Source organism: Trachypithecus francoisi, unplaced genomic scaffold (assembly GCF_009764315.1).
Source record: "Trachypithecus francoisi isolate TF-2019V2 unplaced genomic scaffold, Tfra_2.0 Contig01603, whole genome shotgun sequence".
In the NCBI taxonomy this organism is placed as follows: Eukaryota; Metazoa; Chordata; class Mammalia; order Primates; family Cercopithecidae; genus Trachypithecus; species Trachypithecus francoisi.
In genome coordinates, this window is record NW_022681445.1 from 2537674 (window position 1) to 2659569 (window position 121896).

The 121896-nt window shown below is 41.4% G+C and overlaps 1 protein-coding gene and 2 long non-coding RNA genes across 4 annotated transcripts; 2 read left to right on the plus strand and 1 right to left on the minus strand.

Annotated features, from left to right (window-relative positions):
* The first annotated feature begins 44758 nt into the window (after positions 1-44758).
* Positions 44759-121147, plus strand: PDK3 (pyruvate dehydrogenase kinase 3). Of its 2 annotated transcripts, none has more exons than XM_033195593.1 (12): positions 44759-45094; positions 73934-74075; positions 79037-79108; positions 83517-83701; positions 85391-85480; positions 99727-99804; positions 104735-104811; positions 106113-106214; positions 106614-106724; positions 110160-110273; positions 113093-113232; positions 119451-121147. In XM_033195593.1, the coding sequence occupies exons 1-12, from the start codon at positions 44989-44991 to the stop codon at positions 119479-119481; spliced, it is 1248 nt and encodes a 415-aa protein (XP_033051484.1). In that variant the 5' UTR covers positions 44759-44988; the 3' UTR covers positions 119482-121147. The 2 variants fall into 2 exon arrangements, with proteins under 2 accessions (XP_033051484.1, XP_033051493.1); XM_033195602.1 differs by lacking the exon at positions 119451-121147 and adding an exon at positions 116875-116899.
* Positions 52834-68308, minus strand: LOC117074304. The gene is made up of 3 exons (XR_004433543.1): positions 68297-68308; positions 65190-65193; positions 52834-52945 (listed from the first exon to the last, which is right to left on the minus strand). It is a non-coding gene; the product is annotated as an uncharacterized LOC117074304 (long non-coding RNA).
* Positions 57631-68559, plus strand: LOC117074308. Its single transcript, XR_004433545.1, has 3 exons — positions 57631-58545; positions 59667-59671; positions 67802-68559. It is a non-coding gene; the product is annotated as an uncharacterized LOC117074308 (long non-coding RNA).
* Positions 121148-121896: the final 749 nt, after the last annotated feature.

Consider the following 121896-nt stretch of genomic DNA (forward strand, 5'->3'; position numbering starts at 1 on the left):
GAATATACTAAAAATTGAATTTAAATGGGTGAACTGTATGGTATATCTCAATAAAACTGGTTTTTATGAAGTTCAGCAACTTAGCCAAGGGCAAATGATTATTAGTAAATAGCTGGGGTAGGACTTGAACCAGGTCCCATCTGCACACTTTCTGTCTGTTGGACTTTCTATCTCAAATATGCCTAATATGTTTCTTTATTTCAAAAAACAGTGTACATAGAAAAATGCATAGTAATATGTAATACACATATAGCAATATTCTATCTTTTTTTCTTTTTAACCAACAGAGTCTTGCTCTGTCACCCAGACTGGAGTGCAATGGTATGATCATAGCTCAATGCAGCCTTGAACTCATGGGCTCAAGCAATCCTCCTGCCTCAGCCTTCAGAGTAGTTGGGGCTACAGGTGCGGACCACCATGCCCGACTAATTTTACATTTTTTTGTAAAGATGGGTCTCATTATGTTGCCCACTCCTGGGGCTTCAAGCAGTCCTCCCATCTTGGCCTTCCAAAGTACTGGGATTACAGCTGTGAGCCACCATGCCTAGTCTGGTTTTTAACTTTAAAATAGATTGTGAGCCATTTTCCATGTCATGACATAATCTTTTAAATGTAATTTTTTTAACTTTAATTTTAGGTTCAGGGAAATGTGTGCAGGTTGTTATATAGGTAAATTGTGTGTCCTGGGGCCTTGGTGTACAGATTACTCATCACCCAGGTAATAAGCATAGTACCTGATAGGTAGTTTTTTATCCTTGCCCTCCTCTCACTCTCCACCCTCAAGTAGGCCTCAGTGTCTTTTGTTCCCTTCTTTGTGTCTATACGGACTCAATGTTTAACTCCCACTTATGTGAGAACATGGGGTTTTTGGTTTTCTGTTCTTGTGTTAGTTTGCTTAGGATGGTGGCCTCCAGTTTCATCCATGTTGCTGCAAAGGACATGATCTTGTTCTTTTTTATGGCTACGTCATATTCCATAGTGTATATGTACCACATTTTCTTTATCCAGTCTACCATTGGCATTTAGGTTGATTCCATGTCTTTGCTGTTGTGAACAGTGCTGCAATGAACACACATGTGCATGTGTCTTTATGGTAGAATTCTTTATATTCCTTTGGGTATGTATCGAGTATTGAGATTGCTGGGTCAAATGGTAATTCTACATTAAGTTCTTTGAGAAATTACCAAACTGCTTTCCACCCTGGCTGAACTAATTTACATTCCCATCAGGAGTGTATAAACATTCCCTTTTCTCTGCAACCTTGCCAACATCTGTTATTTTTTGATTTTTTAATAATAGCCATTCTGACTGGTATGAGATGGTATCTCATCGTGGTTTTGATTTGCATTTCTCTAATGATTACTGATGTTGAGCATTTTTCCTATGCTTATTGGCTGCATGCATGTCTTCTTTTGAAAAGTGTCTGTTCATGTCCCTTGCCTACTTTTTTTTTTTTTTTTTTTTGAGACGGAGTCTCGCTCTGTCGCCCAGGCTGGAGTGCAGTGGCCGGATCTCAGCTCACTGCAAGCTCTGCCTCCCGGGTTTATGCCATTCTCCTGCCTCAGCCTCCCGAGTAGCTGGGACTACAGGCGCCCGCCACCTCGCCCGGCTAGTTTTTTGTATTTTTTTAGTAGAGACGAGGTTTCACCGTGTTAGCCAGGATGGTCTCGATCTCCTGACCTCGTGATCCACCCGTCTCGGCCTCCCAAAGTGCTGGGATTACAGGCTTGAGCCACCGCGCCTGGCCATCCTTGCCTACTTTTTAATGAGGTTGTCCGCTTTTATCTTATAAATTTGTTTAAGTTCCTTGTAGATGCTGGATATTAGACCTTTGTCAGATGCGTAGTTTACAATATTTTCTCCCATTCTGTAGGTTGTCTGTTTACTCTGTTGATAGTTTCTTTTGCTGTGCAGAAGTTCTTTAGTTTAATTAGGTCCCATTTGTCAATTTTTGGTTTTGGTGCAATTGCTTTTGGCATCTTTGTCATGAAACTTTTGCCAGGGCCTGTGTCCAGAATGGTATTTCTTAGGTTTTCTCTAAGTGTTTCTATAGTTTTAGGTTTTACATTTAAGTGTTTAATCCATCTTGAGTTGATTTTTGTATATGTTGAAAGGTAAGTGTATCAGTCCATTTTCAAACTGCTGATAAAGACATACTCGAAACTGGGCAATTTACAAAAGAAAGAGGTTTAATTGGACTTACAAGGAGGAGCAAGTCACGTCTTACATGGATGGCAGCAGGCGAAAAGATAGAGCTTGTGCAGGGAGACTCCTGTTTTTCAAAATCATCAGATCTTGTGAGACTTATTCACTATCACGAGAACAGCATGGGAAAGACCTGCCCCCATGATTCAATTACCTCCCACTGGGTCCCTCCTACAACACGTGGGAATTCAAGATGAGATTTGGGTGGGGCCACAGCCAAACCGTATCAGTAGGACCCAGTTTCAATCTTCTGCATATGGCTAGCCAGTTATTCTAGCACAATTTATTGAATAGGGAATTCTTTCCCCATTGCTTGTTTTTGTTGATTTTGTGGAAGATCAGATGTTTGTAGCTGCACAGCATTATTTCTGCACTCTCTATTTTGTTCCATTGGTCTATGTGTCTGAAAAGTACCATGCTTTGGTTACTGCAGCCTTGCAGTATAGCTTTAAGTCAGGTAATGGGATGCCTATAGTTTTGTTCTTTTTGCTTAGGATTGCCTTGACTATTAGGGCTCTTTTTTGGTTTTATATGAATTTAAAAACTTTTTTTTTTTAGTTCTGTGAAGAATATCATTGGTAGTTTGACAGTAATAGCATTGAATCTGTAAATTACTTTGGCTGGTATGGTCGTTTTAACAATATTGATTATTTTTATCCATGAGCATGGAATGTTTTCTTATTTGAGTCATCTCTGATCTTATTCAGCAGTGTTTTGTAGTTCTCCTTGTAGAGATCTTTCACCTCCCTGGTTAGCTGTACTCCTAGGTATTTTATTCTTTTTGTGGCTATTGTGAATGAGATTGCATTCTTGATTTGGCTCTCAGCTTGGATGTTGCTGGTACATAGAAATGTTACTGATTTTTGTACATTGATTTTGTATCCTGAAACTTTGCTGAAGTTGTTCATCAGATAAAGGAGCTTGTGGGGAGAAACTATGGGTTTTCTAGGTATAGAATCATGTCATCTGCAAACAGGGATAATTTGACTTCCTCTCTTCCTATTTAGATGCCTTTTATTTCTTTCTCTTGCCTGATTGCTCTGGCCAGGACTTCTAATACTATGTTGAATAAGAATGGTGAGAGAGAGCATCCTTGTCTTAGGCCAGTTTTCAAGGGGAATGGTTCCAGCTTTTGCCCATTTACTATGATGTTGACTGGGGGTTTGTCATAGGTGGCTCTATTTTGAGGTATGTTTATAGAGAATTTTTAACATGAAGGGGTGTTGAATTTTATCTAAAGCCTTTTCTGCATCTATGAGATGATCAGGTAGCTTTTGTTTTTGGTGCTGTTTACATGGTGAATCACATTTATACAGTGTAGAATTCTAATAGCTACACAGTATTCCATTGTATGGCAGAACCTTAATTTATTTAGCCAAGTACTTTTTATTTGGATGGTTTCTAACATAGGGCTATCAATCTCACTCCTATAAACAAGCTTGTGGGTAAATTTTTGACATCATCTATGACCTTTTTTCAATGGTCAATGTAGGGTTTCTCTTCCTTTTTAACTTTTTACTGACGCACAACATGTATAGACAAAAGTGTGCATATCATAAGTATACAAGTAGACACATTTTCACAAACTGAACCCACCTGTATAACCAGCACCCAGCTGAAGAAACAACATGACCAGAACTTCAGAAGAAGCCCCCTTTGCACACCCTGTCCACTGGGTCTTTTTTCTTTTTCAACTGAATATCATTGTATCAATTGCTATCAATAGAATATCATTTCAACTGGTTATCAATTTAATACATCAAATTGGCAAATCCAATATACCACTTTGGAGTAGGGCCAGTAAGGACGTCACAGAGTGCCACTGCATGTGCACTGGTGTCTATCTGTTCTCTGTGCCTTGACCCTCCTACTTTCAGCTCTCTGGCATCTGGTATCCTTAATCCTCACTTGAGCGTCAACTCTACCTTTTGCATAGCTTCAATAGCTGAGTGGGCAGCAGGCAGGTTGGGAAAGAGGCATGCTGGGAAGTTTCTTATCATTAATATAACTTCCCTGGTCAGTCTGACTGGCTTGACCAGGCATGTGTTACCTTTCCCCAGCCCCACACACCTACCTGCCTAAGCAGCTGTGAGCAAGGGCCAGGTATTCTAAACTAATAGATCTCAAACTTGGCTATGTGTTGGAATTGCTGGGGACCTTGAAATGTAATGATGCCTGGGGCCCACCCCCAGAGATTCTGATTTAATTGGCCTGGAGTATGGCTTGGGCATGGAGATTTAAAACAAACAAACACCCAATTGATTCCAATCTGCAGCCAAGGCTGAGAACCACTGCTGTCAACTCTTTGGCATCTGCGGGTGTGCTGCTCTGTGTCAACATTAGCTGAGGATTAACTGCCACGTCTCATTGACTCCATAATATGTTTGTAACTTGCACCAACCTTTTTTGTTTTTGTTTTGCTTTCTTTAAAGGGTTTGTGCAACACTGTTTTGACAACATCCCACTCTCTTCATAGATTGAACTGACAGTCTCTAAGATGGTTGTAGATATACTGGGTCATTTAACCAGAACAGGAATTAAGATGTTTTAAAACAATAGTGAGTTACAAAAGTCACTCCTTAAGCATATTTGATGAGCTTTCTACCTCTCCTGCAGATGATGTGCTTTGATGAAATAGTGTGCTTGCTGAAAGAAATGATGGTTTCAGATGTCTAAATTACACAAGAGAGGTTTACAAGGCCATCACGCCTGACCCATCTGAATTGTTTCCTGCAGAGGACACAAGGCTTTGGAAGGACACTTCATGGGCAGGGAGGACCTTCCTAAACAGGGACCCAGACAGCACACTTGAAAGGTGATTAAAGAAGGTTTCTTTTGTAAGTTACCTTCAAGAAGGAAAAGGAAACGCCTGGCTTATGAGCCCAAATAAATGGGCTAACCAGAAATCAGACACTTGAAGCACAAAAGGAAAAGAAAGGAGATTAAGCAAGGCAAGAAGAAATGAGTCTGGGGTAAACTGGCACTTCTGGGGTGTACAAGGAATGTGGCTGACACCCAGTAGAGGAAATGATCAGCTAGCTCACCTGGTAAGGCTGTTGGTGAGTTTCAGTGTGCTGAGGCACAGGAAACACGGATAAATGTCATCTGTGTTAGACAGACAGGGTAATAAACAACGAAGGCAAAGGCACAGATATGGAAACACCTTCTGAGTCTCGCGAAGTTGTCAAACTATTCCCAATTTCACTCTCCTAAGTGTTCACATGAGAATGCTGATGTGTGAGCTGGAGTTCCCAGGAACGTCATCTTTTCCTGAGGCATGCTCAGTGGATCCTGGTCAGGAGGTCTGCTCCACAGAGCTTGGAGAAGATGATACGCTTTCCCACGGGATTGCAAAGCAGTGGTGGCTTCTGTCTCATATTTATACAACCAACAAGAATAACCTATTTTAGAGAAAACAGGCAAGAAGTGAGCTGAGGGTAGTAATTTTGTAGCCTGCTCTGTAATTTAGTCTGGTACTCTTTGCCGAAAGAAAAAATAGTTCCTGTGTTAACAGACAGTGGAGGATGAGAGAAGGAAGGATGGAATAATTTGGGCCCTGGTCCTAGAATTCCAATGTGGTGGGAACGGAAGGAAAATGTCGACTTCCCCCCTCCCATTTTAATATCATAGAAAACCAATGGTTATTCATGGAGATGACAGGCACACAGATTAAGATATAGATTAGATTGATGGATAGAGAGAGAGAGTGAAGTGGAGAGGAGAGAGAGATAGAGAAAGAGAGAGAGAGAGAGAGATTGTGGCAGGGTGAGCAGCACAATAATAGGATGAGAGGAAACAAGACTATCCATCAAGAGCATAGACTCTGAAGCCAGATGGCTGCCTAGGATTGAGTTGCAGCCCCCACTGACTAATAGGTGACCTTGGGCGGATTATGCAACCTCTCTATGTCCCAGTGTTCCCATCTATAAAATGGGTTAGTAAGAGTATGTACTTTGTGGGGCCTGGCAAAGAGTAAGCTGAAAAAAGTTAGCTTTTATTTTATTCTTATTAGTATAACTTCCCAGGATATACGAGAAAACAGATGAGAATTCTCTATCCCAGCCTGAGAGAATCACCCCTCAGGCCAGGGGAGATGGTGGCCTGAATGAGTCTTACCTGATGAACGGAATTAGCAAGTGAGGAGGGAGATGACATTTACATTCTAGGCAGGGGAGAGGGGTTTGTGGGTGAGAAACAGAGTGCTTGTAAAGAAGTAAAGAAGGCTTTCAAGTTATTTGGGGGAGAGAAAGAGAGAGAGAGAGAGATAATGTTTTGAATCCCAATTATTTCCATGTTTCAAAAATAAACACAGGCCGGGCGCGGTGGCTCAAGCCTGTAATCCCAGCACTTTGGGAGGCCGAGACGGGCGGATCACGAGGTCAGGAGATCGAGACCATCCTGGCTAACACGGTGAAACCCCATCTCTACTAAAAAAATCTACAAAAAACTAGCCGGGCGAGGTGGCGGGCGCCTGTAGTCCCAGCTACTCGGGAGGCTGAGGCAGGAGAATGGCGTAAACCCGGGAGGCGGAGCTTGCAGTGAGCTGAGATCCGGCCACTGTACTCCAGCCTGGGCAACAGAGCGAGACTCCGTCTCAAAAAAAAAAAAAAAAAAAAAAAAAAAAAAAAAAAACATATGGAAGTCACGAAGTTTTTTTTCAGTCCGCAGAAAATGAAATACAAGGAGATTCAAGAACATCTTGTCTCCCCAGGGATCTATAGACCACAGTTTGGAAATCACTGTTAGTGTGTGCTGTATCTTAGACCCAGGCCCTGCATCCCTTTAACAGCACCATTTAGAAGGAGAGTCACTGAAGGTTTTCAAACAGAGGAACCATGATGGAAATGACTCTTCCAGCTCTATTTCGATCTCTTTCCAGTGTGTCTTTATGTATAGTAGAGAAATAGAAAAACTACATTTCCCAGACTCCCTTGCAGCTGTGTAATTTAAGTTCCACCAATCAGATGTGGTCATATTAGACAAATGTTAGAACTCATTTAAGTGGGGGAAAGAGGCATGGTAGGTGGTTTCTGTTTTGCAGATATGGGTTGCAACAGGTCCGGGGTGATTCTGAAACCAAGGATTCCAGCAGTGGTTTCCTGATCCCCAGATTACACCTGAGGGCAGCCATCCTGGAGACAGCTGCTGAGAGGGCAGCTTCCTGATTTGCCCACACAACTCCTTCACAAGAGTGGTGGCTTGCCGGCAGCAAACCCAGTTATCACATGTCTGGTGTCTGCAGTATTCTGGACCCAGATCCTGTTAACAGCGCTATCCAGTTCAGGGGCCAGCCTCACTGTCCGCCTCCTTTTCCCCTGCCTGCCGCCCTCCATTAGAGTCCTGTAATCCCAGCTACTTGGAAGGCTGAGGCACTAAAACCTGGGAGTCGGAGGTTTCAGTGAGCTGAGACCGTGCCACTACACTCCAGCCTGGGTGACAGAGACAGACTCCATCTCAGAAAAAAAAAAAAAGTGAACTGTAGTCCTGGACTTGAGGTGGGTGGCCTATGACAGGCCAGGGGTAGAAGGAGTTTCCTCTAGTCCTAGACAGAGTCCCCATGTGCAATGTGTGGGCTGTGTCCTGTACACAGGCACCTGGCAGACGGAATGAGTGGGAGCTGAAATCCAGCCCACATTCCCCTTATGAAGCTGTGGGCCCCAGTGTGGGGCTGCATGCTCCTGGAGGAGGGGTTGCCTTTAAAAATCCACATTAAGGAGTCGTAGGTGCAGCCCTAGTTCCAGGTGATCAGACAGAGGGGAGAGGCCCCAGCGCTGCCCGTGTCAATGCCTTCTGACACCCAGAAGGGTGTGCCCTTCCCCACCCTCAAGCCACCGAAGGATGCAGATGTGTGCAGAGCTGTTGGCCCAGCCCTCTCACCACTCTGCAGTTTGATCTTTTATTACAAAACCGCACAGAAGGGGCAAGGTGGCATTGGATTTGTTATTGCTTCCTCTGCCAAGTGTGTTAATGCCATAAACTGCATGTTATAACTCTACAATCATTCTTTGGACTTGGCAAATTGCTTAGGAAAAAATAGTTCATTTCAAGAGAGGATGTGGGGAGAGGAGGAGGAAAAGAGGAGGAGACAAAGTCCTTTTGGAACACAAACCACCAGTTTCCCTTCAAGAGTGACTAACTGCATTTGATCTTTGTTCCTTGCCCAGGGAACATGTTCAACAAGTATAAAACTGGATCAAGTTGTTTATAGAAATGCTTTGAAGGCTCCAGGCCCTTCTGCTGTAATAGCAGCCTAGGCCATGTTTCCTACTGTCCTAAACCACATCTACTAAGAACAGATAACAGGTCAAACCTGAAGAAGCTGCTTGGGCACCGAGGCCTTTGTTCTGCTGTTAACCAGGCACAACCTCCAGGAAGGGGGGCACAGAGAAGAAGCCTGTGTTGGCAACAGCCTGGGCACAGACCTCTGCATTTTGGGGCAAGAAAAACAACCATGCACACAAGAGAATCTGGTAGGTAGAAAGTTAGCTTTAAGGAATTTTGACCATAAATGTAAATCACCAAAACCACTTAAAGGAAAGTGTCAAAGCAAAGTAAAACACCATGCTGGAGTTTGTTTCTTCCGTCTGTAGCAGATGCTTTGGTACCCCACACATAATCCTCAGTATCTACCATTTTTATGCATATGGGCCCAACTTCTTTTTTCTTTTTCTTTTTCTTTTTTTTGAGATGGAGTCTCACTCTGTCATCCAGTCTGGAGTACAGTGGTGCAATCTCAGCTCACCACAACCTCCGCCTCCCGGGTTCAAGCGATTCTGTTTCCTCAGCCTCCCAAGTAGCTGGGATTACAGGCACCTGCCATCATGCCCAGCTAATTTTTGTATTTTCAGTAGAGCTGGGGTTTCACCATGTTAGCCAGATTGGTCTCGAACTCCTGACCTCCGGTGATCCACCCGCCTTGGCCTCCCAGAGTGCTTGGATTACAGGCGTGAGCCACCATGCCCAGCCGTGGGTCCAACTTCTAACAGTCAGCAACAACTACTCTTTGCCCTGAGACTGTCTCTGAACACGAGAGCAACTCTCAAACAGTACTCTTGCTTTTCAGGTGGGGTTCTACCTTGTCACCCAGAGTATCAGCAGGATTAAGTTCCAGTTGCCCACAATGGTAATTCACTTGATGACACACCATTAATGGCTTCTTCCTTTCCTTCTTTGTTTCACTTCCCTACTGCCCTACTGGTAGTTCCTGAAATCTCCTTCCAAGTAAACTATGGATGCTCCTTGACTTATGGAGGGGTTACATCCTGATAAACCTATTGCAAGTTGAAAATACTGTAAGTCAAAAGCACATTTAATACACCTAACCTCCCAAACATCATAGCTTTGCATAGTATACCTTAAACATGCTCAGAACACTTACATTAGCCCACAGTTGGGCAGAATCATCATGAAGCCTATTTTATAATAGTGTTGAATAATTCATGTAATTTATTGAATACTGTACCAAAAGTGAAAAAGAGAATGGTTTTGCAGCATCGTAAAGCTGAGAAATCCAAAGTTGAACCATCTTAAGTCAAGGACTTACGTAGGTGATTTTGCACTGGAATCCTTATGTCAGCACCTATCTTTGGGAGAACGTGATAGAGTTTGGATGTGTGTCCCCGCCCAAATCTCGTGTTGAAATGTAATCCCCAATGTTGGAGGTGGGGCCTGGTGGGAGGTGTTTGGGTCATGGTTGTAGATCCCTCATGGCTTGGTGCTGTCTTCACCAGAGTAAATGAGTTCTCACCAGATCTGGTCATTTAAAAGTGGGTGACACTTCCCTCCACCTTCCCCCCCACCTTGCCCCCTTTTTCACCATGTGACATGCCTGCTACCCCTTTGCCTTCTGCCATGATTGTGAACTTCCTGAGGCTGCGCCAGAAGCCAAGCATACACCAGCACCATGCTTCCTATATGGCCTGCAGAACTGTGAGCCAATTAAACCTCTTTTCTTTATAGCAGGTATTTCTTTATAGCAATGCAAGAACAGCTTAACACAGAACTCAAACTAAAACATCCTCCACCCTTCATCCATTTTATTAAAATTTACCTTTTCCTTTATATGACAGGTATCATTTTCCTCTAAATTGTTCACTCTAAAAGTCGACACAAAGTTGGCGTAGCTCCTCCATCCAAACAATGAGTTTGATATAAGGCATATCTAAGTTTTAAAAAATCCTAGTGATTCTAAGGAACTTTTCCAATTCTTTGGTAGATTGGAATTTATTGTATTAGATATTTGACCTGTTATCTGAATGATACCTGGGTCTCAGCATTGTATTATCTGAAACGTTATATGAGTAGGGCCGTATTTTAAATATTTTAGGGGAATTTAGAACTCAAACTATTTCTCTTGTGACCCCTTTTATAAAGCAAGCCCACATTTATGAATTCTTCTTTTTTCCTTCAAATGAACTATATCCACCTTGATATTTCATTGTTAAGTCTTAAATTTGAGTTGAGCACTGTGGCTTGTGTCTGTAACCCCAGCTTTTCAGGAGGCTGGGGCCGGAGGATCACTTGAGGCCAGAAGCTCAAGACCAGCCTGAGGAACATAGTGAGACCACATCTCTAAAAATAGAGTAATAATAATAAAATCTAAGTGTAATTTTGTATCTGTGAACCAACCTCTTCATAGCCCTACTCCCCTCTCTTCCCAGCCTTTAATAACCATAGTTCTGCTTTCTATTTCTATGAGCTCAACTTAAACATTTTAAAATTGTTTTTCATGTTAGAGATGAGGTCTCACTATGTTGCCTGGGAGGGAGTGCAGTGTCTATTCACAAGTGTGATCATAGTGCACTGTGGCCTTAAACTCCTGGGCTCAGATGGTCTTCCTGCCTCAGTCTCCTGAGTAGCTGGGATTACAGGCAGGTACCACCACAGTAGGCTCAACTTTTTAAGCTTCAATATATGAGTGAGAACATGCGGTATTTGTCTTTCTGTTTCTGACATTTTGTTTAACCTAATTTCTTCCAGGCTCATCCATTGCTGCAGTGACAGGATTTCATTCTTTTTTATGGCTGAGTAATATACTGTTATGCATATATGCCACATTTTCTTTATGCATTCATTCACTGCTGAGCATTTAGGTTGTTTCCACATCTTGACTATTGTGAATAGTGCTGCAGTGAACCCGGGAGTGCAGATAGTTCTTTGATATACTGATTTCAGTTCCTTTGAATACTCTTAAAATGCTATTTCTCATTTGCCATTTAGCCTATTGCCAAGGACCTAATACAAAACCATCTGAAACACAGTATCGATGGCATACAGCCTACAGGAAATCATTTTTGTTCCCAAACATCAGGACTACCACAATATTTCTTTTTCTGTCATTAATTTGTTGAGGAATGCTGGATAGATCACTCTGACTCTGCAGTCTTCAGTTTTTCCAGGGTATTGAACAATAAATTAATATTTGAAGTTGTATAAAGCAAAGAAGGAATAGGACTATATCCATTTCTTAGAAGCAAAATGTTGGGGCTTATTTCAGTATAAAAGCAATGCATACATAGAGAAAAGTAGAAGAATTAAGAAAAGCAAAAGAAAGAGCAGAAAAGCACCTATATTTCTACTGCATAAAAACTTAGCATTACATTTTAGTTAATTTTCTTCCAATCTTCATGATGTGTACAGGTTTTGCATTTTCATTATCATCATGACATAAAAACGTTCTATGTTATTATCTCTTGTTGGATGTCATCATCTTAATAGAAGTATGAAATGCCAATAAATAGATGTGCCATAGTTTACATATTGAGTTTCCTATGTTCAGACACTTTCCCCTATTGGTTGCTATTATAAGTCATACCCAACAGAATTTAGTTTGCGTTATAGAATGTTTCCCCATTGTTATTTCCCAACAATTGTTAATCCTCATTCATGATGGGTAGATCCCACACTCTATAGATAATGGGTTTCTATTACTGTCTTCCACACATATGGGAGTATTGTGTGCTTGCTCTGTGCCAGACACCTTGCGAGGGTCAAAGATGAATAAGACTCAGCACTTATCTGTAAGGAGCTTGCAATCTGGAAAGTTGTTTGTGGATTACACAGATCTGTAATCCACAAACAACAGCAACCCAGTAAGAGAGCTCTGCACAGGGTATTATGAAAGCACAGAGGAGCAAGTCTCTGACTCTAGCTAAGGAAGGGTCTTAGAAGCATAGGAGTAAGAATTTTCCAGACAGATGGCACAGATAAAATAAATAAGAAAATAAATCAGGATAATGTGACAGCAATGGGAAGAAGGTGACCACAGTAGACAGGGTGACTAGGGAAGGCCTCTCTGGAGAGGTGACATTTGAACTAAGACCTGAATGACAAGAAGTTTCCAGCCATTTAAGGACCTAGTGCAAGAATGTTTATGGCAGAGGAACAGCAAGCACCAAGGAGACTTGAGTAATCTTGGCTCGTTCAAGAAAGACCATGGTGAGAATGACATGAGTGAAAGCGCCAGTAGTAGAGCTGACCTCAGGGAATGGGAGAAGAAGGTAAAGTGGGTGGAAGGAAAGGATTGCAGGGCAGGTTTGAGAGCTCAGCTGACGTTAAAGCACATCAATCAGGAGTGGCACCAGTTTATAATATATAAGCTTCCCTGACTTTTTCAACTGCTTTTAGTCATAGGAATAGAGAAGCCAAATAGTTGGATTGATATATGGCTGGATATATCAAGTGTACCAAAGCAGAACAAGTGTAACAAAAAGACAATGGGGCAAATAAGTGGAATATATTGGGGTGGAGAGTGTAGTGTTGTACTCTAAGTTCTAGGCTGAATAAGAAAAGAGTAGAAGATATTGCAGCACTATACACAATAGCAAAGACTTGGACCAAACCCAAATGCCCATCAATGATAGACTGGACAAAGAAAATGTGGCACATATATACCATGGAATACTATGCAGTCATAAAAAAGAATGGGTTCATGTTCTTTGCAGGGACATGGATGAAGCTGGAAGCCATCATTCTCAGCAAACTAACACAGGAGCAGAAAACCAAACACTGCATGTTCTCACTCATAAGTGGGAGTTAAACAATGAGAACACGTTGTTGTGGGATTGTTAAGGAATCAGAAAGACTGATGGGGTTCAGGAGGATATTTATTATTTAGGTGCACTGGTCCAGTCAGATTAACATCCAAAGGACTGAGCCCTGAACAAAGAGTTAAGTTACCTTTTAAGCATTTTGTGGGGCAGGGGGAGATCTGTGCAGGGGGAAGCATATTACGGAAGTGAGAAACAAAGAGAGTTATTCAATTAATTGAGACATGCATTACATCATTTCTTACTTTTCAAGGAAAAACATGTTTTGCGACTTGAGTTTATCTGTCTGGTGACCTTGCAGCTGCACAGCTAGAGAAACAGGATCTTCACAATGCCTGGGAAAGGAGGAGAGATAAGGCTCACTAGGCACAGAAAAACAGGTAGTTACTTTTTAAAGGATTCCAGCTCTTTCTCTTTCTCAGGGAGAATTGGGTTTTCTTACATACAACTGAGTTTCTGCTTACACATTCTTTAATTTATTTTAATTCCTGTTCCAACATGGACACAGGGAGGGGAACTTCACACACCGGGGCCTGTCAGGGGGTTGGGGGCAAAGGGAGGGAGAGCATTAGGAGAAAGACCTAATGCATGTGGGGCTTAAAACCTAGATGACGGGTTGATGGGTGCAGCAAACCACCATGGCACATGTATACCTATGTAACAAACCTGCACGTTCTGCACATGTATCCCAGAACTTATAGTAAAAGAAGAAAGAAAGAAAAAAAAAGAGTAGAAGGTGAGAAGATTGGGAAGAGGTGGATGTGACAAACAGGCAGAAAACTGAGGACTGTGGGATTGGAGGCCTTAGAGCAGATGTCATAGAAACAAGGTAGAGGGAAAGCTATAAGGACGAAGGGTCGGACCCTGAAAGTAGAATACTGGGGTTTAAAAAAGCAGAGTGCCAACAGCTATGGGTGATGTCAAGGTCCATGGCTAAGGTGAAATCGAGGTGATGGTTAAAGAGGAAATCAGAGGCCGGGCACGGTGGCTCACGCCTGTAATCCCAACACTTTGGGAGGCCGAGGAGGGTGGATCACCTGAGGTCAGGAGTTTAGGACCAGCCTGGCCAACATGGTGAAACCCTGTCTCTACTAAAAATACAAAAATTAGCCGGGCATGGTGGGCGCCTATAATCCCAGGTACTCGGGAGGCTGAGGCAGTAGAATTGCTTGAACCTGGGAGACGGAGGTTCAGTGAGCTGATATAGCACCACTGCACTCCAGCCTGGGCGATAGAGTGAGATTCTGTCTAAAAAAAAAAAAAAAAGAGGAAATCAGGGATATCAGGGATGGGTAGTGGAAGATAGGGTGTTACGACTTCATCAAATAAAATTTGTGCTTCAAAGGACAACATCAACAAAGCAGAAAGACAACTCACAGAATGAGAGAAAATATTTCAAGTTATTTACCTGATAAGGGATGTGTATCCAGATATATAAACAACTCTTACAACTCAATAATAAAAAGATAAACAACCCAATTAAAAATGGGCAAGGAATCTGCATTGACATTTCTTAACAGGAGATGAACAGAGGGCCAATACACACATGAAAAGATGCTCAGCATGCTAGCCATCAAGGAAACGCAAATAAAAGCCACAGTGAGATACCACTTCACACCCACTAGAATGGTTATAATCAAAAGACAGGTAAACAATTGTTGGTGAGAATGTGGGGGAATTGGAACCCTCCTTCCCTGGTGAGGGGAATGTAAAACGGCACAGCTGCTTTGGAAAATAGTTTGGCAGTTCCTCAAGATGTTAAACAGAGGTACTATATGACCCAGGAATTCACTGCTAGCAATATACTCAAGAAAAATGAAAGCATATGTTAACACAAAAAGTTGGACACAGATGTTCATAGAAACATTGCTTAATAGTCAGAAGAAACAACCCAAATGTCCATCAACTGATGAATGAATAAACAAAATACGGTATATCCATACACTGCTAGAACATGAATGTCTCTTGAAAACATCATGCTAAGTGAATTGAGAGTCACGAAAGACGACATATTATATATGATTCTATTTCTATGAAATGTCCAGAATATGCAAATCTATAGAGTCAGAAGTTAGATTAGTGGTTGTTGAAAGTAGATGAGGGATTGGGGGAAATGGGGAGTGGCCAGCATTTTCTTAATGAAATAGAATACAATAGAATAGAATGGAGTAGAAAAAAAAAATCTTGACATCTCAACTTAGGTGCCATTTCCTCAGGAAGTCTTCCCTGACTAGGTCAAATTCCCCTGTTGGCACCTCTCCTTTGTAGCACTAAGCATGGTTGAAATTTTGAATTTATTTGCATGATGGTTGAATGAATGTTAGGATCCCAGGATGTGAATATAAATCCATTGCACCTCCAGCACCTAGCATAGTGCTGGACACATAGCAAGTGATTTGTAAATATCTGTTGAAGGAAGCTGGTAAGTCAGGGGCCAAAGTTCTAGATGACAAGAACAAAGTAACCTAGAGGGAAAGGAATAAAATGCAAGCATGTAGGTGAGGTCTCTAAAAATAAAGGTCTCTAAGACAGTATTTTTCAGACCGGGGGCCACAAAACATTAGTGAGTTGTGAAAGTGATTACTAAATAATGTGTGTTCTGCTGCTTCTTTTATTTTTATTTTTATTTTTTTGACAGAGTCTTACTCTGTTGCCCAGGCTGAAGTGCAATGGGAATCTCTGCCTCCTGGGTTCAAACCATTCTCCTGCCTCAGCCTCCTGAGTAGCTGGGATTACAGGCGCGTGGCCTGGCTAATTTTTATATTTTTGGTAGAGATGGGGTTTCACTATGTTGGCCAGGCTAGTCTCGAACTCCTGACCTCAAGTGATCCGCCCAGCCCAGCCTCCCAAAATGCTGGGATTACAGGCATGAGCCACGGCGCCTCCCCCAACCCCCCACAAAAAAAAGCAAGGGTCTCTCTGTTGCCCAGGCTGGAGTGCAGTAGTGTGATCATAGCTCACTGCAGCCTTGAACTCCTCCTGGGCTCAAGGAATCCTCCTACCTCATCCTTATCCTACCTCATCCTCCTGAGTAGCCAAGACCATAGGCATGTGCCAACACACCTGGCTAATTTTTTTTTTTTTTGTAGAGACGGAGTCTCCCTATGTTGCCCAGCCTGGTTCTGAACTCTTGGCCTCAAGCGGTCCTCCCACCTCTGCTTCCCAAAGCCCTGGGATTCCAGGCGTGAGCCGCCATGCCCAGCATTGGCTTGCATTTTTAAAATAAATAGAATGGAATCGAGTAGAAAATATCAGTGTATTGCACATAGCAAGAGAAAAATTTTCATGATTTTTGTTTACATTATATACATATATGTATATGTGTATTATGTCTTGATTTTACTGTGGGTTTCAATAAAAAAAGTTGAGGCATTCCTGTACCATATCGAACATTTATGACTGTACTGTAATTCTTTTCTGAAGCATTGATCATTCTGTCGGATTAAGAATGACAGACTGTGAATATAAGACTTTTGATAGTTTGTACTAGCATAGCATTTCTTTTTCTTTTTTTCTTTTCTTTTTTTTTTTGGAAAAAAAAAAGGGCTGTCACCCGGGCTGGAGTGCAGTGGTGTGATCTTGGCTCGCTGCAACCTCCACCTCCCAGGTGCAAGCGATTCTCCTGACTCAGCCTCCAGAGTAGCTGGGATTACAGGCATGTGCCACCACGCCCAACTAATTTTTGTATTTTTAGTTGAGACAGTGTTTCGCCATGTTGTCCAGGCTGGTCTCGAACATTTGAGCTCAGGTGATCTGCCCACCTCGGCCTCCCAAAATGCTAGGATTACAGGCGTGAGCCACTACACCTGGCCAGCATAGCATTTCTAAGAAGTCATTTAAGTACAAATGAAACATTAATTTAACTTCTTGGGCGTAAATTAAACATTAATTGAACTTCTTAAGTACAAATAAAGGTTAATTTCATTTCTTAAGAACAAATTAAAAAATGCTTGCAGTCTCTATTAAAATACTTTTCAGCTTTTAAAATGTATCAACAATTATGATTACTTCTAATCATTTATGATTAAGAAACCCGGGAAGCCAATGTTTGTGTGGCAAAATACATGCCTTTAATTTATTTTACTGTGAGTTACTTCAAAACAGTTTAATTCTGAGATTTCTTCCAGTGTGTGCAGCACAGCATATGTTTTTAACAATTCTTTTATTTGGCAAGTATGTGTGGTGGGAAACACAGGGGATCTGGAGCCAGTAAGGTCTACAAGGAATCCTGACTCTATAGCCTAGCAGCTGTCTGACATTTGGTAAATTTGTATATTGGGGTCTTGGCTTACTTGTCTAGAAAGCAGAGAAAATAATATCAGGTGGAACCTTATGAAATTGCCATGTGTAGAGTCAAAAGTGGTCAAGTATCAGCAATTTCATATGGTTGAACCTAATAATTACTTTACAGGATGGTTGTGAGGATCAAACAAGATAATATTTGTTTAACATCTGGCATAATGCTTATTAAATGTTAGTGTCCCCTTTGATAAAGGTGAAAAATATTCGTGTCAATGTTTAATTTTCTCTTTTAAACTGGCAGCATATACATTGGTCCATTGCACATTACTTCCTTTATATCTTGCCTTGTTCCAGAAAGGATCTAAGGGGACTCTTTTGTGCACAATTGGTGCTAAATAAATATCTGAATACTGGTGAGTTAATGCTTCTATTTAGTTTTGGCTCCTTGTCTATTTATGAGCCATAATTTGCTAATCTTACTAGAATGTGATCAAACACTGGAGAGTCCAATTTGGACTCATCTTTTCCAAAAGAGTTTGTAACAATGTCTTCTTTTATGCTTCTAAAACAAATTATTCTTTCCTACAAGCCAGCCTATGCAGTGGTACCTGGTAAATACTTAACACTAGGCTGTCTGGAAGGGGGCTGAGTAGGGGGTGGAGTTGATTTGTACCATTTGCCAGTTTCTGTGGTATGAATACCTCTCATTACTGCTGATTTCAGATTACCAACTTGTCTTTGCCAAATGCAAAGTCGGGAAGGTATGTGTGCAATCAGCTCTTTTGGGCCAGTACCAGCCAGCTCCAGGACACCTCTGGCCCCAAGATACATGAAACCCCCATCTGAGAACAGTGCTCTATAGAATGGAACTGAGAGCGTAGGTAAGGTAGTTGATTTGTATTTATGTTGCTAATCAAGAATTTTTAAGAACAATTATGGAACAGTTTTGAAAAACACAGCTAAACAATACCTGGAAAATTGAACAAAAACAATAATTACAATGTTTATCGCTATCTTAGTTCTGTACGACATCTTCTTCTCATTAAATTGCTTTTCTTGATGAGACAACCTGCAGGGCTTTGCTCTTCTTTTTTTTTCCTTTGGTGGCCTATTATGTTAATAACTTAAATACTAAGTAAGTATTTCCAAGAAAAAAAGTACTATGTAATTTTAGTTATTGACCCCATGTGCTTACTGACTCAGATATTGAGAAACTTCTTTTGGTGGGTCTGTAGAATCAAAGATGGATTTTTTTTTTTAATCCAAAGGAATATGAATCACAAATAGGAGAATTTCTGAGGATATGGATCGTTTTATCACTTATGTGTTTTGAGATTTTAAAAAATGATTCAAGGCCGGGTGCGGTGGTTCACGCCTATAATCCCAGCACTTTGGGAGGCTGAGGTGGGAGGATCTCTTGAGCCCAGGAGTTTGAGACCAGCCTGGGCAACATGGTGAAAGCCCGTCTCTACAAAACATACAAAAAATTAACCGGGCGTGGCATTCCTGCAGTCCCAGCTACCTGGGAGGCTGATGTGGGAGGATCACCTGAACCCTGGAGGTTGAGGCTGCAGTGAGCCGTGATCTCACCACTGTACGCCAGCCTGGGTGACACAGTGAGATCCTGTCTCAAAAAAAAAAAAAAAAAAAAAAAAAAATCTGCAAATGCTTTTTTTTTTTTTTTTTTTAAACTCTAAATCAGAGATTCTAAATGGGATGCAGTATTGTCTGGGGTGGAGGACATTTTAGAAATTGATGGTGGCATTTTTTTTTTTTTTTGGTTGTCACAATGATTGGGGGAGCCTATTGACCTTTAAAGGGTGGGGGAGAGTGATTCTAGAATTGGAAATAGTCCCATGTTCCAAATGACCTTCACATTTCCTGCTGAACCTTCATGTAGGTGAAAATAAGCACCTAATTTTCCAACAACTCGAGTACTATACCAACTGAAGGATGCTTGCATTTAGTTTTGACTTGAACTTTCCACTGTTCCATGGTTTCACCATGTTGGGAAGTCACAGCAACATGGGCAGAAGCGCTTTTGTGATTTGAGTTGCCACTAAAGCACACTTGTGTCAGTCCGCGTCACGAGCTGTCACTCACAGATTAGTATGAGCATCTGACTACTTTTTAATGTCTTCTAGTGTTGCCATGTCTGAGGGTTTACATTTTAAGGTGCATGTTATTTTATTATACATTACTTTGCTTTTACTTTTCCTTTCTACTAGTACGTTATGTTGGTCTTTTATAACTATGTGTAAGAGTACGTGGTATCACCTATGAATTTCATCTCAGGTCAGTACAGGGGGGTTTTAAAATGGATCATTAGGGCCGGGCACGGCGGTTCACGCCTGTAATCACAACACCTTTGGGAGGCCCAGGCAGGTGGATCATCTGAGGTCAGGAGTTTGAGACCAGCCTGGCCAAGGTGACGAAACCCTGTCTCTACTAAAAGTACAAAAAAATTAGCCGGGCATGGTGGTGTGTGCCTGTAATCCCAGCTACTCAGGAGGCTGAGGCAGGAGAATTGCTTGAACTCGGGAGGTGGAAGTTGCAGTGAGCCCAGATCACGCCACTACACTGCAACCTGGGCGACAGAGAAGGACTCTGTCTCAAAAAAAAAAAAAAAAAAAAGAATCATTAGGTGTGAGACCACTGTTTCAAATAACTAATCCTTAGTATAGTATGACATTACCTTTTCTGTTGCCAAGGCACCCAACATCTCTGCCTACCATCTGACATCAGAGCGGTGTATCATATTCCCTTGGCTTCAAGACTGTAAAAAGACTGTTCAACTCTGCCCTAGTCCCTACCATTTGTGGTCTAAAGTAACAATTTTATCTATTTTCATGGTCATGATGTGTACAGCTTCATCATTTGTTGTTCCGAACATTTGGTGCCCTCTTGGAAAAGCACATAATCAAAAAGTTCAGTGCATTGAATCTTCAAGGCAGTTTTTAAATTAAGTGAACCTAAATTTCCTTGAGTTTAGAATTTTTCCCTGAGGAATTTGGAAGTAAGCATTAACAAACACATCGATTTAGTCTTATGCCATACACATTGGCAATAAACACCCTGGTAAGAAAATAAGCAGTTAGTGTTATGTGCACAATAGCAAAAAATAAATACATACTTTGAGCTGGATTAAAATATGAACCTAGAGATCATGTTGTCAACGCAGTGAAAGAGAAAAAAATGCATTGCCAGTGAATAAACCTGTAATAAATATGCAGGGCTGACCTTTGGCTGGATTGCAAAGGAGCTGGTATTTGTTTTCAGCACTTCCATCTTCCTTCTTGGGTGCCCTGTTCTACCCCCAGGACTCCCCATAATCACAAGCCTAGGGCCTTCACTCAACACAGAATTAGCAAACATTTTAAAGCTACTTCTGTATGCCAGGCATCATGATAGGCACTATCAAATTCTTTTCTGATCTAAACGCATCTTCCTGTCAGAAGGAAAGGGGTCTGATAAACTTTTTTCTCCCTTTGTAACTCTCGAATCTTTTGAAAGTAATTTAGTTGGCGCAATTACTTTGTAATTGCAAAAGTAATTGCGCCAACTAAATTACTTTCAAATACTTTTGCACCAACCTAATATATGGGGTATTTTAAAGACCAGGATAGCGGTTATCTTAGACAAGAGGGAGTTACTGGAAAGGGGCACAAGGGCTTCTGGGGTGCTGGTAATATGTTTCTTTTTTTTCTGTGGCATAAAAACACGTGATATAAAATTTACCATCCTAACCATTTTTAAGTGGACAATTCAGTAGTGTTAAGCATATTCACAATGTTGTGAAGCAGATCTCCAGAATTTTTATCTTCAAAAATTGAAACTTTATACCCATTAGACAACAACTCCCCTTTGCCCCCTCCTCCATCTCCTGGCAATCACCCTTCTAATTTCTGTCTCTGTGAATTTGACTACTCTAGGTACCTCACATAAGTGGAATCACATACTATTCATCCGTTTGTGTCTGGCCTCTTTCACTTAGCCTAAACAAGGTTCCTCTATGTAGTAACATGTGACAAGATTTCCTTTCTAATGTTGTCCTTCCTTCCTTCCTTCCTTTTCCTTCCTTCCTTCCTTCCTTCTTGAGATGGAGTCTCGCTCTGTTGCCCAGGCTGGAGTGCAGTGGCGCGATCTTGGCTTACTGCAACTTCCGCCTTCCGAGGTTCAAGCGATTCTCCTGCCTCAGCCTTCTGAGTAGCTGAGATTACGGGTGTGCACCACCACGCTAGGCTAATTTTTGTATTTTTAGTAGAGACGGGATTTCGCCACGTTTCCCAGGCTGATCTTGAACTCCTGACCTCAAATGATCTGCCCACCTCGGTCTCCCAAAGTGCTGGGATTACAGGCGTGAGCTACCACACCTGGCCTCTAATGTTGTATTTCTCGATCTGGGTGCTGGCTACCCAGGATTTCTACTTTGGGAAAATTCATCCAGCTGTGCATATTGTATTTGGACACATTTCTGTATGCATGTTATACTTTTAAAAGCATTTACTTAAAGTAGATGGAGATAAATTTTTCAAATCACTTCTAGTAAGGTATTTGATATAGTTTGGATGTTGTCCCCTCCAAATCTCATGTTAAAATATAATCCCTAGTGTTGGAGGTGGGACCTGGTGGGAGGTGATTGGATCATGGGGTCAGTTTCCTCATGGCTTGGTGCGGTAATCACATTAGTAAGTTCTTGAGAGATCTGGTCATTTAAAAGTGTATGACACCTCCTCCAACTCTCCCTCTTGCTCTGGCTCTCACCATGGGACTTGTCTGCTCCCCTTTGCCTTCCTCCATGAGTAAAAGCTCCCTGAGGTCTCCCCAGAAGCCAAGCAGATGCTGGCACCATGCTTGTACAGCCTGCAGAACCGTAAGCCCTCTTTTCTTTATAAAATACCCAGTCTCAGGTATTTCTTTATAGCAACACCAGAATGGCCTAACACAGTATTAGTAACTTACCGTGTTAATGTTTTCCAGTGGCATTTTGGAAGTACCAGTTAGAGAAGGCAGTGCTTAACATGCAGCATTTGCTGAGGAAATAACTTCAAAAGACTCGGTCTCAGACAGGCCCTCCTCAAATCTCACCCGAGCTGTGGTTCTGAGCCCCTCTATACAGAAGTCGTGCTGCTCATCACAATCCCAAATCACACACACACACAATACCCTTAAATAAAAGCAGAAGGTGAAGAAAAAACTGTCCTTAAAGAGGAGAACGAAATTGAGAAGAGAGCCTACTAAAATAAAATTTTAGGAGAAAGAACTGTATTAGTATGTTTTCACACTGCTAATAAAGACATGCCAGAGACTGGGAAATTTATAAAGAAAGAGATGTTTAATGGACTCACAGTTCCGCATGGCTGGGGAGGCCTCACAATCATGGCAAAAAATGAAAGGCATGTCTCATATAGTGGCAGGCAAGAGAGATAACTTGTGCAGTGAAATTCCCCCTTATAAAACCATCAAACTCCCCCTTATAAAACCATCACAACACGTGGGAATTGTGGGAGCTACAATTCAAGATGAGATTTGGGTGGGGACACAGTCAAACTATATCAAGAACAAAACAAAGTTAAAAGAAGGGAATCATGTGGGGTTGCCAGATCTAGCAAAAAACAAAAAGCAAAACCATCAATCAATCCAGGATACCTAGTGAAATTTGAATTTTACACAATCAGCAAATACTTTTTTAGTATAAGTATGTTCCATATAGTACATGAGGCATACTTGTACTAAAAAATTTTGTTGTCTGAAATTCAAATTTCACTGGATGTCTGCATTTCATCTGTTAATCCTAGATACAAGGGAAGGAAGAGGAGGATGAAATCATAGGCAATATCAAAAGTGTCTTTTCAATACAGAGAACCACTCCAAAGCAAGATTCTTTGAAAAGTACATAGTCTTGAATAACAGTCCCTGCCTTAAAGGAGGGAAAGAGCTTCCCATGAGGAATCAGTTGTATTTTGCAATTGACAAAAAAGTTAGGAGACTTTTCCTTGAATGTCTTGGTAGGGGCCCAGAGTTTAAACCAAATCCTGTCAGATTAACTGTTCCCTAGACAGCTGGGTGGCAGAAGCTGCCTAGGATAATGCTGTGTGTAGTGTAGGAAGGAAGGACAAAGGACTTCTGAAAGGCCTTGGAATGACTTACCTTGTCAGTTTTCATCTCAAGAAATCCTTGATGTGTATAAATAGGGGTGCCATGAAAAGAACCACATCAGTACTGGTGGGGAAAACAAATTACTAAACACTCCACCCTTCCCATTCATCAAAGCAAAAGTGTCCAAGATTCACTCAAGGTGAATGAGGGCAATTGCCCTGGCAGAATCAGGCTTGCCACATAATTTCTGATTCCCTTTTGATGCCCTGCAGTTAATTCTGAGTCAGTAGAAGGCATACTTAGACCAGATCAATGAAAAGTCTGATGCTCGTTGCTTAAAACAATTTAATTGCAAGTATATAATGAGGAATAAATAATAAGATGATTTCAAATTGATGTTTTGCAAGGCCTATTTTAATGGTTTATTTTAAAATCCGAAGCATAGTTGCATATAGTTAAAGGCAAATGTCCTTTGAACAGTTTGCTCCTAGAAACAGGTAAACTAGATATCCTATGATCTTTTTACACCTTTAATTGCTTAGCAAGCTTTTCTTTCAAAGAGGGTTTCAGGTAAACTTTGGCTTAGCTCAGGTTGAACTATCACGAAATCTTAAAACAGTGAAGACTAAATTTATTATATAGAAGCTGTATCTGTAACTGTTGTCAGCCAGATATGTAGACTCGTGGTTGATATTTTTTTATGGCCTTATGAAACTGTCAACAACCCTGACCTGTATGTCCCTGGGCCATTCACTCAACTGTCTAGGCTGCTACTTTCTCATCTACAAAACAAAAAGGTAGACCAGCTGATCACTGAGTTCCCTCCACGCTCTGAAACGTCATGACTAGATTACACTATAGGAATGTCCATCTCTTAGGGTCAGAGGACTCAGAGCAATCTACCCAAAGCTTTTCTTAGAAGTGATGTTTTTCTTTTAATAAATAAAAGTACGAAGAATGTAGAAAAATGGGCCGGGCACGGTGGCTCACGCCTGTAATCCCAGCACTTTGGGAGGCTGAGGTGGCGGATCATCTGAGGTCAGGAGTTCAAGACCAGCCTGGCCAACATGGTGAAACCCTGTCTCTATTAAAAATACAAAAATTAGCCAGGCCTGGTAGTACACACCTGTAGTCCCAGATACTTGGGAGGCTAAGGAAGGAGAATCACTTGAACCCAGGAGGCGGAGGTTGCAGCGAGCTGAGATTGTACCACTGCACTCCAACCTGGGCTACAGGGTGAGACTCCGTCTCCAAAAAAAAAGAAAAAGAAAAATATTTTCAATTCCTTCTTGCCCCCTTGGAAGTCTTTTATGGGTCAAATAATCAGGACTTAGGAAAAAATAAAATGCTCACAAAGCAATAATCCCTAGACGGGAGCAATGGTTAAATAATTGAGAGTGGTCACTGCAGGGAAAGTACACACCATGAGAGAAAAACACGTTTGTCTTTGCTTCCACAAATATCTAGATTATGCCTGTTAGGAACAAGATTCGTTCCTAGTTAGTACATTCAGTGCTGCCAGAAGTAGCATTTTCTGTTTGATTTCTGTAACTATCAGAAAAACACGAGATCACAGCTGTAACGCAAGATGAGGGCATTCCTAAGGCTTGGTGTTTCTACCGACCCCAACTCTGAGGTGGATGCACAGTGATCCATAGGTAGCATTTTGAGGATCAGGGTACCACAGTCTTAAGAGTATTCATGCCAACTAAATCAGGTATTTAAAATGCAAATTATTTGTGTCATGAAACCCTTTTTGCCAAAGAAGTTGTTGTACGTGTTCTGAACATTGTCCTATAAATTATAAATGCATCTAAAAATGTTCAACCACAGCTTCTTGCTAAAATTCTTCCACCTGAGACAACTTGTGACCATCCTCTCAGTCGGTTTCTTGAGAAAGTGACAGTTTGGATAGCAGACTTGGAGTTGGGAGAGTAGACCAGGAGGTCACTTCAGTTACTTGGCTGAACCTCACTCCCTTCCTGTGGCTCTGCCTTCCTCATCAATGGGACAGAAATCTAGAAGAATATTCCAAGCATATTGAGGACTATGTATATGTGAACACTATGGAGTATATGTACACACTTGAGGGAAGACTAATGAAAATAAATTTACAAGAGAAGCTAGGAGCGAGTTATAATAGTGGTCAGTACTGTTATGTATATGAGTGTGTCTGGTGTGTGATATTTTGTAGGCAAGTTCAGAACTTGTTCCCACAAACTTTGCAAAATATCCTCTGGGGCATGGGAGGCTGGAGCCCAGGAGGCTGAATAATGTCTCCTTCTCCTCTGTCTTTGTCTGTTTTCTGCTGCTATGGCAAAATATCTGAGACTGGGTAATTTACAAAGGACAGAAATTGATTTCTCACAGTTCTGGAGCTAAGAAGTTGAAGATCAAGGTGCCAGAATCTGGTGTCTTGTGAGGACCTTCTTGCTGTGTTCATACATAGTGAAAGGTACAAGACCCCCCCGCCAAAAAAAAAAAAAAAAAAAAAGGACTAAGGCTATGTCCTCACATGGTAGAAGAGCAGAAGAGAGCAAAACCACTCTGGAAAGCCCTTTATATAATGACATTAATCCATTCATGAGGACGGAGCCCTTATAATCTAAATACCTCCCAAAAGGCCACACCTCCCAATGCTGTAGCATTGTGGATTAAGTTTCCAACATATGAGTTTCGGAGGACACATTCAGACCATAGCACCCTACCCCTCAAAGATGTCTACCTCCTATCCCTGGAAGCTGTGAATGTGTTACCTTAACATGACAAAAGGGACATTGCAAATATGATTAAATTAAAGATCTTGAGATACAGAGATTACCCTGGATTATCTGGATGGGTCCAATGTAATCACAAAGGTTCTTATAAGAGTGAGATAAGGAGAGTCAGAGAAGGAGATGAGACAATGGAAGCAGAGGTTTGAGTGATACAGGGCCAGGAGCCAAGGAACACAGGCAACCTCAAAAAGCCAGAAAGGCAAATAAGTCAGTTCTCACCTAGAGCTTCCAGAAGGAATTCAACCTTGCCTACTCCTTGATTTTAGGACTTCTGACCTTTAGAACTGTAAGAATAAATTTGTGTTGCTTTAAGCCACTAAGTTTGTGGTATTTGACACAGCAGCAATTGAAAACTAATATAGGAGGACTCCACAGGATGTTTTCAATTCAAGAAGCCTAGCTTGGTGACAGCATTGGGCGTAATGACTGGGGGTATTGTTCAGAGAGCCAGCGATCAGCTGGACACTATGCTAGGAACTGAGACCTCAGTGGTGGACAAACTGGCATGGGCCCTGCCAATATGGAACTTACAGCTGTAAGAGGAGCACTGGCAGCAAACCAAAACTTGCTATTAATCAACTTCAAGTGTGCAGTGTGTTATGGAGGAGTACCGCCTGCCTGGTGTCATGGGAGTGATTAAAAGGAGACTGAGTCCATTGGGAGGGTCAGGAAAGGTTTTCCTGAGGACATGGTGTTTAAGGCAGACTCTAAGGATGAGTGTGGGTTAGCTATTTCAGGTCAATGGGAGTGGAAAGAGCATTTTAGACAGAAGAAAGAGCATAGCCAAAAGCTGTAGGCAGGCAAAACACTGAATTTTAAGGAATTAAAATAGATCCAGTATTGCCAAAGCAGACAAAATAAGAACTAGAGTCATACAAGAGGAGATGGAGAGATGCTAGGGTCTGTACCAGGGCCTTATAGGCCATTGAAGGAGAGTGGCATGACTATATGTACATTTTTAAAGATCACATAGGCTGCAGCAGATGAAAGAATAGGGTGGGAGGCAAGAGAAAATGTAGGGAGGCCAGTTATAAGAACATTGCCATAGCCTGATGAAAAGTAACGGTAGCCCTGGCCAGGATAGTGGTAGTTGGGATGGAAGAAAGCAGAGGATTCAGGAGATACAGAGGACACAGAATTCCAAGACTTGTTGCCTGAGGGGATGTAAGAGGTGATAGAGAGGGAGGTGTTAAGAGTGATTCCCGGGTTCTCATCTTAAGCAACCTGTTCAATGAAGCCACCATTTTCTAAGGAAGGGAGCAATGCTGGAAGATAAGGATTTTGACAAGAACAGAAGAGTACAATTTTGGACATGTATAGCTTGAGGAGATCACTAAGACACTCAAGAGGAAATGCTAGTAGGCATTTGGATATGTAGGGGCAGGAGATTTAAATTTGGGAGTCAGGATTGACATGGTAAGTGAAGCCACAGGGATGATGGAAATTGCCTAGAAGAGAGGGGCAAGTAAGAAAAGGGTGAAGACAGAGCTCTAAGAAACTCTAAGATGAAACAGAGAAGCAGAAGTCACAAAGAGAGACCCAGCAGTGTCCAGAGAGCAGGAGGAAAACAGGAGAGCACGGAGTCACTGAATTCAAAGAAAGAGAGTTTTCCAATAAGGAGGAAGTGACCACAAGATCAAGAAAAACAGGACTAAAAAGTACCCTTGGTCATGAAGATCGTTAGTGACCTTATCATGAATTTGGTATGGTGGGGGAGTAGGGAGCAGAACCAGGAATTGTCACCTCCTTGGAGTGTTTCTGGCAGGAAAAGCTGCATGGTGGTGAGAAATCCAATGCTGTTAGGGGTGGGGCCGAAATATGATTGCACTTCGAGTCACAGCTAGAAAAGTTCCCCTTCCCCCACCAATAGCACTCACATATACTTTGCCCTCCCAGAAAGACAAATGTAGGTGGTGGAAAGGACTCCGGGCCCCCTGGGTTTAAACCACATGCATTAGTCTGTTCAGGCTGCCACTCACCTACTGGGTAACTTATAAACAACAGAAGTTCATGTCTTGTCGTTCTAGAGGCTGGGAATTCCAAGGTCAAGGCACTGACAGATTCAGTATCTGGTGAGGGCCTGCTTTCTCAGAGATGGTGCCTTCTCACTGAATCCTCACATGGTGGAAGGGGCAAGCTAGCTCTCTGGGGCCTCTTTTATAAGGGCACCGACCCCATTTATGATGACCTAATCACCTCCCAAAGGCCCCTCCTCCTAACACCTTCACCTTTGGGTTTAGGGTTTTTGCATATGAATTTTGAGGGGCACAAACATTCAGATCATAGCACCACACCTCCGTGGATGCTTTGGCCAGAATCATCCTATCCGTTGTTCTTCTTAGCTCCTGAGTCCTTGCTTGCTGCCACCTCTGTCTCAGGTCTTGGTTATTCTGCAACTTGAACCATGAACTCACTCTCTCCTTCACTTTCTTCCTTTCACTCTCCTAATGTTGGAGAGCTTTTATGTCTCCGGGGAGTCTAAGTTAATCAAAATCTCATTGCAACTGCTTCTCATCCAATGAGTATGCAGCGGTTCTTCACTGGCAACATGGCCAGTCCTGTGAGCAGACAAAGGACAATAGGATCTTAGTTAGGCAGGTGAGCCATGAATAAGTATAAGGGAAGGTTACAGGTGAGTCTTCTACCTAGGAGAAGCTGGAAAGCCTATTGGAAAAGGCAACAGTTGCCCCAGATTGAAGGTTTAAATAAGGGGAAGATAAAATGTATCTTTACTTTTTTATTGACTACTGAAATTCAGCTTATACCCAATTCAGATGGAGTTCCTTGACCATGACTATGAGGTATATATAAGAGTCCAACCTTCTTCACCCTATGAGACAACATAGCGTAAGAATGAGATATTTCTTGGGTTATGATGCCAAATAAAACGTATCCAAGACCAAAGTGACTTTCTCACTGAAACCAGGGCAACAGCAGGAATGCTGAGAAGAAAAAAAAATGCAGTGAAAGAATGAAGCCATTTTGAGGGAAAGGAATACAAGAAGAAAAGGGTTATACAAGGATTTTTACAAGGAAAAATAGAATACAGTTCTGACTCATGCAGTAACTGCTTTGTAAGCTGGTGAAAAAATAATTGAGGTAGAGAGGAATATCAGAGTTCTGAACTTGGTTTTGAATAATGCTTTGAACACAAACATAGCTTTTATGTATAAATTTGGAGGTAGTTCTTTTCCCCCTCTCTTCATTACTTCCTTTGTCCTTCAGCTTTGGAAATTATTCACCATAGTAAAATAAATGATTTCCTCTTATTTTCCTGTGAAAGTACTTGTCCTAACCCTTCCCTCAGGATCTATTGAATAAATTAGTACTTGAGGAACAATAGCTGCGGGTTGGCATCAATAAATAATTTAGTATTGTAGTCAGAACTCTTCTCATAGACTCATTATCTCCTTTTTAGAGATCAGCTGAAGTCAAGTCCTCTCACTTTACATCTGAGGAACAGGGTGTTGAAAGAGAAAGCAATTTTCCCAAACCCATAGAGCTAGTTAGTGGCAGATCTAGGACTGGAACTTCAGGTGTCTGCCTACACTATGCTGTCATGCTCAGATGTATGGAAACAGCAGCAGCCCCCATAATTGAAAACTGGTGGATGCCAGGAGGGTAACGTTTTCAGTCCTTACAACAGACCTATAAAGGAGGCTTCATTATTCTAATATCCCATTTTTCGGATGAGAAAACCAAAGCTCGGAGAGGTTAGATAACTCTCCCAAGATCACACAGTCAGTAAATAGCAGAACTGCCTAATCTTGTGAGATGACCAAGTAGGGCTTACCAGTATCTAGAACTGACAGAAGACAGGTGATGCCCTGCCTGGTAGCGGGAGGAATGCCCAAAGGCCCACCCAACCAAAATGATCGACCCAATTTCTTTGCTATGGTGGTGAAAGATTGCACTTCAAGTCACTGCTAGAAAAGACCAGAGTATTGAGGGAATGGGACACTGAAGAGTTATGGGAAGGGAAAAGAGAACTCTTCAGGTGCAGTAGGATGGTACTGGTCAGGTGGAGGCAGCGTGAAGGGAAGTGGTCTCTGGAGAAAGAAGTGCTAAAACAGAAGCAGACATTGCCCAGCTCAGAATTGTCTCTAGAATGAGCCTGGATCTTTGAGCCCCTAATTGGGCTTTGGTGTTTATGGAAGTTGATAGCATGCATTTATAGAACATGATCAGTATGCTCTGACTGTACTATTTGGGAAAGGGGTCCACAGTTCCATAAAATGAATTAATAATAATCCTGGGCTCAGGATACATAGGTACATGCTTGGCCCTGTTTTTAAATGAATACATACATACATAAATATGTGCAGCCATGATCCCAACACCCAGTCCAAGAGTTAGCACATTTGATGAAGCTGTCTGACAATAACAAATTTGGAAGAAGAGGATATGGATTAACAAAAGCTCTTATTTACCCACGGAAGTAGGAGTAGGTTTAATCAGTTTGCATTATCTTAATAGAGTTAGACACTCTCATACCTTTTGATCTGACCATTCCACTTCTAGGTCTACAAACTTGTCCCAAAATAATGTTCACAGCAGCACTGTTTACTGTTTATAGTAGCAAAAAATAGATAGATAGATAGATAGATAGATAGATAGACAAGAAAGGAAGGAAGGAAGAAAGGAAAGAAGAAGGAAGGAAGAAAGGAAGGGAGGGAGGGAGGGAGGAAGGGAAAGGGGGAGGAGAGGGGAGGGGAGGGGAGGAAGCAACCAAACGGAAAAAGAAACTAGAAACAACCTAAATGCCTCGATGGCTACACATGTAACAGAAAATGAATCTTTGCAATCTAATACTTAGTGCAAAAGCTGGTTCCAGAAGTCTTCTTATAGCACAGTACTCTTCTTAGGAAATTTTAAACCACTGAAATGAAATCATATAAGCATACATATGTGTATGATAAAATTATTTTCATAAAAGCCAGAGAATGAGTAAATTCAGGGCAGTATACTCAGCAGCCCAGAGGTGCTAGGGAATTGCTTTCGCTCCCCAGGAGCAACCCTTAGCCACTGACCGATGGGAGTTGGTGCATGACTACCCCAGGTCCCTTGGCTCTCGGGTGAGATAAGTCTGAGATATGTGTCTATGCTGTCTCTATGACATCCCCAGTGGAATGAAGCTCCAGCTACCAATCATAACTTGCATGATTCCCTGCGAGCCTTACTGGCTGGCTTCCCTACTCCCCTGGAGGCACTTTCTGGCATCATCTCTCAAATAAACAATTTGCACATGATCTGCTTTGGGGGAAAAAAAAACTAGTCTTAGATCTCAGATCATAATGGGGACACTGTCAGCTTGACACATGGAACTTTATAAATATTAATGGAAGAGCCAGTTTAAAGCCTTTAACATAGATGCTCACCTAGGTGCTTTCACCAATAATTCAGTATTATATGTCATCCATCCTGCCCTCATTCACTCATCTGCCTTTCCCCCACCCAACCCTCAAATCAACAGTGTGTTCTCTTAGACACCTCTGCTACCTGGGTCTTTGTTTCACATAGCTGCTGGGCTCTTCTTAGAGCACCCTCCCCACTCTTTTTCCTCCAGTCTTTACTTCTCCCCTCTCCCTTCCAGGATCACGCTAGGCTCCAAATTCTTCTCTCCACAACTCCAATCCCAAACTTACATATCCAAATTCATCAAGATACTCTTTGAGAAAAAGAAATTATAGGACTAGGCTGGGCATGGTAGCTCACGCCTGTAATCCCAGCATTTTGGGAGGCCGAGGCAGGTGGGTTGCTTGAGTTCAGGAGTTTGAGACTAGCCTGGGCAACATGGTGAAACCTCATCTCTACAAAAAATACAAAAATTAACTGGACGTGGTGGCACACATCTGTAGTCTCAGCTACTTGGGAGGCTGAAGTGGGTAGATGGCTTGAGCTCGGGAGTTTGAGGCTGCAATGAGCCATGGTTGCACCACTGCACTCCAGCCTGGGCGACACAGTGAGACCCTGTCTCAAAAAAAGAAAAAAATTACAGGACTAGCTAGCAAAAATTTCTTGCTGCTACATCTAAAACTATAGACAAATACAGGAATCTTTCTTTCTTGAATGGGAAAAGTCTAGATCTTCAACAGCACCCACTCAAAAACTCTAAGTTATGGTTATATAAAAAGGAGAGCAATGCTAAATCACTCAACACCAGTCATGTGTTTGTTAACTTGGCCTCAAGGACTAAGGAGGTGTAGTTTGATTTTTTCAGTGAAGCTTATCTGTGTGAAGCAATTTCATTGTTCGAGAACACATCTCCTCCCATTCTTTTTTGTCATCACTTCCTCTGCTTGTATAGATCTTCAAATCCTGGCTGAGAAAAAAGCCTTGGTGTTTTAGTCTGTTTAGTGTTGCTATAAGGAATACCTGAGGTTGGGTGATTTATGAAGAAAACAGGTTTATTTGGCTCTGCAGGCTGTACAAGAAGCATGGTGCCAGCATCTGCTCCTGGTGAGAGCCTCAGGCTGCTTCCACTTATGGCAGAAGGGGAAGGGGAGCCAGGGTATGCAGAAATCATATGGTGAGAGAGGAAGCAATAGAGAGGGGAGGGAGGTGCCAGAGTCTTTTTCACAACCAGCTCTGGCGGGAATTAATAAAGTGAGAACTCACTCACCCTCCCACACCCCCGACCCAGAGAGGACATTAATCTATTCATGAGGGATCCACCCTGATATGGTTTGGCTCTATGTCCCCACCCAAATCTTATCTTGTAGCTCCCATAATTCCCATGTGTTGTGGGAGGGACCCGGTGGGAGATAACTGAATCATGAAGTTGGGTCTTTCCTGTGCTGTTCTCGTGATAGTGAATAAGTCTCAAGAGATCTGATGGTTTTAAAAACGGGAGTTTCCCTGCACAACTCTCTCTCTTTGCCTGCCACCAACCACGTAAGACGTGACTTGCTCCTCCTTGCCTTCTGCCATGATTGCGAGGCCTCCCCAGCCACGTGGAACTGTAAGTCCTTTAAACCCCTTTCTTTTGTAAATTTCCTAGTCTCAGGTATGTCTTTATTAGCAGCATGAAAATGGACTAATACACACCCCTATAACCCAAACATGTCCCACCAGATCCCATCTCCAACATTGTGGATCAAATTTCAACATGAGATTTGGAGGGGACAAGCATTCAAACTATAGCACTTGGCAACTGACTTATGCCCTGAACAAGAATTCAGTATTGAATTTATTGACTCTACCATACTTCAATGGCTGACCTTAGGCAGGTTACTTAACTTTTTAGAGCCTCAGTTTTCTTCATCTGTAATGATATGAGGATTAAAAGAGGTAACTGCACCTAACACAGCCCTGGCACAAAGAAATCCAGAAGCTTTATGCTAGTTACCTTCCCAAATAAATAGAAGTATAAAGGACACTCTGCAATATACCTAGCACAGCACTGTCCAGTAGAAATCTAATATGAGCCACAATGTGAGCCACTGATGTAATTTTACATTTTCTAAAAGGCACACTTTTAAAGGGGTAAAAAGAAATAGATAAAATCAATTTTAACAATATATTATATTTAATCAATATATCCAAAAGGTTATTGTATTAGTCCATTCTCACACTGCTGATAAAGACCCGAGACTGGGTAATTTATAAAGAAAAGAAGTTTAATGGACTCACAGTTCCACAAGGCTGGGGCAGTCTCACAATCATGGCAGAAGGTGAAAGGCACATTTTACATGGCAGCAGATAAAGAGAAAAATGAGAGTCAAGTGAAAGGGGAAACCTCTTATAAAATCGTCAGGTCTCATGAGACTTATTTATTACCACAAGATAGTGTGGGAGAAACCGACTCCATGATTCAATTGTCTCCCATGGGGTCCCTCCCACAACATGTGGGAATTAAGGGAGCTACATTTTTTTTTGTTTGTTTGTTTTGAGACGACGTCTCACTCTGTCACTCAGGCTGAAGTACAGTGTCGTGATCTCGGCTCACTGCAATCTCCACCTCTTAGGTTCAAGTGATTCTCCTGCCTCAGCTTCCTGAGTAGCTGGGATTACAGGCACGCACCACTATGCCTGGCCTTTTTTTTTTTTTTTTTTTTTTTTGTATTTTTAGTAGAGACAGGGTTTCATGTTGGTCAGGCTGGTCTCAAACTCTGACCTTGTGATCCACCCGCTTTGGCCTCCCAAAGTGCTGGGATTACAGGCGTGAGCCACTGCGTCTGGCCAGGAGCTACAATTTAAGATAAGATTTGGGTAGGGACACAGCCAAACCATATCAGTTATCATTTCAAGATGTAATCGTTATACAAATTAGTAATGTAGCCAGACACAATGGCTCATGCTTGTAATACCAGCTACTAGGGAGGCTGACGCTGGAGAATAGCTTGAGTCCAGGAGTCTGAGGCAGGCCTGGGTAACATAGCAAGACCTTCATCTCTAAAAAATTATTGATGAGATAGTTTACATCCTTTTTCATACCAAGTCTTTGAAATCTGGTGTGAATTTTATACATATGACATGTCTCAATTTGGACTAGCCACATTGCAACCCCATGTAGCTAGTGGTACTCCACTGGACAGTGCAGTCCTAGCGCTTCTCATGAGGATGAATCTCCATAGATTTAGAAATCTGCCCTATTCTATTCTATGGCACACTTCAAATTGTGGGAAGCATTCGACCCCAGTTCTGTTCCTTTAATATCACTAGTACTGTAGTCATTTTATGCATCAGATGATACAAGGTACAAATAATTCTTGAATAGGGATCCCTAAATTCCTTGGGAGGAATGGCTGTTTTTCTTTTTCTTTCTTTCTTTTTTTTTTTTTTGAGACGGAGTCTTGCTCTGTTGCCCAGGCTGGAGTGCAGTGGTGCGATCTTGGCTCACTACAACCTCTGCCTCCCGGGTTCAAGCAATTCTCCTGCCTCAGTCTCCCGAGTAGCTGGGATTACAGGCAGGTGTCACTGCGCCTGGCTAGTTTTTGTATTTTTAGTAGAAACGGGTTTTCACCATGTTGGCCAGGCTGGCCTGGCCTCAAGTGATCCTCTCGCCTTGAACTTCCAAAGTGCTGGGATTATAGACGTGAACCACTGCGCCTGGCCTGTTTTTCTTTTTCTCAAAACTTTAAAACCTCCAGAAAAATGAGATCAAGTGGAGGGGTGGCCAAGGCGAAGACAGCTGGGGCTGACAATAAGACCCTGGTGGCCTAGGGAAGAGGCCCTCCTGGTAGCTACACAACTCTCCCTGATGGAAATCATAGCAACTTGGAAGCTGGTGGTGGTTGTGATGGTTGGGGGTGGAGGTAAGGGCTGTACCTGGGCAAATAACTTGGATGAAAGAAGGCTTTACTAAATGCTGATGTAAGAAATGCCAAGTTTTCTAGACAATAGGTGGCACCTTAGATGTCAGAGTCCGCTGCAAATAATGGTTCATGCTCTGTTAATTATGGGACTAAGTAAATATTAATAGAAACAGATAAGATCATGTTTCGGATAAAAACAGAAGAGCAATGGATTCTGACAAGTATCTGTATAACTAACCTTCATCTTTATGGGGTGAAGGAGAACTGAATAAAGTCATTCATGTTACCTATCCTTGGTTCATATTTTTAGAACACATTCTCACCCAGGGATTCTAAGGATTTTCTCAATGCCAAATCAAACTATGATATCACTCAAGGCATTCATTAGTGGTGGTTGTGTTGTTGGCATTTTGCTGTATTTCCTTCTATACCTTTCAATAAAAAAGGTTTAGATGATCTCTTCATAGCTAAGCTCAGTTTATTTATTTATTTATTTATTTAGAGACAGGGTCTCACTCTGTCACCCAGACTGGGGTGCAGTGGCGTGATCTTGTCTCACTGCAGCCTTGATCTCCTGAGCTCAATCCATCCTCCTACCTCAGCTTCCCAAGTAGCTGGGACTACAGGCGTAAGTCACCAGGGCTGGCTGATTTTTTTGTTTTTGTTTTTTGTAGGGATGGGGTTTGGTCATGTGCCTAGGCTGGTCTCGACCTCCTGGGCTTAAGTGATCCACTTGCCTTGGCCTCCCAAAGTGCTGGGATTATAGGCGTGAGCCACTGCTCCCAGCCGTATGATAGTTTTGACTCTAGTAATATCAATCTGCTTAAGGTGGCCTAAACCATAAAAATGTACTGGCCCATGTAACTGGAAGTTCGGAGAAGGCTTCAGGTTGGATTGATTTAGTGCCCTGACAACATCATTGAGGACCCAGTTTCTTCCCATTTCTGCTCTGCTTTTTGCAAAGTCAGCTTCACTCTGGCCACAAAATGGTTGTCTACTGCACTCCAGGTACTACATGCTTCCTTGAGTGCACCCAGAGATGGAAATGAGGTAGGAAGAGAGAAGGAGAAAAATGAGAGGTTGAGAGAGGTGCTTCTAGAAGCTTCCTCAGAATAGCAGCAAGTTTCTTTCACAGAAGTTCCCAGGAAATGTCTCCTCCTATATCATTGGTCTAAATTGGGTCATGTATCTATCCTTGAACCAGTAGCCATGGCCAGCAATCAGAATTAAGCTCATTAGTTTGTAGATTGACCCACATATATCATGACTACAACTGAGGTGGGCTATTTTCTTCCCAAGGCACAAATGAACTGCCTAGGGAAGTGAACAGAAGTGGGAGTAGTTACCAATAGAAGAAGGAATGGGTTTATAGAGGTAACCAAAATGTCTCCTATATCTTCCAACTTCTGTTTTCAGTTCTAGAAACCAAAGCACCCATTGCACATAAGCAGCTAATGATATCGTCAAGGCATAGCAGCCCAAAGCCCAGAGCCAAAGACTCCACTGTCTTTTAGGCTGGGGAAGATAAGTGACTCCTTTCTTCTGCACCTCCAAAAGCAGCAAAATCAAAACATAAATTTAATTTCTCAATAAATTATCCTGTCACATCATCCGTGTATTTAAAATCTTTTCTGGCCAGGTGCAGTGGCTCATGCCTGTAATCCCAGCACTTTAGGAGGCCAAGGCAGATGGATCACCTGAGATCAGGAGTTCAAGACCAGTCTGACCAACATGGTGAAACCCCATCTCTACTAAAAATACACACACACACACACACACACACACACACACACAATTAGCCAGGCACAGTGGCATGCACCTTTAATCCCAGCTATTTGGGAGGCTGAGGCAGGAGCATCGCTTGAACCTGGGAGGTGGAGGTTGCGGTGAACTGAGATCGCACCACTGCACTCCAGCCTGGGCGACAGAGCGATACTCCGTCTCAAACAAACAAAGAAACAAACAATTCTTTTCTGACCTCTTTTGGAGGAATATAAAGGCTGAAACCCCTTAATTAGAAACAAAAGGACCAGGATAAACAGGCTTCAAGAGGGTTTGGGCCATCCAAAAGAGTTTGCTGAAAAAGGCCTACCCCATAAGTACATACAGCTATTATGTATCCGTAAGAACTAAAAATAAGAATTAAAAAAATAAAAAATCTAGAATCTAGACATGGGAGAAAAGAGCTACTCCCTCAAATCATACACGCATTTGATTAAAGATGTACATTTAGGAAAGCTTTGTTAAGTAACCCTTGATCCACTAGTTCACTTATTTTCACCATCTCACTTCCCACTCTTAAAATCGAAAGGTGCCTGGCAAATCTTGGAATCAACCAAGACGTCCTTCAGTAGGTGAATGAATAATAAACTGTGATAAATCCAACACGGTGAAATATTATTTAACCCTAAAAAGAAAAGACACTGAGAAACTTTAAATGCATATGGTCATGTGAAAGAAGCCAGTCTGAAAAAGCCACATCCTGTAGGATTCCGACTATATGACATTCTGGAAAAGTCAAAATTAGAGACAGTGAAAAGATCAGTGGTTTCCAGGGATCAGAAAAAAGGGAGGGTTGAACAGGCAGAGCACAGAGGAGTTTTAGGACAGCGAAACTATTCTGTGTGATACTATAGTGGTGGATACTTGTCATTATACATTTGTCTAAACCCACAAAAGGTACACCAGTAAGAGTGAATCCTAATGTAAACTATGGACTTTGGATGATAATGATGTGTTAATATGGGTCCCTTGATTGTAATAAATGTACCAGTCTGGTAGGGGATGTTGATGGTGGAAGAGGATGTGTGTCTCAGGGGGATATGTGGGAATTCCCTGTGTTTTCCATTGAATTTGGTGTGAACCTAAAAATTCTTTAAAAATAAAGTCTATTTTGTTTTAAAAAGGCAGGCTGGTATTATGAAAGAACATCGAATTGAGCCTGGATTCGAATGCAGGCTGCCATTTACAAATTGTATAAACTTAAATTATTTTAACCTTTCTGTGTCTTAGGTCACTCACCTGTAAAATGAGGATAATATTCATCCATCATATTCACTGTGAAGAGACAACATAAGTGCTTTCACAGAGCACACAATAGGTGCGCAAAAAAACATTACCTGAGAATCAAGAGAGAAGGAGAAGAAAATACAAGGAGAGAGGGATATTATACCCCTGTCAAATGGTGACAGAAGTGTTTTGTAACAAGATCCACTAGTTAGGGAGACAGATCTTTTTTTCTCATCTATTCCACTCTACTTTGGATTTTGGCTGTATCATATTACGATTTAATAAAATGTCCATTATTAAATTACTCAGAAAACTACCCTTGCCTAGTTCTAGTGTTCTATAGCAGCTGTTGAGAAGGAATGCGATTTGGGATAGGTTTGGTTGTTATTTTTGTTGATTTTTATGTATTTAATACATGTTTGTTGTGAACCTGAACAGTGACTGTTAGTTATGCTGGGCACTGGGGATGAAGCAGTGAGTACACGAGACTTGGTCCCAGCCCTGCCAAGGCTTAAGTCTAGTGTAGAAGACAGGCATTGATCAAACTATAACAAAGTGGAGAGTTACAGTGGGAAGTAGAGAGAATCGAGAAAACATATGGCAAGGAGAAGGAATTGACTTTATGGTCAGGGAAGGCCTCCCTTTATGTTTAAGTGATGATTACACTGAGATCTGAGGCATTAGCTGGAGAGAATAGGGAGTTAGGTTACAGAGGGTTAAGGGAGGACAGTGATTTTCACACCTGAGGTGCATCAGAATTACCCGCAGGTGGCCGGGCGCGGTGCCTCACGCCTGTAATCCTACCATTTTGGAAGGTGGAGGTGGGCAGATTGCCTGAGTTCAGGAGTTCGAGACCAGCCTGGGCAACATGGCGAAACCCCATCTCTACTAAAAATACAAAAAATTAGCTAGGCGTCGTGGTGCGCACCTGTAATCCCAGCTACTCAGGAGGCTGAGGCACGAGAATTGCTTGAACCCAGGAGACAGAGGTTTCAATGAGCCAAGATCGTGCCACTGCACTCCAGCCTGGGCGACAGAGTGAGAGTCTGTCTCAAAGAAAAAAAAAAAAATGACCTGGAGGGCTTGCATATTAGTTAACTGTTGCTGCATAACAAATTATCCAGAAACTTAGCAGTTGGAAACCACAAACACTTATTACAACAAACTGAGGATTTCTGGGGGTCAGGAGCCCAGGAGCTGCTTAGTTGAGTGGTTCTGACTCATGGTCTCTCTCAAGATTACAATGAGGTGTCAATCAAGGTGTTGGCTAGAGCTTTGTCATCTCAAGTCTCCACAGGGGGAGGATCATAGGAAAGAGAGACAGAGACAGAGACAGAGAGAAATGGGGGGAGGGAGAGAGGTAGGGAGGCAGGGAGCATTAGTATAGTACATTTGCTCTAATGAACCAATAGTCTATACTTTATTCAGAATGCCTTAGTTTTACCTAATATCCCTTTGTCCATTTGTTTTAGAGTATTTTATTCCTTTTAGCTAGAATGATTGCCTATATTTACTTTATTTTTTAAATTTCTTTTTTTTTTTTTTTGAGATGGAGTGTCACTCTGTCGCCCAGGCTAGAGTGCAATAGCGCGATCTCGGCTCACTGCAACCTCTGCCTCCACGGTTCAAGCGATTCTACTGCCTCAGCCTCCCAAGTACCTGGGATTACAGGCACCCACCATCACACCCCGCTAATTTATTTTATCTTTAGTAGAGATGGGATTTCACCATGTTGGCCAGGCTGGTCTCGAACTCCTGACCTCAAGTGATCCGCCTGCCTCAGCATCCCAAAGTGTTGGGATTACAGGCATGAGCCACCGTGTCTGACCTATTTTTAAAATTTCTAGTTATATTTTTAAATGACAAATAATAGTTGTATATATTCGTGAGGTTACACAGTGATCAGATCAGGGTAATTAGCATATTCATCATCTCAGACATTTACCATTTCCTTGTGTTGGGAACTTCAATATCTCCTTCTAACTATTTGAAACTATATAATACATTGTTTTAACTATAGTCACCCTACAGTGCTATAGAACTCTAGAACTTATTCCTCCTGTATAGCTATAATTTTGTATCCTTTAACAAATCTCTCCTTATTCTAATATCCTTTAAAAATGTTTTAATTGACACATAATAATTGTACTTATTTATGGGGTATATAGCGACATTTTGGTACATACAATGTAGAGTGGTCAAATCAGGGTGATTAGCATATCCATCACCACAAACATTATCATTACTAATATCCTTTTTTTCTGTTCCAGAATCCCAACCAGGATACTACATTATGGTTAGTTGTCATATCTCCTTAGGCTCTTCTTGGCTGTGACAGTTTCTCAGGCTGTCCTTGTTTTGAATGCCCTTGATAGTTTTGAGGAGTACTGGTCAGGTATTTTGTAGGACCCCAGTCTCTGAAATGAGATCTCATCACTTCTGGCTACACTCTTCTTTGTTAGAAGCATGAGCTAAGTCTAACCCACATTCAAGTGGAGAGGAATTAAGCTCCATCTCTTGAGGAGTATCAAATAATTTGTGGCCATATCTTTAAGACCCTCATTGCTTGCTAAAACGCAGATCTCCTTCAGTAGGGCTGCAGTGCCGTCCAAGAGTTTGCATTTCTTTTTTTCTTTCTTGTTTTTTCGTTTTTCTTTTTTTGAGACGGAGTTTCGCTCTTGTTGCTCAGTCTGGGGTGCAATGGTGCAGTCTCGGCTCACTGCAACCTCTACCTACTGGGTTCAAGCGATTCTCCTGCCTCAGCCTCCCGAGTAGCTGGGATTACAGGCATTTGTCACCACGCCCTGCTAATTTTGTATTTTTAGTAGAGATGGGGTTTCTCCATCTTGGTCAGGCTGGTCTCGAACTCCCGACCTCAGGTGATCCACCTGCTTCGGTCTCCCAAAGTGCTGGGATTACAGGCAAGAGCTACTGTGCCTGGCCTGATCTGATCTTTTCCTTTTTTTATTTTTTATTTTTTATTTTTGAGACGGAGTCTTGCTCTGTGGCCCCGGATGGAGTGCAATGGTGCAATCTCGGCTCACTGCAACCCCCACCTCCAGGGTTCAAGCGATTCTCCTGCCTCAGCCTCCCAAGTAGCTGGGATTACAGGTGTGTGCCACCACGCCCGGCTAACTTTTGTATTTTGGTAGAGACAGGTTTTCACCGTGTTAGCCAGGCTGGTCTCGATCTTCTGACCTCGTGATCCGCCTGCCTTGGACTCCCAAAGTGCTGGGATTACAGGTGGGAGCCACCATGCCTGGCTTTTTTTTTTTTTTTTTTTTTGGAGAGTGGGTCTCACTTTGTCACCCAGGCTGGTTTGCAGTGGTGCAATCTTGGCTCACTGCAGCCTCCACTTCCTGAGCTCAAGCTATCCTCCCATCTCAGCCCTCCAAGCAGCTAGGACTATAGGAGCGCACCACCATGCCCTGCTAATATTTTTGTATTTTTAGTAGAGACGGTGTTTTGCCATGTTGCCTAGGCTGGTCTCCAACTCCGGAGCTCAAGCCACCTGCCCGCCTCTGCCTCCCAAAGTGCTAGGATTAGACAGGGGTGAACCACTGCGCCCGCCCCAAGGGTTTGCATTTCTAACAAGTTCTCAGGTGATGCTGCTGCCTCAGGTCCAGGGATTTCACTTTTGAGAGCCACTGGGAGTGGGGTCTGCACAAGACCTTGGTGTGTACAAGGAGTTGAAAAAAGTTCATCAAGATCTATTTACCAACACACTGGTGTCACTTCTGGCTTCTGCAAGTTATCATGAAAGTATTTGGTAAAAATACATGCATTGCTGTACACAAGAGGTACAATACCTTGTATTTATATTACGTATGGTTTATTTCATTTGACTGTTACAAATGCCAGGGAGATTAATCAGGTATCTTAATCTGACATAAAAATAACCACAACGCAGACAGGCTAGGTGACTTTAGCCTTGTCTGAGCATATTTTACATTATATCGGGCTCTTTCATATTGTTCCCAACTTCTAGGACTTTGTCACCTTTTGGAGAAGCAGAAATAAAATTAGGCACATGAAAGTTTAAATAATCAAATCAACAGAATAGATTTTAAGTAGCATTTTGTGCAGTGGAAAAGGAAGAAGTGAAACAGGCGATTTGCAAGCTCAGAAAGATCAGCGCTGTGTTGCTTAGGCTGAGAAAATCTCCCTCTCAACAAGTATCCAGCTTCTTCCTGCTCACTGACGACTGCCACCAATTACTGCTCCACTTCCAGGTAGCCCCTGAGAGGCACTTTAGGAACCACAGGCCACTGGTCTTCTCTTTGTCTGCCCATGCACATCAACTGGATTACTTAGTTCTTCTGGGAAAGCTCCTGGTTAAAGAAGTTGTTAGTATGTCTTTTATAATGCTTTGATTTAATTTGAATGGAAAAGACATGGTAGTCTACATATGACTACCAAGATGACCAAGATGTTCTTGAAAATTCAGAAGTCTAGAAGACCACTGGATGTCTTTTTTTTTTTTTTTTTTGAGACGGAATCTTGCTCTGTCACCCAGGCTGGAGTGCAGCGGCACAATCTCGGCTCACTGCAAGCTCCGCCTCCCTGGGTCACTTCATTCTCCTGCCTCAGCCTCCGGAGTAGCTGGGGCTACAGGGGCCCGCCACCATGCCTGGCTAATTTTTCATACTTTTAGTAGAGCTGGGGTTTCACCATGTTAGCCAGGATGGTCTCAATTTCCCGACCTCATGATCCGCCCGCCTTGGCCTCCCAAAGTGTTGGGATTACAGGGCGTGAGCCTCTGCGCTGGGCTGATGTCTTTTACTGTGTATGTTACTTTTCTTTGCATTCAGAGTAGAGATGCAACTATTTTATTAAGCAAAGAATTGGTTGCATAAACATCCACTGAGGGCACAAAAGCTAAATAGCTACCCACCAATAATATCATACAGTGAGAAAACTAATCCAATCAGAGACCCGAGGAGTGGTTTCCAGTCACATTTGTACCTTCCTTAAAGAACATTCTTCCTGTCCTTTTAGTTACATATGTTTATATTTACACATTGCCAAAACAACAACAACAAAAAAAAAAAAACAAAAAAAAACACCAAGGTTTGGTGGAAATGGCTAAAGTAAGCGGTAGTTTATTCACTCATAATAGGAAATAACAATTTCATATACTGAGCCCTGAGTTCAAGTTCACTTTGTTTTTTGAGGGGGGGGTCTGGGTATGTTGCCCAGGCAGATCTTGAACTTCTGGGCTCACGTGATCCTCCCACCTCTGCCTGCAGGGTCGTTGGACTATAGGTGCATGCCACCATGCCAGGCTCTCAAGTTCACTTGAGATAAACAATACCCAACACTGTGTAAGCATAGACTCCTGTCCAAAAGTGGTGGTGAAGCGTGAAGGGAGCTGTCCTATGGTGGTGGTGTAGAGAAGGGGTATGAAAGTGTCAGTGACCTTACATTTGATCCTTTCCAATGGTAGTAGTGGGGGGGGGGGGGGGTGGGTATGAAACAGAGTCAGTGTCCTTGCAATTATCCTGTCCACTGGCATTGGGGAGGTAGGGGATGTTAGTGACCCTTGACCTCACAATGGATCCCGCCCAACGGTGGTGGTGGGGGGAGATGAAATGCAATTAGTGACTTAATCTTGTGAGGGAAGGAGGGGCAAGGAGCCACGAAAAAGAGAATCAGCGACCTAACAATCCAGTCCAAAGGTGTTCCAAAGGTGTTCTCTCGGGAGTGAGGCAGGGAGGTGGGGGTGGGGCTGGGCCATGAAACAGAGTCAGTCTAGTTAGGCTGTAAAATCTAAGTGTCAAGATGCAGTGAACTGCAAGTCCTCCTCCCTGAAAAGGCGCCTGCGGTTGAGAAGGGTCTTGAGCAGCTCGGAGGATCGGATTCCGGCCTCCCGGCCTCTTCCCAGTCCGCGGGCACCTCGGCTACCTTTTGGCAGTGGAGAACCCAGCCAGGGGCGGAGCCGAGAGCGGCTGCACTTGCTGGGCTGGGCTGGGCTGAGTCCCACGAGCCAGGGAGCTGGGGCTCTAGCGCCGCGCCCGAACAAAATAAAAACGTCACAGAGGCGGCGGCGGCGGCCAATCAGTGGAGGGCGCGCGCGGCCGCGTGCCCCTAGCGCTCTTCGCCGCCCCTCGCGCGCCGCGTACGTGCAGCAACCGACTCCGCCCAGCGAGGCGGAGCCTAGGGAAGCCGCGGGCGGCCGGCCGCGGTCCGGGAGCTGTTGCTGCTGCTGCGGCGGCTGCACCGGCGGCACCGAGGCCGAGATCGAGGTCGGGGTGCGCGCTTAGCAAACGTGCCCTATCCGTGCGGTTTGGCTGCGCCAGCCCTTGCGGCCACCCGGGCGTCTAGGCGGGTCTGTGCGCCGCCCCGGCGAGGATGCGGCTGTTCCGGTGGCTGCTGAAGCAGCCGGTGCCCAAGCAGATCGAGCGCTACTCGCGCTTCTCGCCGTCGCCGCTCTCCATCAAACAGTTCCTGGACTTCGGTGAGTACAGGGCCAAGGGTCCCCATGAGCCCGGGGCCGCCGCCATTCAGGCTGCTACCCCAAATCTCCGCAGCTTCGGGGTAGAGTCCGTGGGAACCGCAGGCGAGGCTAGGTGATATCCGGGGGGCTCTCCTGGGGCTCGGATTTCGGGGCGTGGAGGGGCAGGGCCTGGCCCCCTCGCACCCAGCCTGGGACTTACCCGGAGACACAGAAACGGCGTCTCATTGCAGGACCCTCATCGCAGGCGAGACTCCCCAAACCTGCCATCGTTAGCTTCACATCTACTTGACACAAACCTCACAGCCCTTAAAACTTCAGAACGAGACGTGGGTGGCTTTTTAATGTTTTTATTTTTAGATTTTTTTTTTTTTTGGTTGGGTAAGAACTGTTTAGAAATACCTTGAGGTTGAATAAATTATGCAACGGCATTTTGTCCCTTTTCTGCTCTAAGGTGTTGCTATGTGGCTGGAGTGGCAGGACTCGAACTGTTGTCTTCATCAGGTTATGTTAAAGCAGTTAGAGGCCTGCACTGCAGACGCCTTAGATGCTTGGAAGAGCGGACGCCTGGGTTCGTAGCATCAGAGCAGGGTCTAATACAACTCTGGCTTTAGTGCCAGCACCTTTCGTTTCTCTTCTCCATTGGTGTCCCTCCCACATTTCCCCGTCCGGTGGCTGGTGGGCGGCTTTCACGGATTGAGGTGGGACCAAAGAAGATCCGGGTTCCCAGCCTGCCTCAGGCCTAGCTGAGATGGGAATAGATTCCACCACCTTCTGTTAACTGGATCATGTTTCCCCAGAAAACGAAGGAGCTGGTTGTGAAACACCTAAAAGTAAAACGCATGCATTGAGGTATCAGAATGGAACTCAGCATTCCTGAAGGAAAATAAATCCAGCAGCAAAGATGTTCTAAGCTCTCGAGGGGAAATCGTGGGGTGTCTGTTAATTTAATGAATTTTGTGTAAATGTCAAGGGTGTCAGTGATAGTGTCAGTTGGGCATAAAAACTAAAGTGCCAAGTAGGTAGAACATTTGAGGAAGACCTGATATGCAAAAAGTGATGTCCATACTTTTTTTTTTTTTAAAGCTAGGATAGGAAGAGAGGAATAGGTTAAAGTTGAGACCAAATTAAAATTTTAGAAACCAATTTACCAGAGAATGATGATGAAAGTCAAAGTTCAATGAGACATTGATCTTTGTGTCTTAAAACGTCACTCCCAAAAGCTGTTGGTAGTTTTACTTACCGTCTTGAGAACTGTAGAGGTTTGAGGCAGTTTCTGACTTTAGAGTTTAGAAAGTGTTGCTGTTGCTGTAAATGTAGGCACATTTCCCATCTTTTAGGTTTAGGGAAGATTCTGAAGGTATCAGCCTTTCATTAGTGGAAACTGAGACAGGATAATTCACAATAAAAGGAACAAAAGGAATCCAGAAACGCCCAGTTCTTTCCGCCCTCAAAGTTTAAGTGATAGCTCCAATAGCCAGCCAAAATTTTGGTTAGTTGATTTCCATAGCAGCTAGTGTCTACCCGTGTTAATAGGTATTTTGGCAAGGATGTTATGTGAGTAGGAAAACCAAGTGGAGGAATTGTTATCATGAAAAACCTGTGGGGCCAGTATCTGGAAACAAATGTTCTAATTCTGGTTCTGCCACTAGCTCAGAATGTGCCCTTGACTAAGTGACCAAACCTCACTGGGGTTCATTTTCTTCATTAATAAAATGAGTAGATTGTATCAGGCGATCTTTAAAAGCACAGCTCACCACTCTACGATTGTGATTTCAAAGGAGAAGGCATGAACTTTCTAAAAGAAAACTACCAAATCTTTTGATAGATATTTCCTATAAAAGTCTTCTGATCTACTTTGGGAGGGGTGGAGGGATTCACTAAGGTCACGAGAGAAGCATAATAACTTAAGGGTTTCCTTCAAGTGCTGGATATAGTTGTAGTGGAATTTGCTAGAAGTGACAAGACTAGTTTGTAACACCCAGAGATGGATCAGGTGCTAATCAGCCTATCTTTAATGACAGGACAACTAAAAGAAGGGAGTTGTTGCAAAAAGTCCATCTCTACTTCTACTTTTCTCTTAGTTCTGTCTCTTCATAGCAGTTCTATTTTGGCAAGTGATGTGGGAGTTGGAGAATTCAGAATGGGTGTGGGATATTTTTAAGGTGAGGAGAGAGGAGGAGTGAAGAGGCTCCATGCCCCTGTATGATTAGAGACAACTGCAGGAGAGGGGCCAACTCAGACACTTAAAGCACCAGGTAGCGGGCAGTGGATAAGTGAATGAAGCCAACAAGTGGAGGACTGTGACAAATCCCTGGTATATGGCTAGCTCCAAAGGGGCAGCTGATTGGCACCAATTCAGTATATTTCAAGAAAACTTTGGTATAAACAAAATAGACAGATGGATCAAGTTGGTTCACAGGCTACTAGTTTATGAACTTTATGCCTTTCTCCATGGGTACTTTACAAATGGGACATACATTTTGACTAGAGTAACTAGACAGGGACCAGAGAAAGGAGATACACAGGATATACACAATTTGTTACAACCTTGGTAAACAGGCTTTCTTATGTGAATGTACCACACATCAGTAAGTGAGATTATTTCCCGTGTTCAAAAGTGGAGGCTAAAACTGGTTGTTACTTCAGAAGCAGTGATTTTATTTTAAAGCAGGGGTTCCTGAGCCTCAGCACTCTTGCCATTTCAGGCCAGGTAATTTTGGTAGGAGCTGTCTTGTGCACTGTGGGAAGTTGAGCTACATCCCAGGCCTCTACCCACTAGATGCCATGAGCACCTCCCACTCCAAGTCGTGACAACCAAACATGTCTCCAGTCATTGCCAAATGTCCCCTGGGGGAGCAAAATGTCCCCTGGACTTCTGTTGAATCACTGTTCGGAAGCGTTTACTTGAGTGGTTTTCAGGCCAGGGCCTCATACTCTGAATTTTTGTTGTAAATGGTCTGGGGGTGCTAGGGGTGGAGAGCAGAACATTGGTATTTTTAGGAGATCCCCTGTCATTCTAAAGCATATCCAGGGTTAAGCATCATTAATCAGATGATCTGTCTGATCTACTGGCCCCCTTTCATCTATGTGTAGTATTTTTCTCTATGCTTTTTAAAATAATGAAAGTTTCTTGAACTCCATCTTGACTTGAAATATAGCCTGCCACACAGTTAGCAAATATAGCAAGAATAACAAGTGTTCTAAATGGATTTTTAATTTATAATGGCAATAGTGCATTCCAAATGGTGGCATTTTTAAAAATGAGATTTTTATTTTGGGCCTAAGATTACAGTCACATGGTTCCAAATTCAGAAGGTGCAAAAGGACACAGAAAAGCCTACTTCCCACTTGTGCCCACTGGCCTCCCCTTTTTTGCATAAATGGCAGTTTATACCTTTGTCTGTACCTTGTTTTTTGAGCTTAATACCTTAGAAACAGACCTTTGTATATCTGTACCTGCAGAACTTTGTTTTTCCTTTTTATGTCTTCTGAGAATTTGGTTATATGAATGTACTAGAATTTATTAGCCAACTTTCCCTATTGATGGCTACAATTAATAGATTGTTTCTAGTCTTTGCTATGGCAACCTGCCCTCCAGTGAATTATTATATGCATTGTCATTTCATGCATGTCCGGGTGTATATATAGGACAGATTCCTAAACGTGAGATTGCTACATCAGCAGGTATGTGCATTTGTCATTTTGACGAACATTGTCAATTGCTTTCCATAAAGGTTGTCTGTTTTCCCCCTCGCAGAAGTTTCTGAGAGTACCTATCTTCCTATGCCTTCACCACATTATTGTCAAACTTTCGATTGGTAAAAAAAATGGTATATCTAGATAGAATTTTTTTCTCCTTGATTAAAGATGTCTTTATTTTAGTTTTTTATTATGGAATTAAAAAAAAAAAAAAAACTTAGGCGGGTGCCTGTAATTCCAGTGCTTTGAGAGGCCAAGACAGACGATGGCTTGAGATCGGGAGTTTGAGGTCAGCCCTGGGCAACATAGCGAGATCCTGTCTCTCAAAAAAAAAAATTAGCCAGGAGTGATGGTGTCACACACCTGGGGTCTTAGCTACTCAGGAGGCTGAGACAGGAGGATGGCTTGAGCCCAGATTGAAGCTGCAGTGAACTGTGTTTGTGCCACTGCACTCCAGCCTGGGGGATGCACATGTATAGGTAAATACGTACATAAATTTTATTGTGTATAATTAAGGTATACAACATGATGTTATGGGATACATATAGTTAAAAGGTTACTACAGTGAAACAAATGAACATATCTGTCATCTCACTTAGTTCCCCTTTTTTATTTTTGTGGCAAGGTCCACTAAAATCTACTCATTTAGCGTGAATCCCATATATAGTACAATTTTATTATCTATTATATATTCTTCATGTTGTGCAATAGATCTCTAGACCTTAAACATTTACAGAAGTAGAGAGAATAGAATGATGAACTCCTGGTTTGTTTTATTGATATCCATGTGCTGTTTATCTGTAGATGTTGTATGTGTGGTGTGTTAGATTTTCTTATCAATGTCATGTTTGTTTCAAAAAGATAAATTTTTGTTTTCAAGAAGATAAATTTTTTTCTTTTTCTATGCTAAGACTAATTTATCTTTTGAATTATCTGTTTTTTAAAGATTTGGTAGAACTTCATATGAAAGTGTTTAAGCCTGTATGTTTTGGGGAATTTTGCTCTCTGACAGCTTTCTCTATTCTGTGTTATTGATCTCTGTAGATTTTCTGTCTCTTCTAGAGTCCATTTTGATATATTTTTCTTGAAAATTATCCTACTTGGTCAGGCTCAGAGGCTCACGCCTGTAATCCCAGCACTTTGGGAGGCCAAGGCAGGTGGATCACATGAGGTCGGGAGTTTGAGACTAGCCTGGCCAATGTGGTGAAACCCCATCTCTACTAAAAATACAAAAATTAGCTGGGCGTAGTGGTGGACACCTGTAATCCCAGCTACTGGGGAGGCTGAGGCAGGAGAATTGCTTGAATCCGAGGCGGAGGTTGTAGTGAGCCAAGATCATGCCCTTGCACTCCAGCCTGGGTGACAAGAGTGAAACTGCATCTCAAAAAAACAAACAAACAAACAAACAAAAAGAAAGAAAATAAAGAAAATTATCCTACTCATTGAGGTTTTTCAGTCAGTTTGGATAGCTGAGATAGTTGTCATTGAACAGTCTTAATTTTCCCTGTGACATTTGTCCCCTCTTCTTCTTAAGTTAGTTGATTATTTATTTGGTTGGATTTATTAGTTTTATGACTTTTGTTATCTAGTTTATTGTCTGATTTAACTTTAATAATTCCCTCTGATCTCAGGTTTATTTTGCTCTTTTAAAAATTAGGTGCTTTCTGTTCTCACTCACAAGTGGGAGTTGAACAATGAGAACACACTGACACAGGGAGGAGAACATCACACACTAGGGCCTGTCAGGAGGTTGGGGGGTAGAGGAGGGATAGCATTAGGAGAAATACCTCATGTAGATGACAAGTTGATGGGTGCAGCAAACCACCATGGCATGTGTATACCTATGTAACAAACCTGTATGTTCTGCACATGTACCCCAGAACTTAAAGTATAATAAAATAAATTAAATGCTTTCTTCTTTGTTTTGTTTATTTCAGTGTTTAAGGTTAGTTATTCCTCTGAGCACTGCTTTAGCAGCTGATGTGTGTGTATTTGGTCCTTTTTCTCTTAGCTCTTCTGCATCTTCAGGTTTTTATTTTCCTATGAATGAAGAGTTGTTTGAGGGAGTTTAAAAATTTCCAGTGAGGATGCATTCTGTATTTTAATTTTATTTATGTCTATTTTTGTTGCATTGTGATTACAGAATGTTGTCTGAATTATTCTCCAATTTATTGATGTTAACTTTGAAGCTCATTATATGGTTGTTTTCTGTGAGTGTTCCTTGGGCAGCAAAAAGAAGGTTATGCTGTCGTCTCAGGTTGCAGAGTGTGATATATCAGCTCTGTAATATTACGTAATTTAGGTTTTGTGTAACTTTACTTTTTTTATCCACCTGATTTGTCATGGATCAAACACAAAAGAAGTTAAAGCCTCCTAATAATGATTCTCTTTCTCCATATAGCTCCTACAGTTTTTGCTTTATGACTATCAGTGTTATGTTTGATGCTTATTAACTCATGTCCTCGTTGTGAGATATGCCCATTAGCATTAGAGTGCTGCCCTTTTACTAGTTGAAGGCTTTTTGGCCTGGATTCATCCTTATTTGACATTGAGATCTAGTTCCCTATTTTCTTGTTTACATTTCCTGGGATGGCATTGCCATCCTTTTATTTTCCGTTTTTCCGAATTACTTTGCTCTAAATATGTCTCTAAATGTAGTGTAAAGTTGGGTTTTGCTTTGTGAATGAATCTTTTTCATGCGGTAAGTTTAACCTGTTTATACTTACTGATATGATAGATCTGTCATCTGTAATGATCAGCATTTGTAATGTTCTATTGCTTTCTGTTTTTAATACCTCAATTTTCCTGTTATATATTTGCTTTGTTTTACCATATTTATTTTAATAAATAGCTAGGCTTGAATTTTGATTCTAGTGGTTATCTTTATAGTTATTACTTTATTTCTGTAGACCTTTGTCCCATATGGGTCACCACCTGTCAGCTATGAGACCTTCGAGCACTTGAAATGTGGTCGAAAAACTGAATTGACTCAATTTAAATTTAAAACGGATACTTGATTCAGTTAATTTTTACATCTGTGTGGAATATCTGGATATGTGAAACCACTTTATCACCTGTAATTTTATGAAATCTCTTTATAGGTCAATTATTTCTGATAGAAATTTAGCCTCTGAATTGAGATGTGCTTTCAGTATAAAATACACATTGGATTTCAAAGACTTAATGTAAAAATAGTAAAATATCAGTACATCTTATATTGATTGCATGTTGAAATGGTAATATTTTAGATGTGTTGGGTTAAACTGAATATTATCAAAAACTTTATTTCTTTTTTATGTTAATGTGGCTACTAGGACATTTAAAATTATATATATGGCTCACATGTTTCTTTTTTTTTTTTAATTATACTTTAAGTTCTAGGGTACATGTGCATAAGGTGCAGGTTTGTTACATTGCTTCTTTTTTTGTTTATTTGAGATGGAGTTTTGCTCTTGTTGCCCAGGCTGGAGTGCAATGGCGCGATCTTGGCTCACCACAACCTCCGCCTCCCAGGTTCAAGCAATTCTCCTGCCTCAGCCTTCTAAGTAGCTGGGATTACAGGCATGCGCCTCCATGCCCAGCTAATTTTGTATTTTTAGTAGAGATGGGGTTTCTCCATGTTGGTCAGGCTGGTCTTGAACTCTCGACCTCAGGTGATCCGCCCGCCTCAGCCTCCCAAAGTGCTAGGATTATAGGCGTGAGCCACCGCGCCCGGCCTGGCTCACATATTTCTATTGGACAGTGTGGCTTCAGATAAATATATGTTAATTCCTTATTGGGAGCAGTGAAAACATCACATTTTAATGTTCAGAATAAACATTTATTGAATTTATTATTTATTTATTTATTTACTTACTTGAGACAGGGTCTCACTGTGTCGCCCAGGTCGGAGTGTAGTGGCATGGTCTTGGCTCACTGCAACCTCTGCCTCTCAGGTTCAGGTGATTCTCCTGCCTCAGCCTCCCGAGTAGCTGGAATTACAGGCATCTGCCACCACACCTGGCTAATTTTTGTATTTTTAGTAGAGATCGTATTTTTCCATGTTGCCCAGGCTGGTCTCGAACTCCTGAGCTCAGGTGATCCACCCGCCTCTGCCTCCCAAAGTGCTGGAATTACAGGCATGAGTCACTGTCCCTGGCCTGAATTTATTTCCTTAATACAACTTTCACATGTCTTGTTCCATATTTTTTTTCTGTAAACCTCTCTGGAATTTTGGATCAATTTATTGTTTTTGACTGGCAGTTAATATTATGGTGGCTCCTTGTTATATTTGCCCAAATTTGAGTTCTCTTTCCCTTAAGCAGTTGTGATAAATTAAAATTCTCTTAATTATATAAGAAAAGGAGAAGTTGGACTATTATGGCATAAAGATAGAACCTTCTGAATGTTGAATGAGTTGGTAGGAAATGATTCACATTTTCTTTTGGACTTGCTTTTCATCTTCCAGTCTCGCCCTGTCAGCTTCTGGTTCCCGTATTAACCACTTTTGTCCCCTCCCTGCAGACTGACCTCCCATTTGTTTGATTTTCCAGTTACTTTTGCACAGCCACACTTGCATTAAAGAGATTTTGCTCCTGCCTCCTTTTCTTGGATTTTATCCTCATTGTCTCTTTCCAAAGGACAGGCGCTTACCTCTTCTTTGTAACCTCTCACAGCTTCCTCAGCTCAGCTTGCTCTGCAGAGTGGGTGCTACATGAATGGCAACTACTGATGGCATGCCTGACTCCATATTGAGGTTATTAAACATTATGTCACTTTCATTTAGTCAGTTATGTAAGGTTATTTATTTATCTTATTTATTTATTTTGAGACGGAGTCTCACTCTGTCGCCAAGGCTGGAGCGCAGTGGTGCCATCTCGGCTCACTGCAACCTCCGCCTCCTGGGTTCAAGCAGTTCTGGTGCCTCAGCCTCCTGAGTACCTGGGACTACAGGCATGCGCCACCACACCCGGCTAATTTTTGTATTTTTAGTAGAGACGGGGTTTCACTGTCTTGGCCAGGCTGGTCTCGAACTCCTGACTTCAGGTGATCCACCTGCCTCTGCCTTCCAAAGTGTTGGGATTACAGACGTGAGCCACTGTGCCCAGCCAAGTTTAAAATTCCATAGTGTCCCCACATGTAAATATAGCATCTCTCAAATAAAACCATCAGAAAGCAGATTGTCTGACAGCCCTGCCATCTTTTTACAAAACTTCATATTTGATTTCTGTCATAATCACACTGGCTCTGTGAACCTCAGAGCCTTTAGCTCTTAGAAGGTAGCGGCCAGTTTCCCCATTCTTACTATTCTTAAAGTTTAAGGGCCCAGCCATCTTCTTTTCCTTTAGAAAGTATTTTAAGATACTTCGGAGATACTTTGGTTTCAAATGACTCCCTTCGCAAAGTCTTGTTTTTTTAAGTCATTTTGTTCCTCGAAGTCTGATCACTACTGGGGACAACAGTGATTGCGTTCTTGGAGAAAATGAAAAGTTTTTTAAAAAAATTATGTTAGGAAAAGGGAAAAACAATCTTGTTCTGCTTCTGAGTGTGTTTATTTTGTACCTTTACATATATAAATGACAGATTTTTTTTTTTTTTTTCCTGTAAGCAGTAGTTTTTCTACTACAAGGTGTCACCAGAATTAGACCACCTGTTTGGAGAAAGGAACCAACTATTCCGAAGTAAAGGGAAGAGAAAAATTTAGTTGAGGGTAAAGATATCTAACTTGGCTTATTGCATCTTGACCAGCTTTTAAATTTAAATAAAGAATTGGTCCAGGCACTGCAGCCAATGCCTGTAATCCCAGCATTTTGGGACGCTGAGGCAAGAGGATCACTTGAGTCCAGGAGTATGAGACCAGCCTGGGCAATACAGTGAGACCCTTGTCTCTACAAAAAATAGAAAAATTAGCCAGGCATAGTGGTGCACCCTTGTGGTCCTGGCTACATGGGAAGCTGAGGTGGGAGGATTGCTTGAGCCTGGGAGGTTGAGGCTGCAGTGAGCTGTGATCATGTCACTGCACTCCAGCCTGGATGATAGAGCAAGACCATGTCTCAAAAAAAGAAGGAGGGAGGGAAGTAGAAACGGAAGGAAAGAAGGGAGGAAAGGCAGGAGGAAAGGAAGGAAAGAAGGAGGAAGGGAGGGCTTTTTGGGCCTTTAAGATCTGATAAGGCTGCATTTTAACATGACGTGGTTTATCTGGCTCTGGGGCAGCTCTCAGGCACCAAAGTCATAGCTCTGGCCTCACTGTCTTTGTAGCACTTATGTTTTGTGTGCTTTTGAAAGTGGAGACAGCTGCAGTTACTGACCTATTGATAGTTGGGTGGTTTCCTCCCATTAAGCTTTTGGAAAATTGATCAGACTGTTGGCAAGATTTGGGAAACCTTGGTTTTGTTACTGGATGGAATCTGAAAATATCACTGCTTTTTCTTTTCCTTTTATATATAGGCATTCCATTATTTTACTTCCATGGTGATCTGATTTTAGAGTTGGGCAAATCCTTTTATTTTAGGAATACCCTGGTCTAAGAATGTCAGCCTATAGCCTGAGGGCTGGCCACCTGTTTTTTTTTTCTAATTAATAGACTGTTTTTTAAAAGAATACAGTTCGTCCTCCGTATCTGTGGGTTCCATATCCATGGATTCAATCAACCTCAGATAGAAAATATTCAGAAAAAAATTCCACAAAGTTCCAAAAAGCAAAATTTGAATTTGCCTCTTACTGAATACTATGTTGAATCCATGTAAATGAAATGATGTGTAGGCCTTGTAACTAGTCTAGAGATAATTTAAAGTATATGGAAGGATGTGCATAGGTCATATGCAAATACTCTAGGCCATTTTATGTAAGGGACTTGAGTATCCATGGATTTTGATATCCAAGAGTATCCTGAAACCAATCCCCCACAAATACTGAAAGGCAGTTTTAGGTTTACAGCAAAATTGAGCAGAAGTACAGAGTGCCCACAGAACCCCTTCCCACCCCCAAACACAGTCTCTGCCACCATCAGTATCCTGCACCAGTGTGGGACATTTGTTATAATTGATGAACCAACATTGACCCATCATTATCACCTAAAGTCCATAGTTTACATTAGGGCTCATTCTTTGTGTTGCACACTGTGGGTTTTGACAACTCCTGTTTTTGTAAATAAAGTTTTACTGGAACACAGCCATGCTCATTCATCACATATTGTTAGTGACTTTTGTCCATCCACAACAGCAGAATTGAGTATTGACAGAGACTATATGGCCCACAAAGCCAAAAATGTTTACTATCTGGTCCTGTACAGAAAGTTTGTTGATCCCTGTTCTAAGACAAATCAGTTCCCTCTTTAAAGAACTGAGCAGCGATGGTCTTAATTTCCCTTTAAGTGGTAAAGCTCTGTTTCTCCTATATGCTATTAACAATAAACTTTGGCTATCTGGAGTGTGACTTTTGGGGTAGTGAAGACTTTTCCAGGTAATCGGGTGGTTTACCTATAGGATATCTGTCTCAGAGTGGAATTACCGTATGAAAGCCTTTGACATTTTATAGCTTTAATTTATCCAGGGCTATCAGCAAAGTTTAACTGTATCAGTTTCTCCATAACCCTGCCAAAATGAGGTTTTATGATTTTAATTGCATCATAGGTAACACAGGAATGAAAAGTGCTTTTCCCCTTTGCTTGGGTTTTTTTTTTTTGTCTGCTTTTTGTTCTGTGGAAAGTGCTATTGGCCATTTTGTAACCAGAATCTGGACATTTTATCATTTGCATAAATTCCTGTGTATATTTGGCATAGTAAGCTATTGTGCTGTGTAAGTATCATTCCTTTGGCAAAGTAATTATCAAAGTTCAATCAAAATTGAAGACATTTGGAAAGAATTGCTATATTACTGTAATATAGGTAATTCATCTGTTTTTTGTGATAGCCCTTCCCGCCTTTGCCCATATATTTACATATGTTAACACTGTATGTTGGTTTCCTTTTTATCTAGTGCACAGTCTGTGTTTTCATATGGTCAGTATCACCTATATCATTTACAGTGCTTTTATCATGGTCAGATTTGTCACCTATAGCAGAGTTTGTAAGTAGTTATTAAATCTCTCGGAATCCATTGCCATTTTCTGATGAGCCTTTGTAGCTAACTCGTTTTTACCCTGTTCTACTGTTAAGTTGCCCAACAATTATTAAGACCTCAAGTTTTTCTCTTGAAACTTGGCTGTTTCTCTTTGATCATATGCTAAGCTCTCAGAGTAGCTTGTATTTGTGGGTTCTAGTCAACACGGCAACTTTTCTGATTTTAACTAAATATCACATTTTAACTTTGTAATTTATGTTGAAATTGGTGAGGGCAGTTCCTTATTATTACTTTACACTTTAAATAATTTTTGCTTTTCTTGTGTACTAATTCTTCTTGATAAATTAGTCATTGTGCACCTTGAATAGCATATCATCAAAAGTGTGCTAAGGGAACTGTGGGTGGGTTACGTGGTGTTCTAGGGTTTCCATCTTTGTCATGTACTTGGCATTGAAACTGGCATTGAGGCCGGACTTGGTGGCTCACGCCTGTAATCCCAGCACTTTGGGAGGCCAAGGTGGGCGAATCACTTGAGGTCAGGAGTTCGAGACCAGCCTGGCCAACATGGTGAAACCCCATCTCTACTAAAAAAATACAATACAAAACAAAGAATCAGCTGGGAGTGATGGCTCACATCTGTAATCACAGCTACTCGGGAGGCTGAGTCAGGAGAATTGTTTGAACCTGGGAGGTGGAGGTTGCAGTGAGCCGAGATCTTGCCACTGTACTCCAGCCTGGGTAATAGAATGAGACTCTGTCTCAAACAAACAAACAAACAAACAAAGGAAAAACTAGCATTGAAGTATCTTCAGTTAGCCTATTTTGCTTTTATAGCAGGGAGGCTAGTTTACCACTATACTTGCCTTCATGGGAGCTGGGTTTGATTGTGACCCATGGTGGATGTCCTTCATATCCCTCAAGGAGAACCCCATTCTTGGTCATTGTCTCATCTTAACTCTGAGATTATACCTTTTGTCATAATGAATGGCACAAAATTATAGTAAACTATTACATTTGCACAGGTCAGCATTTATATTCCCGCTAATTGAATACTTAGGGTTCTAACTCAGTGGTATGTTATTTCCCTAAGGGTCACCTAAACAGTTGTGATTTTATTTTCATTCTTGGACTTAATCTATGATTCTACTTAACCATTTGAGTTGTACCAGTGTTGCTTTCTCTCTTACCAGGGCATGGAGGTCAGTATATAATAGTCTCACTGTTGGGAAGAAATGATCATCTCTCTAACATTTTCCCACACCATGAAGTTAAATATTTCGCCGTGTGTTGCCGGCCAGAAAACAGTAGGGCCTTTTGAAATTTGTAACTTACATGTATTTTCCCACAATTGCTACATTTTCATAGACCAGAGAACACTCAGGCTTCTATCTGAACCTTTTCTTGGATCTGTTCTAGTAGGGTATAATGTCCTTAAGCTTGCTAGCAGATATCTTAATACCTGCCTGTGGATTTTGTATAACTTTGGTTAATTTCTCCTCCTGATTCTGCAGTTAAATAGAAAGCAAAGTGGTTATTGCTATATTACTATTCCTGCATTGGTCATGTAATGCGCTTGTGTGAGCACTTTATTTGTAATAGACTCTTCTGGGAGGAAGCTGCTTGTCTCAGGGAGTCTCCTGTTCTCTAGAAATTGCCCTTCATGGCCAGGGTACTGCTTCTTTTGTTAGAGCTCCTTACATATTCTCTACCCTGTTATCTCTGGCCTACTACTCCTATATCCTGTTTCTTTCTTTGACCTGAGCTTGACTTCAGGGAAGCTATTGGAGAAGGAAATTAAAATGGACTCTTGGCAGGTGCAGTGACTCACGCCTATAATAATCCCAACGCTTTGGGAGGCCGAGGCAGGCAGATCACATGAGATCAGGAGTTTGAGACCAGCCCGGCAAACATAGTGAAACCCCATCTCTGATAAAATACAAAAAAAATTAGCCAGGCATGGTGGCACTTGCCTATAATTCTAGCTACTTAGGAGGCTGAGGCAGGAGAATTGCTTGAACCCTGGAGGCAGAGGTTGCAGTGAACCAAGATCCGCCACTGCAGTACAGCCTGGGTGATGGAGTGAGGCTCCGTCTCAAAAAAAAAAAAAAAAAAAAAAAAAGCCTTTATATGGCACCTGAAAAAGATTCAGTAGATTCAACTAGCACTTACTGAGTACTTACCAACTAAAATAGGATATCAATCATTCTCCCAACAGCCACGCCCATTGTACCAATTAGGAAACTAAAGTTCTGAGCAGGTAAGAAAATGACTCACACATATAATAGATAGTAGAGCCACGTGTCTGCCTGCCTGATCGTCTTACCACCTCTTTATAGCAGAGAAAGTAGGTGAGGGAATGGGCGCAGTGTGTGAGCAAAACAACTGGAGGAAAGGACCATCGAGTTCATTGTCACCGCCTCCAAGTATTACCACATCCTGAAGCACAGCCGTTTCTTTCTCGAGTTTGTTTAGTTTTTATCTTCCCCATTTAAGATCATCTAAAGTGAAAGGGAAAAAAGAGAGCTGACACTGAAAAGTCTCTTACAGAGTACAAAGATGTTTGTGGTCAGTTTCCTAAGAGGCTGAAATAAAACTCAAAGGTGAAAATAAAGACAACAGTACATGGGTAAATAAAAAATTGGGGATGCTTAATAGCCATTGTCTGGGCTTGAGGAGTTCTTCGATTTGTTTACCCTCACTGAATTTTCTATGATTGGATGCTAGTCCATGGTTCTTAGGCCTGGCTGCTCATGAGAATCATCTGGGGAGCGCCTAAAATGAGTGACACCTGCTCCCTACATAAACCAATTAAATCAATCGCTGCGGATAGGAGTCTAGGTGCTGGTGCTTTTGGGTTACCCAGGCGATTGTGTAATAATATTCTTACAGAGTTAAAACCACAGTGTTAGATCTGGTGAAATTTTTGCCCAAGAGCTATGAACCACTTTAGGGGATAGAGTCTGTAAGTGAGATGCCAAAGGTTAACACTGAAGTCATTCTGGAGTCCATCAGCATTAGTTGAAAGTTCTGGATTTGGAATGAAATGGAAACTAAGAAGCATTGGGAAATTGCCAAGGCATAGTCATTGCCTTTGAGGAGCTCATAGATAAATGAGAAGCTGGGACAAATACATAAATTTATATATGCTAGCCAGAAGGATGAATCATATGATTTTGTGGTATCTTTTCTGCTGTCCCTACCTCTCCCTTAAATGTTTTTGAAATAAGGGTGTTTCTGGGAACAGGTAAGGTGTAACCCAATGTCCTTTATCTGAAATGTTGTTGGAGGCTTTCTGGATGGAGATCACAAAGAGAAGAACAAAATGTAAATGTGCATACCCTTTTTCTTTTTTTTTTTTTTTTTTGACGGAGTCTGTGTTGGCCAGGCTGGAGTGCAGTGGCATGATCTTGGCTCACTGTAAGCTCTGCCTCCCGGGTTCATGCCATTCTCCTGTCTCAGCCTCCCCAGTAGCTGGGACTACAGGTGCCTGCCACCTCACCTGGCTAATTTTTTGTATTTTTAGTAGAGACAGGGTTTCACCATGGTCTTGATCTCCTGACCTCGTGATCTGTCCACCTCAGCCTCCCAAAGTGCTGAGATTACAGGCGTGAGCCACCGTGGCCAGCGCCTTTTTCTTGACTTCCACCTTTTTTCCTTGGCTGTTTACTCCTAGCACTGCTCTCCAGAGTTGTCTTAGAATTTACATTAGTAGGCAAGGTTAGTGTATGATAAATAACTGTATAGAGAGACAAACAAAAATCTTATCCTCTTAGACTAATTCATTGGGAACTTGAGCTTAGAGATTGATGTGGTTTGGCTCTGTGTCCCTACCCAAATCTCATGTTGAATTATGATCTTCAGTGTTGGTGGTGGGGCCTGGTAGGAGGTGATTGGATCATGGGGGCAGATTTATCCCCTTGCTGTTCTCACGATAGCGAGTGAGTTCTCATGAGATCTGGTTGTTTAAAAGTGTGTAGCACTTCACCCTTCCCTCTCTGTCTCCTGCCACCATGTGAAGACGTGCTTGCTTCCCCTTCGCCTCTGCCATGATTGTAAGTTTCCTCAGGCCTCCCCAGCCATGTGGAACTGTGAGTCAATTAAACCTCTTTCCTTCATAAATTACCCAGTCTCAGGTAGTTCTTTCTAGCCACATGAGAACAAACTAATATGGAGATTATCTGTAATTTTCCCAATTTTACACATGAGAAAGTAGAAGCCCCATGTAAGGAAGAGACTGTCCCAATCATCAGCTAGTTGTTGGTATAACATCTTGGCCACCTCTTCCAAAGGGAACCAGAAATTATTCTTTTTATGAGGCCAAGGGAACTTACATTTGTGTGCCACTCTCTGCTAAACACAATAGTAGTTAGCTGTATTCTCACCGCGTCCACATAAAGTAAGTGTTTCCATTTTTTGGATCAAGAGTGTAAAGCTTAGATAGTTTAAGTCTCTTACCTAAGCAAAGTTAGGGGCAAAGCCATGGTTAAAATTCAGGTAGAGTGAGGTAGGTTGGTTTGTTTTTTGGAGACAGAGTGTTCCTCTGTCGCCCAGGCTGGAGTACGTGGTGTGATCTTGGCTCACTGCAACCTCCTCCTCCAGGTTCGAGTGATTCTCCTGCCTTAGCCTCTCAAGTATCTGGGATAACAGGCACCTGTCACCATGCCTGGCTAATTTTTTGTATTTTTAGTAGAGATGGGGTTTCACCATGTTGTCCAGGCTGGTCTCGAACTCCTGACCTCAAGTAATCCGCCCACCTTGGCCTGTCAAAGTGCTGGGATTACAGGCAAGATTGAGCTTTTAAACCTATGCTCTTTTCAGTTTAACATAGTATACCATTGTCCCCAATGCAATTATTTATAGCAAATATAGTCTCTATTAGCAATGCTGAGGTTTTGTCTAAATTTATTCTGTTACACAATCAGGAAATGGTATAATCTAATGCTTATCTAATTTTATTATTTCAGAACTATCAGATTGATACCTATTCCACTTACTTACAGTGAAATAATTCTACTTCGGAAAACCACTACTTGTTAGTCTGCATTATCATCTCTGGGAATATGAGAAGCAGTATATGCAGACTTGTACTCCAGTCTTAATTTCTGGTGCCTACCAGCAGTGTGAGCCTGGGCAAATCACTTAATCCCACTACACTTCAGTGTCCTTATCTACAAAATAGAAATGCTAGTGGCTAATCATAGGGTGGTTGCATTGATGACACTAAGAACGTATGGCATAGTGCATAGCACATGATAGGTGATTGGTAGATGTTGGTTATGAATTTGCTGTGAGAAGTTAGTGACAGCATTTCCTGGATGAAGTCAGCTTTCTGCTAAGAATAAAAGCTGGGTAGGGAGCTCTTAACCTTGAATGCTAATTATCTTCAAGTTTGTTGGCTGAAGGTCTCAGCTATATAAAACTGATCATTTTCCAAGAAACATAGCACTTTCAGCTCTTTTGTGCTTTGAGTATGACTTGCTTTGGATTCCCTTTGATCACTGTGATGGCTAACTAAACGATTTGCCTCAGTTAACCTCAAATATGAGTACAGTGTGACCATTAGCTATTCCTGCTTCCATGACAACAAGGCATCCTGTAACTCACCAATTTACCGTTAGGACTAGATTCTAAACTCCCTTCTGGAATTAGGTTGATATGGATGCATGGTGGCTTTAGCTGCATAGTGCTTGTTACTCACATGCTCTAGCTGGTCACAGCTTTATTTGTGACATCTGTTCTGAACACATCATGTCTCTTCTTTTCCACTCTCTGGCCTGACACACCATATGGACTGTTGCCGCCACTGTATTATTGTCTTCCTACCTCCCTTTTGGCTCTTCTTATGATCTTAAGGATTGAATACCCTTAACCAAATATATAGAATGAATTGACCTGTAAGAGGGATTTACCATTACCTGCAAATGTTATCTTGAACCCCTGAATTTTATTTGCTATGTTAACTTTGTAACTGAACTTATTGAGTGTTTTAATTTTCAGTTGTGATCAGAGGTTTTTTTGTGTGTGTATTTGTATGTGACACAGGCTCTCACTCTGTCACGTAGGCTGGAGTGCAGTGGTGCAATCTTGGCTCCCTGCAGCTTTGACCTTCCGGGCTCAAGCGATCCTTGCATCTCAGCCTCTGGGTACACAGCACTACAGGTGCACACCACCACATCTGGCTAATTTGTGTATTTTTTGTAGAAATGGGGTTTCACCATATGTACCAGGCTAGTCTCGAACTCCTGAGTTCAAGTGATCCTCCTGCCCTGGCCTCCCTTTGGGATTACAGGTGTGAGCCACCACGCCCAGTCAGGAATTTTTGTTGTTGTTGAGACAAAGTCTCACTCTGTCGCCCAGGCTGGAGTGCAGTGGCATGATCTTGGCTCACTGTAACCTCCACCTCCCAGGTTCAAGCAATTCTCATGCCTCAGCCTCCTAAGTAGCTGGGAATACAGGCACATGCCACCACACCTGGCTATTTTTTTTTGTATTTTTGGTAGAGATGGGGTTTCGCCATGTTGCCCAGGCTGGTCTAGAACACCTGAGCTCAAGTGATCTTCCCACCTTGGCTTCCCACTGGGATTATAGGTGTGAGCCACCGTACCCAGCCAGGAAATATTTTTTGAATACCTACAATGTACCAGGTATTGTACTAATGGACTCTTCAATCTTTTGAGCAATCATGATATAGGACGTAGAACTCATAGAACTCAGTGACCGAGGCAGTGGCAGAGGGCATTGCCCAAGCGGAGGGCACAACTGCTGGGCCCACAGAGAAATCCATTCACAGCTTGCTTTGGCTTTGTTATACAGAGCAGCAGTTTTCTCATTAGTCTGTGTAGATATATATTTCAAAAGAGCAGACAAACAGGATTTCTAAAGAGAGAGGATCAAGGGACTACTACCTTGATTAAGAACTCTGTCCCAATCACCTTGGTACCCCCTTTTCCTATCAGAAGAACAAAAATCATTACATGAAGGGTACCATGGGTATCAGACCCCATTAGGAAGCTCTGCATATAGTAGCATGTTTTGTATGAGATTTTTGTATTTTTTTTTTTTAAAGAATAGAACGATTCTAGTTATAGGAAGATTTTTATTAGTTTGCCGTATTTGCTTTATTTTTCCCTATTCTCTCTCTCTCTCTCTCTCTCTCTCCCTCTCACATACACATGCTTTATGCTTTTTTGCTGAAGCATTTGAGAATAAATTGCAGACATCATGCGTCTTTACCCCTAGATACTTAAGTATGTATGTCCTCAGCTTAAGGGCATTCTCCTAATAACCATGATACAGTTATTACCCTTGGGGAATTCATCATTGATATAAAAATAAAATGGACCATCTAAATTTCCCTTAATGGGGCCAGGCGCTGTGGCTCACACCTGTGATTTCCCAGCACTTTGAGAGGCTCAGGCTGGTGGATCACCCGAGGTCAGGAGTTCAAGACCAGCCTGGCCAACATGGTGAAAACCTGTGTCTACTAAAAATACAAAAGTTAGCCAGGCGTGGTGGTGCACATCTGTAATCCCAGCTATTCAGGAGGCTGAAGTAGGAGAATCTCTGGAACTTGGGAGGCGCAGGTTGCAGTGAGCTGGGATCATGCCACTGCACTCCAGCTTGGGCGACAGAGCAAGACACTGTCTCAAAAAGTAAAACTAAAAAAAAAATAAATTTCTCGTAATGGCTGCTGGTTCCTGTATTGGACAACTCTCGGGTCTAGAACACTCTCAGAAGGCACTGCAGCAGAGGAGGCTGCTGAGCATAGTGCTGCAGAGCCCAGGGTGGGGGGCAGGAGACTCCTACCTCAGCAACGCAGTAGACCAGTAGCAGGGAGGAGTGGCAGGAAGGCTGGCTGGGTGCAAACAGGAGAATGAACTAAAAGTCTGCAGACAGAAGGGCCACCCTTTGTTCTGACCTTTAGAACATTAACAGCAGGCAGTTATCTCTATCAGCAAGGTAAAGGACAAAAGGGGGTTCTTCTCTAAAGACATTGATGGAACTATTTTCAGGAGAATCAGGGAAGCTGGTGTGGTGTTAGTGCCCGCTGAAAAGCCCCGTGTAATCAGGAATTTGGGGAGCTCACTCCACCAAGAGCCCCACAGGGCTCCCAGTCTTTAGCCTGCTTCCCTCCCAAACCTGACTGAACAACCAAAGATCACCACATGTCTGAGGGAAGCCTACAGCGAGAAAGAGACTAACAAAGACAGAAAAATGGACATTAACCCCTAGAAGAGACAAAACCTGACTGTCCATAAAAGAGTGCTTTAAAATATAATTTAGCAATAAATCATCTACAAACCCCCATTAACATCCTAGAGAAGATCACATTTTCCAAAGATGGCCACGAGGATACTTTTCTATAGTGTGACCTTGGCACCCCTCTGTCAGGAGTGGGAGTCGAAATTTCCTTCTGGAGTCTGGGCAGGCCCTGGCTACTTAGCCTAATTGATTGTGTTAGACATAGGCCAGCCGTGTGACTTCTGAGCCTGGGTCATAAAAGGCCATGCGGCTGCTGTCTTTTCACTGAAGTGGTGGAAGGATCGAACTAGCCCGAGGATGCCGTGATGTGAGAGAGCTCAGGAAGAGGCCACCCCAAGCTGCTCAGATGTGCAATCCTAGTTGCGAAGTCATCTGGCCCAAGCATCAGACTTAGGAGTGAAGGGGCCCTCGGATGCTTCCAGACCCAAGATCTAGTCAACCTGCAGCCTTCGAGTTTTCCCAGCTGAGACCCAGATAAGCCATCCCTTCTGCGCTCTGTCTAAAATCCTGACTCACAGCATCTGTGAGTGTCATAATATGGACATTGGGCTGAAAGAAGTCATGTAACATCTGGATGTTTGGAGGCATTGAATTTGATAGGGAATAAAGTGTGCGTGAAGTCCCCAGTCTTTGGCTCTTTGTCTCTGAAGTTCTGACTTACTCTTTTTTTTGTTTTTTTTGAAATGGGGTTTCACTGTGTCACCTAGGCTGGAGTGTAGTGGCACAATCACAGCTCACTGCAGCCTCGACCTCCCAGCTCAAGCGATCCTCCTGCCTCAGTCTCCCAAGTAGCTGGAACTATAGTCACGCACCACCATGCTCAGCTAATTTTTTATTTTTTGTAGAGACTGGATCTCCTTATGTTGCCTGGGCTGGTCTTGAACTCTTATATTCAAGCAGTCCTCTTGCCTCAGCCTCCCAAAGTGCTGGGATTGCAGGCATAACTGACTCACTGTAATTAATAATAATAACCAAAACATGATCTGGCCTAGAGTGGAGGCAGCCCCAAGTTTGGCAGATTCCAAATCTAACCTATTTTGATCTCTTCTTAGATTCAGGAATGAATTTTCTTGAACAAAGGAAAACTCTTAAGTTTTTAAGGCAGTGAGAAACTGCTCATGAAGCAAAACAAACAGTTTAAAAGTAGAAACTAAGTTTTTAAAACAGTGATTCTTTGAAGGACATTCACGATCATTTGGTAGGTCTCCGTTCACATGTCAGGTTGTTTCTTCTGAAGAACTGTTCAATTAATCATTGTTTAACCCTAGTAAATCCAAAAATTAATGACTTATTCTTAAATTCAGTGTTTTCAACAGATTGAAATCTTATAATTACAACTGGAGAAAAGAAGTTGAAGAGCTCACCTCCACACATGGACATAAACATGGGAAAAACAGACACTGCAAACTACTAGACAGGGGAGGGAAGTGGGCGCGGGTTGAAAAACCACCTGTTGGGTACTGTGCACACTACATGGGTGCAACATCGCCATGGAACAAGCCTGTGCATGCACCCCCTGTATCTAAAATAAAAGTTGAAAAATTTTTTAAAAAGAGCTCACCTTAATATGTTCACAGTTATATTTTACGAATTTTAACATGGTTAATGGGAAAAATACATTGCCAACTCAGACATTTAGTTGGTGATATTAATGAAAGGCATTTTATTTGATGATGTTAATAAAAATTATCAGAATGAGCTGGATCATTCTGCTGGGTTTTTTTTGGTGCCTTGCGAGTCATTTTTCCATGTATTGCTCTTTATCTTATTATTGCCACTCCCAAACCACCCCCCAGCCCCCACCAGCTGCTAAAGCTGAACAATGGACAAAGAAAGCCTTCAAGTAATCCAGACAGAGGAGACTCTACATTTTAGGAGGCATGGTCTCTGTTGATTGAAGACAGTGTAAAATATGTCCTTAGCCTCTGCTTTAATTACAAGGTGCTTATTGTCAATCGCTTGAACCTAGGAGGCTGAGGTGGTAGTGAGGTGAGATCCCGCCATTGCACTCCAGGCTGGGCAATAAGAGCGAAACTCCATCTCAAAAAATAAATAAATAAAAAAAAAAAGAAAAAGAAAAAGTTTCTTATTATCAGGTGACTTGATTAACTGAAGAAATAATTATTTTTTCTGCCGCCTGTAAATTACTCGAAAAGAGGATTAAAGCCAAGCCAGGGTTATCAGCCACTATGGAAACCAGGTATAAAGAAATATGTCTGTGAGCTCCTGCTCTCAGGCGGCTAGCTAAATGCTCTTGGCTACCTCCTGGTCCAACCATCGGGAAGGCTTCCTGCATTAAATTGAAAGTCATTTGTATTTCTGTGTCTACTCATCCTAGGTCTTGGTGAATGTGAAGCTGTATGGGACCTTTCTAGACAAAGCAAATCATACCTTTTGCAAATATAGTAATTGTCTCCAGCTTCCCAATAAAAGGACAAAGTATAAAAAACAAACAGAGGCCAGGCGCAGTGGCTCACGCCTGTAATCCTAGAACTTTGGGAAGCCGAGGCGGGTGGATCACCTGAGGTCAGGAGTTCGAGACCAACCTGGCCAACATGGTGAAACCCTGTCTCTACTAAAAATATAAAAATTAGCTGGGTGTGGTGTTGCATGCCTGTAATCCCAGCTACTCAGGAGGCTGAGGCAGGAGAATCGCTTGAACCCAGGAGGTGGAGGTTGCAGTGAGCTGAGATTGCGCCACTGCAGTCCAGCCTGGGCAACAGAGTGAGACTCTGTCTCAAAAACAAACAAACAAACAAAGCAACCAGAAACAGAAGAGAATGAAAGGATCGTCAAACTTAGGAGAAAAACAGAAGAAATGCACATGAGTGTATTTGAGTCTAATGACCTGTTTGTATCCACTAAGTCAGAATTTTCCAAGGCCCCTCACCTGCTCCCTTTGTCATCTTTGAACTGATACCAGGGAAAAACTTAATTGGTAAATTTGAATGAGATGAAGTATATTGAGAAATGCAGAATAAAACTAGAAAGTCAAAATTAAGTAATGTGGAGAAGCCAAGTAAGTAGGGAAAAAATGAAGTCAAATAATTGGAAAGCAGAACTGGAAAATACACAATATACCAGAAGACTCATCAAAACAGAACCCTCTGACGAGGACATTCATTTAAAACCAAAGTGTTTTTCTTGGTAAGTTTATTATTTAAAAAAAAAAAATGGTTGTTAGAACCTTTTGATTTAAACTGAGTATCTGGCATTAATACATAGGAAAGATACTTTCAATGTATATGAAGAAAGCCCAGAAAGATTATAAAAATGAGGCATTTCATACTTATTTTTAGGCTAACTAATTAACAAAAAAGACTTATCCTCCTATTAAGCTGATATATAATTAAGGTATCTGAGTACAAATATTTGTCCCTAAACTTCATGTAGAATATAAGAGACAAAACCTGAGATTTTTCAACTACTCTTTTTAAAAAACACAAACTTCTGGACCAGGTGCGGTGGCTCACGCCTATAATCCCAGCACTTTGGGAGGCTGAGGTGGGCAGGTCACTTGAGGTCAGGAGTTGGAGACCAGCCTGTGCAACTTGGTGAAACCTCATCTCTACTAAAAATACAAAAATTAGCTGGGCGTGGTGATGGGCGCCTGTGATCCCAGCTACTCGGGAGGCTGAGGCAGGAGAGAATCGTTTGAACCTGGGAGGCTGAGTTTGCAGTGAGCCAAGATCGCACCACTGCACTTCAGCCTGGGCAACAGAGCGGCGAGACTCTGTCTCAAAAAAAAAAAAAAAAAAAAAAAAAAAAATCAACAACAAACAAAGAAAAAAATAAACTTCTGAAAGGATGATCTATTCTTTGAATAAATCATTGAGAAGCTACCATAGGCGAGGCACTATAATATGTGCTATGAGGGATACAGAGACAGATAAAAGTTTCTTTCCACGTGAGTTTTATAACAGGCTGATAATCCAAGGAATCTTGAAGAAAATGCTTCCTGAAATTTGATTCTCTTAGACCATGCCTAGTAGTTGAATTTTAATTATTGCAGAATCATCAGATGAGCCCAGGGAATGGATTCTCAGGGCTGACCAAGCAGTAACTGACAATTCGATTGTGTATCCCATGGCCTCAGGCTATTCTGTTTGAGTATCATCAGCATCATTAGTGATTTCTATTTAATTAGCCTCTTTTCTAAGTTTTAAGAATATGTGACTGTTAAATATTGTGGTTTATTAAATATTTATTTATAGAGATGGGGGTCTTGCTACATTGCCCAGGCTGGTCTCAAACTCCTGGCCTCAAGGGATCTGCCCATCTCAGCCTCCCAAGTAGCTAGGATTACATGCGTGAGCCACTGCCTCTGGTTTAAATGTTAAGCACATTTTAACCCTCACCAAATCTCTGTGAAGTAGATACTGTTCTTATTTTATAGGTGGTTACAATGAAGTTTAGAAGTGTAAAGAAACTTACCCCTGCTCATGAAGCTTGTGAATGCTCTAGTCAAGGTTCAAACCCCAATCAAACTTCAGCACCTGACCTTTGTCATCACCAGCCCGCAGGACCATAGGCTTTTCTCTGAATCCTGAACTCCAAAAAACTGAAAATTGAATTTCTTTTTATATATTTGCTGCCAGAACTCATTTTCTAGCAAAACCAGACCTGAACTGACTTGATTACATAGTCTTTATCTTACTTACTAGAGATGTTCATGTATTTCTCTGCAGCTATGATGTGGCTCTCTAATACTCTATATTGTACAATGTATGGTATAGACTCCTTTTTACCTTCCTAAAATTGGAAAACCTTTAAATTCTGAAACCATCTAGAACTGCAACTTTCAGAGAAGAGATGAGAACCTGACTGTGGCCACCTCACGCCTGCCAGTCAGCTCTCACTGCTCACCTCATGCTTGTATCCTGTGGCTCCTAACAGGCTGCCAACTTGGAAATTTAAACATGTATACTTTCATTACCCCTAAAAACTCATAACTGTGAAAAAATTGTTAGTTCATACTGATACTCCCAGTTTCAGTTTAACACCAGAATTCTTCTGCTTCTTCCCTATTCCAGAACTTCCTTTTTCCTGTTAAAGAAAAAAAAAACAAAACTTGGCTAGGCGCGGTGGCTCATGCCTGTAATCCCAACAGTTTGGGAGGCCAAGGCGGGCAGATCACCTGAGGTCAGGAGTTCAAGACCAGCCTGGCCAACATAGTGAAACCCTATCTCTACTAAAAATACAAAAATTAGCTGGGCGTGGTGGTAGATGCCTCTAATCCCAGCTATTCCAGAGGCTGAGGCAGGGAGAATTGCTTGAACCCGGGAGGCGGAGCTTGCAGTGAGCCAAGATCGCACCATCGCATTCCAGCCTGGGTGACAGAGTAAGACCCTGTCTCCAAAAAAAAAAAGGAGAGAAAAAGAAAAGAAAAAAATTATCTGATACTTGTTAAAGATGGTAGGGAAGGCTTTATTCAAGAGGGACCCCTACAATGGGAGTTTTGCAGTAGTGGGGAGAGATCAGGCTGAACTCCTAGTGCAACAAGGACAAGTGGAAATTTATAGCCAAGGAGCAGTGTGCGGGTCAACGGGTGGAAAGTTACTAAGAGGAAAAGTCCAGATTGGAGGGGATTCTTGTTGAAGGCAGGCCAGGGTGATATCGAGGGTAGGGGGATCAGACACCAAGGGTAGGGAATTTTCACTGAAATGACTCAGCAGGATTTTTGCTAAGACTGGACTAAGCAGGTCAAGATAGAACCCAAAGTCGAGGCCTAGTCAAAAAGAGGACTCAGAGCCAGATGCGCTGGCTCACGCCTGTAATCCCAGCACTTTGGGAGGCTGAGATGGGAAGATTGCTTGAGCCCAGGAGTTCGAGACCGGCCTGGGCAACATGGCAAAACCCCCTCTTTACTAAAAATACAAAAATTAGCCAGGTGTCCCAGCTACCTGGGAGGCTGAGGTGGGGGAATCACTTGAGCCCAGGAGGTTGAGGCTGTAGTAAACCGTGATTGTGCCACTGCACTGCAGCCTGGATGACAGAGTGAGACCCTGTCTCCAAAAACAAACAAACAAACAAATAAGCAAACCCAGGAGAACCTGGTTCAAGTTTGGTCAAAGGAGAGAGTCTTTGTCATCCCACAGTGAGAACATCAATGTTTCTTTTGTGATTTAAAGATAATTTCCTTTCTGTTTAACCAGGATGCAAAGTATTTCTCCCAGCATGTGAAAAGCTAGACTTATATTTTAACTTAGACAATACGGAATTCATTTTATAATGAGATTCACTGTGATAAATAGCAGCATTTTTAGTGCATTTAAAGTTAAAGTTATATTCATACAGAACCTTTTAGGAATAATATACGGATGCTCCTTGTCTTACAGTGAGGTTACATCCTGATGAATACATCGTAAGTCAAAAATATTGTAACTGAAAAATGCACTTGGCCAGGCATGGTGGCTCATGCCTGTAATGCCTGCACTTTGGGAGGCCAAGGTGGGTGGATCACTTGAGGTCAGGAGTTCGAGAACAGCCTGGCCAACATGATGAAACCCTATCTCTACTGAAAACACAAAAACTAGCCGAGCATTGTGATGGGCGCCTGTAATCCCAGCTACTTGGGAGGCTGAGGCACGAGAATCGCTCGAACCCAGTGGGTGGAGGTTGCAGTGAGTGGAGATCGTGCCACTGCACTCCAACCTGGGTGACAGAGTGAGACTCTGTCTCAAAACAAAAAAGCACTTAATAATTAGATAAACCCATCATAAAGTCAGAAGATTAAACAATCAAAAAATCATAAATTGAACTGTTTTAAGTTGGGGACTGTCTCTATATTGTTTGAAGCAAAATGACCAGAGCTGGTTGGGCGCGGTGGCTCACGCCTGTAATCCCAGCACTTTGGGAGGCCGAGGTGGGTGGATCACGAGGCCAGGAGATCGAGACCATCCTGGCTAACATGGTGAAACCCCGTCTCTACTAAAAATACAAAAAATTAGCCAGGCATGGTGGTGGGCGCCTGTAGTCCCAGCTATTTGAGAGGCTGAGGCAGGAGAATCGCTTGAACCCAGGAGGCAGAGGTTGCAGTGAGTCGAGATCGTGCCATTGCACTCCAGCCTGGGCAACAGAACAACACTCCGTCTAAAGAAAAAAAAGACCAGAGTCATTTTAAATATTAATTGCCTAAGGCCAAATGAATGTGTATAGAATAGATGTTGGAAGGTCATTGCGGGGCATTTCACCCCTTCCCCTCTTACTTGAAGGGGTATTTGGGGATTAAGGTACTTATCACAGTGAAAGTACAAAGGAGAAAAGTGAATCATCAATTAGGTAAAAGGTTTACCAAAGGCCTTCAATATACTCACTTAGGATGAGGGAAACGAGGGATGGATTATTTCAGACTTTCATCTTTTATTGTAACTTTTTTGAGAATGGAGAAGTGGGTCAGGGATGAGTGGGGAAGAAAGGTTCTGCAGATTACTTTCTAGACTAGGTTCTTTTTTTCAAGTTTTATTTGGCAGGGAGAGCAAATGAATAAACCAGAATGTGACTGGAAGTGTTAGAAAATTGGATTTACTTCTGAATCTCTGACTTGCTGCCTTCATGACCTACAGAAGAATAAGGAGAGTTTGGAAGAGAAAATTGTTAAATGAGCTCTGCTCATCTCTCCCTGGGCCTGGCCACGATGTTGCCCATTTCTGTGCAGCTCCAGGGAATATGGAACAGCAAAGAGGCCTAGGCAGGGCAAGGGAGATGGGATGGACTCCTCAATACCATGGAGACCAGGAGGACCAGTGTTTGTCCAGCACTTGCTCTGTGTCAGCCTCCATGCGCGGTATCACATTTAGTCCTTACACAAACTAGTTTTAGCCCCATTTTACAGATTAAGGCAGCTGAGACTCAGAAGTGAAGAAGCTTACCAACGTTTTCACAACCTGCAAATGGAGGAGTTGGGGCTGGAGGACATTTGTGTCTCCAAAGCTCATGCCTTTTCTATCAGGCCCTCCACCACCAGCCACCATGGAGTTTCCAGCAGGGCTGGGGGTTGCAGGCCAGTCTGATGCTAGAACTCTTCTTGCCATATGACAGCAGAGGAAGGAGCTCAGGTTTCCTCTTTTAAGTGGCCAGGTATGTTTCCTCTCATGGCATCTTGTTTATGTAAATTTTATGCACAGCCAGTTCAGGGAAGCCTCCAGAAGGCACTGATCTCCTTCCTTTTGGTCAACCCACATCTTACCCTCTCCAACGTGGCACGGTAGATCCCTCTGCCTCTGAGTACACCCAGGAGATAGTTTCTCTGGCATGTTTCTCTGGCACATGCCAGCCCTGTGTCTCACAGTGAGAGCCTCTCCTCTGGAATCACAGGGTCTCTGGGATCTGTGGCTACTTCCCAGAGGGGCAGAGCTACGGTCCCTGAAGAAACACACTGTAGGAAAATCTTAGGGAACAGTTGGCACACACAGTAGGTGAATATTTGTGAAAGGAATGGATCCGTTGCCTCCTGGAAAGCCCTATGAACGGGAGTGGATTTACATGTTCTGTTACCTTTGTACTTGGCAGTTTTCCCACGGTATTTATTTGAAAATAAGTTCAGATTATATCCCAGGTCACTTTTAGATTGCCGCTGGTAACGCTAGGAACGTTTTTGTGTTAAGAAAAAAAAAACAAACTGCTTTCAAGTTTGCCTCTTGTAATGAATATTCTTTTTCTCTGCTAATTAAATTATTTTCTTCAACTTGCTATTTCAAAGGATAAAAATTCAACTAGAGACTGCAGGATTATTTAATTTTCTCTTTCCAACCAGTAGTAACCGTGCTACCATGGGAGCACTTTATTTCTCCATCTGTTAGACTATAAAATCATGGAACATTTTTCATGTCTTCACAGGGAGAGATAATGCATGTGAGAAAACTTCATATATGTTTCTACGAAAGGAACTTCCTGTGCGGCTGGCTAACACAATGAGAGAAGTTAATCTTCTGCCGGATAATTTACTTAACCGCCCTTCAGTGGGATTGGTTCAGAGTTGGTAAGTAAACAATGTGGCTTAAAATGGATCTTCCCACAATGCTGTGAACATTTGGCAGCGGGACCATTCTCTGTAAAAGTGCACATACTGCCCATCTGGGGAATGAGTCATTTGGGATAGCTGGATTTTCCATGCAATGACAAGTTTTTTTTTTCTTTATGTGCTGTTTGTTTTAAAGTTGTTTTAATGAAAATGCTTGTACATTATACTAGACACTTTCTTGAGTTTTTCTTGTGTGTGGTGGGATTGCACTTTTTCTGACAGGGTATTTGCTGCTTTTATCAAGTCTTAACCTTACTCCTTTTGTTTTCCTTGTAAAGACATTCCTTGAAGTCAGTGCTTCTTGTAGAACAAATTAAGTCATTTAAAGGGGAACCTCAGATTGGAAAAATATCAGTTCCCTGCTGTGCTTCATTTGCTCCATGAAAAGTAGGGAAAATTTTGACAGAGTATAACGTAAACTTAAATCAGTTATAGCTCTGATGCTTGAAGCATATGTCATTTAACTGAAGACGTTGAATTTGTGACGCAAAGTTACCCGCTAGGTAAGCAGGGTGAGATCAATGAATGGTAGGATGTAAGAGCAAGTGGTGTGTTTTTAGAAAGGGGTTTGCATATACAGTGTTTGAGAAACATTTGCAGGTCTACTCTGTGTTTTAAAAGCAAGGTAGAGGCCGGCTGTGGTGGCTCACACCTGTAATCCCAGCACTTTGGAAGGCCGAGGTGGGCAGATCACTTGAGGTCAGGAGTTTGAGACCAGCCTGGCCAACATGGTGAAACCTCATCTCTACTAAAAATACAAAAATTAGCCAGGTGTGGTGGCATGCGCCTGTAATCCCAGCTACTCAGGAGGCTGAGGCAAGAGAATCACTTGAACCTGGGAGGTGGAGATTGCAGTGAGATAAGGTCACGCCACTGTACTCTCCAGCCTGGGCGACAGAGTAAAACTCCATCTCAAAAATAATAAATAAATAAATAAATAAATAAATAAATAAATGCAAGTAGAAGTCACTGTGAAGAAAGTTGGAGGAATTGGGAAGGTCAGATGCCGTCAGTCCTCTCAAGCAAGCACAGTGCTGTGGGAGCAGAGAGAAGCGGACAGAAATGCAAGCTGTGGTTCCGCACTGCCCCTTGGTGGGTGGGTGGAACTGACAGATTGCAGGTGACAGGGAGAGCATTTTAGAAAGGAATGGTGTGGACAGATGTAAGGAGAATGGAACTACTAATTAGCTCGCATCTAGAGGGTTAGTGGAGGCTGGGCTACTGAAAGAGAATGGACATTCAATAGTCATTCTCCATAGTATTAATTATAATAAATTCATAGGGTTAAAATGGAAACACAGTCTGAGAAACACTATATTAGGTGGTCTCAGAGGTACAGTGTCAAGTCTCTTTCCAGACAAGCAGCAGCTTCTCACTGTGTGACGTGCAGTCTTTGGAATGCAGGAGAAATGAAAGAGACTGTGACCGTGGCTTTGATGTCATGTACTTCCTTGCATCCTGCTCTGGTTCCATAGCTTGTTTCAGAAAGAGCAGCAAGTTCTTGTTTGCACGAGACTTCTTTATTGCTTCAAGGCCATCATTAGAGATTTTCCAGTAGAAGGTATAAAATCCCAATTAGAGGCCACTGTGGTGGGGATTCTAGGTCGGCAGGATCAAGTCCCCTGATCCTGGTGGTGGTGACAGTTAAACATTTACTATTGCTTATGTACAGGCTGGGTCGGGGCTTCAAAGTGAATTGCTGGGCTCTTTCGTGTTGCTTTCCAACATCAACAACCAATTCCGAGTCTCTGGACAGCAACTGGGTTCAGCAATTCAGTTCAATCCTGACACTACCTGCTTGGAGTCAGGGCACACTCCACAGCTTTACAGCTCAACCCCACAAGAATCTCCCCTACTGCAGACACCAGTCACAAGTCCTGGGCCACCTGTGCCTCTGACTGAGTGGCTGGACATTGAGTTTCCACGCCCCTTCTCTCAGATTTGATAATTTGCTGGAACGGCTCACAGAACTCAGGAAGATACTTTACCTATGTTTATAGGTTTATTAGAAAGGGTACAATTCGGGAACAGCCACATGGGAGAGATGCATAGGGCAAGGTATGGGGGGCCGCATGGAGCTTCCATGCCCACTCTGGGCACACCACCCTCCCAGTACCCCCATATGTTCACCAACCTGGAAACTCTGATGGTCATTAAGGGTTTTGATAGAGCTCAATGTCCAGCCCTCTCCCCTCCCCAGAAGTTGAGGGTAGAGCTGAAAGTTAGTCCTCGAATCACTTGGCCTTTCTGGTGACCAGCCCCATCCTGAGGCTATCTAGAGATCCCATCCTAAGTCACCACATTAGCATGAACTCAGGTGTGGTCAAAGGGGGCTCTTTATGGATAGCAGAAGACACTCCTATCACTCAGAAAGTTCCAAGGGTTTTGGGAGCTCTGTGCCAGGAAGCAGGGACAAAGACCAAATGTACTTAAATGTATTGTATTATACTGACAAAGTGTAGGCTCGAACAAATTGCTATGTCAACTCCGTTGTTTGGTTTTTGTCTTTTAACTGTTCCTTTTCCATATCCCTTCCAAACAAATGCATGCCATTTCTTCCTTCTTGTTTCTTAAACATTCTATTTTGAAATACTTTCCTACTTAACAGAAGGGTTGCAAAACTGGTAGAAAGAATTCCCATATACTGTCACGTAGATTCACTAATTGTTAACATTGTTAACATTTGACCACGTTCTACCATTGTCATTCATATTCTCTCTTTCTGTCTCACTCTCTGCATACACACACACACACGTGCACACGCACATGCATATATCTATGTCTGTATATGGCACACACACCCATATATGGTACACATACACGATGTCTACATCATGCCCCTCTGCCGTGAATACTTTAGCGTGTATTTCATTGGAACAGGTCTTAGAAAACCACAATGTGATCATCAAATTCGGGAAATTTAACATTGATACAGTAATGTCTTCTAATATGTAGAACTTGTTCTCACTTTACTAATTGTTGTGATACTACCCCCATCTTTTTTTTTTTTTTTTTTTCAATTTCTCCTCCTGATTTAGGAATCCACTTCAGGATCATGCATTGTGTTTCACTGCCATTTTTTCCTTTTAAAAATGAATCCTATGCATAATGGGCTGTGAACCCCACCACTGTCCCCTTGGTCACAGTATGTCCTCCTTGCTCTCTTGACTGTCAGGCTGGGAACCTCAGAATAATCTTTGGCTCCCTTCTATTTATGACTTTCTTCAACTATCCCCTTTGGAAAGGACAGGATGCCTACCTAGCTTGCTTGCGTGTGGCAGGGCGGACGGCATCACTGGGGCTGGCTTTGACCTCTTGGTGTTTTGACCCAGTGATTTTAACAATATCTAATCCATAGCCTTATGTGCCCAGAGACTTTTATTTATTTTTTTATTTTTATTTTTTTTGAGATGGAGTCTTGCTCAGTTTCCCAGACTGGAGTGCAGTGGCACAACCTCGGCTCACCGCAACCTCTGCCTCCTGGGTTCAAGCGATTCTCCTGCCTCAGCCTCCCGAGTAGCTGGGACTACAGGCATGTGCCACCATGCCCAGCTAATTTTTTGTATTTTTAGTAGAGATGGGGTTTCGCCATGTTGGCCAGACTGGTCTTGAACTCCTGGCCTCAAGTGATCCATCCGCCTCAGCCTCCCAAAGTGCTGGGATTACAGGCGTGAGCTAACACGCTTGGCTTCCAGAGACTTTTAAAAAATATGTCCAGTGATGAACATTCATTAGTATCAAATGCATTGTCCAAAGTTCGCATGAGGCTGATGAATCAAGTGGCATTCTCATTGGAGTATTTATATGTGTAACAGTCATTTTTAGTTATTGGAGTGTCCTCATCCTCTATCCAAAGGTGTAGATAATAGGATTAGTGGCAGTTAATTGTTAGAAATTATTAGAATAAAGGGATAATTCTTTCAGGACATGTTAAAACCCCAAATAGAGATCACATATCTCTAATTGGAATATCTGAATCTCCACGAGATCCAACAGATCCTGGCTTGATATAGCTACTGCACTAATGGCCTCTCCAGATGTCATTTTTCTGTGTTCTCCAGATCTTAATGTTGGACAGACTGTTTCTTATACTGGCCCTGATTGAGATATGGAGCTATTCTTAATCCAGAAGCTGTTTCTGAGGGTTTAATTGGCATTCTTCCTCCCCCATTAAGTATTGATGAAATTAATTTAACTTCTTCACGTCTAGTTTCTAAGTTCTTGGCAGGCACTTCAGCGTCACACATGTGCTTCTTAAAATGTGTGTGTACCTTTTTGGTAATCAAACTATAGACTTGATATATAAGTTAGGATGTGTCTGTTTGTAAGCAGAGAAAATGAAACTGAACCTGGCTCATGTCACTAGAAGGTCCAGCCGTAGGGTAAGCTTTTGGTGTTGGTTTGATTCAGAGATTCACGAAGCTGTCGAAGCCCTGCTTTCGATGGCGTTGGCTTCGTTTTCAGACTGGAATCCCTCCTGGTGGCAGGATAGCTGCAGCAGTTCCAGGCTTCCAATCCACACAGCACACTGTACAAAAGCAGAACAGGTTGGTTTCTCTGCCAGAGTCCTCCAGCGAGTCTTTTCTGTCATTTTACTAGCCTGAATTGAGACAGTATGTCCTTCCTGAGCCGTTCCCTGTGTTCAGGAGAATGCACACAGTGATAGACTTAGACCTAAACTATTGGGCTAATGAATAATTAGTGACAAGAGAAGTAGGATTGCCCAGAGAAAAATGGGACCACGCAGGATCTTTGGAGGCACCGGCTTCCCTGATACACTTGAGCCACATGGAGGATGGGGATGGGATGGAGACCTAAGTGAAAATTTGGAGTGTTCTTAGGAAGAGGGAGAGGAGGGGTGGATGCTGGGCAGGCGACTAACACAGTAACTCTTCTTTTTCTTTTTCTTTTCCTTTTAGGTATATGCAGAGTTTTCTTGAACTTTTAGAATATGAAAATAAGAGCCCTGAGGATCCACAGGTCTTGGATAAGTAAGTATGGTACCACTTACCTGAAAGTAAAAATATCTAGATAAGAAAGATTTTGGTAAATATAATTCAAGTCATTAAGACTCAAGGAGTATGATGTGGACAAAAGCGTTCATTTTCTTAATGAGTAATGACTCAACATTGAGTTTTTTTTAATTCGAGTTAAGAATGTAACACAATACAAAAGTAATAATGACACTTTCAGTTTTGCTTTTATGATCTAATTCTTAATACCTTTACCCAAGGTGAACTGGGCACTCACTATGAATACTGCAGTAAATGTTCCATCTAGTGGTAGTTTTAAGAATGCAGTGGCCTTTGTATATACATGAATTTATCTACTCAATCCTTTACAATTAAAAAAAATTTCAAAAGGATATTACATTTGAGCTCAAAAACTGTAGTGGTTTTGTTTTGGAGAGACATAAAAGAGTACGTTTTTTATATAGCACCCTGAATTCTATTGTATTGCTCCCATTATGCACAGACTGGCAAATTATGCCGATGAGATATTTCTGTTTCTTATTTTTATTTATCCCAGGAACACTAACTCTAGCTGTGAGTATGTTTTCCCCTCCAAGAGAAATTAAATATCCCTTTCACATTAATTTCTTCCTGTTTCGTGTATATGTGAGTGGATGCATATGGTAGGCCTGTTGTACTGAGGAATTTCTAAGTATAAACTAGTCCACATAGTTGTGAGACTGAACACCTGGCTTAATAGATGTTCCATAAGAAGAACTAGGAAAATACCATGTTATACAAGCAACCTTGGAGGTATTTAACCCAGTCCTCTCAATCCACAGATAAGGAAACTGAGGTCAGAGATGTGAAGTGACTTGCCCAAGATTGTGACCATTCATAGCAAAGCTGGACCTATAAGTTATGTTTTCGTTTGAGCCATGAGTAGCTAGTTCTAGTCTAGTTGTAAACTAAAATTCAAAGGAAAAACAAAAGCCCTCACCTATTTTATACTTTGTTGGGTGTTTTGTCTAATGAATCTGTGAAATGTGGAAGGCGGGGAAGCATTGGGTTAGAGCCCCAGATGTAGCATTTTCCTTGATATAAGCCACTGCTGTCATTTAAGCGATCAGTATTAAATTAATTCAGTCCAGGAGCTTTGTTTTCTCAAAAGTCGTTAGCTGGTAATCCTTTGGTGGAAATCCGAAAACCTAGGGCTGACCACTCTAGCTCCAGATTTTAGAACAGATTTGTAGAAGTATAGTGGCAGGTTCCACATCCTTGGATTCCACCAGTCACAGATCGAAAAGATATTCAGGAAAAAAAAAAAGCAATAAAAAATAACAACAATAAAAAATAATACAGATTTTTAAAATACAGTTTAACAACTGTTTAAATCGCATTTAGATTGTATCAAGTATTATAACTAGTCTAGAAATGATTTAAAGTATCAGAGAGGATGTGAGTAGGCTGTATACACTGTTTTAGACCAGGGACTTGAGCATCTGAGGATCTGGGTATCTTCGGGGATCCTGGAACCAGTCCCCTACGGATACTGAGAGACGGCTATACATGATATTAAATTTCTGCTGTGTTTTTCCCGGAGTCCCGTCTCAGTTTCTGGAACAGGTTGTCAGATGCGATTTATGGCCATGAGCCTGCTTTGCAAACTGTCAGTGCTTAATCCAGTATGTGCTTGACCATCGTAATAATAGCTGAGCTCTCACTCTGTGAGTTTTGTAACTTGCCTAGGTTCATGTGGCTAGTTGCGATAGTTGGCATTTGAGAAGTATGATGTTCTTGGTGAAGGAAGGAGTGAAAGGTGAGCGAGTACCATGGTAACAGGCTTTTCTGTTTACCAAGAGGTTGTATGGGATCACCAGCAGGGAAATCATTTTAGTAAAGCAAAAGTAGCTTAGAGGACAAGCATGTTGATCATTTATGATAGAGTTTAGAAGAGCCCGGAAGATTAGAGGAGAATTCTGAGCATTGAGCCATTGAGGTAAGTCTCCCCACTCAGATAAGTTGAGGCACTTCTCTACTATAATGAATCGTTTCACTTTAGTAATATTTAACTTACAAATACATTGCAATGAGTATTACATAAAGGACAAATTGTCCATTATAAAATTTTTTGTGAATAATGATGGCCTAATTTCAGAGTTTTACATCTTTATTGTCATTGTATGTATGTATTTGTTACAGAAATATTCATCATTCAGAAAAATAAGACTATTCAGATAAGTAAAAAAAAAAAAAAGCCGCCCCAAATTTCTACTACCAGGGGACAACAACTATTACTATTTTCCTTTCTTCCATGCTTTTCCCTAGGCATGCATATATTTATATGTGTAAACTATTTTTTCAAACATAACAAGTGTCAACATTGTAGATCTACGCCATTATTAATAGTGTCATAATATTCATGTTAATAGTCCATCTTCAGATAGTTCATGCGATTTGATCATCTATCACTAGATTTTAGACTGGTTTGTAGTTTTTGTGCTACTATAAACAATGCTTTAAAGAACAACTTGTAAATATATCTGTTGGCTGGGCACGGTGGCTCACGCCTGTAATACTAGCACTTTGGGAGGCCAAGGCGGTCAGATCACCTGAGGCCAGGAGTTTGAGACCAGCCTGAGCAACATGGTGAAACCCTGTCTCTACTAAAAATATGAAAAGTAGCCAGGCATGATGGCAGGCACCTGTAATCCCAGGTACTTGGGAGGCTGCAAGAGAATTGGCCGAACCCGGGAGGCAGAGGTTGCAGTGAGCCAAGATTGTGCCACTGCACTCTAGCCTGGGCAACAGAGCGAGACTCTGTCTCATAAATAAATAAATAAACACACAAACAGCTGTTTACTTTGTCCAGTTATTTTCCTAGGATCAATTCCTGGAAGTGGAATTATTTTCTTTGGGCTTTTGCTGTATGTTGTTAATTGTCCTGAGAAGTGCCTCAGTTAAGCCCCAAACTCTAACTGATGCTGATACATGGAGAATAATAAATATCACATTGTTTTAATTTGCTTTTCTTATTTGTAAGGGTGAAGTTATTGGCATTTGTGCTTCTTCTTTGGTAAATTTTGCATTGATAGCAGATCCTTTGCCTAGTTTTCTGATGGGGTGCTAGTTTTTTCCTTTTCTTAAGTTTTTTTTTTTTTTTTTTCACTTAATTTATTAATGTGTGTCCCTATAGGATTGCTAAAATTCTACATAGTCATATCATTTGTTTCTTCATATTATTTGTTTCTACCTTTGGTATTAAGCTTAGAACAGCCCTCCTTATCCCAAGATTATATACTTATTCACGTGATTTTTCTGTTATCATTTCTGTGATTTCATCCTTTTACATTTTTAATCCAGTATTTGGTTTAAGTCTTGCAATTAGGATGTGACTTAAATTGTTAGCCCACTGTTCCAGTTAACTTGATTATTAGTTTGATTGTTTACCTACTGATTTGCAATGTCACTTTCTCAATATGCTCAATTTTATATATACATACTCACTCACTCATGGGCCTAGTTCTAAACTTTTTGTTTAGTTCCATCGACTGACTTGTCTTCTACCATTCTTAATGTATTTTCCCCTATGCATATTTACAATAATATGCCAGATACTTGAATAGTTGAATTGCCTGTGTTCTATCTGCATTTCATCACTATATTTTACTGCTGCAAGATATTTATTTCCAAATTTTACTCTTAAATTGTGTGTATGAGACACTTCGGGAGGCCAAGGCGGGCGGATCACGAGGTCAGGAGTTCAAGACCCGTCTGGCCAATATGGTGAAATCCCGTCTCTACTAAAAATATGAAAATTAGCCAGGCATGGTGGCGTACACCTGTAGTCTCAGCTACTCGGGAGGCTGAGGTAGAAGAATTGCTTGAACCTGGGAGGCGGAGGTTGCAGTGAACCGAGATCGTACCACTGTACTTCAGCCTGGGCGACAGAGTGAGACTCTGTCAAACAAACAAACAAAACCCAAAAAACAGTGTGACGTTATTTCTTTATTCATGGAAGCTATTGCTTTGAGATTCCATTAATCAATCCTTGGAGATTTTGGGGGATTGTCCTCATGTTCTCAGAAGAAATATTGATATGTTCTGCAATTCTTTATTCAACTTTTATAGAACCTGTATTTATATGTAATCACTTATCCAAAAAGTCAGTGGATTCCTAAAAGGGTATTTGAGCATTTTTTTTCTGTACTAGAACCTTTTACTTTTTGCACCTCTGAAAGAAGGGTTTCTGTAGAAATAAGGTTGCAAGCAAAAACTTGGCTCATACTTTTAGTTTCTTGTGAGTGGTTCCTTGTTGTATGCAGTAAGAATAATGTCTTTACTTATAAAAATACCAGCAGACAACTAGTCTGGGGACAGAGCTGGGAAGTCTGCATCAGCCCATGAGATATTAAGACTGACCATGTTTTGTTTCCCTCTCACACAGCTTCCTACAAGTTCTGATTAAAGTCAGAAATAGACACAATGATGTGGTTCCTACAATGGCGCAAGGAGTGATTGAATACAAGGAGAAGTTTGGGTTTGATCCTTTCATTAGCACTAACATCCAATATTTTCTGGATCGGTTTTATACCAACCGCATCTCGTTCCGCATGCTTATTAATCAGCACAGTAAGTTGGGGTTTCTTGGTCTAGTTTTGAAAAGGTAACCATAGTGATTTCTCCCAAATGTTTTCTGTTGTTAATTTACTGATCTGCATTTTTGGTTGTAGAAATTTCATTTCTAGTTTAGTTTTTCCTAAGTGAATCCTAGCCATTAAAAAGCTATTAATTTGTATTCTTGGTTAAAAGAAATTTTTGAAAGGTTTTTATGAGGCTCACATTAGAGACAGGACCACTGCGTACCTTTAAAGTCTCTGCCGATACAGTCCTGATGGGGATGGGAGACCGCCCTTCATGGCAGCCAGGCCTTCATCTCTGAATACTTTTATGTATCTCAGATTGTATTCTTTTCTTTATCCCGGATGTTATGTGTTTTCCTTTTTAGTTTTAAAAACATTAACACTGGGAATATTGAATTGGATGTTGGTGTAGGAGCCATCAGTTCTTTATTTCACAGTAATCAGTGAAGTCAGATTAAGCCATACTGTCAGCCCATAATCCCGTACTGAGAGTTTTAGTCTGCTCTTTAGGGTACTAAACAGATACGAAAAAAGCAACTAAAATTCCCTGCACACAAAAACTTTTGGCTTATCTTCAGCACTGTTTCTTTGGCTGATTTTATAATCCTTAAGGAAATGCATCCACATGTCTAGAGCATAATTCACCCTGTTTGCTGCATTACAAAGTGGACAAAGTGTCTTTATTTTACTAATTTGATTTATTTGGATAAGTGAATGTTACACAACTATTAAATGTGACTTTATATTAAATGTATATCCTCAAAATGGAAATGTATGACAATTTACAGGAATGAAAGAGCCTAAATACTATTCAACTAAATACTTAGATAACTCCAATTGCTTTCTGATCTAAATACACGTGTACACACATATATGTGCATGTTTTTAGGTCATTAGTTAAGCCTACACACCTCTGTTTTTCTTCACCTTAATCAGTTGGAACTTTATTAATTGGCCTAATGCCTGTATTTATCATTTTTCATAGTTTAAAATCTCCCCGATTTTATTTAGGCATCCTTCTTTTGTTAGTCACAATTTTGGCTTCGTTTAAAAATAACACCTATAAATATTTGGATGCAGATTGCTTTTTTCTTTGGGGCTTATTTTGACTTTTATTCAGAAACAAAATTTTGCAAATCTTGTATATTGTGAAATTATCTGAGTGTATTTTTAAAAATACTTGAACAAGTATTGTTTGTATACACAACATTGAAACATAATCTTCTTGGGGAAGGCATCTGAAATGCTGCCAGCAAAGATATTTTACAGGCTTGTCCAAATGGTATAGACTACGTGTTCTAAATATTTAATGAAAGTAGGAATAAGTGTCTGGAGTAGTACTAAGAAGCTGGGTATACTTGACTAAGGATGAAAGTAAGTTTCTTCATCCATGTCACATTGGGAGAGGAAGAACGGGTTGGGCACCTGGCACACGTCACTACTTTAAAACCTGCTGACTGCAGCTGACAGACCTTAAAGCACATCCTCCTCCTTCATTGACCAATAAGAGTTGCTCACCCATCCATTGTGTGTATTCCATTGCTCTAAGTTGCTGTGGATGCTAAAATGATTTTTACAAGTAAGAGATCCTTTCTAAACATAAGCCCTGTATTCCCCTGCGTGACCATCCCAGCCTGCTGTGTTTTAATCCCCTCCCTTTCCTTTTGTGTTCATCTAGCACTTCTGTTTGGGGGTGACACTAATCCTGTTCATCCTAAACACATAGGAAGTATCGATCCCACCTGTAATGTGGCGGATGTGGTGAAAGGTAAGGAGACCGTTGTAATGGTATTGATTACATTACAAATCGGATCGTGGTTTATTTGAGGCAACTTGTCTATAGGGTTATTTTGCAGTGCAGTCTGCTGATTCATCAGGTCACTCTGGGCCCAAGCCACTTGATCCAGATGAAATGTTCTTTCTAGGCAGTTCAGGAAAGATGCATAATTGGTAATACTCAAAATGTGAGTTTCTACTTTATTGATTAGCGTTTCATTTGTAGTTCTGTCTCAAACAGTAAACCTTTAAGTAAGATTCTGATTGCCACTGTTATCTGAAAATTTCAGAGAATCCAAATTCTTGTCATAAAATTAGGTTGAATTCACATGTCTATAAAATTTAAACATCTTTCTGTTGTTCACATCTGGCTTTAGAATTTATGTGGCATGTAAGCTTCATGGGTTCATTGGACATTAAGCTAGACATTGTTCCAGTATCCTCTGGGAAGAACCAAGCCCTATATCCGTAAGTCCCTGGTACCCAGGCACTTTGAATTTGAACAGTAGTTTCTTCATTATTTATTCATTTAAGATCAATGCTGTCTCCAAGAAACCTTCCTGGTTGTGAGCGATCCACCAGGTACCTCTTCAGTTTTCTTCAGTATTATGGTTACTTTGTGCAACCTCATATCCCCAAATTGTCCCTTTCTGCAGATTATATCTCCTGTGTTAGCCTTTGTCTCACTTCTCTAAACACTCACCTCACAAGTTTCGTGGGCGCAATTCTCTCTGATCTGCATCAAGGATCTTCGTTGTTCTTTAGCAGCCATGGCAAAGGAAAACCTCTGCAATTTGTTTACCGTGGGCATTCCTAAACCCAGGGAGGAGGACCAGACCTGTTGGTTTTAGCTTAGCCTGGGATTGTCAAGCTGCCCTGGCCTCAGCCTAGGATTGTCAAGCTGCCCTGGCCTCTGTTGAGTCACAACACATTTACTCACGTTATTTCAGTTATAAGGTGAATCAGCCCAGCCTCAGCTCTCTAGGAATCCTATTGGTTGCTCTCTCACAAGATAACTTTGTGGTTCATCAGAACCTCCAAAGGCCTCCAGGGGCAAGGAGGAAAGGGTCAGTCTTATCATAGCTTATATGTTCATTAGGCCTAGCTCAGTGCCTTTTATGAAACAGAAAACTTGGTTCAGACAGTTGATTACCCCTTTGAGAAAAAGGCATAATTTAGAAAGCAAAAGTGCAATGTGATGTACGGTATGTGTGCCTTTTCTCTTGAACTGTAACCAATTTGAGATCAGGGTTTGTGTCTTACATTTGTTTTATAACTTGCATAGAACCAAGTGTGGTGCTTGTGTAGGTGATTAATAAATACTCCTTGGTTTGATAAATTTTAAATCTTTTGAGAATATACTTTAAAAACAACTTTTTTGAAATATAATCTCATATGATAAACTTCACCCATTTAAAATGCGCAATTCAGTGGTTTTTAGTGTATTCACAGAGTTATACAACCATCACCACAATCCAATTGTAGAACATTTTCTTTTTTTTCTTCTTTCTTGTTTTTTTTCTGTCGCCCAGGCTGGAGTGCAGTGGCGCGATCTCGGCTCACTGCAAGCTCCGCCCTTCGGGTTCAAGCGATTCTCCTGCCTCAGCCTCCCGAGTAGCTGGGATTACAGGCACACGCCACCATGCCTGGCTGATTTTTGTATTTTTAGTAGAGACGGGGTTTCACCATGTTGGCCAGGATGGTCTCGATCTCCTGACCTCGTGATCCACCTGCCTTGGCCTCCCAAAGTGCTGGGATTACAGGCGTGAGCTACCACGCCAAGCCTGTAGAACATTTTCATCACCCCAGAAAGAAACCCTGGACCCGTTAGCAGTCACTGCCTTCTACCCTTCTCTCTAGCCCTAGACAACCACTAATCTGCTTTCTGACTCTGTATAGATTTTCCTATTATAGACATTTCATATAACAAAACAATATAATATATGGTCTTTGGTAACTGGCTTCTTTCACTCAGCATAACATTTTCAAGGGTCATTGACATTGTAGTATCTTTCAGTATTTTATTCCTTTTTATGGCTGAAAAATATTCCATTGTATGAATATAACACATTTTATTTTTCTCTTCATGTTAGCTGGGTGATCTTAGACTCGGTTAAGTAACCTCTGGGGCTCAGATTCTTCATCTGTAAAATGATGCTCTTGGTAATTCACCTATATTGTAGAGTTAAATGAGTTCATATTTGTAGAACTCCTAAAGCGATGCTAGTACACAGTAAAGGCTGTAGACAGGTTTACTAGCAGCAGATAGTCCTTGGGTGTCGGATACGTCATTTGGCTTCCCATTTACGCCATTGATTCTATAATAGGTTGGTGCCTTTATTTTGTTTCTGGCATAAATTATAAAATATTTTTAAAAGTCATTTCAGGCTTTTATAAGACAATTGGAAATTTGAACACTGGATATTTGACATTAAAAATATGTTAACTTTTTAAGTGTGATATTGGTATTTGGTGGTGTTTTTATAAAGGGGTACTAGCTTTGAGAGAGGTATTTTAAAATATTTACACATGATATGAAATGATGTGAGATTTGCTTAAAAGTTATACACAGGGAGGGGAGTGAAAAGGACTGGGCATTTGTTGAAAATTCTTGAGGCTGTTGATGGGCACATGGGGTTCATTATACTATGCTCTGTACTTGGGTATGTGTTTGGAATTCTTCACGGTAAACGTATGAGTCTGTTCTCATGTTGCTATAAAGAACTACCTGAGGCTGGGTAATTTATAAAGAAAAGAGGTTTGATTGACTCACAGTTCTGCCGGCTGTACAGGAGGCATGGCTGGGGAGGTCTCAGGAAACTTACAATCATGGCAGAAGGGTGGAGGGGAAGTAAGCACGTCTTCACTTGATGGCAAGAGAGAGCAAGCGAAGGGGAAAGTGCTACACACTTTTAAACAACCAGATCTCGTGGGAACTCACTATCATGAGAACAGCAAGAGGGAACTCTGCCCCCCATGATCCAATCACCTCCCACCAGGCCCCACCACCAACACTCAGGATCACTATTCAACATGAGATATGGGTGAGGGTGCAGAGCCAAACCATATCAATGAAGTTTTAAAAACACTTGTTTTCATCATCTTATTGTTTCTCCACAAATAAAGTCTTTCACTAATTTTTAGGGAGCTTTTAACCAAGAACAAATACAACCAGATAAGTAACAGGGAGTTTTATGAAACTGTTACCCCTTCTATAGAACAGAGAGATTAAGTGGTGCTAGAGTGAGTCAGAGGTATCATAAGAGAATGTGAGGCGGAATTGACTGTGACTTGACTTTTAACGTGGAAAGAATCTATCGTTTTATGGCACTTACTCTCTGTGTTTCTCTTCTCTCATATTTAGTACATATTACCCGGCCTTGTCATTATTTGTACCTTTTTTTTTTTTTTTTTGAGACAGAGTCTCGCTGTGTGGCCCAGGCTGGAGTGCAATGGCACGATCTTGGCTCACTGCAACCTCTGCCTCCCGAGTTCAAGCAATTCTCCTGCCTTAGCCTCCCAAGTAGCTGGAATTACAGGCACCCGCCATCATGCCCAGCTAATTTTTGTATTTTTGTAGAGATGAGGTTTCACCATGTTGGCCACGCTGGTCTTGAACTCCTGACCTCAGGTGATCTTCCCACCTCAGCCTCCCAAAGTGCTGGGATTACAGGCATGAGCCACTGTGCCCGGCCTGTTTGTCTCTCTCTAACTAGGGTGTCCATTTCTAAAGGTCTGGAATTATTCTTATATGCTTTTGCATCACTCCTTTTAGGGTCAGAAGTTTTGTACCAAAAAGTAGCTGAAGATTATATGAAGAATAGTTCAATACGTATTTGAAAGAAAAAGCACTGGAAGTTTATGCCAACGTCTACCTCATAGCCTCCTGTTTGTTTTGTCCCTTTTAGTCACAATTTTGACCCTGAACCACAGTCCCCTCCTTTTTCTTCCTTCTTCCTGTACCCACAGCTTTATCTTCAGTCTTTCTCCTGCCCTTATGAACTATATTATACCTATTATTGTACTGTGAACAGAGTTTACTGCTTCTTCTTATTTAATCATTCCTGCCGCTCACTGGCATAATTAAAGCTTGGAGTTCCTAGTGAAGCCCTATACAATAACAGTCACTTCTTGTGCCCTTCTGTGACTCAAAATCCCCCTTCCCCCAACACACACACACACACACACACACACACACACACACACGCATGGACATGTACACACATACAAATCCCACCCCCACACTCATGGGGTAAGCAGGAAGGGCTGGCACGCTCCCCATTCCCCACACTTCTCTCAAACCATGTTTTTTCATCTCTCAACAGCATCTTCCCTTAAGGACAAAAAACAGTGGAGTTGGTTTCAGATTCTGAAAGTGTATAACCCTCTAAAGCAGCAGCCACACAATCAACTTTCTGACATCCTTCATTCCCTTCATAAATGACGGATACCATACCCACAGCACACTAAATACTCTTGGCTTATATGCATTTTCTGGAATGCTTTTGTACTTCTGCTTCCACCTGGTGAGGTGCATGCTTACTAAGGGTAACTTATTTGTACCCAAGCCATTGATTCACAACAGGATCACTGTTGTGACTATATAATTTATTTAAATGTTATGTAAACTGAAGAAATATACATACATAAAAGAGACTCATTTCTGTTAAAACCAAGTTGAATGCTTTGGAAGGACTCTTAAAAATGTTATGAAATGACTGTGAGTAAGAAAACGATTAGATTACATGGCAACACAGAGTAAAAATCTTACCTGGAATTCATACCCAGGTTGCTTCACAAGTATGTTTAAGTTTATTATACTTTAAAGAAATAGGAATTAGAATTCATAGATGTAAGTGATGTTCTTCATCCAAGAAAGACGAACTGGAACCCCAAAGTGATCCACATTCAAAGGAAAGGCCTTATATGAATATATTGACAGAGAAATAAATTGTATGTTCAAATGTGCATTTTAAGTTAATGTTTATGATAGTAATCAAATTTTATGGTTTCCCACTTTACCCAACATTTCTGTTAATCATCCAACTCCTTTTCCCAGTTGGGACAGTTAAGAAGACTATTGCCATATTACCAAAATAATAAAAGTGCTCATCAAAGAAAGTTCAGAAAATGTGGGAAAAGAGAGAAGAGAATAAAAATTACCCATTTTCATAATTTAGTGAGAACATTGTTTTATACATTTGAACTCATATCAGATTTATAGATAGGTGTGCAGCTGCAAATATTGTGTCTAATCTTTGTCTCCGTGAAATCCATAGTATTTGTGTATTTCTCTATCTCCAGCACTAATGCCCATCACACACACCCTTCCTGGCTGAATTCAATACCCCATGGTAGAAGCCTCTATCCTGCTGTCTGCATCAGTATTGTTGGAGTTCTTCCTGTGTTTAATCTGTGATACTCATTAGCTGTATATTCAAATGGTCTTTCCAGCCAAGTGTGCATAACCTTTATTCCGCAGTGGGGGATTGGCCTTATATCAGTTACTTTTTCTACCCTGGCAAATGGGCTAGGCAACCTAGAAGGAAACCTGCAGGCCTCTTTTTTCCTTGTAGACCAAAGCACATGTCTCCAGTGAATTGTCTGCTTCATTTCCTATGGACCCTTCTCTTAATTTTTTGAGCATCAAATACTTATGCAGAAGCTATTTCTAGCTCCAAGTAAGACTGAGAGAGAATAAAGAAGGCACAGAGTACCAAAGGTCGAAAGGCCTGAAATTTCTTCTGTGTCTTCTAGCTAAAAGGCACTGGAGTCTCCATCCCCAAATGTCCCAGGAGCAACCATCAGAAAGTCTTAAGAGGCCCAGGCCTCACCAGCTCTTACCAATCCCTGCCAAGTGTTGCCAAGGAAAGGAAGAAGTGGATGCCAACTTCTTTTGACTCTTAGTGAAGGCTTACTATTGCCTTCCTCTTTTTAGAGTAGTTGATATTTTCACCCTGGCTTTTTACCTTCTTCCACTATCCTCTGAGATTTCTTAGTTAATCTTCTAACTCAGAATCTCTATAGCTAATCTTTTATTTCCTTCCTTTTGTTTTTAGCAGTTGGATGTTGCAAGAGTAAGGGCTCTGGGTTTTAATGACAGCCCTACTAATGATTTTTTTTAGCTGTGAAGATCCTACATGGTTTAAGCATAGTCGGATGTCCAGCCCAAATGACCCTGTGTGGGCATGTGTGTGTGAGCCTCTTTGTATGCACACGTGTGTTTTGTAGGTTTAATACATGTTGGTCAGGTGCAGTGGCTCACACCTATAATCCCAACACTTTGGGAGGCCGGGGGGGGGGGTGGATCACCTGAGGTCAGGAGTTCGAGACCAGCCTGGCCAACATGGTGAAACCCCATCTCTACTAAAAATACAAAAGTTAGATGGGCATGGTGGCAGACGCCTGTAATCCCAGCTACTCAGGAGGCTGAGGCAGGAGAATCGCTTGAACCCGGGAGATGGAGGTTACAGTGAGCCGAGATCGCACCATTACACTCCAGCCTGGGCAACAAGAGTGAAACTCCATCTCAAACAAACAGACAAACAAACAACAACAAGAACAACAAAGTAAGTGTTAAGCCCACTCCCATCCTTAGATCTCTTGAGACAGATTACAGAAAACTATGTAGAAGAGTAGAGACAATATTTCTATTTTTGACTAGACAGTTGTATCAACGTATAAAAATGGGGTGCATCTTGCGTAGCATTAATTGAATGTGCAGAACACTGAAGCATGCCTCCTTGCTGCTTATTTAGCACATTAATATCTACCTTTACACATCTGCAAATTATAGACTCCAGGTAGTGAATGCTAGAATTAGTGTTGTAAAGCAGGTCCTATTATCCTTTGGGAGGTGCCTTCCATTGTGACCCTTTTCCCTCCTTTCTTTGTAAGAAACTAGGAAATAAAATGGAAAATCCTGCTGTAAGATCATTTTAAAGGTATATACTTAAGTACTTGGTATAAAAATCAATTCTCGCAGTGATGCTAAGTTGCCTGTGTTGTTCCTACATGCTATTATTGCTTAATATAATAGCACACAAATGGTATCCTCAGAGCGTGTGACATTATTCTGGTTCAGAAATAATGTCTTGTGCTCTCACTTTGGGCTTTTCAGGTTACAAGTAACAGAGACCCACTCATGCTAGCTCAAGAAAGATTTATCAAAAGAACCTGGTAGGTCCCATGATAATCCAAGGACAGGAAGCACTTTACAGTTGGAGCTATAGAAATTGGAATTATCAGCCTGGCCAATGTGGTGAAATCCTGTCTCTGCTAAAAATACCAAAATTAGCCAGGTGTGATGGCATGTGCCTGTAATCCCAGCAGCTCTGGAGGCTGAGGTAGGAGAATTGCTTCAACACGGGAGGCGGAGGCTGCAGTGAGCTGAGATTGCACCACTGCACTCCAGCCTGGGTGACAGAGTGAGACTCCGTCAGAAAAAAAAAAAAGAAATTGGAATTAGGAAACAGAAAACAAGGTTGTTTTCTGGGTATCTTTGCAACTGGAGTTGCCAAGTCGTGGCCTCTCCGCCTTTCTCCATGCCTGCTCCATTTACCTGTTTTTGTCTGTATACTGGATGACTCAGTGGCATCTTGTTGGGCACTCTAGTCCTTCACAGATCTCATGATAATTCTCAGTGTACCCTTTTGGCTTCTGCCCTGCCTGATCACCCCAACTGTCTTGATCCTAAATTCTCAAAAGATGCATTTAATTAACTCAGCTTATCTTTTTTTGCCCACAATCTTAATTCTAAATTCCCAAAAGATGAATTTGAATAACTCAGCTTATCTTTTTTTTTCCCCATGATCACAAGTTTTAGGATTCTGATCAGTCTGGAGATTGGTTGCCCTTACATTGGATGTTCTGCTCCCATTTGCCCAGTCTGCTGTGGTTTGGAGCGTGAGATGTGGGGGCCTACTCCTTTAAAAAATCCCCGTTGGATCCCACTCAGGATGGGTTTGGGATAGGAAGGATGATGATAGACATGTCTTATTAGAATTTCTCTGAGACTTGAAAGTGTTCCTAAAAGGCAGCATATCAATTCCAGAAGGTGCGGTGTGGGTCAGTGTTGTCTTTGTGGGCTTCCACCATGGTGCACTGTGGCCAGGGCCAAAAAGTGCAGAAAGTGGATGTAGCCCATCAGCCTTGCCTTCATCTTCAGATACTTGCAAAATAGATCTCGGATTCAGGTATGACTCTATGAGCAAGTGAATATGCTGATAGAGGGCCGTATCATTGGTTTTGACGAGTCTGTGAACCTCGTATCAGATGATGCAGAGAGATTCATTGTGAAACAAAGCCAAGAAAACCCCTGGGTCAGATCGTGCTAAAGGAGATCGTATTCTGCCACAAAATGTCTCTAACCAGAAATGATCAAGGAAGTGAGAAACTATTGAGAAATTGTTTTTTTAGGTGTCCTTTGTTGGGAGTATAGTTCTAAAATGTCTGTTCAGATTGTTTCCATTATCTGTATATATTATTACCAGATGACAATAAATGCTGTAGGATTGTTTTTATTAAAAAATATAAATAAAACAATTAAAAACAGCCTATCAGCACTTTTCTAATGTTTTCTGGTCATTTACATTTACCGTTTTCTGACAGTGGCTTCTTAAACTTCAGCTTTATGATTTTCTGTATTCTATTAGACTCAAAGTTAGGGATCTTGGCACCTTCATTTTAATTTTTTCAACAGTCACTCAAATTCATCCTAGTCCAGCCTCTCATATTTGTTGTCTCAAGTGATTGCATGTATTCAAGATAGAGGCTAATTAATATTTGATAACAGAGTTCTGTGGTGAATTTTGAATAGGAAAATCTGATAAAGCAACCTCCATTATCTGTTTAATTTTCCTGTGTGCTATTTATTAAAACGGATTCATGGCTAGTTTGGTTCTGTTGGGCTGATTTCTGTGTGAACCTTTACCCTGTTCTGAGCCTTTTAAAATTTTAGTCTTGGCCGGATGTGGTGGCTCACGCCTGTAATCCCAGCACTTTGGGAGGCGAGGCAGGCGGATCACGAGGTCAGGAGACCAAGACCATCCTGGCTAACAAGGTGAAACCCCGTCTCTACTAAAATACGAAAAATTAGCCAGGCATGGTGGCGGGCACCTGTAGTCCCAGCTACTTGGGAGGCTGAGGCAGGAGAATGGTGTGAACCTGGGAGGCAGAGCTTGCAGTGAGCTGAGATCACGCCACTGTACTCCAGCCTGGGCAGCAGAGCCAGACTCTGTCTCAAAAAAAAAAATATTTGTCTCATGTATTTACAGTTTAGTTATTTTAACCTGGGGAAGTATGTATGAGCCACACCTACAGTTTTGTTAATTACTTTATAATCAGTACCTTAAAACCCTTGAAAACAGATTCCTAAAATAAGGCATATCATTTATATTCAGTGGCAATAATAATTTTCTAATATTTTCTTCTAAAGATTGATGGTAAATATTGGCTCCAATATATTGCACATAAAATAATTTGGCAATTATCTTTTTTGAAATTTAGATTTCTAAATTTAACAAATAGAAAAGTTTGATTAGAAAGCTATTATAAGTAGAATTGCATTTTACTCTAAGTGTAAATTACAAGCCATTAGTTGAATTTTGGTTTTGATGGTGATTTCTTAAAGCTTTTTCATTTTTATGTTAAGTTATTTTACTTAAACAGAAATATCCTGTTTGAGTATGTAAGTGCTGTCACCCCAGTACCTCATAAGCATTCATGTCCTGGGAGAGATGAGTGGCAGAATTAGTGTGACTCAGACTTGACTTTCCAGGGAAGTGGTCTAGCTTCTCTTCCGAATTACCTGCTAAGTTTTAAGAATGTGGACTCTCAGGCTTCAACATAGAGCTACTGCCTCGGAATTTCCAGGAGTTCCTTTCATAATCTGTACTCTTTCTTTTAAACCTGGTAACGAATCCCACACACAGCTAGATTGGGGAATGACTCTAGGCCTCTAATTCCCAGTCTCACCAAAAGGAACACCTCCTGTCAATGTAATTTACTGCATGTTGAGAACTTAATCATGGGCCAGAGGATCGTTCCATTTAACAAATGCTCACTAAGTGTGTATTGTGTCCAAGGAATTTACAAAGATGCGTAGTATATAGATAATATCATTAATGCCCTTTTGGCTAGCTGGTGTATGTGAGTCTACATTGTGATGACCTGAGTTCTTCAAGGATCATCATGCAATTCTTAATTATAGCATTGATACACTATATTTTGTAGTGATGCTTTAAAAATTCTTAATCACACGTGGTTTTAGGAGCCGTACTGGGTCTTTGTGTTTTGAGTTGGCTGCTTCTGTCCGGGCTTGGTCTTTCACATGTTAAATTTGTGTAGCACGTTTTCTTAACAATGCTGTCATGATCATGCTACTGGGCAAGCGAATTCCATGAGGAATTAGGACATTTAGTGGGTGTAGGTTATTTTTGTTTGGTAGTGAATGGAAAAGCACTGTTTAAACATCTTTATTACATACCTGGAGGAGTTGTTTTGTGGAGATGTGTTGGCTTTGTGTATGGATAATGAATGATCGTTTTTAGGTTTCAGTGTTTGTGATCTTGGAAATTCCTGTTCAGCTTTGTGCTTTCACGTCACTAGGTGGAGATGTAGCATTGTTTGGTGGCATAGGATAAGCAAGAGGAGTGAGTCTTGATTTCTCTTCTTTTGACAAAAGTACTTTACAGATATTTGATAAGGTTTATTATAGCCTAGGAAAACACTTGTAAATTTAGTATAATTCAAAATTTTTAACTTTCTTTCTTTTTCAGAGTTGAAATTCAATCCTACTAAGTGTCTATTTTCATACTGACCAACTCTTTCAAACATTTTTTTTCTCCTCTTACTGCTGTTTCCTTTTTGCTGTCCCTCATTATTTCACCTTGTCTGAGTTATTTTAATATCTCTATCTTTGGTTCTTTATAGGGATTTAATTCTAAAAGTTTAGTAAAGGAATCAGAATTCTTACTCTGAGGTCAAATAATAGATAAAATTTTAATTTGGTAGCAATATGAAGTCAATGAACCAAAATTTATAGTCTGAACATACCCTAATCTTATCTTTGTATTATTGTAGGTTAATAATGTCAATTTTAACATTAACATTCTGTAGGGCTTACTTTTCCCCCTTTCCTTCCTTCCTTCTTTTTCTCACCTCTTGAATATTAAACAAGCACAGTATCTACTTTTGCACAGTATTGATGTGGGGAATATAAAGGAAATAAGAGCCTGTCTCCAAAGAGCTGATAATCCTGTTGAGAACATTCCAAATGCGCCCACGAAGCAGCAATTTTCTACTCCTAGGTATATACCCAAGAGAAATGAAGGCATATGTTCACACAAATGTTTGGACATGAAGGTTCATAGCAGCACTATTCATAATAGCCAAAAAGTGGAAACAACCCAGATGTCTACCAGCTGATAAATGGATAAAGAAAATATGGTATACTTGCACAATGGAATATAATATAGCAATAAAAAGAAATGAGGTTCTGACACATGCTATGATGTAGATGATGCTTGAAAACGTGCTGGTGGAAGAAGCCAGTCACAGAAGACCGCATATTATTCCATTTATGTAAAAAGTCCAGAATAGCAAATCTATAGAGATAAAGTAGATCCATGGTTGCCTAGGGCTGGGTGGAGGGGAGTAACTGCTAATGGGTTTGGAACTTCTTTTGGTAGTGATGAAAATGATAAATGGATAAAGAAAATATGGTATACTTGCACAATGGAATATAATATAGCAATAAAAAGAAATGAGGTTCTGACACATGCTATGATGTAGATGATGCTTGAAAACATGCTGGTGGAAGAAGCCAGTCACAGAAGACCGCATATTATTCCATTTATGTAAAAAGTCCAGAATAGCAAATCTATAGAGATAAAGTAGATCCATGGTTGCCTAGGGCTGGGTGGAGGGGAGTAACTGCTAATGGTTTGGAACTTCTTTTGGTAGTGATGAAAATGTAAACTTGATTATAGTGATTAATGCACAGCTCTGACTATATACTAAAAACCACTGAGTTGTACGTACTTTTTTTTTTTTTTTGAGATGGAGTCTTACTCTGTTACCCAGGCTGGAATGCAGTGGTGTGATCTCAGCTCACTGTAACCTCTGCCTCCCGGGTCCAAGTGGTTCTCCTGCCTCAACCTCCTGAGTAGCTAGGACTACAGGCACCCGCCACCATGCCTGGCTAATTTTGTATTTTTAGTAGAGAAGGGGTGTCACCATGTTGGCCAGGCTGGTCTCGAACTCCTGACCTCAAGTGATCCGCCTGCCTCGGCCTTCCAAAGTGCTGGGATTGCAGGTGTGAGCTACCGCGCCCGGCCGTGTGTACACTTTACTTTCAATGAGTGAAATGTATGGTATAAGAATTATCTCCAATAAAGATTTTTTAAAAGTAAACTTTACTTTCAATGAGTGAATTGTATGGTATAAGAATTATCTCCAATAAAGATTTTTTAAAAGTAAATTACCAAAAGGTTTAAAATTTATCAAACCAAGGTTTTTTTTAAAATTTTTTATTTATTTATTTATTTTTTTAAATTTTGAGACGGAGTCTCATTCTGTCCCCCAGGCTGGAGTGCAGTGGCACGATCTCGGCTCACTGCAACCTCTACCTCCTGGGTTCAAGCAATTCTCCTGCCTCAGCCTCCCAACTAGCCTCCCAACTAGCTGGGATTACAGACACTCACCACCATGCATGGCTAATTTTTGTATTTTTAGTAGAAACGGGGTTTCACCATGTTGGCCTGGCTGGTCTTGAACTCCCGGCCTCAAGTGATCAGCCCACCTCGGCCTCCCAAAGTCCTGGGTTTACAGGCGTGAGCCACTGCACCTGGCTCAAGGACTGTTTGTTGACCATCTACACAGGCACTATACGAAGTTCTATGCAAGTTATAAAACAAGTGTTAAGACACAAACGCTGACCTCAGATTGTTTATAGTTCGAGAGAAAAGGCATACATGCAGTATCCAATGTCTTGTAATGCACCTTTGCTTTCTGAATTTGCTCCCCATCTTTGAATCTCCTGAATTCTGTCTTCCAGCTATTTCTGTAATGGCTCTGATCTTCTTACCGTATGTCTTTTATTTTATCCTTTAAAAAGTGAACTGTTGCTCCTCAGACTTTGATAAATATCAGCCCCAGCCTGTTACCTTTAACTAATTGAAAGGACCTTTTAAAGTGATAGTGACATCTCCAGTAATTTAAATTGTGTGGCTTATGGAAATCCATTCATTCAGCAAATACTTACTGAGGTTTCACTTACAAATAACTCTGGCAAATCACAAGACTGTTGGCATTATTATTTTTAAGATCATGACAAATATTATTTTGCTACAATTTAGTCAGATTGCATGGTGCTTGGAAAGTATAGTCTTGAGTTCCTAAATTTTCATGAAAAATATCTTCTGGTAATAGTTATAAGTTAAACAAATACGTGTTTGGTATGGAGCTAGCTGAATTGCCAATATTCTAGTATGTTGCCATTGTTATGGTCATTAAAACTTTAAGAAAAGAAAGCCAGGCACGGTGGCTCATGCCTGTAATCCCAGCACTTTTGGGAAGCCAAAGTGGGTGGATCACCTGAGGTCAGGAGTTTGAGACCAACCTGGCCAACATAGTGAAACTTCATCTCTACTAAAAATACAAAAATTAGCCGGACGTGGTGCCATCCGCCTGTAATCCCAGCTACTCGGGAGGCTGAGGCAGGAGAATCGCTTGAGCCTGGGAGACGGAGGTTGCAGTGAGTTGATATGGCACCACTGCACTCCAGGCTGGGCGACAGAGTGAGACTCTGTCTCAAAAAACAAACAAACAAAAAATCCTTTAAGAAAAGAGAGATTAGCTGGGCATGGTGGCATGTGCCTGTAAGGCCAGCTACTTGGGAGGCTGAGGTGGGAGGACTGCTTGAGCCCAGTAGTTCGAGCCTGCAGTGAGCTATGATCACACCACTGTACTCTAGCCTAGGCGACAGAGTGAGACGCTGTCTTGGAAAAAATAGAAAAGAGAACTTTTGTTTTAGTCATGGTAATTCTGTTAAAGCCACAAAAGGATATTTTATAAAAGGTTGTAGTTGATTAATTCTACATCCATCTGTTTAGACAGTTTGTTTATCTTATATACCTATAGATATATACATGCACATGCATGTACACACACACACACATACATGCTTGTGCCTATATGTTATTAGTGCAGCAGCTAAACTTTTTCCTTTTCTTGTAGATGCATATGAAACAGCCAAGATGCTGTGTGAACAGTATTACCTGGTAGCTCCAGAGCTGGAAGTTGAAGAATTCAATGGTAAAAGAAAACTAATTTTAACCTTACATTCAAAAAAGCTGACTAAGAAGCTCTTTATACCTAAGCCTTATTTCAGTGAGATCCAAAATTTTTTCATTTTCTTATGTATTTTGTAAACTTTCTGTGCCTTTGGTCAACCAGATATATTATTGTAAGGAGTTTTTATACAGGAATGTGTAATGTGTTAGACCCCAGAACTCTTGGAACAGAAGTAATCAAGGTAGAGTATGTACAAAGGTATAAATAGGCCGTTCTCAAAGTAACAAATGCAAACAGTCAATAAACATGTGGAAAAGTGTTTAACTTCACTAATCAAGGAAGTGCAAACAAACACAGACAAATGCCTTTTTTTTTTTTTTTTGAGGAGTCTTACTCTGTTGCCCAGGCTGGAGTACAGTGGTGTGATCTCAGCTCACTGCAGCCTCTGCCTTCTAGGTTCAAGTGATTCTCCTGCCTCAGCCCCTTGAGTAGCTGGGATTACAGGTGCCTGCCACCATGCCTGGCTAATTTTTGTATTTTTAGTAGAGACGAGGTTTCACCATGTTGGCCAGGCCGGTCTTGAACTCCTGACCTCAGGTGATCCACCCGCCTCGGCCTCCCCAAGTGCTGGGATTACAGTCATGAGCCACTGCACCCGGCCAGAAATGCCATTTTTGTCTTTCAAAATGACAGTGATTAAAACATTTTAATGCTTTGAATTTGTGCCCACAAAAATACTTTCTCACCAGCACATATATTTCTTGTATAAGCTTAAAGTGGTATACCCTTTCTAAAAAATGCCAACAATGTTCTTTCTGTTTGGCCCAGTAAATAAGTTAATAATGGTCATATTCTTTGGTCCAGTAAATTAAACTTCAGAACATTTATTATAAGAAAATAGAGGCTGGACACAGTGGTTCATGCCTGTAATCCCAGTACTTTGGGAGGCCAAAGTGGGTGGATCTCTTGAGTCCAGGAGTTTAAGACCAGCCCAAGTGACATGGCGAAACCCCATCTCTACAAAAAATACAAAAATTAGCCAGGCGTGGTGGCACATGCTTGTATTCTCAGCTGCTTGGGAGGCTGAGGCAGGAGAATCACTTGAACCTGGGAGGCGGAGGTTGCAGTGAGCTGAGATAGTGCCATAGCACTCCACCCTGGGCAAGAGAGTGAAACCCCATCTCAAAAAACAAACAAAAATATATGAAAATAGAGATGCACAGATTTATATACAAGATTGATGATCACAGTAGTTTTCTTATAAAGTTAGAAAACAACCCAAGTTTTCCACAATAGAGCATTGTTTAACTGAATTGTGGTACACCTATAATTTAGAATACTATGCAACCCTTTCAAATGATGCTTTAAACGAATAATGTATGGGAAAAATTGAGATGTTTTTTAAAAATACAGGCTATAAAAGTTTATAATAGTGGAAGTTCATTGGAAAATATTTTGAAGGATTTATACTACCAAAATACAAATAGCAGCTCCCTGGGTAATGGGGTTACAGATGATTTTTTATGTTCATCATATGATTGCATATTTATTTACATATTCCTTTTATTTTTTTATTTGTAAATTATGGAAGAGACATGCTCATCACAAAATACAAATACAGAAATGTGAGTGAAAAGGGAAATCCCCCACTACTTTCTCAGTCCCATACAGAGTTTTGGTTTTTGCATAAAGCATGTATAGCTTTAACCCTATTTATAACATGTTTTTCACTTCACCTTGAAGACCTTTGCAAGTATTAATCTCATTTAGAGATTATCCATAGTGTAGCTTACCATAATTTATTTAACTATTTTCCTATGGGTATACATTTAGGATTTCCAGTTTTCCTATATTCCATATAATGAGCTATGAAAGAGTGTGAGAGGTGGGGAGGGTGGAAAAATTTGTGAACATATGAAAGTATTTCTGCAGGTTGGATTCCTAGATGTGGAATGACTGAGCAGGGTGTGAGCATTTACAATTAAAGATAAACCAGGCCAGGCATGGTGGCTCACACCTGTAATCCCAGCACTTTGGGAGGCTGAGGCAGGAGAATCTCTTGAGCCCAGGAGTTCGAGACCAGCCTGGGCAAGATAGCAAAACCCTGTCTCTACACAAAATAGAAAAATTAGCTGGGCATAGTGGCATGTGTCTGTAATCCCAGCTACACAGGAGGCTGAAGTGGGAGGATCGCTTGAGCCCAGGAGGTAAGAGGCTGCAGTGAGCCGAGATCACATGACTGCATTCCAGCCTGGGTGACAGAGCAAGACCCTGTCTCAAAAAAAAAAAAAAAAGCTAAACCAAATTCCCCCTCAGAAGTACATTAAAAATGTATTTCTCTTATAATGAGATTAAACTGTGAAAGGAGTTCAGGCTGCTGTTGAAGGACATGGCCCCTCCATTTGACTAGAAGGCATGAAGTCAAAGCTGCTTTCAAAGTCTCTTGAGTTCTCTGAGAAGAGTCATATCCCCATTGAATCAATACAGTACCAGGACCAAGTGGGCTTGTCTGGAGTGTTCCTGATGAGAACCATCTTAATATTCTCTGTCTCTTCATACGGACTAGGCAGGAGCTGACCTCACATCCACAGGTAGTAACAAATTGCTCTTTTGCGTGAGTGACAGCCTCCCTCATTCTAAAGGCCAAAGCAGCAGGCCTGTTCTTGCTGATTCCCAAGTGCCAGCCATGTCAGCACATTCTGTCCCCACTGAGGCTGTCATGCTGGGCAGCTCACCCACCAGGAGAGGAGCCTTCCGACTCTTTTTGGCATTGTCTCACGAATTACAGAAGCCCCCTTTCAATCATGTTCTGAAGCCCCTTGTCCTATCACTAAGATAAATGAATGCTGGTGTTTCTAGGTAGCCTCTAGCTTTATGTTGCTTTGGGTAGTGTAGTGATTATTTTTATGTATAAGTTATTAATGCTAGAGCTCTCTGTGAACATGATTAAGGAATGTGCTTTTGCCTTAACAAGTTCTGTGTTGGAGATGCAGGTTGGAGGTTGATCCTGAACACCTTAAGTGGATGCTTTTTTATTTTGGAAGGAGAACTGTCTGAAAATAAAATTCCTTATATCCAATGCTATTTCTTAAATGCTGTTTCAACTAATGGCATTTGGAGCAATGATTGTACAAAATTGAGACTTTATTATTTCTGGAGTCTTGAATATGACAAACCTAGGCCATTTTTTTTAATTGACTTTTAAAAATGTGCCCTTAGATGGAAAATTCATATTCTACTTATTTATAAGTCAGCAAACATCTATTAAGCATCTACTACTTAACAGCCAGCCTCGAGACTCAGAACTAGGAAAGAGTCATGGACAAAAACATCTAACATGGTTTTAAAAGGAAGTAAAGAAATCTAAACTATAATGTTCCCAAAGAAAATGCAAGTAATTGAGCAAGCCTATAGATGGCTCCTAGAGAATGTTGTTTAAACTGAAAAAGCAAAGCAAAACAAAACAACAAAATCCCACTGTATAAAAGGCGTTTGCCTTTTCTTGAGATTTGGGGTAAAAAGGTTGAATTCATAAGGCTGTTTATGTAACTAATCATGCCATTTGGTACAAGATAAACTGAGCACCCAGCTTGTTCCTCGAGCCCCATTAAAATGACAATAAAGGAGCCAGGCGCAATGGCTCACGCCTGCAATCCCAGCACTTTGGGAGGCCAAGGCGGGTGAACACCTGAGGTCAGGAGTTCGAGACCAGCCTGGCCAACATGGGGAAACCCTGTCTCTACTAAAAATACAAAAATTAGCCAGGAGTGGCAGCGCACACCTGTAATCCCAGCCACTCAGGAGGCTGAGACAGGATAATCGCTTGAACCCGGAAGGCGGAGGTTGCAGTGAGCCGAGATGGCGCCACTGCACTCCAGCCTGGGCAACAGAGCAAGACTCTGTCTCAAAAAATAAATAAATAAAAGTAAAAATAATTGCTCTTTGAAGAGTTCAGGATTTAGAATCCAAAGCTCTTGGTTCAGGTGTCCGGTTTCGGTGCCACTTCTGGGACCATGGGCAAGTCACACAGGCTTCCCAAAGCCTGTTTCCATGCCGCTAAACACCACCACCCTGCTAGTAGCCAGGAAATGTTGTCAGGAGGAGCCAATTGAATAATGTATGTGAAAGCTCTTTGTAGACTGCTAAGAATCAAGCAAATGTGAGCTCTGATTTATATTATTGTTAATTACTTTATTAGAGGAAGTAGCTGGTCGAAATTACAGCATTCTACCTGAGAGAGTTCATGTAGTTTCAATCTCTGAAGTGATTTGGGGTCATGAGGAGGAGGAAGGACTATATTTTTGAGCATCTACTCTGTATCCCACACTCTACTTAGTGCTTGGCCCGGGTTTTGGTGTTTCTCAGATTTTCTTCAGACGATCCATGGTGCAAGGGGAAAAAATCGTAGGTCTCTAGGGGTTTGTCTGCTAGCTGCTTGAGAAAAAGTTACGTGAACCTTACATTCTATGCTATAAGATGTCTTGTTTGTCATAATTTAACAAAATTGAACACTGCCATTTAGTCCAGTTCACCAGCCCTTTTTTTATTTTCCCGGTTGCTCCACATTCCCCGTGGAATTCCCCCTGGGGTCAGTGGCAGAAGGTAGCCCCCAATTTGAAAAACACCAAGTGATATCTGGTGGGCCTTCTGTAATACTCAGGATGTTATGACATAGGTGATAATATTCCAATTCTGCTCCACAAAGTTTCAAAGAGATTGAGTGATTTATCCAAGGTCACATAGCTGGTAAGTGAAGGAACGGGGTTTCACTACAGGTTTGTTTGATTCCAAAGCATGTGCTTTTGCTCAGGCCTGCCTTTAGAGGTGGAAACTCAAATTAGCCTTTTATAGAGCTCTGTTTTACACACTTGGAAAATAGAGTGCAAACATCATTCTTGAGTTTCTCCTAGTTTGGGTCCTTATTGATTGATGCTTTTGTCTCTGTTTTCAGCCAAAGCGCCAGACAAACCTATTCAGGTGGTTTATGTGCCCTCACATCTGTTTCATATGCTATTTGAGTTGTTCAAGGTAAGTGGAATTTTAAAAACATGGAAAGAAGTCTTCATTTTAAATTACTTTGATTCAGAGCATAATGGATTCATTAGATTAGCATAAGAAAAAGGTTTTGCATAACCATTTTAAAAATTCTATTTCTGATATCCTGTGGGTTTTATAATTTGTACACTGTGAGATGAAAAATTGCTGTGTACAGTATAGTTTTCGTGAATATTAGTACATATTGATTTTGAAGCTTAATTGCACTTTAGTGATTTTATGTAAAATCCATACAGTTTTTTTCTTTAGTTATGAGATTAGAGATGCTTTTTGGTTTCCGAACCTGGCAAAGGCTTTATTGGTGGTAGCCAGATCAAAATAGAAGCATGTTTATACATATTTATGCTTCTGAAAATTAACCACACTGGTACATTAGTGGTTGTTCCAGTCCTGAGAGATCCTGCAACCCTTTTATAAAATATTTGAATCAATTCAGAAGATCCAAGAGAGGCAGAGAAAGATGTAGATGCGCTGGACCAAAAGAACCACCCCCCACCAGCCCACCAAATCCTTTAGACTCTGCAACTTAAGCTGTTGCTTTTGTTCATCAGTAGCTAATGACATTTACAGTAGCAGTATTACAGGCACAAGGCATTTGAGCTAAAATTTCATTTCTTCCAATGCGTGAAATACTAAATTGAACACCTGAAAAATCAGTTATGCTGATTTGCTTCCAAAAATTAGAGTGTTACTGATGTAATGCTTTAAGGTTGAAATGGGCATTCAATTGTGAACTTTCTCTTCAGCAGCTGTGGCTTTTTCAGAATTTCTTTTTAACCGATATTTCATCTACTTTTTTCAGCCAAATGATTAATTTTTGTGGGAAGCATGCATCCTTTCAGTTTTTCTGCCTTCTTTAGAGAAAAGGTGCTCTATAAATGCAGACTGATAAATAGGATTTAAAGTGTACAAATCAGCCTCTGCATAGCCTCATTACATGCGATAAAAACATTCCTCTGGATTGAGTTGAATAATTTAAATACCGTAAGCTAAAAAAAAAAAAAAAGAAGAAGAAGAAGAAGAACGAGAGAAAAATAAATATTTAGCATGTTGGATGAGGCTAAAACTAGGTGAAAAACAAAGTGTCAGGAATTTTTTCCTTGATTTGAGCACGTTTAGCTAAGCTCTTTAGAGGGAAAAGTGCCATAAAAATCCAACTAATATTTGCCCCCAAAAAGGGTTGTTGGGTATAAGTCATCTTGCACTTCTTTCTCTTTAAAAATTGTGGTTTGTGATTCGGCAGTATGATTAACAAAAAGATCTTATTATTTTAGAACTCAATGAGAGCGACAGTTGAACTCTATGAAGACAGAAAAGAGGGCTACCCCGCTGTTAAAACCCTCGTTACTTTGGGTAAAGAAGACTTATCCATTAAGGTAACTGTTTTATGTGCATGTATACTTTAATTATCAGTTGTGATTTAATAGTATCTAGACATTGAAAAATCACAGGGAAGAAAATTGACATTTATTGAGTGTCCTATTTGTAAGTTCTGTGCTAGATCCTTGGCTTAAGTTACCTTATTTAAACTTCGTTAGAACCTTGTTACTCATGGAGTCGAACAAGACCTCAGCACCAAGCCTGTTGGATCCTACTGTACCATTCGGCCACCTTTGCTTTACACTGTTCACAAAGGAACCATATGTCACTGGGGGATTCAAAGTCCTTGTACATTTTAGAGTAATCTGCTATGTACTTTATTAATGAACCCATTGCCTCCTACTAAGTACAGATCAACTTCCTTGTTTTGATTGTTAACATTTTGTACATTGCAGATCAGTGACCTAGGCGGTGGTGTCCCACTTCGAAAAATAGATCGTCTTTTTAACTACATGTATTCGACTGCTCCTAGACCCAGCCTGGAGCCTACCAGAGCTGCCCCTTTGGTAAGCATCTCAAACTGCTGCTGAAGGAAAGATCATAAACACGGGAAGGGGCTCAGAGGGAGCTGCCTCTCTCCCCAGGTTGTCACATTAGTGTAGTTGATTTAGAATGTTGCGGTTTGGAGGAGGGGGAATTTTTTGCCTTGGCTACTTTCTTTGTGAATCCTTTGTACTTCTATTTCCTCTCTGATTTATCTCTAAGAAACACTCCGAGCTGAGTGCCTCACTCCCAAATACAGAGAAAAAGTACCTCATCTTGGTAAGACTGCTACTGGAGCACCATTTTCCACTTTGTGCTACCCTTGGAAGGGGTGGAAGTTACCAGTGGGTGAGCAAAGGGACAGTACTGAATGCATAGCTGCCGCTTGGTCCTGCACACTCTGGCGTGCATACCACAGAGGCGCAAATCATCTAGTGCCTTGGAATCTCCACTGTCAAATTTGTTTATATAATTAAAATGTTAAATTATGAAAACACTAAATTTTTATATTAAATAACATTAGCATGAAACATATAGGTGGTGTATGCGTTTTCAGAGCCCTTTCTGTCTCACTCTGGAAATAACCTTCAGCCCTATTAAGGCAGTGAGAAAAGCCTCTGGTTACCATGGTAGCATTTAGATCCTGGTAGGGCCACACTTGCTTCCCCTGCTGAGTGTTTCTAATTGACAAACAACAATTGAACCCTTTGTCATTAAACACAGCAACATATCTATCAGTCTGCAAAATGGTTCAGGGTATAAATTAAGTTTCATTTTAAAGTCCTACCTGACTGATAAGCACATAAGATTATATTTTATTTGTATGAATAAAATCAAACACTTTGCATCCTTTATTTGAGACAGAGTTTGTTAACTCAGCATGTTGGAAACAGGAAATCATTTATATAGGATTCGAGAAAATTCATGAAAGATCACGTTTGAGAGGCATTGCCTTGACTAGGCTCTGGCATGCACTTAAATACACATCAAAAGGAAAAAAAGGCAGCACAAACAAATCTAGCACCTTCCCCAGTTGTTTAAAAGAAATATAGATTGTCTCTTCCAGGTCTTAAAATAGCATCTGGAGGAACTGGGGACTTGTAAGAGACTTTTAAAAATTACGCACGCACACTCCCATTGTATAGACGAGGAAATGAGGAAATGACCTTGCCCAAAGTCATTGAACTAATTAACTGCAGAGCTGGTGCTGCCCATGTCTGTGTTCTTTCCAGTGTACTATGTGGCCTTTCCTTTTGAAGAAATGCTTCCGCTAGTGGCTCTCCCAGTTAAGAAACTGGCCTGTAATCCTAGCACTTTGGGAGGCCAAGGCGGGTGCATCACTTGAGGTCAGGAGTTCGAGACCAGCCTGGCCAACATGGTGAAACCCGGTCTCTAATAAAAATACACGAAAATAGTCAGGAGCAGTGGCACACGCTTGTAATCCCAGCTACTCAGGAGGCTGAGGCACAAGAATTGCTTGAACCTGGGAGGTGGAGGTTGCAGTGAGCCAAGATTATGCCACTGCACTCCAGCCTGGGCGACAGAGCGAGACTCTGCCTCAAAAAAAAAAACAGAAAAAGAAACTCTCCTCAGCTTTAAAGTGGGCACATGGATATGTACTACTAGAAAACATAATTTCCTCATTGAGCAACTTGCACTTTTACACCTCTGTGCCTTTACACGTGCATTTCTGTTGTGAGAATATCCACCCAGCGAACTCCTGCGGATGCTTTGACCCTCTGGGAAACCTTTCCTGAACCTCAGCAAATCCGAGGTCCAGACCCCTCCTCTGCACTCTGGGAGTCTGGGCTTACACTCACATCTGCATTGGCCTCGGAGCTCTCGCCTGTTCTGTGTCGGACCTGAGGGCAGGATCTGGGCCTTGCTTGAGCATAGAAGGCAGATTTCCTCACATCTCTTCCTAGAGTGAGCTAGTTTCTTTGCTGTGGTTACCTGAGTCACGACTATAGATATCTCATCTTCACTACTGGCCATATTCAGCAAGTCCTAAAGCCCTCAAATAATGGAGTATGTTCTTTTACCCTCTGCCCTTTCAGTTAGGAGCTATCCTGAGAGAAGGTATCAAGGAGAGATGTTAGAAAAGGGGAGAAATCCATGTAACTTCTTAAAATTGCTGCTTCCAGTAGCTGGAGTACCAGCTTCGATTTATTTAGTTTTACTGTGGTAAGCACTGTGCCAAGATGTGATACTTGTTATATTATTTAATCCTTATAGCAGCTCTGAGGTCAGTTTTTTTAATCATATATTCAGATGAAAAAAACGGTCTCAAAGAGGTTGAGCAAACTGCTCAGAGTCACACAGAAAGTGGATTTCAACTTGGGTCTATCTGAGTCTAAGGCCCATGTGACTCTATGCACATGGTCCCCTAGCCTCCTTCCTTAACCTTGTTCATAGATTTAACCAGAAGTGAGGAAGCTTGGTGTTACAATATCTCCTTCCACACCCTGCCCCACTGCCACCGCAAATGGTATTACATTTAGTTTCGGTTCGTATTGTTCTTGTCCATACCCGAGACCTTTTTTTTTCTCCCTGAACACCTGTTATTGACAGAGTTCCATGACATAGAGATATAGTAGGGTAGGTACTGAAAATTTTTTTAATCTCTAAAAATATCTGAACTATAATATACCAAAATATTCTCACATTCCCGGAACCTTAGAAGTTGCCTCTCAGAAAATTGTTTTCCTTTTCGTGTTCTCGTCTTGTTACTGGTAGATTTGCACTTAGCACTGCGCTATTGATTTTCACTCCAAGAGCAGGGAAATCTGATCATGGGACGTTGAAATGATGTGGTTTAGTTTTGTCATCAGGTCACATTCCCCTTGATTTGGAATGTGCTTTTTTTTTTTTTTTTTTTCTTTTGTGGAGATGGAGTCTACCTCTGTCGCCCAGGCTGGAGTGCAGTGGCGCCGTCTCAGCTCACTGCAACCTCCACCTCCCGGGTTCAAGCGATTCTCCTGCCTCAGCCTCCTGAGTAGCTGGGACTACAGTCTCCCACCACCTCGCACAGCTAATTTTTGTAGTGGAGACGGGGTTTCGCCATGTTGGCCAGGCTGGTCACGAATTCCTGACCTCAAGTGATCCACCTGCCTCAGCCTCCCAAAGTGCTGGGATTACAGGTGTGAGCCACTGTGCCCAGCCTTGGAATGTGCTTTTTAAAAATGATAAAACTTTGCTTTTAAATGCTAAAAAAGTATTAGTCAAAAATTAGAATATTTTTATTATTATCCAAACATATAAGACATGTTTTTGCAGGGTGAAAATAAAGAAGTTGTTTGCCATAGAAGAGGATATACATCATTGTAAAGGTTGAGTCAGTAATTTCTTTGATTTAAATCTGAATCAAGAATTTATTTTAACCTTCTCTGAATGGTCATCATATAAAATATGTTAGCATTTGTGCCTGTCTCACTGTATTAATTTTCTTTTCTCAATAGGCTGGATTTGGTTATGGTTTGCCAATTTCCCGTCTGTATGCTAGATATTTTCAAGGAGATCTGAAACTGTATTCCATGGAAGGAGTGGGTACTGATGCTGTCATTTATTTGAAGGTACTGCATTTTATTTGTTAGTATGAGGCATCTTTGCTTTTTAAAGCTTTAAGTTCTAATCGCTGATTGAGAATAGCGATCGTCTCTTAGATTCATCTCGGATTTACTTCACTTACCCATGAAAACCATGTTGTGCCTCACCCTTGATTCTATGCTCAGGTATAACAAAATATGAAACGTGGAGGTATAGAAATTAAAATCCTGATTTTGGCCAGGCACGGTGGCACATGCCTGTAATCCCAGCACTTTGGGAGGCTGAGGTGGGCGGATCACCTGAGGTCAGTAGTTCGAGACCAGCCTGACCAACATGGTGAAATCCCATGTCTACTAAAAATACAAAAAATTAGCTGGTGTGGTGGTGCATGCCTGTAGTCCCAGCTACTCAGGAGGCTGAGGCAGGAGAGTCACTTGAACCCGGGAGGCAGAGGTTGCAGTGAGCTAAGATGGTGCCGCTGTACTCTAGTCTGGGCGATAGAATGAGACTCCGTCTCAAAAGAGAAAAAAAAAATTAAAATGCTGATTTTTAAAACCGTAATTTTTTTTTTTTATTATACTTTAAGTTCTAGGGTACATGTGCATAACATGTAGGTTTGTTACATATGTATACTTGTGCCATGTTGGTGTGCTGCACCCATCAACTCGTCAGCACCCATCAATTCATCATTTATATCAGGTATAACTCCCAATGCAATCTCTCCCCCCGCCCCCCCCATGATAGGCCCCGGTGTGTGATGTTCCCCTTCCCGAGTCCAAGTGATCTCATTGTTCAGTTCCCACCTATGAGTGAGAACATGCGGTGTTTGGTTTTCTCTTCTTGTGATAGTTTGCTAAGAATGATGTAAAACCGTAATTTTAAATTGTGACTTAAAAACTGCATGCCTATTGAAAGATCTGATCTAAAAGGAGGTAGATTTTCATAAACTGAAGTATTTTGGTCTTTTGTTTTAAAAACTCACTGGCTTTCCCCAAATTACAAGAATTCAGTAATGATAATATGGTTAGATAAAAGGTTCATTTAATAACAAACTTCTCTGTAACACTGTGTTTCTTATTCATTGGTGGTAATTGGACTTTTATTTCTAAACTCTAGAATATTTGTAACTTTTTTTTGAATAGGTAATATAGACACATAATAAAAATTTAAAAGCTGCAAAAGGAAAAATTAGTCTCTCCTCCCACTGGCCCTAAACCACCAGTTCTCTTCAGCGGAGATCACCACAGGTCTTAGCGTCTTACAGTTCCTCCTAGAGTTGATTCTACATTTATAAATATGGGAAAAATAGAATTTTTCCCACATAAATGAAATTTCAGCACCTTCTTATTTTTTTTACTTTCCAATCTGTCTTGGAGATCTTTCCAGAACAGTTTATGTAGAACTGGCTCATTCTTTTAAATGGTGGCATAACATACTACTGCGGGTCAAGCATCCCTAACCCAAGAATCTGCCATCCAAAATGCTTGAAAATCTGGAACTGGCCGGGCGCGGTGGCTCACGCCTGTAATCCCAGCACTTTGGGAGGCCGAGGTGGGCAGATCACGAGGTCAGGAGATCGACACCATCCTGGCTAACACGGTGAAACCCCGTCTCTACTAAAAATACAAAAAAATTAGCTGGGCGTGGCGGCAGGCGCCTGTAGTCCCAGCTACTCAGGAGGCTGAGGCAGGAGAATGGCGTGAACCCAGGAGGTGGAGCTTGCAGTGAGCCGAGATTGCGCCACTGCACTCCAGCCTGGGCTACTGAGCGAGACTCCGTCTCAAAAAAAAAAAAAAAAATCTGGAACTTTTTGAGCGCCAATGTGATGCTTGCTCAAAGGTCAAGCTTAAAGGAAATGCTTATTGGAGCACTCCGGATTTCAGATTTTCAGATTAGGGATGCTTAACAGGTAAGCACAATGCAAATATTCCAAAATCGGAAAAAATCAGAACTACTTCTGGTCCCAAGCATTTCTTTCTTTCTTCCTTCCTTCTTTTCTTCCCTTTTCTTCTCTTTTCTCTTTTCTCTCTTTTCTTTTCTCTCTCTTCTCTTTTCTTCTCTTCTCTTCTCTTTTCTTGATGGAGTCTCGCTCTGTCACCCAGGCTGGAGTGCAGTACCGCCATCTCGGCTCACTGCAACCTCTGCCTCCTGGGTTCAAGCTATGCTTCTGCCTCAGCCTCCTGAGTAGCTGGAATTACAGGTGCACGCCACCACACCCGGCTAATTTTTTTGTATTTTTAGTAGAGACAGGGTTTCACCATGTTGGCCAGGCTGGTTTCTAACTCCTGACCTCAGGTGATCCGCCCACCTCAGCCTCCCAAAGTGCTGGGATTACAGGTGTGAGCCACTGTGTCCGGCCTGTTCCCAGGCATTTCAAAGGGATACTTAACCTGTGTATGTGACACCAGAATTTAACCAGTTATTGGGAGTATTTATCTTAGATGCCCATGCCTCTAAGTAATGTGATATTTAATATCACTTGATGGCATGTGTTTATAAACCTGGGATGCATGAGACTTTATTTCTTCCTGGGCCCTTTGTGAGACCAATCACCAGGTATAGTAAAAACAGTTGATCAAAGCAGTATGAGCTGAATTAAAATATGTTTTGTTCTGGTCTTGTGTATTTCAGTTCTGATTTTGAATGAGCAAATGTTTTCATTCCTTTAAAAAAGCTTTAATGTTTTCCTGGCCAGTCTAAGTAAACTACTAAGGTGTATTTTTAGTATCATTTTGAAAATATGTATTAAGGTTTCTGATGTTTTACATAATAAAATTTGGTTACTATTTCACTTGAGAAAAATGACACTGTGGACCTTTGGTGTATATTTTTGTTTCTCCAATAGGCTCTTTCAAGTGAGTCATTTGAGAGACTTCCAGTTTTTAATAAGTCCGCATGGCGCCATTACAAGACCACGCCTGAAGCCGACGATTGGAGCAATCCCAGCAGTGAACCCAGGGATGCTTCAAAATACAAAGCGAAACAGTAATGTACCACTTTGATTTCCATAAGTATCTGATTTGTCTGAGTAAAGGGTCCCACTCACTGTTCCAGGAACTCTTGCACTGTAGAGGTATTCACAACAGCGAGCAGGGATTTGGCCTGCCATGAATTTTATTTAAAAAGCAATTAAATTTGCAGTTTGTCATCATAAACGTTATAGGTTGAAAATGAAAAATAAGTTAAAATGATCAATCAAGATAAAAGGTGATCAGTTCATGCAATGGAATAATATTCGGCCTTAAAAAGGAAGGACATTCTGATATGTGCTACAACATGGGTGAATCTTGAAGTCATTATGCTAAGTGAAATAAGCCAGACATAAAAGGACAAATTCCACTTATGTGGGGTACCTAGAGTAGTCAAATGCAGAGACACAAAGTTGAAGGGAGGTTGCCAGGGGCTAGCGAGGAAGAGGGAATGGGGAGTCATTGTTTCATGGGTACAGAGTTTCAGGTGGAAAGATGAAAAACTTCTGGAGATGGATGGTGGTGATGCTTGCACAACAGCGTGAATGTACTCAGTGCCACTGAACTGTACATGTACCAATGGTTAAGATGGTAAGTTCTGGGCTGGGTGTGGTGGCTCACGCCTGTAATCCCAACACTTTGGGAGGCTGAGGCTGGATGATCTCTTGAAGCCAGGAGTTCTAGACCAGCCTAGGCAACATAGTGAGACCCCCGTCTCAGCAAAAAATTTAAAAAGGTAAAATTAGCCAGGTGTGGTGGTGTGTGTCTGTAGTCCTAGCTACTCAGGAGGCTGAAGCGGGAGGATCACTTGAGCCCAGGACTTCCAGGCTGTAGTGAGCTATGATTTGCACCACTGCACACCTGCCTGGGGGACAGAACAAGACCGTGTCTCAAACAAGAAAAAGATGGTAAGTTCTATGTTATGTGTAGCTTATCACAATAAAAAATTTAAACATTATAAAGGAAAAGTTATCAATCACAGAAGAAGTTTCACTGTTTTATGGTAATAAGGAAAATAATCTGTAGTTTTCTTCTGACTACCTACCCTTAAGCTTCAACTCTACTAGCAACAGTAGGGTTCTGCTTCATTTAACTTAAAATAATCCTGTATTAACAAAAAAGCAGTATTTGTGCATTATAAAAAAATAAGAAAACGTTGTCTGGGTGCAGTGGCTCATGCCAGTAATCCCAGCACTTTGAGAGGCCGAGTTGGATGGATCACTTGAAGTCAGGAGTTCAAGACCAGCCTGGCCAATATGGGGAAACTCGGTCTCTACTAAAAATACAAAAATTAGCCGGGTGTGGTGGCACGTGCCTGTAATTCCAGCGACTTGGGAGGCTGAAGCAGGAGAATTGCTTGAACCCAGGAGACGGAGGTTGCAGTGAGCCAAGATAGTACCATTGCACTCCAGCCTGGGTAATAGAGCTAGACTCCATCTCAAAAAAAAAAAAAAAAAGAAAGAAAAGAAAAGAAAAAATAGAAGACATAAGTAAGCCAAAAAGAAAAGAGAGACCTCTGTGTTCCCAAACCCAGAGATTGCCACTGCTATAGCTTCTGTATGTTCTTCCAGACATTTTGCCATTGTGTATATATGTATTTTTTGGCAAATGAGATTACACTATTCATACTGTTTTACAACCTGCTTTTGTTTCATTTAACCATCCCATCTTTCCATGTCAATAATCATTCACCTGATTTGTCTAAACCGAGATCTATTCCAGGACCACATAACACATCTGGGTAGTCTCAAGTTGTTGTTGTTGTCTTTTAATTAAAAAAAAGTTTTGTGGGTACATAGTAGGTGTATATTTCTGGGGTACGTGAGATGTTGTGATACAGGCATGCAACGTGAAATAAGCATGTCACGGAGAATGGGGCATCCATCCCCTCAAGCATTTATCCTTTGAGTTACAAGCAATCCAATTACATTCTCTAAGTTATTTCAAAATATACAATTAAGTTATTGTTGACTGTAGTCACCCTATTGTGCTATCAAATAGTAGGTCTTTTTCATTCTTTCTATTTTTTTGTACCCATTGACCATCCCCACTTCTCCTCAACCCTCCCACTACCCTTCCCAGCCTCTGGTAACCATTCTTCTACTCACTGTGTCCATGACTTCAATTACTTTGAATTTTAGATTCCACAAATAAGTGAGAACATGTGAAGTTTATGTTTTTGCGCCTGGCTCATTTTACTTAGCGTAATGACTTCTAGTTCTATCCATGTTGTTGCGAATGACTGGATTTCATTCTTTTTTATGGCTGAATAGTACTCCATTGTATGTGTGTCTGTGTATATATGTGTATATATATATACACACACACACACATATATATATATACACACACATACACATCACATTTTCTTTATCCATTCATCTGTTGATGGATACTTAGGTTGCATTTCGTTGTTCAGAGACCATGCCAGTTGTCCTGAAAAAGTATCCTACCTTGATTTGTTTAATTTATTCTTTGAAATGTCATTTAGCTTATTCCCCATTCCCTGTATTTTCTATAAATTGGGAGTTCATTACAAGCTAATGGCGGCTGGGTGCGGTGGCTCATGCCTATAATCCCAGCACTTTGGGGGGCCGAGGTGGGCAGATCACTTGAGGTCAGGAGTTCGAGACCAGCCTGGACAACATGGGGAAACCCTGTCTCTACTAAAAATACAAAAATTAGCCAGGAGTGGTGGTGCACGCCTGTAATCCCAGCCACTCAGGTGATTGAGGAATGAGAATCACTTGAAGCCAGGAGGCAGAGGTTGCAGTGAGCTGAGAATGTGCCACTGCACCCCAGCCTGGGCGACAGAGTGAGACTCTGTCAAAAAAATAAAGAAGAGGCTGGGCGCGGTGGCTCAAGCCTGTCATCCCAGCACTTTGGAGGCCGAGACGGGCGGATCACGAGGTCAGGAGATCGAGACCATCCTGGCTAACACGGTGAAACCCCGTCTCTACTAAAAAAATACAAAAACTAGCCGGGCGAGATGGCGGGCGCCTGTAGTCCCAGCTACTCGGGAGGCTGAGACAGGAGAATGGCGTAAACCCGGGAGGCGGAGCTTGCAGTGAGCTGAGATCCGGCCACTCCACTCCAGTCCGGGCAACAGAGCGAGACTCCGCCTCAAAAAAAAAAAAAAAAAAAAAAAGAAAGAAAGAAAAAAAGAAAGAAAGAAAGAAAGAAAGAAAGAAAGAGAAAGAAAAAGAGGGAAGGAAAGAAAGAAAGAGCTAATGGAACATTTTTTGCTAGAATATCCATAAGCACTGTTGCAGAATTACACTATGAGACCCATGACATCTCATTGACCCACCATTAGTGATGTTATGATTGAGCATAGTTTAGGTGATGGCTGTCTGATCCTTCTGAGTTATAGTTATTTTTCCCCTTTTCACTAGAAAATAATCTGTGTGGTGTTATTGTGGCACTATACAAATGTATACTTTCCCATCAGCTGTTCACCCCAATTGATCATTTCGACCTGTGTTAAAATTAACACAGTAATTTTATTTGGGTTTATAAAAGGATGTTTAAAAAAATGATTCCTTTGTCAATTATTCTCCTATAAAGTAAAGCTGTTCCTCATTAAATAAGGCCATTTAGGTATTTTGAAGTACAGTTCCTCTGATAAGTGTTTAACTCCTTCCTTTTACATTTAAAGGGACAATTAAATTCCCTTCAAGTTACCAATTTTCCAGGTAAGAAATATGTTAAAAGCCACCTTAAATGGTAACGAATGAGTTTATGGCTTTGTGTTTTTTAGTATTATTATAGATTTTTTTACTTTGATATGTTTTAATTGGCACTTGTTTTATTGAAGCATAACATGTAGTAATAGTAAAGTGCACACATCTTAAGTTTACAGCTTTTTTTTTTACATCTATATTTCCTCTACCCCCAAAGACTCCTTTCTAGTCTGACACTTCTCCCTCCCTCCTCCACCATATAATTACTTTTCTAACTCTGTCACCATAGGTTCTCTTCTTGAACTTAAAAGGAACACATAGTCTATACCCTTTTGTGTCTGGCTTTATGTGAGATTCATCCATGTTATTGTATGTAACAGTCCTTTTCCTTTTTGATGCTTGAATTGACATACCTTTGGCCAATGAGAGCTATTTCCAGCTGGATCCTTTGTGTTCTATTGCCTTGAAAGCGTTTCTTGCCCAAGATGATATCCTAGGTTCATCTTATACCTTCTGTGCCCGTGTCCTGGAATCAACTGTTCTCCCCCAAGGAGTCTTGTTTTTTTTTTTTTTTTTTTTTTTTTGAGACAGAGTCACACTCTGTCACCCAGGTTGGAGTGCGGTGGCTCAATCTCAGCTCACTGCAGCCTCCGCCTCCTGGGTTCAAGCGATTCTTGTGTCTCAGCCTCCCAAGTAGCTGGGACTACAGGCATGAGCCACCACACCTGGCTACTCTTTTTTTTTGTATTTTTAGTAGAGATGGGGTTTCGCCATGTTGGCCAGGCTGGTCTCGAACTCCTGGCCTCGGGTGATCTGCCTGCCTCAGCCTCCCAAAGTGCTGGGATTACAGGCATAAGCCACGGCACCCAGCCCTGTTTCTTTTTAATCAGTATTAGAGATGCTAATCTGAGAATTGAGAATGCTTGTTACACCTTTTCTAGGCCTTTTTCCTGGACAGAGCTATAAAATATAGCTATATTTAAAATATATTTTAAATCATAAGTTCATATTGATATTTTATTCTATTTTAACATTGTAATGTTTCTCCCCAATATATTTTAATTGTATATATTTCTTATTACTCTGAAAACCTTGATTTTTTAACAACTTTAGCATAATGCAACAAAGATATTTGTATACAAATACGGTTTATATAGCTTTGCAATATTGTACCATTTAGTAGCATTGGTCTTCTCTGACAAGTGTTATAAATGATATCCACATGGATGTTTATTTTTTTCTATGGAAGTGTCATGGTGGACTGCTATACAATATTGCTGGACTGGCCACTCATCTCAAATGATGAAGTTTAGAGAAGTTTGGTTTGTGGACACAAACATACATACTCTCACTATTCCCAGCCATGTTTAAGCTAAATCAGCTTGAAATACCTGGATCGTACCAATTTCTGTTGATTCCATTTTCAGTCTGTATGTAAGTCAAATAGAATGTTGAGCATCACTGTGACCAGTTGATTCAAACGGTTCAAACTATTGCTCTGATATGTGGAGTAATTTGAGTAGTGCAGAAGCCATCTTTAGAAAATGTTTGGTTGTAAAAAGGTGGCTTTAATTGAATATTATTTTAAAGGCAATTTTAAAACTAAGTAGTTCAGGTTGTATGCTAATTAAGTATTAGTCATAACTTCTAATATGTTATTAGATGAACAAATTAAGCAGAAAGCAATTCTTAAAATTTTAAAATGCTTAGCCTGACAATTAAAATTGTTAAACTGTACAAATAATCAGTAGAGATTTGGGGAAAGAATTTAGTAAGTATGGTAATTCACTAGGTATTTATACATGAGAGATTCTAAGAAAATTTATTTTCAAAACAGTTTCTAAGTAAGAGTTTTATTGAGATTAATTCACACAACATAAATATCACCCTTTACATATATATAATTCCGGCCAGGCACAGTGGCTCACGCCTGTAATCCCAGCACTTTGGGAGGCCATGGTGGGTGGATCACTTGAGGTCAGAAGTTCAAGACCAGCCTGGACAACATGGCAAAACCCCATCTCTATTAAAAATACAAAACTTAGCCGGGCAGCGGTGGCCGGTGCCTGTAATCCCAGCTGCTTGGGAGGCTGAGGCACGAGAATTGCTTGAACCCAGGAGGCAGAGGTGGCCGTGAGCCAAGATCTCGTCACTGCACTCCAGCCTGGGCGACAGAGCGAGACTCGGTCTCAATAATAAATAAATAAATAAAAGTATACAATTCCATATTTTTTAGTATATTCACAGAGTTGTGCAGCCCTTCCCACTATCTAACTTTAGCATATTTTCATCACCCCAAAAAGAAACCTCATACTTTTTAGCAGTCACTCTATATCTAACCAGAGTTTTCACTGACAGTAAAGAACCGTTTTAAAGTATATGTAAGTAATTAAATGGTCATTCTATTTCTGTAGTACTTGTAGAAAATAATTCTGAGATACAGCAAGGGTTTTTGAATTATCACTATAATGAAATGCTCTAAGTCCTGGTCAAAACGGAGGAGGTTGTACTCACAAACTCACTATGGATATTCTCATTGTTTTCTTTGTAGGGACAAGATCAAGACTAATAGAACTTTCTAGAGGACTGAATGCTCTGGTCCTCTCTGTGAAGAAAGATTGCCTTCTGCAAGTCAACCAGAGAGAACTGCTTTCTCCCACCTGCTCTGAGCGTGGCATCATAGTTATTCCTAGTGCTTGAATGTGTATTTTCTCTGTACCACCTGGACTTTCCCAAGGAGCTTTTCCTGTAGCTACTCAGATCTTCCACTAAAGTAGTAACTTATGACATCTTGTTGTGGTGTGATTGATGCCTGTCACCGAAGAGCACCGAGCCTCCTTACAGCTCTTGTGCCCTCGTACTCTCCATCTTGTTTTCATAGCATCTGATGTCTTCAGTCCTTCCAGGATTCTGTGCGCCTTTCCCATTCCAGATACAGCAGATCGTACTGTTGCTCCTTGTGACCAAATATCATATTTGTCCCAAACCTCCACCTAGGGCCCCGGGACCCTGGAAGCGGAAGACATCAGCTGGCCACGCCTTAGTCCCAGAGCCCTCCGTCTGTCCCATGCCTCCCTCCGCCACTCTATGATTTAGGCTTTTGCCTTCTTCCATCTGATCGGATTCTCATTGTGAGGTTGTGGCGACTTTCATGTTAGATCTTCTTCACTGATGCCTTCATTTTATTTTAAAATTCATTTGTATATTTCTGTTGATTAAAGCATTCCAAATGTTATCTTAGAATTTTTCACCCAACTGCTTGGTTTCAAAGATCTTAAGTGAAAAACTGCCTCCTGGTCAATACCAAATTTGTACAGAGTGTGAAGTGGAGTTTTTATTCTTCTGTCAAACTTTTATCCATCTAATACAGTACCTGTGTCATATTTTATTCCTTTGTAGTCTTCTAAGGAATTGGAAGTTTCTGTGTGATGCACTTTACTAGCTGTAAAATAGACTATTGGAGGGAAAAGGCCTCTCTAGTTTATTTTTGAAAAATGCTCCAGGTCTTGATAATTTTCATTTTCATTCATCTTAGTTTTAGAATTGTCAGCTCAGTCTGATTTTCACAATCCTTTTTGCTAAAAGTTGGAAGTGGGAATTAGCAGACGATTTGGGATAAGGAAAGAGGAAGGATGTTATATTTACCCTTAGGAATAGAAGTGACCGAAGAATCCGATTGATACCAGCATCCTATATATAGCTCCACAGGATGTGCTTCTCTTCATGATATTTTCCATATATATCATCTGTTTTGACTTCTGCCCTGTTTTAATGTCCGTATAAATGTTTCAGTCCAATTTGTAAGTGTTGAGTCCACTGATGTAGAAGTTCTGACTTGTAAACCATTCATCCTGCTTTAGTCATATGATAGTACCAGTGCAATTAGCCCCACTCCCAACACCGTGGGGGATTGCTCCCCAAGACGAGGTGTGCTTTGACCAGCTGCATGTGGCTTGATTGCATTCCTATTTCTCTTCATTCCACTGGATCTTGTTTTCTTTTATTTCATTATATTACCTGAGCTCAGGGTAGTTCCATTCATCTTTAGAAAGAGCTCATCTCTTCCATCCTTAGAAGGATCTCATCAGAGAACTCATATATAATCAATCAGGTAAAAGAAATACTGATGTACTTCCGAGAGGCTGGTGAGAGGTGGGCCATAGGAAGCCCATAGGTCTGAGGACCGAGTCAGTGTCTTGGGAATGGGACTGTTCCATATGATTATTTTTGTGTGGCATAAAAGATGTTTAAAAAAAAAAAAAAAGGCAACCAAAAAATGGTCCTTTACATGCAAAGACCCTAGCATCCTTTTTTTTTGAGACACAGTTTCACTCTGTCCCCTAGGCTGGAGTGCAGTGGCACCATCTCGGCTTACTACAACCTCCGCCTCCCAGGTTCAAGCAATTCTTGTGCCTCAGCCTCCCAAATAGCTGGGATTATAGGTGTGCACCACCACGCCCAGCTAGTTTTTGTATTTTTTTGTAGAGACGGGGTTTCACCATGTTGGCCAGACTGGTCTCGAACTCCTGACCTCAAGTGACCCGCCCCCCCTCAGCCTCCCATAGTGCTGGGATTACAGGTGCGAGCCACCACGTCCAGCCGACCCTAGCTTCCTTATAAACTTGAGGTAATATCTTCCTTGGCCTCAATTTCCAATGATACTCCTTTATGCTTTCAAGTGTGATACACTGTAGGAGAGAGGAAGCAGCAGTTTAGGGTGTGCTGCCTACTGCCTGGCTCTGACAGCATTTCTCTTGTTTGAGGAAGGCCCATCGATTACCACATCCTCACAAGCAGTACCATGTAAGGGGCCGCATATGGAAAATATGGTGTAGAAAATCTCATCACGTTCTTCCCTTTAAAGTGTTTTTCAAAAGTAAAGATTGATTTCAGTGTCTTCATAACTTAATCGGTAGTTCTTTACTAGCACGCTTTTTGGCTTCCTCACATCCATCTGACCCCAGTACAACCTTGCTTCTCCTGTCTTTGTTTTCTTC

What these genes read in the sequence shown, in the direction of transcription:
- PDK3 (XM_033195593.1), top strand. Translation starts at nt 44,989, where the DNA reads ATGCGGCTGTTCCGGTGGCTGCTGAAGCAGCCGGTGCCCAAGCAGATC. An exon ending in GGAAGTTGAAGAATTCAATG is followed by an intron (nt 99,805 to 104,734) that starts GTAAAAGAAAAC and finishes CTCTGTTTTCAG; the next exon opens with CCAAAGCGCCAGACAAACCT. An exon ending in ATGCTGTCATTTATTTGAAG is followed by an intron (nt 110,274 to 113,092) that starts GTACTGCATTTT and finishes TTTCTCCAATAG; the next exon opens with GCTCTTTCAAGTGAGTCATT.